This window comes from Dermacentor andersoni, chromosome 1, assembly GCF_023375885.2.
Source record: "Dermacentor andersoni chromosome 1, qqDerAnde1_hic_scaffold, whole genome shotgun sequence".
NCBI classification, from domain to species: domain Eukaryota; kingdom Metazoa; phylum Arthropoda; class Arachnida; order Ixodida; family Ixodidae; genus Dermacentor; species Dermacentor andersoni.
In genome coordinates this window covers 346,916,382-347,060,560 of record NC_092814.1, presented here as the reverse complement: position 1 = coordinate 347,060,560, position 144,179 = coordinate 346,916,382, and the positions used below count along the sequence as shown (strand labels likewise).

General features: G+C 45.3%; 2 protein-coding genes and 1 long non-coding RNA gene across 3 annotated transcripts; all 3 read right to left on the bottom strand.

The window, feature by feature from the left end:
• Nucleotides 1–32,474: 32,474 nt before the first annotated feature.
• On the bottom strand, nucleotides 32,475–44,418 carry LOC129381278 (uncharacterized). The gene is made up of 5 exons (XM_055064009.2): nucleotides 42,104–44,418; nucleotides 40,723–41,016; nucleotides 38,272–38,595; nucleotides 36,280–36,615; nucleotides 32,475–33,076 (listed from the first exon to the last, which is right to left on the bottom strand). Exons 1-5 carry the CDS (start codon nucleotides 42,492–42,494, stop codon nucleotides 32,820–32,822), a joined length of 1,602 nt encoding a protein of 533 aa, XP_054919984.2. The 5' UTR covers nucleotides 42,495–44,418; the 3' UTR covers nucleotides 32,475–32,819.
• A 927-nt stretch (nucleotides 44,419–45,345) lies between these two features.
• LOC140215368 (uncharacterized) lies at nucleotides 45,346–112,161 on the bottom strand. Its single transcript, XM_072285960.1, has 3 exons — nucleotides 111,711–112,161; nucleotides 47,568–47,678; nucleotides 45,346–45,713 (listed from the first exon to the last, which is right to left on the bottom strand). Exons 1-3 carry the CDS (start codon nucleotides 112,084–112,086, stop codon nucleotides 45,382–45,384), a joined length of 819 nt encoding a protein of 272 aa, XP_072142061.1. The 5' UTR covers nucleotides 112,087–112,161; the 3' UTR covers nucleotides 45,346–45,381.
• LOC126516521 (uncharacterized) lies at nucleotides 71,349–75,027 on the bottom strand. Its single transcript, XR_007596067.3, has 3 exons — nucleotides 74,779–75,027; nucleotides 73,672–73,799; nucleotides 71,349–71,608 (listed from the first exon to the last, which is right to left on the bottom strand). It is a non-coding gene; the product is annotated as an uncharacterized lncRNA (long non-coding RNA).
• Nucleotides 112,162–144,179: the final 32,018 nt, after the last annotated feature.

Sequence of the window (144,179 nt, the reverse complement as noted above, 5' to 3'; positions counted from 1 at the left end):
ACGTTATAACCAAACAAAAGACAAGCACTTGAAACCTTCAAAAGTTAAAGCCCCTCATGTGTAAGGAAGCTCAAGGTATGAGCTGTTTGTTCTCGCGATCATTTTTCCGGGGCATTACGGCAGGTTTCGCTTATTCATTAGAAAATGAAACAAGGCACCATATCCCCCCCCCCCCCCCCCAAATAAGAATAATTTATTATACCGACCATGGGAGCGTAGCGTGACTGAACCGCGGGAGCAAAAAAAAGCAGTTCATACATGAGGCTAAAACTTCTTCGAGCCAATCGCCCGAGCACCTGAGCTGCGCCATGTCGGCGTGGATGGAGTAAGTTCACCGTTTGACGCTCTCATCTGAAAAAGAAGCTAAGACAAAAGAAAAAAAGAAGAAAGGGAACCGAAGGCGTATTCAGAAGTGCGGACTGAAGATAGTGGCAGCCAAAGGTAAAAAGGCTTTATCCACGATGATGAATGCGAAGGAAGCGTCAGCTCTGCCGAAAAAGGCGTTGAATCTCGTTAGGGCTGCCTCCTCAAGAAAATAACAAAAGCTGAATTCACAAAATATTTTCTTTCGTGAGGGCTCTCTGTCATTGGGTGACTGCCTTCGCTAATAATACGTCCAGCATCAGTATTGGCTGAAGCTTTATATTACGAACAATTCTAGCGTAAGAAGAGTTTTAAAAATTAGAGCCCAGGAGCTGAGTAACCTCAGAAGACAAAAAAAAAAGTGACAGATTGGTTTATAAATGAGTTAGCTGGCTCAGAGCTGAAGAAAATTTCATTCATTCATTCATTCATTCATTCATTCATTCATTCATTCATTCATGCAATCATACACCAAGAGTACTGGCGGAACGTTACATGAGGATGATGAACATATTAGATGATGATTCCTAGTGGCCGTTTTAACTTGGTACCATCTGTAAGTACGGTACCAATAAGGGAGGGAAGGTCGTTCCAGTCTTGCGCCATATGTGGGAAAGAAGTACTTCAGGGAGGTCTTGGTATGGGTTCGTTCGGGGGTTATAATGCGTTAGGATGGCCATGGCCACGTGAGAGGTCGATAGAAAAGAAAGGCAAAAGAAAAAAAAATACTTTCTCCACTTCTGCGCGTCATCCGTGTTCTGCGTTTGATTTTGATTTAGTCGTGGGGTTATATGCACGAAACGATCAAGGGGCTTCCGTATTGTGGTGGGTTCCGGAATAATTTTGACAACTGTGGAACGAAAAGAATGACAGGTGGAACTTTAGTAGACAGTATGACAGTGGTGTGAATTAATGAGCGAATGAACGGCAAACACACCAGTTGCGATCAACCCTGTGGTGCCCAGTGTATCGCGTGCCTACGCTCCTTCGATAGCTCGAAGTATAGATATTTAGTACGGCAAACTTTACCACGTTGCCTATAGCAGCATTTTCGATACTCTGGAGTAAAGTTTCTGTAGTGAATAGCTTGGCAAAGAAGTTACTAAATAATAAATCATAGCCCTATTTATCTTACAACTAAAAGAAGACTTGTTTTCTTGGTTTCTTTTTCCTGTGCAATTGTATTTCCCATGGCCAGAAATAAAGGTGAAGTTGTAACTTTTCTAGGTGTCATAAGGTGTTTGGCAATTACAGGATTAAGGGGGAAAAAAGGAGTTTGGCAGGTGTACCTGACGCATACGATAATGAATCTCGGGTTAGAATTCCATAGGGTTAAGCTAAAGCTGCGCGGTTGCTATTACCCTCGGAGTATCTGCGATGGGCTTCAGGAAAACACACCTTTGTGCGAGTTAGTCTGACGCTGGAAACACGATGGCTTAAGCGAGCTTTCATTTGTCTTCATTTCTGTGACCGCGTCACCTAAGCATTGTTTCCCGAATGGGATTAAACCACAGTAGTGAAATCTGCGTCATGTTTTCTTTACTCTCTCGCGATAATATTGTCGGGTCGGCATCCTTTTGTTATTGGAGAAAATATTTGCGCTCCAGATAGCTTTTTTTCTTAGCCAGCTTCTTCAACTAAGAATCTGCATCTTATTCTGTCTTCTACAGTTTCTATATACGCTGTATATTTATTTCACGGCATTTATTCACTTGTATGATTAACTACTTACTTGCTTATTGCTTCTTCGGTGTTATCAGAGCTTTCGTTCTATAACTCGATTTATCTTTTCTGCTCCCCGCTACCGCTGGGTTCTGAGCACCTAACCACCGCTTTGCTTTGGACCAGATTTTCCAGCACAAGCTCCCTCCCATTTTTACTGGGCGTAAACCATACATCCTTATGTCGTGTTTATAACGGGAGTGGGTTAGGCCCAGATTTACGCTTTTCTTCTTGCTAGCGACGTGGCTGCATGACAAATCCAGCGCCGAGACCGGCTGTCTTTCACCGCATCCCTGGCACGTAGCAGCTGAGGTCTATCTTGCCTTCTAAAGCAACTACACAAGTGAGCAGCCCAGGTGTGAGGTGATTCCCCTTCGGTAGCGGTCAGACTTGGTGAAGACTTGGAGAAGAGCAAACAAATAGCTTGCGCAGCGAGAAAGGGAAAAAAAAAAACGAAGTGCGGTGATCCAGAGTGCGTGGCACGGGATGTGCTTGGTCTTTCGAGAATAACGGGTGGCGTGAGACGTGATCCCAAGCGCTCTCCGAGCGTGTTGCCTTTCGCCTTGTTCGAGGCCTGGTCCTTTGAATAACGACGTCCTTCTGGTTCCAAATCAAACGCGCTCTTCAAAATGTGCACGCTTTGCTTTATACGGGCGTTGCTGTGTAAGCGTACAGAACCCCGGAGCTGTATTCGTGATCAGCGCAATAAAAGACGATGTAGTTATCACTGGAGCAGGAGCTGAGATATAGAAAGAAGTTGCTTGAAGCTATACAGGTGATATTTTCCACCTGCTAAAGCAGTAGCATATCCTACGAGAACAGAGAGCGCGTATCGGAGAAGAGAGCTGATAAACGGGATCGATATCGATAAATTGAGAAACCGAAAGTGGAGTGTTGAATTACGAAACGTTCCAATCTAGGGGAGCCCGATGCCACGCTCTTTCCCCATGCCTCGAACTTCCATGGCTTCCCTATGCCTCGAAGCAAGAGGTTGCCCTTTCGCAGCTTTGACTTACCTCATGTACTTTCGTTTAAAATTCCTCATGATATCATATCTCGTGGGGAGACTAGCGAAGGTTATGAAGCTCATATTTTGTCTTGCTCTCTTCGACCCCGAGCGGATGTGTACAGTCCTCGTGACGTCTTCGCGGGCCGAGTAGGGCGTGAACGAATACATAGTGCCCAACAATTTTTAGCTTTCATAAGGTTCTGTCTCGCTTTACTCGTTTTCGTTTGAATGAAATCACAGGAAAAGAAAATATGTTGATGTTGATTTCATAATTGAATTCCGCATTGGAACAGAGAAGTTTCAGGAAGCGGTATATTTTATCGGAAACATGAACTGAAACACAAAATTTGTTGACTCGTGAATTAGGGAACGCAAATATTCGTAATACTCGCCAGGGTTCAAGGCAATGTGTGCTTCTCTTGCAGTGACTGCGCTAACGAAAGCCCTTCACGCGACTCGACTCTGTACTTAAGCAACGTTCCAGTGGTGCCGGAGCCGAAGCAAATTACATTAAATTCCTTGCATACGCTGGGTTCTTTGTTGCAGGCTGCCAGCAACAAGTCGAAGCCCATATGCGGCACGTAACAGGATTCCTTGTTACTACCAAGTTAAACAAGTTTGCGACAAACAAGTGAGCAATATGTTCGTTGTTTGAACAAACCGGCAACACTCTTTAGAGAAGACTTCGCTGCAGGGTAAGTCTGCGTCGCATCACTGATCTCCAAAGCGCCCAGTGTCACGTACGCGAGTGATCGATGGGCTGGAAGTACGCCGCCTGTGTTCCTAAGAGAGTTAATTGCTGGGAGCGCTCACGCTGAGATACGCCCGTAATCAACAATGCTAGCCAATTATGATCTCGCGAGGAATCTTCTGTGTTGGAGGAAATACTCACTGCTTCGTCACCGCTTGAAACTTTCGGCAGAGACAGATTCATTCTATTTGCTGGAAGTAAGTGTATAGTGCCGAGAGATTTAAAGTGAATGCGCTCTAGCGGTAGCGATGCTGTACCTTCGGGCAAGTCGATAAGGGCGCCAAAAAGTCTGCAAATGAAGGCATTATAGAAGGAAGATTGACCACTTCAACGTCCTGACCCACCCTGACGGTTACGAAATAGAAATTCCTGCGATTACGAATGCAATGACGCGGAGGACCATCACATGTTGACAAGGTCTGTGCTGCGCTGCATTATGAAGAAAAAGAAAGAAAGAAAAAAAAAACCTGTGGCCCATTAGACCCACGCTCATCTTATCAGTGGTATTGATCTCCTTTTGTGAAAAATGCGTGACCGGGACGACAGTAGCAAGCCAAATTTCCAAACCTAGCGCCCTGCCTTCGATTTCACGGCCTTATATTGAAGATAGCCATTCGATCGGAAGAAATTCTTCGTCATTTATAAACGTGCTTTTACGACGAGCTTGAAACAGTCTCTTCCTTTTCTAAAACGCCTCAAGTATTACAATCTAGGCAGTAAATTCTTGTCTAATCTCTGATTGCTGCGAAAAATTGATTTCGATTTCTTATATTTTCCTTTTCTTTCAGATTTCGGGCGAAATTCGGAATGAGATTCTGCCCCGAAAAGCAGTGCGGATCACCTGGTATGCAAGGCCAGGTGAGTAGAAGTTACCCAGGCTTGAAAATCATCATCATCATCATCATCATCATCATCACCATAATCAGTCTGGTTACGCCCACTGCAGGGCAAAGGCCTCTCCCATACTTCTCCAACTACCACGGTCATGTACTAATTGTGGCCATGTCGTCCCTGCAAACTTAATCTCATCCGCCCACCTAACTTTCTGCCGCCCCCTGCTACGGTTCCCTTCCCTTGGAATCCAGTCCGTAACCCTTAATGACCATCGGCTATCTTCCCTCCTCATTACATGTCCTGCCCATGCCCATTTCTTTTTCTTGATTTCAACTAAGATGTCATTACCTTGCGTTTGTTCCCTGACCCAATCTGCTCTTTTCTTATCCCTTAACGTTAGTTACACCCATCATTCTTCTTTCCATAGCTCGTTGCGTCGTCCTCAATTCAAGCAGAAACCTTTTCGTAAGCCTCCAGGTTTCTGCCCCGTACGTGAGTACTGGTAAGACACAGCTGTTATACACTTTTCTCTTGAGGTATAATGGCAACCTGCGGTTCATGATCTGAGAATGCCGCCCAAACGCACCCCAAACCATTCTTATTCTTCTCATTATTTCAGTCTCATGATCCGGATCCGCGGTCACTACCTGCCCTAAATAGATGTATTCCCTTACTACTTCCAGTGCCTCGCTAGCTATTGTAAACTGCCGTTCTCTACCGAGACTGTTAAACATTGCTTTAGTTTTCTGCAGATTAATTTTTAGACCCTCCCTTCTGCTTTGCCTCTCCAGATCAGTGAGCATGCATTGCAATTGGTCCCCTGAGTTATTAAGCAAGACAATATCATCAGCGAATCGCAAGTTACTAAGGTATTCTCCATTAACTCTTATCCCCAATTCTCCCCAATCCAGGTCTCTGAATACCTCCTGTAAACACGCTGTGAATAGCATTGGAGAGATCGTATCTCCCTGTCTGACTCTTTTCTTTATTGGGATTTTGTTGCTTTCTTTATGGAGGACTACGGTGGCTGTGGAGCCGCTATAGATATCTTCCAGTATTTTTACATACGGCTCGTCTACACCCTGATTCCTTAATGCCTCCATGACTGCTGAGCTTTCGACAAAATCAAACGCTTTCTCGTAATCAATGAAAGCTATATATAACGGTTGGTCATATTCCGCACATTTCTCTATACCTGATTGATAGTGTGAATATGGTCTATTGTTGAGTAGCCTTTACGGAATCCTGCCTGGTCCTTTGGTTGACAGAAGTATAAGGTGTTCCTGATTCTATTTGCGATTACCTTGGTAAATTTACTTCGTAAATAGAAAATTATCACTCTAGAAATGTTTAAATATGATAATTTACTACACATGATGGGAGAAAAGCTTGGGAGCATGTGCCACCATCCCGTTTCAATGGATATGATCAAATAATCATCATTGTCTTCACAACCCTTGGCGTCATCGCCATTAATCATGATTGGCATCAAGCTTCCTGTAGTTCCGCGAGAATTAAGCACTAGGAGTATACAGACATTAAGCACTAGGAGTATACAAGACATCGAGCGGTAATCCTATCTGAAACTGTACCCGCGGACTCTTTCTCAAAAAGACCTTATCCGCGCCGACATTTTTTATTGCAACAGGTATAATATGGATACTTCAGACGCATTTCTGCCGACGGCGTCGGCGTCGCCGTGAGTTTCCATTTTAAGTCCGAGGGCGATAAAACCGTCGTCGCGCGCCGTATGCCGTATGTGCGAGAGAAAGCGTGCGAGGGTGAGCGGGCGAACACAGTTCCATGTCGCGTACGCGAGCGAGGAACGTGGGCCGGAAGCGTGCCCTCTCCTGTGACGCGCGAGGCAGAGTGATCAGGCGAGGGAGGAGGGCCAAAAGCGTGGCAGTTTGGGCGAGTTGATACGTCATCACTTTTTTTATGCTTGTAGCGCAGCTGAGCGCTCACTCTGTTCTCCGTTCCCTTTGATTACCCCTTCCACCTTCCTTTTGCTCTTTCTGAGCTGCGCACTCTCTTCTCCGTTCCCTTTGATTACCTTTCCACCTTCCTTTTGCTCTTTCTGAGCTGCGCTACAAGCCTAAAAAAATAAAAAAGGAGGAGGGCCGTTCTTCTCCTGCGGCTGCTAGGGTGCCTCGACATCCTCCTTGCACACCACTCCATACAGAGTGGAGACAACCGCGGCGTTTACTACGGCCTTGGGCGCGCGATTGGCGGACGCCGTAGTAGACTCCTTTGGCGGAAGCCGTAGGGACGCGTTGCCGGCGCTCGTGTGTCTTGAAAGCGATCTGCGACGTGGCCAAAGTGCGCATCCGCGTGGGCCTCATCTTCAAAGCGATCTGCGATGTTTGCAGAGTGCGCGTAGTGCCGGTACCTTCGTATGCGCTGGGATTTCGATGTTTCGTTCGCGTTGAAGCGAGAGATGCACGAACGTCAATTAGCTTGCTGCTGCCGCGATTCCTCAGTCCAGCATTTTGACAGCGTGTTTCCGCGTCCATCGAGTGAGTTGTGTTCATTTTTACGTGTACGCGCGTGACACCATGCGTTTCAATCTAGTTAAAACACGTTGACGGGCTAGTCGTTTCGAAATTATGATAGAATTTGTAAGCGCGACGGAACAAGCACGTCGAAAGAAGCAGACACAGAAAGACAGCGCTGTCTCTGTGTGTCTGTTTCTTTCTACGTCCTCATTCAGTCAGGCTTACATATTCTGTCATTGTTAATTTAGATAGTAAGCGAATGTTTACAACTATATACATCCTCTAAAACTACTATATTTACTTCGCACAGCCATCCACTAATTTGCTATCACAATCGGTGCTTCGCCTAAACTGCGCCTTTTTTCACAAAACAATCTGTTTTGAAACGTAGCTGAGTAAGCCACAAGCTCGAACGAACACACACAGAGAAACGAGGACAGATAGGCTTTTTGTTCTAATTTTCGTATTTGTGCTTCTTGGCACCGGTCATCTACGTAATCTCGCACAATTTTGCCTCAGAAAACAGCAGAACACAACCTTCTTGTTGAGCTTACATAGCGTTAAATAAAGTTCCCTTACATTACTTCCGGAATGACAATCTGAGCTTTTGTAAGGATTTGCCGACGGTGTCCGCTCTCTTCGCCCCAACCGCCGAGCCCTTCTTCTCTTCGCACCACCACCCCCGGAAACGCACAACACACGTTCGAGCGCCTGTCTCCGAGCGAGTGCCTCGGCACTTGATTCGCCATCTCGCCCTTGCGGAAACCACGTGACTTGCCCATTTCCCGAGACCTGCCCATCGCGAACTCGAGCGTCTGCCTCGACAGCCGTCTTTCGCGCGCCTTCGGACACCGGAACGAAACGAAAGACGAGGCTCTTCGCGCCAGCAACCATCCCCACGTTCAGCCAGGGGAAACGACCTTCTCTCGATGCTCGATTTGCGCCCACATTGAGAGGACGAGACAGCGAACGGGCTTCGCGCGCGGTCTGGGAATGTTTTTGCGCCGGCGGAACGTAGCCGCCGGATGAGCACCGGCTGGTTGATTGCGCAGAGGCTGCAATCCGAGTTGCGTGGTCTGTGTGTGTGTGTAGCTGCATTGGTGTGTGGCTTCGCCTGAGTCGAAAGGGCGTGCGCCTGCCCGATTTCATCGGGAAGCAAGGTATAATGACGTTTCCTGATTTCCTTCGTTTCTTTATTCTCACTGGCGCAGTTGCGGCTGCTTTTGTGTGGTTTCAGTTCCGTAGAAGGCTCGTAATTCCAAGCACGTGTTTCTTCACTATACTTCCTTTCCTGTTCCAACGTTACCCGTTTGTGATTGCTGCCATCGTGATGTTGGACAGGAGGAAGAGTAGATTTTAATTAATAGAAAGGAGGAGAGGTCGGCCTGTAGAGCGTGTCTCTAGCCTGCTGCTCCTCACTGGGGAGAGGGGAATATAGGGAAAGGTAGGTGGCAGGTGATTATGTTACGGTAGAATGAGAAAACATATACAATGATGATGTTCGACAACTTGCCAATACACTCTGGACCTACGCAACGAGCTCATTTTCTCCGCACCATTCCATTTCAAAGCCGCCGAGTCAAACTCTTGGAGGTTATATTCCACAGAACGCAAGTAACGGCTTCAAGAAAACTGAAAACTTTTTGTGAGGATTTATTCGGGTCAAATGACTCAAAAATCGCACTCCATCAGGATTCTATGTCTGCCATTCGAGCGCGTGTATGCCATCAGAAACTTCGTGGCGAACATTTTCTTACTCTCTGGCATCGAATCTGTTAAGGGGAGTTGCATTGCTTTTTGTACAGCGGCGTGGAACCGCATGGCCTTCACCCAATGTAAATGTAACTCATCTTGTATCATAGCCCCAAATTCACTCTGTAACGCAATGACCAATGACAGTAAGACAAACAATTTTCTTGCGCACGTCTTATTCAAATACGAGGGACGTTCCCAAAGTAAGCTGCGTCATGTATTTTCACACCGGAACTTTTTGGCCAAAAAAATATGCCATGGCATCAGCAACTACACACCTTACACTACTTTTCCACTTAGTCGCCACCGACATTGAGACATCTGTCGTAGTGGGAATCAGTTTGAAGAAAGCACTCTGATAAACTCGGTGCACCTCTGCGATGAAAGGAGTTGTCGCACAGTCTGCTCCACCTCAGCATTGTTTTGGAAGAGACATCCCGAAAGTGCGCCTTTCAGTGCTGGGAACAGGTGCCCGTTCCTGCCGGATAACAGCACGCACTTCCATTGGCGACCACGTGGTCAGCACACGTCTGTCTGCCATCGTGATTTGTACTCTAATTTAATCTCGAGCACGCCGGTCTGCTGCTACTCTCTCTTCTTCCGCGCTCTGCGTATGCGTCATTCCGCCTCTGCTTACGCTTCTTCCGTCGTCGAACCAGCAACGGGCATGGATTCTTTTGACGATTGTCTTCTTCTCTTAAAAAACGGTGAAACTTACTTTCAGAACGTCCTTCGTACGTGGAAGACAACATACACGCCCGTCAATTTCATTTATAAATTTAACAAAATTTTTTTTAGAAATTCATAACTTTTATCACGTAGCGTTCTACCGGCTCCGTGTTGAAGGCCAGCTGGAGGTGTGTACGGCCTCGGCGTTGAGAGCTGACGTCATGGTGATGCGACGAAGTCTGCGCGGGAACCGTCGCCGGTTACAACCGTGCTCGAGCACTGCGGCAGTTGCTGGGCGCTGCGTTCGAGCGAGGCCGTGAGCCGGCGAACAGACCCCTGGTATCCTATTTTCCGGATTATAAGTCACACCTTTGTATAAGTTTGGCAACACCCTCCCCCGACCACCCTCACATAAACACCCAGTTTTCGCACGTTTAGAAAAAAAAAAGGAATGTGTGTAAGTCGCACTGGTGCATCAGACCTACCTATTTTAAGTATTTGTGGCTACAAAAAAAAAAAAAAAAAGAATGACCGTCTCTAAAGAGTCGCTATAATTTCATAAAACTTCGAGTTATTACTTGTCAAAAGCGTGATCGGATTGTGAGGCCTGCAGCAGCAGGGAAATCCGAATTAATTATGGCCACCTGGTGCTCTTTACATTGCGCCTCATGAATGATACAATAGCGTTCTTTTTCTTTTTCTTTTTTTTTTTTTTTTACATTTCGCCTTCGCCGGAATGCGACCCACATGTCCAGCATCAAACCAGCCACATCGACTGAGCTGCGGTGCTGGGTGTTTCACTGTACTATATCAGTTTGTCTTTTAAATGAGAGATATCTTCAAGTTCAGTTTCGCTACGCTATTTCAGGAAACATTCATCATAAAGTACCTATGTCGTCTCGAAAATATTTCGGCCCCTGATGATTCTTGTCGTGCCCTGCGCCCCAGGGACCACTTTGTTGTTCCTGAAGCGCTAAATCAATTTGAGAAGCGTCTCTAAAAAAAATTATTGATGCAGTCGCGGGAAAGCTCAACTTGTGTTGCGTAAGCATTTCTATGAGCAATTGCCCAATTGTGTTCTTCTGAGCGCTTTATTCCTGTCTGTGTAAGACATATGTGTGCATGAATCTGAAAATAAACAAGCGCGTAGGCTCAGGGACCAGCTCACTTACTAGCGTCGTCGCGTGCCAATCGATGATCAATTTAGCAGGTGCGATATGACATTTAATATATTGTGCACATAGAAGAACTGCCGAAGACCAACGAAATTACACCACGAAATTCGAAAAAAAAAATTCAGATGTAGGCAAGCGTTGAGACATCCGGCGTAATGGTGCCCGAAATGCGTAAAGAAGTAGAAGCGATGCATACTGGAAAAAAACATGTGAAAATAAAAACTATATATATAAAATGAATAGGTAAGTGAAAATGGGAACATAAAACTGTAATATCAATAAGAAAGAAAACCGATGAAGTTATTATAAATTAGCATATTGAACTGTCCGTTAAGAAACGAATTAAAGCTTTCCGCGCTTTGTTTCAAACTTGTGCATTATTACGATCTTCTTAGTGTTTGTACCCCAGTGGTTGTGCGTCTTCACGCGATCCGGCTCATCGCGCTCTCCTTACTTTTCTAGAAGTCGCTCCCTTAGGTTCTCGTTTGTAACGTATTTCCGCTTTTCGAGTGACACGACCTCGGAGACTATTTCTTCTATTTTGACATTCTTTAGCAGCTAGACCTGCAGTGACCGGCCCTACGCTGTGCGTGTCCTTTACTGAGTTCTTTATTCTTTGAGATTTGTCATCTTGCTCTTCCTTCGCTCTTTCCTCCCGTTCTTCCTATCTCACACTTCTACGTTTCCGTTTCCTCCTTAGCCTGTTCCTCACTTTTCCTTTTTTGTCAAGGGTATATATGTTTTAATAATAATAATAATAATAATAATAATATCTTTATTTCCATAACACATATACAGCATTTTAATCAGGCTTGTCTAAGCCTACAATGGCTTAGGCAGGCCTGATAATAATAATAATAATAATAATAATAATAATATTATTATTATTATTATTATTTATGCTCCACAAGAACAAATACATAGTAAGCGGGCCTGTCGAAGCCTAAATGGTTTATGTGACTATGTCCGGCAGCGCCGGCAAAGCGATGAGGTCACTGTATGTACATACAGGCGTTACCTTAGTGCAGACAAAACATTGTGCAAAATTAAAAACATGTTATTACAATGTAGCGTGAACATACTTTCACGCTTACAATAGCTACATTAAGTTACATTAAATACATGTTATTCCAACGTAGTGAACATTCTTTTCATGCTTATATAGAGCAAAAAACAAAAATTAAAAACAAGTAATGGCAACATTGTGAACATCTTTGTAAGCTCATATAGATATACAGGTTAAGACAACCAAATTACTTCAAATAAACACATACCCATACATAAAAAAACTCATATGGAAGATGACATTTTCTTTAAAATCTTGTTTGACTGAACCGAGAAAAATTTGTCAGGGAGACCATTAAAGATTTTTGGCGCATAGACACATCGTCGTGCCTCACCATATCTAGTTGAGGAACGAGGAGCATTGAAACGAATGTTGGCCCTCAAAAGTCGAGGGGCTACATATTTCTCTCTAATAATAATAATAATAATAATAATAATAATAATAATAATAATAACAGACATGGGAAAGAAGAAACACTATCCTAATTTCTTCTACAAGCACTTGCACTACGAACTTCCTTTAATAGCCCACAAAGAAGTTGAAATATTCATTACAGTGCCCGCTTACGAATCATTCCACAGCCATTACATGGCCCAAGTATATTTTTCTCAACCATTGTGACGCGAGGAAACCACGATGTCTTAGGTTGGAGCTCGCGCTCCTATGCTAAAGCTTCCTTCAAAACCCTTCGTGATGCCTCTGCGTTATTTCCTGTGACCTAAGTTTCAAAGCTGTGGGAGCATGACAGCCGGGCATCCATTATGCTACAACATTCAGGGCTCAGCGGGATGCACCCACGCACTGGAGGATAGATGCCGCGACGGCTTTGAAATTTGCATGCGAAACTCGTTATCCGAGCTCAGAGGGAGAACTCGTCACAGCGGTTTCATTTTTGTTATTTGCCCGTTGCGCTAAGCGAAACTCCTTCACTGGCTGAGCAACTGCGCGCGGTGTGTCTGCATACTTTCGAGCTCTTCGCGGAGCCTCACCTGTCGTAACTGCTTCAAGGCGTTGGTGGCCAATTCCCGCGCAAATAACGCTGAGGTCATCTTAATAACGTCGTCGAGTCGTACGGTTTAGTTGACTCTTCATGTTTTCTACACAAGACGACAACAAATAATTACTCTCTGGGAAGAGGCATTACCTCATTCAGGAATAATCAGCATTCTGCAAGGGAAACAGTTTCCTTAGAACGAAAAGAAGCTGTTCTTCGGAAAACAAGATTGCACTACAAACTCGAAGCGACTGCACGTTCTGCAAATGCACGAACGACTAACTATACTAGAGTGCATTACCTCTGAGTACGAAGCGTGTGGGGTGAGGTGGTTTGAATAAATGTTTAATTATAGGCTGCCAAACAAGCAAACGTGACTGGTCCCTCATAAGCCTCGCAAAGCTTCTCTCGAAGCGTGCGACACAGGCAACCGGAGAAAAATGTTGCCTCCGGTAGCAGTGTCTAGGGACTTCAGCTTCACCTCTGAATAATTACGCCGGATCCCCTCTGGGAAAGTTGTTCCCAAGGGGTTTAGAGTGCAAGGTTCCTTAAAGCTTGTTCGTCACCCGTTCAAGCGTTCGCGCTTTCTTAAGCCGATGAACCAGCAAGGGTGGGGAGCATAATTATGCTTTTGTGGCTATGGCGAGTGCGCGATTCAAGTGCACAAATACGGTGCAATGGCTGTGAATGTTCCTACCTCTTTGTTTACAGGTTACTTTTAGTACGTCAGTGGCTTAACGTTCTCAGAGCGAAGCTTTCTATTCGAACGTAGCGGCGGTGTTTGCGTATAGCGCACGAAATTAAGAAAGGAAGGACAGAGACGAGTAAAGTGCGCTAACTTCCAACTGGTCTTTATTTCCTACTGTCGTGTGCTACGCAAACACCGCCGTTATGAACCACGACCAACTCTCCCAAGCATTCTACCTTAACTCGTACTGAAACCCTCCCGGATATTGTTGACCATGGATGCTTCTGCGGTCTTGCCACATATAATACCCGCATAAGAGAACGGCTTATATGTATACAAACATCTGCACTACCCCTACTTATGTGCAGGTGTCCGACTCTCTTCTCTGCGAAACTACGCAGCAAAACCGCAGACGGTGCATAATTATCTGTATATAGTGCGACAAATACGAGCCTGCATGCGCATAATTCTGTAATTGAAAGAAAGCTTGTGATGGGGGGGGGGGGGGGGGGGGGGGGAGGGGCGCTCGCATTCGCTGAGTTTGGCGCGTATATGCTGGGTCGGGTTCTTGCCGAAAAAGGCGGGCCGGCCCAGGAGGTAATGCGATAGTGGACGGGGCTTACCGCAGAAATATCACGTGACGAAAAGTGGACCTAGCCCCGGAGACCACATAATCAGCGGTGGCACGGATCACGTAGATCGAAGGTTTCGACGTCTCGTTGATTTACCGGACAGGCGTGCAATAGCTAAGCTGCAAGACGCGTTCGTGATGATGTTAACCCTTTCATAGCATTTAATTTTCCGCTTAACGAATGCATCGTTTCAAATAGGTTGAAGAATGCACGTTGGAACTGCGTATTTTTTTTTTTTTTCATCTGGCATCTGCTTGTGATTGTCGGTGTCCAGCAGTGGATTGTCCTGAAGTTCGTCATCTTGACAATAACGATTTCTTCTGTCATATTTTTTGCCATACCACGTTTCACACTTATGCATATCAAGTGTAGCGTAATTCACGTATCCAATATTCTGCATAATATTATCAGATTATAAACGAATGCGCGTCAATACAACATTGTTGGGTCTATTGTTATATATTGGCACAGATGAAGCTCTATGTCGTTTTTCTTCTGCGCGTAAATATGAACAGCTACCATTAACCAAAGCAGACAGCCGAATTCGCCAAACAACGGCGAAAAATACAATTTTTGGGAATATAGGCTTATCTAAATTTATTTAAATTATCTACGAGGAGCAGTACTTAGAAGTAAGTCCCGAAAAAAATTCACCTTTGCTTCCAGAGCAGCATGACTAGAGTAATATTGTCGCTGTGGTTGCTAGGATAAATAAGAGGCAGAAAAAGTTTGGCTGGCGCCGCACCGGAGCTGCCTGCCTACGTACGTGACATTTGAAATCTAACAGATGAACGGCGGGATAGTGCGTTAAAAACTGACTGCTTAGGGTACAGCACACAGAAAGAATTTAAAAAAAGGGGTACTTACGATGTTAACATTATATCTTATCAGTGAAAAAGGCACAAGGACCCAAGAGAAGCCCCAAAGCGTTTCTGTTTTATTCTTTTTGAAGCAAGTGAGCTGTGACATAAGCCAATAAGGTAAACAACGTCGCAAAAACTGCTAAAGAGTCTCAACGTCAGCAATGCAAGTTCCTTCCGACAACAGGACGTCTAGCAAACTTTCTATAAAGAAAAAGAAATGTGCGTTAAAGTTACCTTAGCGATAGTTTCAATGCAAGAGCGCTGGACGAATTTCCTGTCTTTAAAAAAACAATGGCAAGAATGGCTCACCTTATAACGTTTTCCTGAGTGGAACACCGACATGGACTGTAGGAAAGAGGCCACCCTCAGAGTAGTGCGGAATATTTTCCTTTACAACTGTACATTGCTCGCTATTAGCTGCAGACATTGTTCAATTTGCTAAGACCTATCAGCTGGAGCTTCGCACATGTGTCGCTTCATGTCTGAGCCGCTTCATCTTGAGTGCTATGCTTAACTGGCGAGGGGCTGGAAAGCCTTTCTTTTTGTTTCTGGTCTCCCTCCTCCTTTCTTTATTTTCGATGCACTGGAAAGTGAATAATAAAATATTAATGAAGTAAATATTATCTTCGCAGCGCTACTACAAAGTGGATCTATGTTCTGTGGGGTTGACGTCAACTCCGGCTGTCTTTTTTTTCTTTTTTTTTTGTAGACTTGACCTGTACACTTTTTTGTAGAGTTCGACCTGTACACTATAATAACCCAAAATGAAACCGCATTTATTAAATACTCCATACACCGTTTCTCAAAGTATGGAAGACGCAATTCTCACTGTAGTATGTAAACCCCACAAGTCACCGGCCATTGCATTTCCAGTTCTCGGAGACGATATTGAGATCAGTCTGGGACAAGAGGATACAGTCATACTGGGACCGCTAGCCCCCCGATTAACTCGCATTTATTTTTGTAAGCTGATTGATCGATTCTTGTTGTTCGCCGTCCTTAAGTAAGAAAACGGACAAAACATACGCCGTACTGGATGGCTTCCGATTTATTTTGACCACGTAAAGTTTTTCAACGGGACACTAAAGAGAAAATGTAAATTGTGCAGTCTAGCCAGATATATTTTCTAGAATAGTCTGAAGGCCACTCCTAAGATGGGGTAAGGCTTGGTAAAGGCATAAAAGATGCAAAAACAAAAGACAAGCGGCGACGACGGCTTCAAGTTTCCGCACCATCCAACCACTACATCACAAATTATTAGGTCCTTTGATCGGCCTACTTACATTCGTGGAGTACAACGTTAATTTAAGAAAAAGCGAGAAGCTGAGCTTACCAAGTTTCACCAAGTATTCCTAAGCCACAGTGGTCAAAATACGCAAAACAACTTTGAAATTCATGACATCACACTTATGCACGGGTACTGGAGTTTTCACGCGTGAGCAAAAAATACGAATAAAAATTGAACTCTGATTTACATGTTCTTTTTCAATAATCACAGTAGCACGCGAGCACTTTCTTTCTGCGGTGAATGACATCAAAAAAATTTTGGCATATAGCTGCCCGTACAAAAATGACTGTTGATTAACCATTGATATATCGTTGGGCAATTGTTGAAACAACGGACTCCAACAAATTTTCCAGAGCGACTGAGTTCACTCAACCCTTGCACAACAATCTTACCGTTGAGTTTTCTCAATATACAATTTATTGGGTAATTTGTGTTGACTTTTCTAGTTGTTTTTTTTGTTGTGTAGCAGTTGAGTTCAGCATACAATAATTAGGACTCGCATATGAAGACATTCCAAAAATTTATTGCAAAGCGTTCCAACCTCATTCCGGTCACTTTGCGGCAGGTAGGTTCTTCTTTCGCCTCGCTTTTATTAAAAGAAAATAATGTGTGACTGATGGGGTGGAATCGAACGTCGGCCATCGAGCCCGGTACTCTAACCAATAGGCCAGGAGCGCGCGCATACTCCTCTCATTCGAAAGCCAGTAAGCTCTGAAATGCTTGGCGCGTGCGCCGCGTGCCACTTCCTCGTGCTGTCGCTATAGCTGGCGCTTTCAAGCGCCTACCTCCGGGACCGCCCCACTTTCGCAGCCGTTTTCGCTACGTAAAAACTGCAACGTTAGACTAGATTCATGACCGCCCAAGTTCACAACGATTTATTTCTTCGCCGGTGTACAAATGCCATCGTAATTTTCACATACACTAGATGACATAGCCACTGGTACGATCCAAAATGAGCACGTTTCGGGGAGCAGAAGAATGAGAAATTCACTTGCAAACACGGTGACTACGCCCATGTGGAGTTCCCCAAAAGTAGACACGGCGGCAGCGCGGCCGCCGATAAGACAGGCGCCGACACGCGACTACGCTACCTTCGAGCATCGGACGCGCTCTGGGAACCGTAAGATGCAAGCGCGCACACGCTACAAACATACACGTGTGAGGTCTTCGATTTTCCTGCGACGCACCCTCTGTCCGTAAAGCAAATATAGCTTTTTTATCCAATGTGCGTGGTACTAGAGATCAAAGAACGAACGCGCTTTGAGATAGCAGCGCGCAGCCGCTATAACCATTGACTTCAAAGAGCTTCGGATTCAGCAACAGCCGCAACAGTACCGCAGCTATTCGCTGTATCTGTGGCTGCTGCCGACTCTCGCCTTGCAAGAAGCACGCGATTTATTTGAGCCTTGCCGAACTGTCGTCCTGTCATCTCCCAAGCCTGCAGGTCTCGTATGTTCAGTCAAAGAGAAGAACACCAAAGGGAAATGAAAGAAATACAGGTAACGGACTCTTATCATACGTTACTTGTCACCTCGTCATCTGCAAAGGTGCTACAAAGTATTTTAGAAGCGTTACTTTTGTAAAAATAGCAAAATTAGTAGTAATTTTTATTTCTAGATGGCACTACAGACGTCACGGCAGCGTTCGAGTGTGTGTGGGTGCGCGCACACGCGTTGTAACCGTTGTAGCTTCGTTTCGCGCACACTTTTGCAACAGTACACATGGTTACTGTTAGTTTCGTAGTCGCATTCTGTGGTCGTAGTATTTGTTGTTTACACTACAAATTAGGTTGTTCTTAAAAATTTATGAAGGTTAGTGTATGAAAAATTATTGCTAATTAATAAGCGGTTTTTCAGTGCCGTTGTTTTGTGTTTGAAAGGTTTTTATAACGCAATACGATAGTGAAGGTGTGAACGGCTTTCGGACTCAGTTGCTTGGTTGCAGTTGTGGCGTGCGGTGGTTCGCGCCTCGTGCTTTTTGATGAAAGTATTTTTTTTCGAACATCATGACGCACATTTTAGTGAAACGCTTTAACGACGATAGGTGTGACGTTTATACGTTGAAGTCGTTGGCTCACCCAGCTACTAGTCTTCGACTGATGTGCGAGCCCGGTTGTTTTGATGAGTTGTGCGGCAGAGGTCATGATGCCTGTTGAAGAGAAGGCACCCCGAAACAGTCACAGCCGAACTTCTGCAGATAGGTAAGTAATCTCGTTTTCTTGAGAACGTAGCCTTTTTTTCTATTATGACATTGACAAGCGTGAGATGTTAAGCACACCGTTCACTTTCTTCAAGCAAACCGCATGCCCTGGAGCAAAAGCGCGCTATACTAACTGTCGCTGCCGCCGTCACTTCGTTTGAAACAATGATAGGCGAAGAGGCAGCGGCGCCCCACGTGCGTAAATTGCATTGCTTCATTTGTTCCTGTCTAATACCGTTTCCTTAATTTGTATGAGGGAACACAATTAGAACATAAGGATCGGCTTCTCTGCGCAGTGACAATTTTGAACAGTGGCCATGTCATCTTTCATAGGGGTTCACGTGGGCCGTCTAAGCTGTTGTTATCGCATTCGGATATGTGAGAGGCGCGCTGCCTTTCAAGGTATTTGGGCAGGCACTACGAACTTAGGAGAACCGCGACAAATAATTGTGCAGCAGGTGTGCAGCTGCGCGTCGCTTGTACCACCTCGTACCGGAAGGCAGTGTTGCACTTCACGCTTACGCATTTCGTAACTATGGCGGCCGCCGTGGCAATTTGGGGCTCGAGGTCGTAGATACCATCCCTGCAGCCGCCACATTCCAAAGGAGCGGAATGCAAAAACGCTCGTGCATTGTGCATTGTACGCACGTAAAAATTTCCAGGAAGACAAAATTAATACGGAGTCCCCAACTACGACCTGCCTCATAATCAGATCGTTGGTTTGGCACGTAGGACATCAGAGTTACTTTTTTTTTAAAATCCGTAGTGGCTCATCGTATACCATACGGTTAGTGTGATCACCTTTTGTACCGTAGCGGTTAAGCGCGCCTCGATTTATGTTGCGGCTAATGATGCGGCGCACCGCAAAATATGTTCCGCCTCTGGAATTTGCGGAGAACGGCCAACCGATTAGTCAAAGCTTCCGCGCGGTGACTGTACACGGATACACAGCGCAAATGAACAAAGGTGTGGTGACGACGTCGGCAAAGAACGCAGCCATAGAGGAAGAAATTCAACAAGAGGGGACACTCTTCAAAAACTGGCAACAGGAAACACGTCACGCCTAGTTTCAACTCCATCCGTTAGTTGACGCGAGCATCAGAAAAAAAGGATGTGAAATAAACTTCCATACAACGTTTTATTTCGTTTTATTCCTTCCCACTAAAAGCGAAAACGTTTTGTGTGTAAATGAACTTATACTTTGCAACTTATTTTTGTTGCGTTGCCTAGCAACAAGCTAGCGGCACGCCAGACGCGCGTGCATACGTCATGCGCCAGACAAGCCGCAGGAGTGAGCGAGGCCGGCTGCGCATGTGAACCTCGCGTGCTCGGCGACCCGTCTCTTTTGGATGTAGCCCGTTTTTTAAGCTCCCGGCGTTCTCTTGTTCCGTCTGCATTTCGACACGACACCGCTGCACTACTGCACTACAGCAAGATGAGGAATTTTGTTTGACAGTCTGCGACGCACTTCAAGCACATTTAAGCTTACTGCACAAAACTGAACCTATATAGTGACGCAGTTATCGAAAAACAGCTCCGCAGTCAAAGCCTAGTTGATATAAGTTAATTACTCGTAGCGGGAGATGTTTTTGACGCTTTCTATGAACCCAAGCATTATTATAACCTATTTCGGTAGTTTTTGGGCACGCTCGCCGCACCTGGCTTTCTGACGAAAAGCACCTTGGCCGTGTGACGCAGTTTCGCGTGTACTGAATCTTACCGGGAGAAGTTTTGGCGCTTTCTCTGACCCAAGACATTATTGTAACCAATTTCACTACTTTTTGGGGTACTTTTCAAGCACAGTGGCCGCGCTCTGCGTAGTGGCGTAGTTAGCAAAAAGCAGCTCGACTGTGTGCCGCAGTTAGTTTCGCGTGCACTGAATCTCACTGGTAGAAGTTCGTGACGCATTCTCAGACCCGGAAAAGTATTGTAATTTATTTGGTAGCTTTTTGGGGTATCTTGAGGCATGCTCGCCGCGCCTGGGGTTGTGAAGCTGTTAGCAAAAAAGCAAGCCGGCCATAGTGATTTAGTTTTGCGTGTACTCAATTTTAGTGGGACAAGTTTTGGACGCATTTTATAGCCCTGCAACAACATATACCTTATTTCTGTACTCACGCTTGTCGAAAACGCGACGAGCGATTGTCGAGAGTGATAACACTGGAGTGTTGCATGCGCCGGCAGGACGCGTAAAAGATAGCACGGAGAAGCTCAAGAACATGACATTTATATATTCTGAGCGACTGAAAACAGGCTTTGCACCCACGAATCTGTCTTGAGCACGACAAGAAGGCATTCTGCGAGCATGTAACATGGTCTGGCTGAGCCTGTGTTGTAGCCACCTCTGTGTACTTGGCGTACCATCGTGTCGACTGAGGCCAAGTTGTTTTGGAAACGCGCAGTCACCCATGTATTTGCGCACTTAAAGTGCAGGAAATAATGCCCGGGAAGGGAGGGGTGCTTGCAAATCGGATGTTCAGATTTTATGGCATTGTTTGGGAGGAGTCTCTGCTGTGAAATGTACGTAAAAGTGAATTTATCTGTAATGCCGCTCATTCACCACTTACGCACGTTTCGCCTCTACACGCAATATTCCTGTTAGGTCAATATTGGCCTCGAGCTCCAAGACTGGAAAAGCTGGCGCCACCGTCGGCGCGTGACGAGCTATTAGGGATCACGTGGACATAGCGTCCGCGTCGGCTGCTTCGGGAGCGCCGAAGCGAGCTGAAAACGAGAGTTTAAGTTTCCCTTGTACGCTGCTGACCTCATTTAGTGGCGAGATTCTCCCGCTTCGAGTGTCTCCTTTACAACGCTTGAAAGCACCACAATAGGTAGTGGCTGCCTTTGAAGGCGTGCAACATGGTAGGCTACTGCACGGTGCCGCAGTGCCGGACGTACAGTCGAGCGCGATTTGAAGGTTATCGCGCGAGCGTCGACCGGGTACGCGAACAGCGCCATGGCCCAGAATTCTCTGCTGAGGCGAGGGAGGTATCAAGCCTGCTTCCCTCACTCTTTTTGCTGTTCCTTCAGCAGCCGTCACTCCCTGCTGGGCTATCAGTTTCTTTCTTTTTCTTTCTTTTTTGGTTCTGCGAACAGGCAGTGGTCGTAGTGCGCACGACGTATTCTTCGGTATTATCTGAAATTGGACGTTACGAAGCTGTATCTAGCCTATGTAACGTCATTGCTGCTGAGCCAGGAAGAATGGGTGACCAAGAACATTAGCTTAAGCCCGCGAAGATACGAGGTAACCAAGTCCACACTTTATCGCAACAAATGGAAAGCTTAGAATAGAGAGAAAGGGCGGTGAGTTTTCGCGGGGTGATGGTTGTTGTATGTAACAGCGAACGAGGGAGAGAAGAGTGCGAAATCATGATTTTTCCTGTCCCGAAACCGGCCGCCAGGTGCCTGGAGTGCTGGGCTGGTTGACGCTCGCGCGATAACCTTCAAATCGCGCTCGACTGTACGCAACGGAGCCCGGTGTCAGCCTTATTCACACGTAGCCGCAGGACAAGAAGCTGCGTGAAGCTTGGCTCGCGAAACATAAAACCGGCAAACAGTCATCGGCTACAACTCGGGTATGCAGCAAGCACAGACGCGAGGAAGATTTCTGCTACGGCGCCGGGTCTGCGATGTTTGGAAAACGCGCACTGAGACACTCGCCCGAGTCCGCTGCCCGACTAATGTCATGACGGTTTGGTCTATGAACTTGTCGATGCTATAGATACTGGCAAGTTCACTGTAGTGGAAAGGGAGTGGTAAGAAGCACATTAAAAAAAAAAGCATGGCATATCGTCATGTTCGTGTTATGAATTATTACACTGGATTACAAAAAAGGAGCAGCGGGAAATCGCAAGCTGAGAACACCGATAAACATTCAGTGGGACGCAACTCGAGAAATAATATTGAAACGTCCAAGAATTTAGAAGAAAAAAAAACGATTGAATCGTCGCGACGGCACATCACAGTCCCCGTAAGCGTCGAAGTCTCTACAATGAAATTATTTTTTAATAGCTCTGATAGCACCCACGCAACATTGGTTGCTTGTATACTGTCAAATGCTCATATTCTGCGGCCTAAAGCACATGGAACGGTGCGAAAACGCGCACGCGGCGAAAGCGAAACAGTGCGCGGACAAGCTTGCAGACGCGCAGTCAGTCGCTGCGAATCTGTGCGATCGTTGCATTGAGGCTTCATTCTAGTACGCTAGTTATACAAACGCTATAAGAGCATATTTCACATAGTTTGCTCTCAGCGTTTCAAGAAGCCGGTTCGGGAGACTACATCGCGGCGACCGCGCGCAGTGGCGTTCACTGTACGTATCCGGTAAAGAGATAGCGTCTGTAAACGATTCTGTGCTTTCAGTTTGCCCAAGATTATTATTTAGACAGGAATAAACTTCTCTCGTTTCGAAAGTACTTACAGATATGTCCGGAGGAGCTCACGCGTGGTGTTTTCAGTGAGCGTCGACAGCAAAACCTATGAGGAGCGCGCCGCGTGGTCCCTCATACTACGCCCATGCTACGCCAGCGAGGCGCTTCCGATAGATGGCGACTCCGTAACTCCTCGCCGCCAATACCAAAATGATACATGCTAGTAATTTACTTTCTTTCAGCTGATGGCATCCGGTGGAGCTCCGTACGGCAACGACTGCTGCTTACCTGGTGCCCCAACTTTGGATGAATGTAGAAGAAGCCCGGAACTAGTATTAATATAGAGCAAAATAAACATTTCATCATTCCAGAAGACGTCTTGCGTTTTCTTTATGAAATTGCACCTGACGAATTCAGCGGAGCCTTGTAAAGGTCGTTCGCAATCATTTTTACTAAATAATGAAACGATTCCACGCCAAGGCCACGCGGGGTTTATCAGAAGCGAAAAAAAAAAAATATAAATGCCGCGCCGAACAGCGGTGCCGGCGCGGCGTGTACCAACTTGTGTTCAAAACGCGCGCGTCCAAAACCGAAACCGGAAGAAGTTAATACCATTCGCTTGGTGTGCTACAGTCAATTCGGCCGCTGGGCTCCATGGGAGTGTCCGCTCTCGCTGAAATTTCTTTCTCTATGACACAGCTGCCAACGGGCTCGCCTTATCGCCTATCACCGCCAAAGCTACCGCAGTAAGCATCTTCATCTAGCGCGGCAGGTTGCCGTTGAAGGCGTACTGTAGAATTTTAGTAGGCGATAACCGAAATATGCCACCGTTCTCTGCTGCCTCGTTGAGTTGGACCGATACGAATGTGGGTTGCTTGCAGAAGTGAAAGGAGCGCCAATCGGCACGTTGTTGCCTCGAGCTAAGCGTCGCCCTCGAGCACCGTTTGTGCGGCGATGACGCGTGCATGAAGCTAGCTCACTGTGCAGACGCTACCGCGCAAAACGCGCAAGGGCGTGTACGCGACGCTCTGCACACAAATCGCGTGGGGTGATTGGAGCCGCGCCGGAGCGGCTAGCTTCAAAGATGCGGTACTTGTTCTCACTCGTACAGGCACGCTCACGCTCGCATCGCTCTTGGCGTATCTTTAGGTCATTCCTTCTGCTGGACTTCTACCCGAAAATTCGATATCTGCTTAGTATCGGCTATGCACTGTCGCGTCGTCTTTAGTTCTGCGGGAGAGCCGGGAATATTTTTCCCCGCTGTGAAACATCGCTGTGTATGTTTTAGCTAACATTTACCGTAGCAACCGATTTCTTCCTTTTCTCGACGGCACTCGTAAAGAGTTGAAAATTTTTACTTGCCAGTATAGTGTGTACTTCTATTTCGTGCGTAGTTATGTGCAGTGTGTGGCAGATTCTTAATCCGCGTAATCTCATTTTCTGTCCGCATTCCCTTCGCACAGGTTACGCATGCAGCAAATTCCTAGGTGCTAAAGTGTTCTACGTCAACAGCACCTTGCCGTCGTGCAAGAGACACCCGTTCATATGTGGCTGATTCACCGGCAAGCTCGCATCTCTGTTGCCACTCTCCGTCAAGTGGGATTTTGAACTATTTTTTTGTGCTGCTCTGTGGTGTACTAGCTGCCGCATGGACGCTGCGGAAGCTTACTTTCGATTTGCTCTGGCGTTTAGTAGTAAAGGATGGGCTACCTTTTGAGGGGAGGCATTTACTTTTGTTTGTGAGAATGTTTACCAGCCTAACCAAGTGATACGTGCGTACTCTAAACAGCAGCACGAACAGAGGCGGACGACGGACGACGAAATAGGTAGGAGCACACACGAGCGCAAGCTCAACTAAAGGTTTACTTTTGATGACTAAGGTATTAAAGACACTAGTCAACTTGACAAAGGTAAAAAGCCGTGCATGCGTGGCAGAAACAGCCACGTGCGACAAAAAAAAAATATGAAAAAGCCGTGTCATGTAGAATAAACGTGCGTGATACTACCCAACGAGAAATACTCTTTTGAGAACTACAACTTCTTCCCATTAAGGGCAACAGATAACTTGGTTATGCATTTGTTTCGTTTGTGATTAATAAATATTGCATCTCGAACTCCTCTGGTGTTGCGGTATAGAGCAGAAAGAACGATTTTCATCACAAAGACCTGAACACAACAGGACTTATGGAAGCATTATTTATTGACCACGAAGAAAAATTCATAAGCAAGATTTCTGTAACCCTTAGTGGGAAAGAGTTGCTGCAGTACTTCTCGTTAACATGATCTTGGATTGTAGCGCGAAGTGATAAGTGGAGTGATTAACTTCTCGTTAATATCACTTACAGGGCAAACCTTTCAGTTTTCATGTTTTTGTTAGTTTTTGTCGCACATGTTTAGTCTACAGGACGTCTTTCGGTCCTTTTTGTTGTGCCGGGCTGTTTCTGCTGCGCAGCAATGGCTTTTTCTTTGTGAAGTTGGCCAGTGTGTTTAAAATCTTTGTCTTCACGAATAAACGTTTAGTTGAGTCAGCGTTCATGTGTGTTCCAACCCTAATTCATCCTTCTCGTCTCTGGTTGGTTGTCAAATATAAATGTACACCGAATTGGCGAAGTGTGCATAGAATTGATACATGAAGTTATTTGCGCTGTTTATTTCAGGAAGAACGCTATAGGGTCTTATCTTCTCTTTGTTTTTAACACTGATGTACATTTTTCTAGTTCAACTTCAAGGACTCCCCTGAGGAAGCCAATAAGAGTGATCGTAACTTCCTTTGTGTGTAGATTTATGAATTTCATCCATTCAAGGCATGACACGTCACATGCCAGTTTGTAGGTATGCTAGCATTCGTAGTTTTTAAACATACTAAGCTCTACTTTTCGGTTGTCATGACGCTTCTTTGTACTGTGCTGCATTCTCCAGGCGCAGGAACCTTTTTTATGCGGTAAGTGCATGTGTTCTTTTTGTATATATTAGAGAAAAAATTGTTGTGCGCTTAAATATGCATGTATATCACTTTTAATTTTTTTTCGACACGGGTGTTGTATCTCCCTCCGTCTTTGTTACTGCTTTGTCCCAGTTTTTATGCAACTTTTATGTATTATATGCAATAAAATTTTGGTAGCATTTCAATAGCATTTTACCTGCGCAATTGAGGTCATTGGTGTTTCGTATACGCATTTACTTGCGTTTTTCACAGTCTCACCAATCTAGCTGTCCAGTCATTGGAACCTTTTCTCATCCTTTATTACTATTTCTGGGGTACTTGATACTGCAAGTGCAGGTGACCATTTATTTGGCTGTTTGAGATTGTTAGCCGTGTGTTACTACCAATTTTCTGTGCTAAATAATTATTTTTTTCTCTTATCGTTCAAGGTATTAGCCTTGCCTTATCTCTTTATTGACTGAGGTACCACTTTGTTGCTGGGTATAGGGAAAAAAAGGCCCCCAAAAGTGCTCTAATTAGCTTTGTGCAAGTCCAGAAAAATTACCTGAAAATGAGCTCACTAAATTAAGGAAATGACACCAACAAACTCTTCTGTGCCCCAAATTAACATAATCAAATGGTGTACTGTTTGTTGTTAACTTGTGCCAGGGAGATAAGCTGCATTCATTACACAAAAGTTTTACAAGTTTACTTCTGAAGAAAGCGAACCTGGCTTGTAAGAAATATATGATTCAGGTGTTCACCATGCCCGACAACTTTCAAAATGATGTCTCGTCAATAAATAGCTAAGTTGAGTGATGTTATTTTATAAAATAATTGGCAAACACGAAAATATATACATCTCGAAGGCAAAAAGCTCGGGCAAGTCTACTTTGGTACTTCATTAAATTTTAATCGCGGTGAAAGACGCGTGCTAAAGCTTGTATATATTTACGTGAATTCATTTGTTTCAAGTCTGTTATTTTGCCTTCTCACAGTCAGCCGTAGCTCTTCCTGTGATGTGTTAGTGTGCGAAACATTTTAATGTAACGTATTCAGATGTCTTTTGTGTATTCACACGCAAGCAGCTTCAAGTGTTCATGTGTTCAAAGTTGGTTGTTACAAGGGTATGCTTAAGCTCTGCCTTTTGAGTCGCTTTGCCTTCTAGTCATTAACTTAAGTCGAAAGTGAAGATCACAATGATCGTTTTGATTGAATTAATATGTATAGCTTTTTTTCAGATGTATTTGCACTGCTAGAGTGCTGTAAGTACTAGCCTATGTCTCCAGGTTCGATGTAGTGGTGTCTTATGTACTGTAATAATGTTTCATGTGCCCGCATCTTTAGTGTAAATAAAGGTACTTCAAATTGATCAGTCTCTCCTTTGCTTTTGTTTGTGTTTGGGAAAGTTGTGAGCAGGCACCGGGGCATGCAAGTGTGAACAGCAAAGCAATTTTAATGTATGAATAAAAATCCACTAGCCTAACGAAACGGCAATCATATTTCTATGACGACTTCTGAAATCTCAATGCCATCTCAACTGGGCCACAATGTATTTTTCAGTGCTGTGGCAATAATAAGTCAACAGGTCAACAGAACTACCACAACGTCAGTTCAACGCAGAATCAATGGTAACCCAACAACCATACGACAAAATGAACACAACGGGCCGTTTAAGCACAATGGACTTTCAATAGTAACTTAAGAATTATTCAGCATTGAGATACCCAATAGTGTGTCAATTAAATTTCAGTGGCCAATATTCAAGAGCCCTCAACACTCAACCCAACAATTCTCCAACAAGCTCTCAATAATTCCTCAATTAAAAACTCAACATTGACCAACGATACTTCAATGACTTCTGAATACTTGTTTTTGTACCGGTGAGGTCAGGAACATGGCTCAGTTCAGAAAGGAAAGCACGGTGCACCAGCGTTTGTGCATACTGACTCCATCGTAAGATTGTTGTCGTGACCTACAATCGAAGCATCGATGTACAGAGTGCTCCAAAGCAAATCGCCATAGCAACTAAGCAGCAGAAGCGTTTTACTATTACGATAGCAATTTACACGGAAGCTGGAGGAGCACTCGCGCCGTGGATTTTTTTGGCGCCGTCGAATCGAAGTGCGCATGCGCAGCCCACACTCGGGGCAGGGTTACCAGACCTTGAGCGACGCGCAGTGCGTTTTGGCCGCCAAAAGGAGTGGCTGACTTTCAACGTGGCTTTAACCTATATTTATACGAACGAAAGCACTGTTAAACATGATTAGACGCGGTTCTTCAGTGCTTCCTCCTGGCGAGATATATCGGCAGGGCGCTCAGACTAAGCCTGGTGCCAGCGGCGAAGAGTTGACGCGCTCGCACCAGCACCTGCTTCATCCGTGGCGAGACTGAGCGCGATAACGCGCTGACTAAGCAGCTGTTACATCCTGGCCTAATCACGTGGTACACAGTGGCGAGGCTCGACCGAGCGCAGTGGCGACGACTCTCCGCAGCGGATCACGTGACGTGACGTGACACTTGCGTGCCAGTGGCTGTAGGTCAAACGCGCGCCGAGATTGACCTTGGAAGTTGTACCTCGTGGAGTAGAGCTTTCGCTCAAAAAGCGACGAAGCCTAGAGGGACACACCGTCGCGGTCCGGGGAAGCGGCTCTGTCGGAGCCTCGCCAGTCACGCAGCTTCCGCTGCTGGCACGAGTGCTGTGTGTGCATGTGATTAGAAATGTTTTGGTTAAGGGACGCAAGCGGCTAGCGTACGCAAGAACTAAGGGCGATGGTACCGCGCATGCAGACCCTACGTCAGCATGTGCGCATGCGTGTGCGCATGCACCGTGGCCCCTAGTTACGTACGCAAGCTACTTGCATCGCCTACTCTAAAGCTCTCTATTCGCCTCCCTGCCGAGCAGCTGTGCCCACACCCCGCCGTAGCGCATGCTCTGGTACGAGCAGAACGGACTGTAGAAGACAAGATGAATTTATCCCATCGGTTTTTTCGGCCACTGACCAACGCCGACGGCTTTCGCTTTCCTTCGGTCTCTTCCCGTGCGCCAATGAAGTGCGACGTCAGTGACGGCTGCTGGCGGCGCTCCTCATTATGCCCCGCGTTCGGGGACGCCTTCAGCTCCAGGATAAATGTTGCTGTTGCTTTCAAATGCTTCGCGTTTGGGAGAAACCGCGCATCTTTTCTTTTTTTTAAATTTACGTTTTCTGTTTCACGACTGACGATTTGTCCATCACAAAGTTTATATATTGGGCAGGATATAAAAAAAGATTAAAAAATGTTGCCTTATTTTTTTTTAATTTTTGGAAGGACAAAATAATAAGTGGAGCTTTGCGGTGAACGGTGAAGTGCGGTGAACGGTGCGGTGCGGTGAACGGTGAAACGGTGAAGTACATTCTTTAAACAGAAAAAAGTATATTACTCGGAATGTGTGGAACACAGGCCGGTGAAAAATTCTTGCCACGTATTCTCCCAAATTTGTGTGTGTGTGCGTGTTTTTTCCATATAATTGCACGGTATGATTGCATCGGGGCTAACGTAACTGCGGGATGCCGCCGATTTAAAAATAAGCATTTATAATTAGCTTCCTACGCACAGTAGCGGCAGCTCACGCATGAGTAGCCCTTCGTGGAAGAGGATATAAATCGAAAATACGCAGTCGTGGTGATCTGAAATACACGCATTTGCAGCGGCCCTGAGGAGTAAATAATGAATTCGATACACCTTTAATGATGCACCACGTGCCGTGCATTGGTGGCGCGTTAAAGACTCCCTGGTGGTCAAAATTATTCCGGAGTCCACCACTACGGCGTGCCTTTGTAACAAATCATAGGTTTGGCACATAATACCCCAGAATTAATTCATTCAATATTTCTACAGCCTTACGAGGAAAGAAAAAGGTGACACGTGTAAGGTATGGTGGGGACTGCTAAAATTAAGATGTTAATTTACAAGCCAACATTCAAGTTTATTTATATGTTAGTGTTTAAATATTCATGTAGTGATTGCTTAAATGTGCGCAACCCTACATACCGTAGGGGGCAAAATAACATTATTTTACCATATTTCAAATAGAGAGTTCGCTTCAGCCGACAAAGCAGCTTCCCGCCTCTGCTGGTGTAAACTTGAATTTACCAGCCAATGGCGGACAGGTGACACCTCAGCAGTGAGCAAATGTTTCAATAGACAAGTCGACACGCAGGAACGTTTACGCCGTGTTGTGGGTCTTCTTGTTCGCCGACTGACGGTATTGGACTAGACTGTAGACAAGAAAAACGACAGAATTTACGCGTTTATTTACCTGACTGCTTTCTTCAAGCAAAAAAGTGGACCAACGGCTTTGCCAGTTGAGGCGTGAAAGTGGCTGTCAGAACGTTACGTCGGCGGGGATCATTTCCGGACGCTATGGTACCAATTAAAGGTACCACTGGTTCTGCAACGTTGGGTGTCCGTAGTACTCGCTGTGGTACATCTAATACCTCGCGTGAGCCACGTGTTTCTTCAAGGAACGCACCAGCGAGTACCTTGCGTGCGCGCATACGTACGTACGTACGTACAACCGCCGCGTTACCTTAGCGACTATACGGGGTTGTGCTGCTAAGCACGAGTTCGCGGGATCGAATCCCGGCCGCGTCGGTCACATTCCGATCGGACTGACATGCAAACCTGCCCGTGCATAGGGGGCACGTTAAAGATCCCCTGGTGGTCAAAATTTATCCGGCATCCCCCACTACGGCGTGCTTCATAATCAAATCGAGTATTTGGCACGTAACATCCCGATCCAACCATCCATCCATTATTCATACATACATACATACATACATAGACGCAAACACGCACACGCACGCATGTACATATGCACGCACACATACATACATACATACATACATACATACATACATACATACATACATACATACACATACATACATACATACATACATACATACATACATACATACATACATACACACACGTGCATACATACATAGACGCACACACGCACACGCACGCATGTACATATGCACGCACACATACATACATACATACATACATACACGTACGTACATACATACATACATAGACGCACACACGCACACGCACGCATGTACATATGCACGCACACATACATGCATGCATACATACATACATACATACATACATACATACATACATACATACATACATACATACATACATACATACATACATACATACATACTATTTTGTGCCTCAAAATCTTGGTTTAGACGTGGAAATAAACCTAATGCATAGCCTATAGTAGCGTTTTTGATACGCCAGAGCAAATTTTCATTAGTGGATAATTCAGCAATGCAAATACTCAAACTGCAATATTACTTAGGCATTCACTCGAAGAAGGTTCTATTCTATATTTTGTTGGAAATGTACTCGCCATGGCGAGAGATAAAAGTGAGCATGTTCTTTTTATTTTTCTTGGTGTGCAAGTGAAAGAGAAAAAAATTTTTTTTACTAACCCCCGTTTTCTGAACTGCGCCTGAAGTTGAAGCCCATGCTTGACTTGGTTTAAATGGAGCCTGACGTGAACGTGCCGAAGGAAACACAATGAAAGTCACGGGCACGTTCATCCAGGCGCCATTGAGATGAAGTCAAGCGTTGGCTTCAAGTTAAGGGCCATTATTTACTATGAGGGTAAGCGGAAGCACGGGGGCAGCTTTCACGTATACTAGTTTGGACTCGTCTCTGCAAAGAACAAAAAAAAAACCGCATAGATGCCTTGGGTGGATCTCTTTAATGCATCATGTCATTAAGAGTTCTGAAGTTTGGAAGGGGGCGACTCTTTTCCGATGGCCTCTTCATCTACTGGGGTTTTCGTTAGTGAACGCTTAGCTCCACGAAGTGCGCGTTTGCTCCCCACACGTGTAACAAAAAATTGAAACTGGTGCGGGTAAGAGAGATGAGCCCTACACAAGGCTTGGGTATAGAGCTGAACACAGATCTCGTGTTTTTGATTCTAATTTCAATTGTGCTGTGAGGTTATCTGTTTCCCAGTCGAGAAGCGGCATGCCTATCCTGAGAGATAAACAGAAAGATGAAAGATAAGGAAATAAAGGCACGTTTACTAGACGATATCTCCCATAGGCCACCGCGTGCTCACGAAAAGGATAGAAGAAATGTCAGAAAAGTAAAGTGAGATGGAGAAGAAAAAGAAAAGCAGGAACTATACAGACTATTCTCGTGTCCGTCTATCGTCGTGATAAATCATGTCAAAGCGTCGCATACTCAGTATGACTTTCGCACACAGATATACAGCGTCACACTGAGCCCCATGTCACGCAGTCACATTCTGTAGCAGAATCTAGCTTCCTCGAAGCAACGCAGCAGTCCCTAAGATACGCGTACTTAAATATACTTAGTTAAAGATACCTCATCTGAAAAAAAAGAACGGTCGTTTTGGTGCTAGCAACCTTCACTTAGTACGGACGATGGAACCTCAGTCGCCGTTATCGCAATACATTAGAGTGATTTAGATTGTCCGTAAAACGCCTTGCCCTTCACGGTTTACGGGAGACAAAAAATTGAACCGCCGCATTGTTTGCACCATTTTGTGGCATATAATTTAACCAGAGAGCACATAGAAGCACTACTGCTCTGACCAATCATAGTATACGTAGCTGCTGGTATGAAGATTCGGTAGCGACGTGGTCATTAACACACCATTTATTTTTTTCTTCTTCGACGAGAGCACCCACGCAGCTAAAAAACTTCTCACGCGTTAAGGTTTGACAACTTATCACAATGTGTCGCTACCAGCGTTGCCAGTGCCGTCTACGGTTCCGGTAACATTGTATTCCGTAAACGTTCATACGTGTACGGGCGAGCCGAAACTCTATAATGTCAGCTGGCGTCCGCGAAGCTCCCTTCCTTATCTACTTCACGCATCACCAAACGGCATTCCGCATCAGGAAATATCCGTAGCTCTTCCCTGTGATATCGATTGCTACCGATCTGAGTTCAGTACACTTTACACAGCACGTGAGCTCTGAGCTGTCAGCAGCTATCCGTCGTGGCGAGGTAGGCCTTGTGGTCTCCAATGTGCACAGAGTCAACGTCTTCACGCCCATTCAAACTGAGGTCGCTCTTGGAATTCTTGTCCGGTGGCTTCCGTCTCTTCCTCGTCTGCCCTCTGCGGGCATGTATGCAGTAGATGCCGATCACTGCCATCAGAGTAACAGCCAGGCTGCACGCCAACACGACGACACTCAGGGCAAGTGCCCAGCGTCCGTAATGAGTGTTCCTCTTGACATCTGCGGGAGGGTTAAATTAGGCATTCAAAATTCAGTAGAAACGTTATTAATGTGAGGTTCTCAGGGATCCCTAAGAGATCCCTGAGAAATCCGAGATATGATAGTGTAAAGTTAGGTTAATGTCAGGATAATGGCTTAGAGGGAGTCGTTAAGAAGGTTTCGTGTTCACCATGTATACTTCACTGTCATATCTTAACAATGTATTGGAGCTTGGGTTAGTGTGCCTGTACCACCTTGAACAGATCACCAACCTGCATTGTGATAGCTGTGGTGCGTTAGAAACCACGAGGAAAGCTTGTCAAAATGTCCAAGTTAAAAAAAAAAAAACTGATAACTTGATATTTCAGTAAAATGAGTTATGCTTTCTAAGAACCACTACTTCTTGAACGAATGCTAGGTCCTGTGCTTTTAAAGCAGATTCAATATTTCTTTTGATATTCCTTCAAGACATTGGCCTGATTTGCAAGCTCTAGCTTGTTTACATCAGCGTCATCACCTTTGTCTTACCTGTACATAACCTGATCATATATTTTCTTGTTTTGAAGGCAGGGTCTTCTTAGCTGATCACATGGTTTGGCATATATGGGTTCTGGGTATCTTGTAACATTATCGCGCCTTTAAAACGTCTTCGCGTGTCGCAAGAATTACAAAAGCGCAGGTCAGGTCTTAACAAGACGCAAAGTGACAATTACTCGCAGAGGATGTAAACTTAACAGTACAGGCGTAGTTAGCGCCAATATATCTATATATTTATATATATATGTATAGTTAGCCGCACTGCGCTGTACACCTGTGAAAAGTGCACAACCGTGGTGTCAGGCTTGATGAGGCAAAGCCGCCATATGACACACTTTTGGGTGAATGGAGCGACCTCGATTGGACTAAGCAGGGCTTCCAGGCGACAATAATTACTAAAAGCGGCTTCAGCGGTTTAGTAATTATAAGCTTTAGTTTAGAAGCAACAATTATTCGCAGTGTAGGTAAAATTGACGGTACGGCTGTAATTAGCGTCAATATTGTCGTGAATTTACAAGGTTGCACTGTATCCCTGTTAAGTGTGCACCACCTTAGCTAGAGGCGTGTTGAGGCAAAGCCACCATTCGGCGCTCTTTGTTTGGTTTTTTTTTTCTTTTCTCTTTTTTTTGTTGTCACTGCTAGACCTATAGGGACGGCGCGCGCTGTCACCACTCAATATCGCAGGTCAAGGATGCAAAAAAGTGCGTCGACTTCCATCTAACAGATGGCACCACATGATTGTGCAGCTTAGGTTGACGCTAAATGCTGTGACGCCATCTGATGGAAACCGACACATTTTCCCGCATTGATGGCGTACCTCTAGGCCTAGCAGCGTCTAAACAAACAACAGATCTCAGTAATAACGACAACATAGCGCTTATACTTTGTACTCGGCGTGAGATTACACTAAGCGACGGCCGACTTTGCCATTTATTCCTTGCTGCCACGAAGAAGAGCAAGTTTCACGGTTGATTAAGGATCAAAGCACACAGTCTGGATGCTGCCATGTTGTTGAGCAAACGAGGTGCATGGCCGATCATCCTGGTAAATTATACCGGAACATTCTAACCTTTGCGTAAGCGCAGTCTTGCCAACTGGTATACGGTAACCCTCTTGATGTATGGCAACATTCCGCTAAAACTTACCAATATAGTCGAAAATTAACCACATTGCTCTACACCCGTATAAAGGGTGCACAGCCACAGGTATGGACATGTTGAGGCAAAGCCGCCATACAGCACGTTTTTTGTGAAACTGAAGGGATGCGCTTGGATTAAGAAGGGTTAGTGCGAGGCAATGGTGGCGGCTTCGGCAGAGACCACAAGAAGCAAGAAGTAGTCGCACAGTTGCTAAAAACAACAGTAAGCGGGTAATAGCGTTAATATAGTCCAAAATAGGCCTCATTGTAGTATAAACTTCCCCCATTTTCAGGAACGGCCTGACTAGTTTCTTATGTAAAAACAAAAAGGTCAACCAAGTGTCGACGTAATTCCGCGTGAAATAGGATAGAATAGCATATGAAATGAATGAAAAATTAATATGAAAAAAGAGACGGAGAAAGACAGAATCGAGAGCTATAATCCAGCATTTAATGATCGAATTATATGAACCGCAACGTGCGTCAACCTTGTCTTCCTTAGCTTCAACCCTTGGTTGAACTTTTCTTTCTTTATTTTTCGCCTTCCTCCTCCAACGGTCTTTCTCTTTCCTATCTCCTACCTTATGCAAAACAACACGTAGACATCAAGAGATGCACCGGCAGAATTCTCCGAATTTCAATAAAGAGCTTACCCTTTCGTTTTCCCTTTTACAGTATGTGGCCCGGGAACTAGCATTACAAAATGTAACGCAATTCTTCACGTTTTAATACAGGGACCTCCACATAAATGCACTACTTTCCGCCGCTACTCAAGAAAGTTAAAATCCTCGAGCGAGGCGAAAATCAGAGGCGTCAACTCTCGCCGAAGCAACTTAGAACACTTTCGACAGAGAAACAAGATGGATTTGGTGACGTAGTCGCAGGTCGATGTCTTACATTTTATCTGAAAGACAATTAAAATAATTTACAAATTACCTTAAGACAAATTAACCTATGCAAAAAAAAGCGCTAAGTCACACAGTCTTGCAGGTTCGAAGCGGAGTCGACGATGTACTTCAGTGAATTCTTTTACACGTCGTACCTAGCCTGCAGGACAAAAAATTGGCAGTGGCTTAGCTCAGCTATGCCAGGATATACGTAGCGTAAAGGTACGGTTATGCTTGGTTAATCTCTTGCCTTGCTTGCTAACCTTAGCTTATCCTGCTATGGCCTTGTTTGGCCAACATCAACCGTCTCTCCCGCTCACATATATGCACTGCGCGCCCTCCTCGCCCATGCGCAGTGCCGCGTGGTGCCGCGATCGGAAATGAAGCAACGGGCGCACACGGCGCTGGCGCGTCTGCGGAGACTGCGACGTCACACCTCTGGAATGCGCCGCAGTCGGCGGCGGCGAGGAGCGCGCGCTGGCTGCGGCCGCGGCGGCGGCGAGGGCGACGTAGCTGCGCCTCTCGTGACGTCACGTGGCTCTCACGCATGCGCAGTATGGCAGGCGCAGAAGCACGCGAAGCTCGGCTCCAACCGCGTAGTGTAGATTTAGGCTACAAAAAAGGAGCATAAATTAAAGCGTCTCGTGTTAGTGAAGTCTCACCTCCTTGACTAATCAGGGTTTGAGCTGGGCCCAGAGTGCGCACCCAGGTCCGGAAGCTCGCATCAGGAGGCATTCGAACCACGACCAAGTAATCGGTGGAAGAGCGGAGTCGGTTGACGAGTATCGGACCCAGGTCCGTGCTCCAGAAGCTCCGTTCAGACCGGTTGCCCCTCCTAGTGTCAAGCACCTGTACTCGGAGTCGCCGTTCTTGTCTCAGCCTCCTTGTCGTCGTCGTCGTCGTCGTCGTGCCGTTGACAAGAGGTGTGAAGCATGTCAGCGAGAACGAACTGTCCGTGTAATTGCCGACCGTGCACGTAAGGTTGGGCGAGTCCTCTCCTGCACATACGGGAGATGGACGCTGTTTCCAGGTATCACTACAAATTCCATTGCTTTGCAATGACATAAGCTTGATCAGTGATATCAGTGATCAAAGACTTCGTGAAACAGCTAGAACTCTAATGTTTACTGAGGAGGAGTTAGAGAGTTCCTTTTGGGGATTTGGATGCACTCCTTAAGGAGGAAGTCTAATTATCCGGGATCTCTATACGATAAAAGTTTTTTTCACTCATTTATCATTCTTTTTATCATTCGCCATCCACGACCGGCCAGTCCTGTTGACAACGCCGATGGAGGGCCACTCAGATCACTGACGAAAGGCGAAAAGGAAAAGTGATTCAGAATTCTTGTGCCTAGTAACAATAACTCTGCTGTAGAAAGTGTATTCATCAGCGCAATTCGTCATATTTGGTTTATCGTCTAAATTTTTGAAAACAGTTGGAATGATTGAAGGGCTAGATCTCACTACAAAAAAAATCTTGAGAAAGCTGTTTCAATCTGCTGCAGCTCGAACAAAAAAGAGGGCTGGTAAAAAACAGTTGCGAGTTAGCGGTAAATGCGAGAGAAATTCATTAGCATTACGTCACACCTCTTTGTCATTCCGGGTCCACGATTCAAGGAGCGAAGTGCAAGTGACTGTGTTCCGGAGCGGACAACCATCAGTTGACACACATATATACATATATATACATATAAGGCGGCACGACCAAATGCATGTAGCGTGTCACGCTATTTTTGTATTTTGCTTGATTAGATAGTTAGACAAAAAATTACAATTGGAAAGTTGTACAGCGCTCTGCAAGACGTCCGATTACAAAGTTTCTAACTTTCTAAATATTAAGTATTAGTCTTTTTAAGCTTATTGTGGATGCCCACTAAATATTAAAAAAATATCACGTGACATATCCGCTTGCCGCGCTCCGCGCTCCCAAACTATCCGCGCTCCCAAACTGTCCGTGTACAAACGAACATAGCATCTAGCAGGGCGTGCTGCCGCTCAAAAGACGACAGCAGAGTGATGAAGGTGCTGGCTGTGCGATTTACGCCAGCGATGTGCTTCGGTCGCGGCGGTTCGTGATAGCGATAAGCAGATGCAGCGGCAGCACACGCAGCTAAATGCTATGTTCCGTTGTGCGTGGAACGCTCGGCAGCAGTGCAATCACCATGCGCAAGTCAGGTTGTGGTATTTTTTTGTATTTCGCTGGCATCCGCAGTAAGCCGAAAAACACATACTTAATAGATAGAGAGAGAGAAACTACTTTTCGAACGCTTTGTAAACCGGTCTGCAACTCTCCAACTTGAATTTTTTTCCTAGCTTCGTTGCTTCTGAGGTTGGTTCAAAAACCTTGAATAATTATCCAATGAAGCAAAATACAAAAGATAGCCTGACACACTACATACAAAAGTGAACAACATGCACTTGGCTGCGTCGTTGTTGAGTGCATCGCCATATTTTTAAACTCTGGCTAAAGTTAGCTGAAACACCCTGTATACGATCTTCCAAGCTCACCTATCCCTTCTCTACCTTTACCACATGACTGGCTTCCCACACTCCACTCAAATACACTTCTTCCCACTTTAACACTCCTAATTTTGCCTCACTGAAGTAACTTGTGTCTCGCGAAAAGGGTCTCGAACGACTAATTACGTACGTACCCTTGTATATGAACTTGAATCGGCAGCGCTTCCTCTGAGTTCCCACAGCATTCTCCGCCCAGCACGCGAGAGCCGCATTGAAGAGCGAAGCATTGGCCATGATCTCCAGGCGCTCCGAGGCCGTCACCAGCGGTGCATTCGCTTGCTCGGGCCGGGTGGGCTGGCTTTTCCTCGTGGTTTCCGCAACTTCCGCAGCGTCACCCGCGAGCCAGAAATAGCGTAGGCCTACATTAGGATCGGCTCGCACATCACAGGTGACGTTGACGGCTGCGTCTTTCTCAACACGCAGGATGCGATCTTCCTCAGAATCGCACCTGGGAGAGTCTGGATGAAAAGTGAAAACGCTAGGTGGCCAGAGCAGAACAGCACAACATTCTGTCTATATAACTTTTTTTTCCCACATAACTGACGTGCGGCTCGAATATGGAAAACCGCGTCGATCGTATAAACTAAATAGCCGAATACCTTCGACGTCTAATATAACAGCTTTCACCGCGCGGTTAAAGCTGTTTTAACTAAACTTTGTTTAGTTAGCAGTTCTTGACATTAGGTGAACCTCGAAAACGAGAAAGCCTGCCGTTATATGACCAAGTAGCCTCATATACAGTGTTTTAGGGAAACAGGAACATCGCCAGTGACCCGGGAGTATTGCATAAATATATACAGTGGAAACCCGTACATGCGCGTATGACGGAAAGAATGCTTCGAAATTGAAGAAAATTTCATCCAGGGCTAGGGGACTAAACCTGACACCAGTGTTTTTCCGGAGCAATCTTTACGCTATCTGAACTAAGCAGGAGGGTAACCCATGGAGTGCCACGTCGAATTATTCTACAACTTGAAGAAGATAAAAATTGGGCAAGAAAATTAATTTTGCGGGTATAGGAGCAAGGTGGCGGTAAAGAAATTGAACAGGATGCGCATGTGGGTTCATGGGTATCAGCCATGTTCCATAGAGCAGTTATTCGTCCAACCATAACAAGGGATGTAGTGAAGTTTAGCTCTACGAAACCATGTAACATTGCGATGCAGGCCTAATTCTTCGTCCAATACTTAACTACATTTTGGAGCGCCATAAAACTCCTTAAACGGAAAACTTCCATTCACGTATGGAACAAACGGTGTTGTCTAATGAAAGAGCGGTCCTACAAAACTTTTTAGGCCAACCTATAGGCTGACAAGTGAAAAATCTTTTGGTTAATGTTACAAGAACATTTTTTCCCTTGGAAAACTGCTGTCTTCCTATTCAGCTCCATTTCCAAGAGTTTTCCTACGTGCAAAAGGAGCATGTTTACTCAGTTTGTTCCATACGTGAATGGATGTTTTCCGTTCAAGGAGTTTTATAGCGCTCCAGAATATAGTTATGTATTGGACGATGGGGGGGGGGGGGGGGGGGGGGGGAGGGGCGTTCGATCGCCCGTGAAAGGCGATGCGCATTTGTGTATTGAGCAGAGTTGCTTTAGTTGCGCTCGTACGGTGCTGTCTAATGAAAGAGCGGTACTACAAAATCTTTTAGGCTAACCTATAGGCTGACAAGTGAAGCAGTCAAGTTTAGCTCTACAAAACGATGCAATGGGGCGCGCAAATAAAGCTAGTGTGTTGCCGCAGCAAAACATGATGTCAATATCGCTCGGCGGATTAACCCAGCAATTAGTTTCTACTTAATCCCTAATTGTTCTATATTTTTCATTTTTTTCTACCGGCGAAGTGCACGCGCGTAAAATCTATGGCGTTACAAGAACAATTTTTTCCCTTGGAAAACTGCTGCCTTCCTATTCAGCTCCATTTCCAAGAGTTTTCCTACGCGCAAAAGGAGTATGTTTACTCAGTTTGTGGCATACGTGCATGGATGTTTTCCGTTTAAGGAGTTTCATAGCGATACAGAATGTAGTTAAGCATTGGACGAAGAATTAGGGCTGCTAAAATAATCAGAATGGCTCCATTTCAACCTAGAGTATAATCAACGTGCCGCCTTCATCCCTTCTGTGCTGCCTACTTTGCTTAGCACTTGGCCCCCTAAAGACGTTCACAAACGTGCTACTTGGTTGATTGAATCATTGAACGAATAGATAGATAGATAGATAGATAGATAGATAGATAGATAGATAGATAGATAGATAGATAGATAGATAGATAGATAGATAGATAGATAGATAGATAGATAGATAGATAGATAGATAGATAGATAGATAGATAGATGATGGACGGACGGACGGACGGATGTATAGTAATACTGGGTCCATGAAACACGTCCCGGTGGAAGGTTCCGGATTAAGTTTGGAAGTCTGGTGTTTCTTAACACGAACATAAACCCAAGCGCATCAGCCTTTCTGCAGTTCGCCCCTATGAGAATGTGGCCACCGCGGCCGGCACTCGAACCCGCGACCTTGTGCTCAGCAGCCGAACGACATAGTCACGGAGGCACCGCAGTGGGTAACTATAGCTGCTTACATCTGACGCGGATGAGAAGCGGCGTGCTCTCGACGGTGTCGCCGCGGGTGCTAGTTACTCCGCACGTGTAGCTTCCGGTGTGGCCGGGAGTCACCCCGCGGATCACCAAGTAGCGAGAAGTCATCACAATGCCCTCGGTCAGATCCGCGTCGAGCTCTTGGCCGTCACGACTCCATTTAACGTCGGTGATTCTCGAAGTGACGAGGACGGAGCACTCCATGTACACGTCTACTCCCTCCGTGATGCGGCTAGCATTGAGACCGGTGCCCAGTTTGATGCTCACTTCTGGCTTGCCTACGCAAAGGAAAGTAAAAAAAAATATCAGAAACAGTTCGTCCAAACGAAGGAATTCTGTTAGATTGAACCGAGGTGAAGAAAAGGGCCGACCGATGCAAACATATTGTGGGATAAAAATGAGATGAACAGTGGTAAGCCAGCCGTCTGTGAGAAACTGGTGGACTTTCCTATAGGTGAACCTAGATACCTCTGACAGGCTAACCAAAGTTTCGGTAGATTGACCTAGATAGGTTCACCTATCGAAACGTTGGCTAGCCTGTCTGAGTCACGTTCCCTTTGCTCATCCAGCTTATACTGCTTTCGTGTGGTACAGTTAGGCTTAATTCACGCAGCGGTTTTACACCCCGCCTCGTTACCATCGATACACTGCCTTATGCCAAGGGCAAGCGTTTCCTTGTCACTTTCCCCTAAAAATTGTTACGCCGGTGACCTCAAAGAATTTTTGCAGAGAAAGCAAGGAAGAAAAAAAAAGCGCTCTCTCATAGCGCAAACAGGTGTCGTGACATTGACGGGATGTGGTTGATAACGACCCATAGAATCAGACTTAAAGGTCCTGTCCCACTCTCTTCTTGCTTCTTTCATCCGGCATTACAAAGCCACGGGCTAAAGCTTGCTACGGTCGCTGCACGTTTCCGCATAGTACGGTGCTTGAAAGAAACATGTTACATTGCCATTTTTTGTTATTATTTTAGGTTCACCTAAATTTGTAAATAGCAGTTTATTGTAAATAGTAACTCACTGAGGATTCTAAAATGGTGAGCGAGTTACTTACCGGTCACCTCGTACAGGTTACTGATTGGGGATACTTTCTAGGGCGCCTCTGTTTAATGAAATTCGCCTTTAACGGCATTTACTGTTTCCCGGGTAAGGTATTTAGCTCGAAACATATAAACACTCACAATATACATATAGGCACAGTCCACCCCTCTCTCTTTCCTCCTCTCCTTCGCCCCCCTCCCAGAAAAAAGGACAAAAAACTGCCTTTAGGCAGGTTTTAATGGCGCTTTATCCAAGACGCATGGTTGTGTAATTTTACAGATGTCTCGTGAATGCAAATGCTTGCTGTCTTCTTGAAAACACTTACTTGACACATTGACAGCCAAGTAGCGACTGACCACTCCTCGATGGTCTCGCAAATTGTCGTTGCTAGCCCGGCACTCAAGGAGCTTTCCCGCGTGCATTTGAGATGGCAGGAGAAGCACGCTTGCCGTTACGTTGCCTCGGGTGCGAGTGTGACTCAAGCGCACGTCCAACGGCATTCCGTCCAGGAACCATGAGATGTTTGCTGGCGGACGGCTTCCAGATACCTCGCACTCGAAGCTGCGCGGAGCGTAGAAATCGGTAGCCGAATCCGGATCTGCATTTGGTGGCCGAGATGTTCCTTGGGAGAGGTGCGAGCTACCCGTCTTAGACTCAAGAACGGATGTCGAAGCCCTAGCCGAAGATGTAGTTCCAGTTGTCGAAGGGGCGACCATGACCCATCCGGAGGCATCGACATCGCCATGATGCCAGCTCCAGAGGAAAACTTCGGCAGGCGGCACTAAGAAAAGTAATTATGGAAGTATGAAATGCAAAAAGCATTCTTTGCATGTCAGACCAGCATTCTCTCGGGCTATCTACCTATGCCATCACAATTATGACCCATCTCGGAGATTGTGCAGTCTAGAAATGTGAGCCGATCTCACATGTAGTGCACGGTATGGGTCAGCAAAAGCAACGAGGACAGAGGAAGCGAGACGACAAACGCGGCACCGAATTAGTAACTGAAAGTTTATTCTTGAAACGGAAAATCTATTTATACACTGAGTGCATCAACGTTAATAACAATGAAAAGCAAACGGCAAGAAGTGACAAAAAATTGGCAAGGCCGACACCGAAGACGAAGCCAGGTTAAGAAGGTACTATCTTGATCTTCTTGAGCTTCAACACGGGAGTCCGTGGCATTCGCTGCTATCAGCACAGTCTAATGATGGTGCTGAAAGTTTTCCCGCGTGCTCAGTAGATGGAGCGTAAAGGAATTATTACTTGGCGCGCATTACGTCACGCCATCGCTCTCGTCGTCTGCCGCATCCTGTTTTACGGCCGAGAAGCAAAGCATTAGCCTCTTGAAAACGTACATCGGGGTGCATGAGAGAAGCCGTGGTGGAACCTCCATTTGTTCTAACACTGCACACTAGTGGTGCGCATTTGTTTGAGATTGAGTGGGGAAATCTGAGAGCAGACGTAAACTTAGTGCCAACTGTCTACAATCTACTCCCGTTTAGAACTGCATAAACTGTTACGGCGGAAGAATGCTTCACCAGGTATCCCGTTGGAAGCAGTGGTTAACCTCAGCCAGCAGCTATTAAGTTTGTACTTGTGCCTGAACTATTTGCAAATGCAAACAAAATGAAGAAATTTGTCTGTAGCTTCGTTCAGACACCCTGCTTCTCTCGCTTCTTTAAATTCCCGTAAGAGAAAATTTGCCCGCAGAAATGACAGCGGCAAAAAAATACTCCGCGGTTTTTAGCTCCGATCACCAGGTTGAGGAACGCACCGTTTTATCGTGCAACCGCATGGTGTAGCCTCTGAGTTAGCTGCGACCCACACTGAAGGAAAGAAACGCGCCTAGCAGACGACATGCAAGCGCTCCGATGATGTAATACGCGTAAAAGAAGGCTACTGTCCTTACGCAGGCGCAAAACAATGTTGCGGTTTGGCTAAACTACACTCGAAGTAAAAAAGTCACGCGCTCCTGTGTTTACGCTCAAAGTGATCGAGATAGTAAAGTAACGATTGTGGCTTCAATACTGTTTTTGAAGGCCGCGTGTATAACGCTCAATGTCCAAGCGTCAATACAAGGTGTCGAGGGAATACGTGGAGGCCTTCTACGTAAGGAAGAAAGGTTCCACCTGTGTCAGCGAGCTATCACTATCTTTGCTTGAGTGTAAAATACCTTTGTCAGATTTAGGATAATGGCATGCCTGCGTTTAGTTTGTACCAATCACTGCTGTAGCTTCTTAACCTGACATCGTCTTTGATGTCAGCCTTGCTTTTTTTGCCGCTTGTTGTAACTGGCTTTTTGATTGTGAATCACGTGATGCGCTCAGTGCGCATGAATTTTATTTTATTTTCCGAACATACCTTGCTCGTTCCGCGCCGCATTTGTGGTCTCGGTTCCTTCATCCCCGTCCCTTGTGCTGCCTCCAACCACGAAACTCTCACAATTCTCTGCTTTTGTAAAGGTAGTGCTGCCAAAAAATTTGGGCCGCTCGCGTGGGTGTGTTTTTATACATGTGTCATTGCGTATGTGACGCCCCTCGAACATCTTTGATGGCAATTCTTGTATGTGTGCCACTGGGCATGTGCGAATGGGTAAGTGCCGCTTTTCAGCGAAACTCTCTGACGTCACCTTCAGTCACACTGTATGTATGTATTTAAACGCGGCGCCACCAGAAGGCGCTGCGTGTCAAGAAGGAAGCGGGAGAGAGGAGCGGGGCTGTAGTATTCGCCTGGTACATGAACAGTTTGGGCAATTAGCGTACTTGGATAGTCATCGTAAATTAGTGCCTCACGAATTTTATATTGTTTATATTCTAAACACGAACACTTACCGGGGAATATTTGTGCATGTCGAAACAAATATTGAGCTTGTCCTAATAGATTTTGCGAAATAAATAATAAATAAATGCGACAAAATTTATCACCTAGTGAAGTGACTAAATATGCTTGGGTCAGGCTTTTAAGCAACGTTCAGGTCAGATGAAGGAATAAGTGAACTAAGAAGAACGAATGAAAGAAGAAAGAAAAGCAAAGCGCGAGCCTTAGTAATTTCGCAAATGATTATTTGACGCATTAAAACAAAGGAGCAATGTGAGAAGTTTGACTATAGTTGCCAGGTTTACGAACACTATATTTCAGGGCCGCTGAATCAGATAAACACTACAAACGCCCCAGGAACAAGTAATATCACATCGCATACATACACAGCACAATATCACAATAAACTTCATACGGAAAAAGTGGCAGGCCTTACTAATATTGTGGTTACCTTCTAGCCTACAGCAGAAAAGAGCAAGTCAAACCAAATGTGGCGGAGAAAAAGCCCAGCTTCAGAAAATGTAAATAAGCACGTAAGAATTTAAAGCACCCACGGCCACATCCCAGTCAAGCACACAAATGAATAAACTTGAATAAATTTGATCTTGCTCACGTTGCCACAGATAAACGCCTACTTTATACACTACACCTGGAAGCCATATTTGGCGCATCTGGAACGCGCAACTTGTACGCGATGCGCCAATGCAAAACTCTGACCGACTAACAAAATACTTTCGGTTCTCAGCGCAGGTGGCGAGTGCCGCAACATCGCAAGTTAAGACGTCACGCGCTAGTTGATTGTCTGTAACGGCACATCGCGCGTTCTAAAATAACTTTGAAGAGAAGCGTCATCCGCGCACTGGTCACACGACTCAGACATTCCACTTGTGCAGTTTGTACGTACTTACGGAACATGTCGATAAGCACCGAGCTTTCCGCAGGCAGAGTGACGTCGCTGGTTGCCACGCAGCTGACGTTCGCGAACAAGTCCTCGCGGAATAAAGGACCCAGGTCGAGATGGTTCTCCCATCCTCCACTGGGCGTCGCGACGGTAGCTGGCGGTGACCCCAGCGGTTGGCCGTTTCGCCTCCAAGCGAGCGTCAGTTTGTGGCTAGCTGCGCACAGAAAAGGCGAAATAGTACGGAAGAAGGAAATAAACTAAGAGAGCATTGCATCACGCGTCCTGCCTTGGCCACCGTATGGGAAGCCATTCCCGGCGCGTTTTTTTCTCGCATTATCGGTTCAACGTGTGTCCTCTGAGACTCAGCGCATCGGCAGATAATGTTTGGCTCCCGATGGTCTTTTAATCGATGCACACTTGCGCGGCTGACCTGTCGTGGCTCTTGATGCTGAGCGGGAGCACTAAAACCTACCGCGCAGTCTCACGCGACGATCACGCGTTGGGCCGATATGTTTGGCTTTAATGCTCTGTGGTAATTTCTTTCCTTCCTCCACTCGAAATATTTGTCAGAGTTTATGCCCTAAGCTGGCACAGCTGTTGTGTGGCTCGTTTTGTTGTTCTGGGAATGGGAGGAGGAGGAGCGTAGGATGGATTCGTCTGGTGAAGCAAGCACGTGTTATACTGCCGTTTTTTTTTCACATGGTGAGCACCGAGACATCCACCACTGCGCTCTGATTTCAAAATTTCGAAACTCTACCTAGCACCCTAGTTACAAAATAACTGGGTGCAGACAGGTAGGTGAGAAGGAGTGCTACAGCACTTTCCAAACAAAGGTATAATTTGCGACCGACTGTGACCGCGAAGTAAATGCTAATGCGAGTTCATTTTTCGTGCGTTTACTACGTTTCCTTTCTACTTCCTGCCCCTTTTCATCCTTCCTCAATCATACAGTAGCCGAGCGGGCGTGTTATTGATCGGCTGTGCTGCCATTTCATGCTTTTTTGTTCTCTTCCTGCCTCGCTCACGAAACGTTTTAGTATTACTGTATGCACTGCTTACGACAGATTGCCGTTGCACCTCGGGAAAATGCTTTCGGCATCTCATTCTCGTTTTTCAAATCACGGATACATTAGCTGTGGCAGAGTACACGTGACGTATTCAAGTGATAACATTACAATGAGAAATAAGACATCAAAGGATAACGATTCCTTAACATGTGCTCACGAAACATATTCAGGAAGGGTGTTCACATCTGGAGAACATCTCTCCAGGGTCATCATATCGCTTCTGTTTTGAAAAGAACTTGAAGGCCACGGTTCTCCTGTTGACATCGGAGTCTGTGCCATGACACTCAAGGAAAAAAGAATGGTGCGAGAGAGAAACGAAGAAGAAAAGGCAGGGAGGTAAACCAAGGACGTACTCATTTGGCTACGCTGCCCTTTGAAAAAAGGAAATTAGGCAATCAAACAAGAAGATGAAAAGATAAGAAAAACAATAAAGAGGCAATCATTATGAGCACTCTTGCAAAGGAACGTTCGCCAACAGTAACAAGCGTTCCTAGAGTGCAGTCATCATCACGAAGTGCAATAGGACTTTTGTGACTTTGTACATGCAAGATTATACACTTATTTAAAGCTCCCACTACCCTTTTTTCTGAGCTAGGTATGTTATACAAGACAGTGAGTCTAGCTCACAGAGCGAATCGTTCAGCATCGAAGGATGGGGAGTGGCAAAGAAGGCGCCCGATTGTCTTGTCATGCCTGGCAAAACGCACTCCGCACGGTTGGCAATTCCTATTGGGAACGAATAGGCATTCGCAAGTGCGTCGTCCTATCCCATTCAACACGCAATACAGTTGTTTCACGGCGCCAGAGTCCGAATCGCTGGTGAAGTAGCATGTTAGGGTTGATAGGAGCGGGAGTTGACGAAACCCGCTGAATTCAAATGCATAAGTGCGATGTTGCGAGCCAGTAATCGAGGACTAGTGTTGTAGACACTGAAAGGAGCAAACGCTTTCACATCGAAGGATTTCAGAGGGAAACGGCAAGGTTAAACTAAGTTTTCATACCAGCTGGCACACCGCAAGTCAGCATCACGGTGTCGCCCTCAGCGTAAGGCCCTGCTGTGGCACGCAGTTGGTTGCCTTGGGAGTCCTTAATAACCGGTGGCTGCTGAGGAACTGTGCAAAGAGATGAAGGAAAAAAAAAACGAATTCATCGTAACTTATAATACGCAGAAATGACAACGAGCCTTGTAAACCAGAAGGGTATAGCCTTAAAGATCAGCTGCAACAACATTTTGGACCGTGTTAAAAGGCTAGCTTCAAAAATTATACTTACAGCAGCCTCAGCTCAAAATATTTTGTTTGGTATAGGAATAGATGGATCACGAAATCTAGCTAAGAACAGACACTTCTGATACCGAAAAAAAAAAAAAAAAACGCAGTCACTACTGATCGCTAGAAAGAATGCAGAAACCAGAACGTTTAGAACTAACGTTATGCTGAGGACTTCGGAGGTAATGTTCTGGGATCTGTACCATATCTGATAACCAGTATATGCCAGCGTCATCTACTACGGGGCTACTGAAAGGCAGTTAATAAATAGGAATTTAACGGCCCTGCACATTGGCCAAGCTTAGAGAGTTGTTTTATACAGTTAACCAGACTGAAATTTTATTGCAGCTAGTCATTAATGGTAAGCTATTCCTCGGTAAATTGACAAAGTGTCGACTGCAAGAAATAATGTGATTGGTAAAACGCTGAGACGAAACTTCGTTCTAACGGTTCAAGGACACACGCATGTGGAGAGAGGGTGGCAGGGCAGGCGTTAGAATTGCTGGTTTATTTTGCACGTTGTTAGCGTACCACCTGGGAAGCTATCGTAAATATGAGTGCTAAACTCTTGGTAAGAGAGGAGCGACATGACGACTGCAGGGCAGAAGCGTGCGCCGGCCTTACCACTACGTGACGTCGAGACAAGTGCAGCCACTAAACGGCACCGCTCTTTGATGAACATATATATTTTTGTTGAGCGCAGCTCTTAGGGCGCCCATTCCAACGGCGAGCGTCGGCGTTGTCCCTCGTAACCGAGTGAACCAGCATAGCGAAAGATGAAATACGGCGATTATGGAGAGAGCGCAAGGAGGAAAGCGAAGGAGGAGGGTTCAGCGGTACCATGAGGCGGAAAGCGGAGGAGGAGGGTACGGCGAAAGTGTGAAAAGAAAAGCGTAGTGCCGCGAAAGACGGGCTTTCCGGTGACGATGACTACGAGATGGCGCCAGAGTAGCGTGCGTCGTCTGTATGCAAACGAAGCGCTGCATGAGCGGAGGTGTCTCGTCGGCGGCGGTTATGAATCGTGCCCCCGCGTCAACCACGCGCTGTCTCTCGCGATACACTTCGCTCCGTCTGCAACGTGCTTCGCGAGACAAATTGTCCGTGCCAGCCAATATATCCTGAAATGAGAAAACACGTATGGAGCAGCGCCCAAATTTTGTATTAGGGAAGCGTAATCATCGGCGACTTTTTTTAAGGAAACATATATATCTAACAAAGTGAAGGAAGTCTCACTCCGTAGACTTCGGGCTGATCGGCTTTTGCACAATGCGTAAGGGATCTGCGCCAGTGAGCATGGCGTTGCGCTGAAGAGCACGACGTCGTGGGTTCGACCTTAACCATGGTGGGCGCACTGCCGCGGTTGCGGGTACAAAAACGCTGTTGAACCACACTTTGGGTGCACTTTAAACAACCCTCCATAGTTCAAATTAACCCGGAGTCCCCCACTACAGCGCGGCTTGTAATCAGAGCGTGGTTTTCTTGCCCGTAAGACAACAGTCTTTATTTCCACATTGTAAATGTGTGTGATTGCTCCATGGAGCAAGGCGCCAACTTCTGTAAGTGGCAACAATATCCTCCGTACGACAAACGAGATCTCAACATAACTGCAGCCACGGGCTAATGCATACCTTTTGGCTTGCACCCCCACCCCCCAAAAAAGACTCTGTCAAAGCTGATATTCTAGTTTCGGGACAGCATCGAAAATTATACCAGATGCCGCGTTTTCTAACAATACATCTTTCTTTCTTTTTTTCTTTTGCGCAGTATTTCAATCTTTTTTTCGGGTTTTCCCACCGCTGCTATCACATGGTTGAGCGCTCGGCGCGATGGATGATAAGGAAAGTTTGTATTATAAAACAGAATGGAGGGTTATACAATACGGTGCCAAGCATCGATTAATTATTTCTGGAAGCACGTGGCAAAACAAGCATTTTTTCAATACATGGCTGGTTCGGCCGAGGGGGCGCTGAGGAAACATGCGCACTCGAGCGAGAAAACCGGGCAAGTTTAACGTCAGAACTGGCAGCGCGGGCTCGATTTATGACCTTCCTACACCGTCTGCGCGTCGGTGCTACGTTGAAACCCCGTGGACGCCGGCGTAAGGGCGTTGTTCTCGCGTGCTCATCTTTTTCGCGCCGAACGTTATAACAAATGATCGCTCCCCTATTCTTGGCACTGCAGTTCCACGCGATTAGCGTTCGAGCGGGCTCCGCGAGGATACTCTGATTATCATATGCTACGCAAGTTCCCCCCGAGTAAGTGAAATATATTTCCGAGAAAATGTCGCTCTTAATAAGTGCCTCCGTAGAACAACTGTCTTTGAGTGTTGGCCTTTCCTTCGGTCGAGCTTCAATGAAATTGTAATTGCAACCGCGGCTACAGAAAAAAATTGGAGGAAACTTAAGCTTCGCCTTGAAGAGTGGAACGCGATAGCGTTCGAAGATCCCTGGCTGCTTCTGACGCTTCCCGGCAGCTGCAGCTTATGTAACCGTAAAGTTTAGCGGGAAAACGCTGTCAGCGAATGCTATACAAAAAGGCGAACTTTCTGGAAGAAACGCGACTTCTTGCGTGGGACGCGGATGCGAGCGCCATCTGGATGGGGTTGCAAGGAACCAGGCGCGCCGCTCTATGAATGATAGAAACGCTGGAAAAGGGGTTGTGTTTGAGTTTCCGCGTAACAGAATTATGCTTTCTCGTATATTCAGATTACATTCCGACGCTACCATATCTGTGGGTTGTGTGCAAGTCATACTTTAGGATTTTTCTGACGCATTTAACTTTGAGAAATTAAATTAGTTGAGTAACGTCTCTGCGCTACATAGAAGGCCTGCATTGTTGGGTATGCGTGGTTCAGAACGATTTGTCGCTCACAAGACTGTAGACGCGGGATGTCAACGCCAGATTTTCTGCGTCCCGGCGACCTTAATGATGTCGCGTTAAAATGAGGAGCTGTCAGTGAGCCTTCAATAGCTCCGTCACATAAAGAGCTACCTTGTGGGCATGCGCAGGAAGTGGTGCGCAGACTTATATGTGGTGTACATATATATATATATATATATATATATATATATATATATATATATATATATATATATATATATCTTAATGGCGCGTCATTTCAATGTGTAAGGGTGATTGTGGCGCATGTTCATACGTTTACAGAAATGAACACACACGTGTGTGGGTTTGTGTGCGAATGACAAGCAAGAAAACCGAGGGGCCCGGTCCTACGTTAGGTCCCATATCCAACAAAAGTACAAGTATGGTACTTTTGGTCATTCAGTATAGGCAGGTAAGTTAATTTTCCAGGGGACAAATGCAAACACGTGTAAACGCATGCATAACGCACCAGAGAGCATTAGACTAGCCGTAAACGCATTATAACTCAAGGAGTGCGGGCACACAATAGAAAGAAGCGTGCGCAGAGCAGGCGACGCCGTTCTGCGTCACCGAGGTTAAGCAGAACCCACGTAACCATAACTGCGACTACTATGTTACCTGTGCGCTGACTGAAAAAGCGTTTAGCAACAGTAATCATTAGCGTATAGTAAATTTATTCGTTTTATTTTTTTTATGCTTCGAGGATTGCGACGAAAACGAGCCGCGGTGGATTAGCGACTATGGTGTTGCGCTGCTAAGCACGAGGTCGCGGAGCAAACCCCGGCCGCGGCAGCGCCCTTTCAATGGGGGCGAAATGAAAAAAAAAAAAAAGAAAAAAAAAACGCCCGCGTCTCGTGCATTGAGGGCACGCTAAAGATACCCTGGTGGTGAAAATTATTCGGAGTACCCCATTACGGAGTGCCTCATAATCAAATCGTGTTTTCTTTTTTTGCACGTAATAACCCAAAATTCAATTAACTTCAATTGTGACAAAACACAAAAATGTCTAATCGGTTTGGGTTGAGGAAAGCGTCCCAAGGAGCTGCCGTTGACCTTTGCCTTTTTCCGGTAGCCGGCAAAGTGTAAGACGTTTACAGAAAGAGAAAAAAAACGCCTTTCTTACGTGCTAATTCATAGGGAAGTTGACGGACTAAATAATCAATGCATTTTACCCTCGTAGCAAGAAAAAAAGCACGCAATAAAATAAACAGCCAGAAATCAGGATCAAACGCAGCAGAGCTACAGTGGGACGAATTCACGAAAAGAGCAAGCCAATATTATTAAAAAGGACGCTTCTCAAAGAGTTCTCCCAGGATAATAATAACACTAATAGCTGTTTCTCCTCATTTATAGCATTACTCCTGGTACAATTCAGCGACGTTTACTGCTATACCTACAAGTGCTGAGCCTTCAAATGAGTAGGCTGGTTATTTACGGGCGAAAAATATGGTAAGATATTTCATTGGCGTTTGGAAACATATTATGAAATTCTAATTCGCGAAGAACAATTCTGACAGGCTTGCTCTCTATTAAGTTCGTCGCATGCAAGGAGATATTCGCGTAAATGTTTTGCTCCACACGCCCTGTCTTTAGTTCAACCACAGCGAGATGGTAACATTTAGTAGCAAGGTGTTTCCAGGTATTATGTAAATTTTGCTCCAGAAATAGTAAAGAAATATAATGTATCAGCTTATCATGTGCTCCATCCCGCCAGTACTACGGAGCGGATCGCGAACTTCGGAACACGAGGGTTTCTTCGTGTGTATGTAATAATTAACCGTTATAAAAACAGCACGTGTCGGTGTTTATGCAAACCTGTTGCCGGCACAATGCCCCACCTACACGTTAGACGATGGCTGGTTAAGTCAACAGCCTTTGGGAGATGCCTCGCTCCCTACTGAGACGTATGGCGACGTCCTGGAATATTTCGGGAGCATTACAGACGATTTGAAATCGATGAAGCCTACACGACTTTTACCGAGCGCTGCAGTTCGGGATTGTTCAGGGGCATTTTGACTGAGCTGTAGATGATTTAGCCTGACCGCTAAAGCTTAATGGTTGGTAAGCAGTACCTGAGTGTTTCTAAAAGTAGAAGGTCCTGTGATGAAGCTAACAGCAAAGCCTTCGTTAAACTTAAGGTCGCACAAAAATATAACTGTTTACTCTAGCCATATACTGAATTTATTAGGTTAGGTAACATAGCGGTTACGTTGCGTTTAATAAGAGTCACGTGCGCTACATTTGACTCAGTTGGATTCATTATTATACGAGCAATAATTAACATACCAGTACATTTGTTCACTTTGAGGCGGATACTAGTTCCAAGACATTGGCAATGATTTTGGCTACCATGGAATGAATTCATCATGAATTCTTGTTCTGTGGACAGACTATGGAACATTCGTTTTGTCTTCTTCATATAAATAATGAACCCTACTCTTATAGCATCTCTGCGAAGGCCATCAATCGTTTGTTGTAATTCCTCGCCGGCATTGCTGAACAGGAACTTTCTGTTCCCACAGCTGTCGCATTTGTAACATTTTTCTCTGGCTAATTCTGCATACTACTTTCGGCGTCCTTTCTCACAGTTCATTGTTTTGGCCGTCCGGTGCTGGTTCATTCACACGGCGAGCTTCCGCTAAGGTTGCGCGATATGACCTGTAGGACGAACGCCAGAAAGGCGGCCTTATAAAGGCTGTCTCAGAAAGGCTGGCCTACCTGTTATGGATTGACGCTTAAGACAGAAACAAAACTAAAAACAGGACATCACCAATGTTAACAGAAAAAGCGCTTAATTCGCCATAAATTATTTATTCTGGACACAACCGGACTATATATACAAATTGGACACTGCCATTCAAAAATGAAAACAATTTCTTTGTCAGCAATCATGAGCGTCTATGTGTGCGTGCGTGCGTGCGTGTGTGTGTGTGTGTGTGCGTGTGTGTGTGTGTGTGTGTGTGTGTGTGTGTGTGTGTGTGTGTGTGTGTGTGTGTGTAAACTATATGCAGAATACACTTCTTGTTGCGCATTCAACGCTTATGTTGTCTGCATATTTTTTTCGTTCCTCGGTTTTTCAAGTTGTTTTGTTAGCAAGCATGAACCCTTGGTTTCCAGTCCGCATGCTTAAAATAACACGCGTCATGACGCGCAAGTTGACCGACTTGCACTTTAGTGGAGCCTTCTTGACTCCCCGCTTCCTGTGCCTGTGGCCAGACATAATTTCAGCAAAGCGAGACTTCGACCCTCTTATGAATGCTAATAAACACAGAGCTAGAATAGAGGTAGTGTAATCTTGCTTTGGATACGAACACGTAATATGCGAATCCAACTCTTTAACTTTTTCATCGCTCATCACATCCCCTTCCTTTTATTCTCTTCGGCGTCCCCTCGAGAAGATTATTAGCAAGCTAGAAGCGCTTCACCTCAGGACTGTTCTCTCTGCGTTTCGTCAAATGAATTGTGTCTTCGCTTACAGTATTCTGTCCGCAGGACAGCCAACAGTTCTTCGTCCTTATGATGAAAGAGCCGGCGGGGAGCATTGACTGATCTTTTCTCCTAATGAAACTTTCATCATTGTTTATAATTCTGCCGTAGCACGCGTTTATGTTAGACCGCGTGACATAGTTCACCGGAATACGTAGTGATATAAAGTTAGGAGGGATGTGGCGATGCGCGACTCTCCCGCGTCCTCTCTGATGTTATTTTCCCTGCACATCTCGCGTTTCCTGTAATCCGACCTCTCCGCGAAGCTTGGTGCCGGCGGCGGTCAGTCTGGTAGCGGCGCATTACGAAAGATGGCACAAGTGTTGGGCTGGTGACGCCTCCTGGCTGCGGAGTAGGTCGGGCGCGACAGGTAGTAGGCTCTTCCTCTTTGACTCGGGCTCGGCTGGTGGCGCGGACGTTCCGCGCGTGCGCCGATCCATGCTTCTGCGAGGCCGTCTCGCGAAGCCTACACCGGAATGGACGAGCACGATCGCTCGAACGCGCCACCATTCGCGTCACCGTACGCGCGAACGACCAGGCGTTAGTGTCCAGCATGGGGCGAACATATTCGCTCGCTATCCGGTCGCGGTGAATCCGACTTCCTCGATTTGCAGCGCACCCATCAGCATGTTTTCTCGATAATAATCCGACTGGCTATAGATTGGTGTATAAAAGGTGCAATAAACGCCCTACTGTGTTGTCGTTCCTTTGTCCCGAGAGCAGGGCACAGTGCACATCCACCCGGATCGACCCACCACTGTTTATTGTCGACGTTACGCCATGCAGAAATTCCCGGATCCTAGCCGTAGACAGCTTCGCTGTAAAAGGCAAGCTTACAGACCGTTTTATTGGCCAGAAAAAACGAAGCCTCGAACGAAGGAGCCGCGCCCCTCTCCTTCTCGCACTGGTATGTGCGAGCTCCGTTTCTCCCAGCATCAGTTTGTGACGGTAGTGGCGTCAAAGCCAATGAGTGTAATACTAACGTAGTGTGCCTTTCGTTGTTGCGATGTTAGGTGGCTGAAGGTCGACGGCCTACCGCTGTGCTCTATTCCGCTGCAAAAATACATTCCGGAAGCGAATGTGAAGAGCAACTTCAACCGCGGCGAATCCGTGGACGTTGTCGCTGCGCTATCGGCTTTTACGCCACCAGCTTCGTCACGTGTAAGGTGTACGTTGAGAAGCTTCGGTTTCCGGGGAGAGCACTACGATGAACTCGGCACTCATGATCAATTTGGGGTATGAACGAAAGGTACGTATTCGAGTCGGTCAACAAGTGGGAATGGACGAACACAAATATTTCTTCCTGCAGGCACATTAAGCTTACCCCGTTCAAATTTGTAATTTCATCCTTCTCGGCAACAAGCGTTCTAGTGAAAGTTGACTGTGGACATATTATGAAAACAGTACATGTCAACTAATGAAACAAAGGTGTGTGTGCTTTTTTTTGTTCCGCGACTAAAGCAGTGTGCCGGCCACACCTAATTCAAATGGCCTTTACCGTGCTTCCGAACCTGAGCGGCTAGCTGTATGGGCGATACCACGCATCCAGCGCTGTAGTACTTCAGCAAATAAAGTTTCTCTTGAGAAAAAGTAGTTAATTCTTTAGCTTACTCGACCCGTCGGGTCGCCCGTGCACAGGCACCACTAGAGTCTTAAGAGTGCGCATATTCTTTCGACGCATCGTATGCGTCTGGTTGATCGGGGCACATTCCCGGCCACTTTCTTCAGGTCATTTTATCTACGTTAAACTCCTGACTGGTAGAGTTATTTTGCAGCTCTTAAAATTTTAAAGGTTGAAGCCCCGGTAACGGATAAACAATGCTTATCGAAATCGTACACCAAAAATTTCTGGAGCACGAAAGCTAAAAAAAACAGGTGCTTTTCTTATCCCTCGGAGCTTCGGTAGTTGGCTGTTGCGGAGCCGATTACAGCGCATGGAGACACTTTCTCTTTGTCGTCACCCGAGCACTACCTTAACAGAGTTCGAGGCCGGACAAACAGTAAAATACGCTGCACGTATGTTAAACATCCAGAATGTTCAGACTTGGCTCGCCCCCGTATTTAGATCACGAGCGGAGTTGGGGCAGCCGCCTTTTCCTAGGCCCAAAGGTTTTCGATAGTGCGGCTATATCGAAGCTCGCAGCTTAGTAACAACACGCTCAACACTTTCCAAATCACACAAAAAAGTGTTGACGCCTCTGAGGAAACACACGAATGTCTGCCACTCGTCACTGACAAGACGTTCGCCGCGCAGCCTCCAGTACGATCTCACATACCAGCATGGCGCAGGACGACAGACGGCGCTTTCATCGCAAAATGGCGCCAGCCTCAGCAAAATGGGAGACGTCTTTTCCCACTTGCTCTTGTAGCGCACTACTACGTGCCGCAGTGGTCCGGTCACAGAAGACGATGAGCGATGAGGACACGCCAGGACCGTGACGGTGCGCGAGCAGTGGAATAGGAGGAATCGGGCTTCCGTCTGATTGAGCGGGCTCGGCTAAATATTGGCAGTGGCTTAGCTCGGCTATGCCAGGATATACGTAGCGAAAGCTAAGGCATAGCATGGTTAGCCTTGGTTAATGTTGATCGCAAGTCCAGGTAAGTCTGCTTTGCTAGCTATGTTGCCGCGTTTAGCCAGTTCGGCGCGCTGTTCGTCTGTCTCCGGGGCGATTCGTTTCCTGTTTATCTCGTTCCGATATCGATTCCAGGCCTCCTCCTCCTTATCAGAATTGTCGTCGTCCATACTGCCGCCTCAACTGTGGTTGCGGCGCACGCGAGCTATCCTTTCCAATCCTCCGACATGTTATCAGGCATGCGACGCAGCTGGCGAAGCGAGCGGAGGTGAGCGCAACGACGAGGAACGCGGTGTAGCGTCATACCAAACGGCGGCGGCAGAAAAACGCGGCGCTGCGCAGCGGCGGAACAACTGTGGCCCGGTGCTACTAGAGGCGCATGCGCAGTAGTGACTAGGGAGTGCGCTGTGGCGTCATGCGCCTCCTCGGAGCACCGCCACGGCGAAATTGCAAGTTTGCGCCAGTAAAATTTTAAAAAACATAATTCTTGGAGACCGGGTACGAGCGTCTGCCTGGTTTTTCTTCAGCCACGCCGCGTCGTATTCTAAGGCGCTGTTATCCTATTTGAGGGGTCGATGAAACGGTGGAACTTGTCTCCGGCGTGGTGTGCTGAACGTGCTTCAAAGGTCCTTAATAGGCCATGAATACGAGATGTCTGGCTAGTGCTTGCACGTCTCTCGTGTATAGTATGATTCTTGCATATGCATAATGCAATAAATACCATCTAAGAAAAAAAGGCAAGTGGTTAGGTTACTGGCTCTCGCCCACGAGGCCCGGGTACGATTCCCGGTGTCGGAAAAATTTTAGTGCGCTTATTTCTTTTGCTTTATCATTATTATTATTTTCTTTAGTACGCATCAACGGGGTGTCAGGTTAGGTTAGGTTAGGCAAACGGCGCGTGAAACAGACGCTCTCACCACTCTCCTCCCTACCGCCATGGACTTCGCGCCTCCGTCGCTATAGCAACGCTGCGCATGCGTAGAGAGCAGTGGGCGTGAGATCAAGTGCAAAAAAAATCCCAATAAAACGGTCTGTCTCGCAAAAATGTCGGCCTAACCTGGTTTGCACACTTCTCTGAAATAGCGCTGGTTTTGTGCATACACTGCGCTTGACAATGCCCGTGTGGAGGCAGATTTACGCGATCAAGAAGAAATGCGCAAATGGACTTTTTGTGCAGAAGGCAAAACATATAGCCCAATAAAATGTCGGCCAAGCCACGCCCGCTCATGTGATTTCAAAAACGTTGGCTTGGCGGATACATCACTCTCACAGGTGGTGCTCGTACTGATGACCATTTACGAGATGAATAACTATATACGCCGAAATTGCCTTTATTTCCATAAGAAAAAGCCTATAGCCCGTTAAGATGTCGGCCAGCTAGGTCGGCTCACTTCTCTGAAAAACAGTTGGTTCTGCACGTACACCATTCGCCGTAGTAATGCACCTGCCGAGACCGATTTACACAGATACACCGATATGCACAAATGTGCTTTTCCAGAAATAATGTTAAACTTAGAGCCCATCAGAATCTCGGCACTGCCAGGTCTGCCAACTTCTCATAGAAAGCTCTGGTTATAAAAATACATTACAACTCATAATAATACAGATGATGGGACCATTTCTTGCGGAGAACAAACTGATATGCACAAATACACTTTCCCGGGAAAAAGGGTAGGCCAAGAGCCTTTCACAAAGTCGGCGCAGACAGGTCTGCTCATTTCTCTTGAAAATCCTTGGTTCTGCGCATCCATCACTCAACCTGGTAATGCACTCGTTCAGGCGGATTTACGCAAAAAAATGAATTGATATGCGCAAATGTGACCTTCCGGAAAAAAATGGTAAGCCTACAGCCCAATTAAATATCGGTCCAGCCTGTCCTGCCCATTTTTGTTGGAGCCCTGGTTTTGCGCATACATTCCCACCCAAGGTAACGCTTGTGTTATGAATTATTTATGCGAAGAAAAAAGTGGTATGCAAAACATGCTTTTGCAGGAAGAAACGTAAGCCTATATAGCTCATTAAAAAGCTGGCCATGCCAGGCCAGTGCTCCTTTCTGTAAAAATGCCCTGGCTTTACATACATCATTAAGGATCATACTTTCTACATTAAACCGTTCCCCATGATAATGCACGTAATTACTAGCATTTACGCGAGGAAGGAACCGATATTTGAAAAGGAGGCAAACAAAATTCAGATTTTGCAAAGTTTATTCAATTCTTATTTACTGAACTCCTATTGCGCATTACGTCAGAACTCTTGCCCTTGCTTCGAGTTGGCAAGTTCGGCTTCGCCCGGCCGTCAGCTAGCCGCCTGGTTAGCTCAGATGGTACAGTGGCTGCCCCAGACAATCGGTGGCCTTGGGTTTGAATCCCGGACCAGCAGGAATTTTTCTTCGAACTGCGAGAATTTTCTTTCGAAGAACTGGTGGATTTCTCATTTTACCCTTATTTACTCAATTCTCCCCAAAACTTCTAGATTGTCGCCGAAATAATTGCCTGCGATAATGCGCGTGCTGGCAAGTGCTTTATGCGAAGAATAAACCGGTATTAAAGAATCTGCCTTTTATGCGTTGCATATTGCAATCACTCAGTTCAGCCCTTGGGCGCGGCCGGGCAGCCACCATTGACCTTTAGCGCCGGAGGAAAAGCTGGGCCCCAACACAATATGCAACGCATTCTTGGCTTAACCAAGCTAAGCCTGGCCATTTTTTTTGGAAAACAAGGTAAAGCTCAGGAAAATTTCGATTTTCGGAGGTTTTCAATATCCTCCCAGGAAGCGCTAATATGTCGCCTAAATAATTCCCTGCGATAATGCGCGTGCTCTCAAGTGGTTTACACGAAGAATAAAGGATATTAAAAAATCGACCTTTTTAGAAAAAGAGCCAGGAAAATTTCGATTTTTGGAGGTTTTCAATATCCTACCAAAAAGCGCTAATTTGTCGCCTAAATAATTCCCTACGATAATTTGCGTGCTTCCGAGCGGTTTACGCGAAGAATAAAACGATATTAAAAAATCGGCCTTTTTGGAAAAAAAGGTAAGGCTCAAGAAAATTTCGTTTTCTGGGGTATTTTCAATATCCTCGAAAAAGCACTAATTTGTCGCATAAACAATACCCTGCGATAATGCGCGTGCTTGCAAGCGGTTTACGCAAAGAATAAAGCGATAATAAAAAATCGGCCTTTTTGGAAGAAAGGTAAGGCTATATATAGCTCCGGAAAATTTCGATTTCTGGGGTATTTTCAAGTTCTCTCAAGAAGTGCTAATTCTTCGCCTAAATAATTATCTGTGATAATGCGCTTGCTTGCAAGCAGTTTACGCGGAGAATAAACTGGTTATTGAAAAATCTGCCTTTTTCGAAAAAAGAGGTAAAGGCTCCAGGCTCACCTTTCTTTGCAGGAATTCCAATTTGTTCTTGTCCATTACTCAACTGGTCATTCAGCGTAAGCTCACGCATTAGCAGCCGACGAGGTGTTTGTGCCGAGCGACCGCTTTAGAGGGAATCGGTTGGACCTGACGTGCCGACATTTTGTAATGTACACTAGGCTTACCTTTCTTTGCAGCATGTCTAATCTGTGAGAGTCCGCTCCTTCAACTAGTAAATCGGCATCAGCTCATGCATTAGCAGCGGGTGCGATGAGCGCCGTACCAGCGCTTTCCAGAGAATTGTTTGGACATGACGTGCCGATACTCTAACGGGCTTCAGACTTACCTTTCTTTGCGGCAGAGCGAATCGGAGCATGGCTGTTTATTAATCGCGTAAATGGACGTGAGCAGCTGTATTAGCTATAAGTGAGATACGTATGCGCCGAACCACGGCGTTGCTTAGATTAATATGGGCCTGGATAGTGGGGTTTTACGTGCTGAAACCACGATTTGATATTGAGGAACGCCGTGCAGGGGGACTGCGGATTCATTTTGAATACCAGGGTATCTTTATCGTGCCCCCGGTGCACAGGACAGGTGGTTTTTGCTTTTTGGCCCCATCGAAACGCGGTCGCCTCAGCCGGGATTGGATCCCGCGACATCGTGCTGAGCAGCGGAATTCCATAGCCGCTAATCCATAGCGACGGGTACGTTGACTGGACGCGCTGATACTAATGATCTCTAGGCTGCCCTTTTTGTTGGAAAACCAATCTGCGCACGCCCGTCTATTCATCTCGTAAATCAGCGCCAGCAGCTGGATCAGCCGGAGAAGTGATGTATTCGCCGAACCGGCTATCTCTTGCCAGAGAATTGGTTGGACCAGACGCGCCGACATTGTAGATGGCTAGAAACTTACCTTTCTTTCAGGGAAAGCCAATACTTGAATATGTCTTTATTCATCGCGTAAATAGGCGTCATCAGGTGCCTTAGGAGAGCGTCCGGTTCGTATGCAGGAAGTGCTGGGTTCGAATCCTTATGCCACCGGAAAGCCCCGTTTCGTTAACGTTGGCAGAGATGTACCACGACGTGGCGCTTTGTTTTTCTTTTATTTTCTCATGTCGAAAGGGGGTCCTGTAAGGAGTTGCAAAGGTGTTGTCACCGCCACAGCTTAGGTGAAATAGTCGAGCATCCGCCGCTGGTGTGGGAGGCACATGAGGGCGGCCGACGGACACCGACCGGTAAAATAGGTGCAGCTGTGCTCCCGTCCTCGTGCACGGCAACTACGAGAGTTCCAGACGTGTTTTTAAAGAACCCCAGCTAATGTGAATATGGTTACACGGGATCGCCTGACTGCTTTTCTTTTTGGCTAGTTGTGTGTTGTTCTGTTGGTCTTGGTTCTTACCCAGCAATCATGGCGGCCGGTAAGAACCTCTCTTGAGCTACACGTCCACGGAAAGGCGGACGCCTGGCCGTCAGTGTGCTTGCACCTTTCTTACAAACCGGTGGGTGTCCGGTGGTGGGGACCGATCCACGAACTTTCCGCAGAGAAGCTGGGTGTTCTACACACTGGGCCATCATTGCGGTTCTCGTCTCCTCTCGCTCCTGCTATGGGTTCCGGGTAACCGAACACATTTTAACCACATGGTCGTTGCTGTGCACACGTGAATTATGTCCTTCTGCTTGTTTTCCTTGTAGTGGTGGCAGTGCCATCGTCGTTCTAGGAGAAGTATAGTGACATCGGAGTAGTTGACCCGACTTGCGCAAACTTTGATGCATCACTAATTTGTTACTAAAAGGAACCAAGAAATGACAAAGCACTTGAAACTACAGACTAGAGGCCAGAACACTATCAGCCCAAACACACCAAGAAGCGTAGTTATATTTAAGGGATGGTTCGCGATTCCAAAGAGTCGGTCATAAGCATGTGCAGGTAACAAATAATGAAACCAAGGAAAGCATAGGGGAAATGAATGGTTTTATTTGAGGCGCAAAAAAATGGGTAAATGGAAGTGAAAAGTAGACGAGAAAAGTTACTTGACGCATGTGGGAGCTGAGACCACAGTCCGCGCATTCCGCATGCGTTGCCTCACCAGATGTGCTACGGTGACGGCTCTTCCCACGTACACATCCTTACGCATTTATGTATGCCTAGAGGATTAGACACTTGGAGTTTTAGCCAGCGCCTCTCAGACCATTTGTGGCGCTGGGCGAGAGCAGCTTGGCGAGGTCCGAAAGGACGAGTCACGCAGACATCCGGCACGCTAACTGTAAGACGCGTATGCGATACTGATGTACAGGAAGAGAAATATTAACCCTCTTCTAACGGACACTTTCCGATGCCTTTCTCAAACGTTATCGAACGTAAGAGCTACGTCGTTACTGCAGGGCAAGACCGATGGCCAGTGAGACGCTTCAGTGACGAGGCACTACCCTCATGGAGCGCGATTGCTGCCAGCGATATCCTGCATCCAAGAGGGAAGAGGCCGGACAATTAACCTGCATTTCCTTGAAATAAAAGCCAAATAAAAAAAAAAAAACAGATTTAATCAACCTCTAATGCGTGAAATACGGTTACGCTGGTGACCGCGCGTACAAAATAACCCACGCAGAATTTCGTAGGTATGCCTGCGCAAGGCCACTGACAGTATGTTTCTTTTAGGTAAACGGTCTCTGTGGGTTGTTCTTAAAGTTGTACCTGCTTCGCACTTTTAAATGCAAAATATCGCTTTGCTCAGTCACAGGTAGGGTCAAATGTGAGGTCGATCAATGGCACAGAGTTTGTCACTGTCACTGTAATAAATAAATAAATAAATAAATAAATAAATAAATAAATAAATAAATAAATAAATAAAAATAAATAAATAAATAAATATCATTAAAATTGTTTGACTGCAGGATTAGAACAAAGGACCTCTAGCACAGCTAGACGACCAATGTCGAAGCCAATATGCCAAGAACGTATGAACGTACGAGACCACTGCCATAAGAAGCAATTATGCGCGTTCGCAAAGACTTACTGCCTTCTGCATTAAAAATATAGGTTGCCTTGAAATTTAGGCCAATGAGTACAGATAGAACGTAATGAACGACGTCACAAGAATGCCCGAAGCCAAAAGCACGAAGATCAGACAAATCCGTGTAATAACTATCATTCCCATCGCGGATTAGAGATCGCAGCGCTACAGTTCCCTCTAGTGGTTATTGTAGAAAACTATATGGCACGTACGGTTGATAGCATGCCCCAACTTGATGTTTTATATTTTTTGAACTCCTCGTTATCAGAGCCGATTGCCGAGGTTCGACGGTTTAATCACAACCATATAGACAGAGGTGTTCTCCACGGCTCGCGTCGTCCGAGAGTACGAACTGAGGAGGAAACACAGACACGAGGCTTCGCCACATCACTTGCGAACCGATCCCGGTTCCCGGCCCGTTCCGCGGAACACATGCATTTCAATACGACAAGAGAACGAACACATTGTCGTGAGTAGTCCAGCGGCTCTGATATGCGTCCCACGAAAGCCGCGGCCGGGCAAGTTTCGTTGACGTTCAGTCCTACAACAAACAAAGGTCCCCCGCGCCGAAGCCCAGTAAGCGTTCGACCGAGTGCTAAGTCGGGAAACCACGCCTCGCATCGCAACGAACCATCCTCATTGCATACAAATTGGCTGTAGGAAGTCCGGCTCATGATCAGTCAGACAGTGTCCGTGGATACAATGGCGCAAACCGAATAAGCCCAATAATACACTCTTGTGTCCAATATCGACAATGAAGACATGTCATTGTGCTCCGAAACAATGTCAACACGAGGCTGGCACCGCGGTCGGCAGTTTGCGCGCTCGTTCGGAAGAAGAACAGCAACGAAAAAGCACAGGCTTTATAAGGCACGTACTTAGTCTCTTATGAACATACGATATACACTTGTAGTCTGCAATAATTTTTATTTTTAGTGATTGTTCTTCGCCCAAGCGCTTCAGCATAGTGCTCTCGTCGTCCGGGCATGGCCACCGCTGCGGCAGGTGGGAGGTTTATGCTGGCCTTTCATGTAATCTTCGTGTACTGCTTGAAATCGTCTCTGCCAGCTTCGAGCGGTGAGGTACGCGACGGCGTTTCGTTCTTGCTGAGGTCTGTTCGCAATTGTTTGCAAGCTTTTTTTGCGGCTCTCCTTGCTCCTAGCGAAGGTCCTAGTCCTCTCGCGAATGTATTAGAGGTGCCAGTGGCGAATTATTGCTCCCGATAGCATTGCGATTGCCCAAGTTGCCACTTAACTCCAAGTGGCGTTACAATTTTTGCCCAATTGTTTCACATATCGTAATAAAAGCAGTGCACAGTACAACAGCATGCGCGAAGTTACACTGCACTTTAAGATTTAGTGTTACTGGATGCTTAACAGAATGGCGGCGAGGCGCTCGATTTGTAAAATTTACTACGCGAACACTCAAGACGCATACACAAAAAAACGGTTCGTACTTATCCACAGTTGAAGAGGCCTGTTTCTCGCTGTGGTATAACAGGTAAGCAGTTCACGCATGAAACTTCAATCAGTGCCACATTATTATGGGCGAAATGTAAGACAATCAAAGGGACATTGGATTACCGGGATAAATAGGCTCGTAAGTTGGTGCAAAGCAAAATAATCTGAACAAACATTCACGACAGATTGAATGCACTTCTCAGAATTTGTGCAGAGCGAAGCGTTCTTGAATTGTTTCATATAACGCTATGCAAACAGACGTGTGGTCCGCGAAATTTCGTTTTATTCTAGCGGTGTTCCAATATTAAAATTTGGGAATTGAAGCGAACAAGATGTTTAAGAGTAAGCGGCCCCCGCGTATCGAGTATTATATTATTTTTGAATCAATATCAAATATACACACATTGTGCGCCCCCTTGTTTGGTAGAAAAGCAAAGCATTCTTGGGGTGATTGGATCGTGAAGTATGCGTGTGCGTATATGAAATGTGCTTTTCGAGGTAGAAATATTAGCATTAAAGTGCAGCATCTCATACCAAGAACGGATTTTGTTTTTAGTGATTTATAGACAGACTGCGTACTATGTACACATATTTACATGCAGTACATCATATGTAGGTTGTTTTGTCAGCTACACCGAATTAAAAAAATGCCTGTGACAGGAATAGGCTAAACGGAAAGTCAGGGAGGTTAGCCAGTTCTCGGACCAGGTGGCTACCCTGTGCTTGGGAAGGGGGGTAATTGTAACGCTTGAAATAGTTGAGGCGGCCATTACGTGTACGATGAGAAATGTTTAATTAAATAATTAACATCGTAAGCTAATTAACATTCTAAGTGAGTACCTTAAACCACATACTACAGTCTACAAATTACAGCCAATCAGTTCGCAAGGTGTATCCACTTGGAACGAATTTTCAGGATTGCACCAGTTTCGAGATATTAATTTTCTAAGTGTCCGACGATATGCACTGGTGTTCCAGTTACATTGTTTAAAGAAACGCTTTTCTATGTATTTAAGCAAGAAGTAACACAAAAGGAACAGATACTCGAAGTTTCAAACCTCTTCAAGCTATTCCTGTAGTGGTTTGTGTCACCCGCTTAAAAGGAAACGCAGGTACACGTGACCTAAATGATATTCGACGTGTATGCAGTGACGACTGGCAGGCTGACGCGAAGTTTTCCCTATTTGGGAAGGAGCCATTGCGATAAATATACAAACAAAAATCGCAGTTCCGCCCAAAAGGCGGGACTGCGATTGCGTTACTCATTGCGACACTGATTGTGATAGAGAAAATTAGACGTAACAGTTCTTCGGAAACTCGCAAGGTGGAGAGAAGTAATTAATAAAGGGAAAATCAGACATCCACCCGTTCGTAGCAAATGCTACAAAGGAAACCCATACGGGTTCCTTGAAAGACAGGCCTAGAAGTTGGAGAAAAATTCGTCCTGATCCGGACTCAAACCCGTGAACACTGCCTTTCTGGGGCAGCCGCTGTACCATCTGAGCTAACCAGGCGGTTTGCAGATGGCAGGGCGAAGTCGAAAGTGTCCACAACTCGAAGCGAAGGCAACAGTTTGACGTAATAGTTCTGCGGAAACCCGCAAGGTGGAGCGAAGTAATTAATAAAGGGAAAACCAGACATCAACCGTTCATAGCAAATGCTACAAAGGAAACCCATACGGGTTCCTCGAAAGAAAACCCTCGCAGTTGAAGAAAAATTCGTCCTGGTCTGGGACTCGAACCCGGGACCACTGCCTTTCCGGGGCAGCTCACCCTCACACGCTTTCACTCATACGGAAGCTCACGGCGACGGCGGAAATGCGCCTGGAATGACCATATAATTGCTATCGCAATAACAAATAGTGATGCATATTTACTGCTACAAGGACTCACTAAGGCAAGGTATTGTCATTTTTTTTCGACAAGCCCTAAAGAGAACGGAACGGTTGTTCACTTCCTTTTGAGGCACCCTACTGATGCACGTTTTGACGGTCACGTAGTTAATCTGTATTTTTTGAAGTAATAGCGTAGCGCAAAAAAAAAAAAAACCACGGACACAAGGAAGACAGACAAGGACAAGCGCTACTCACAACTGTTTAATGGAAGGAAGGGTAGTGCATATATAGTTAATCATTCTTCTATAACGCTGCGCAAAAGTTCGGTAAAGGCGGGGCCCATAATAGATGGCCAAAATCGGCAAAGTTCTTTAAAGCTACAACAGCCAGCGCACTCCAAAAGTGAGATTAGAGATTTCCGCTGGGTAAAAGTTTATTACAAGACTGCAAAAACGGTATTGCCTCGCAATGAAGTTTATCCGCTCCCAAAAACGACGTCAAATAATGAATTTTTACATTTGAATTCTGATTATACACATTTAGTGCATTGGAATAGCGCAATGAGTACTGCTCTCAGCAAATGCATGCTGTGTTTGCGTTCACTTTTATGTGAATTCGCTACATTAAGCATATCAAGTTGGTCACGCGTTTTACACGAACTTACATTTAAATCCACAATTGAATTAAAAAAAAAAACACATTTTTTCCCATCTGCCTTCCTGGAATTCATTGTATCGCTCCATTCGGTTAGCGCCATACGGTGCGCAGCGTACACAAACATTTTAACACCCTTAAGGGTGTAAATCAGTTTGTCGCCAGACGAACACCCTAAGGGTGCTGTTGTCTACACCCTACAGTTGGGGTGCAGTTATATCACCCTAGAGGAAGGGTGTCCAGCAAAATAAATTTAGGGTGTAGGGGTGCAAGTCCATATTAACACCCATATATGTGGGTGTTGGAAGGGTGTACATCCTTTTATTGCTAGTGTGTAGGGAAGGCAGGTTTGGCAGTACACGCCTTCAATTACTACTATGTACAGCGATCCACGCGTAACTCTCGCGTGTGCCAGAAGGTTCAAGTTCGGCTACCAAACACACCGTCGAACAGCCGGCCTTGAAGCTTCGATGGGCACACACGCACGTATACATGTGGATCACATTACATATTAGTAATTCACGGTGTATATTGCAAAACCTGTCTTCGCTGCACATATACAACCTAGCAAATGTCACTTTTGAGCATGTATATCAACACCAACGGTTATCACGATTTCCAGATCCACATAACATGCAACACAGACTGGTACGATATATGGCATTTTCAGGAAAAATGTAAATATATTTATTGCATGCTGCAATACAGAGTACAATATATACATAAATCACATGAAATATAAACATGCACAATCACCAAACACATCGGTAAGTACAAGAACATGTACATTTCCCACAAAGGTATCTAAAATATAAGTATTGATCAAATCTGTTATTAGAGAAGAAACTATGTATAGCAGCACTGAAAGAGCCTTAGTTGACCTCGCAGTGTTTTGGGCCACATAAAGGAATAAATTTTTAGTATAAGGCTCAATGAACGAAAATTCAAGTTTTGATGCCTTGAAAAAAAAAAGGGACATTGCAAAGGTGAATTAGGGGAGTAATTGAAATGCAGAGCAAATGCACAAGACACCTGTTACTTTGTACACTAATGTAATCGCAAAGCATTATGAAAAGTTTAGAAAGTCGATGTAAGCATAACTGGCCAACATTTTTCGGACTGAAACAATACTTTCCAAGCATAGACGTGCTTTAAGTGAGGTTTAAGCCAGCGGTATTATTGCTAATTTTTTCTTTCCAACAAGATTATTGAGCACGAAAAATATGTAGAATTTTTTAGTGCCTATATAGTTTGTCCTCTTTTGTGAAACGAGAGTTCTCTGTGCTAAAAGTGCTGTGTAGGATTTTCTAACTACAATTCCAGTTTCTATAAATTTCTGTCTTGTAACCCGAAGGCACTGGTACATATACAATATGCAGTTTGAAAATAGGTTCTTTTCTTACCATAAATCAAGAGTGAGTATTCCACATTTACTATTGTGTGGGTGCAAGGTGCAGTAAAAGGCTTGATAAAAGCAAACCACTGTTGATTAAACAATTTTGCTGAACACGAAAGGTGGACAGTGTTTTAAAATACATAGTAAATTTCTAAATTATTTGCACTTAGATGCAGTAATACAAGATTAGGGCTTGCTGTAGCATGTGAATATACAAATTAGCAAATATGGTTTAATAAATTAGCCATACTCTGGTTACTAAAAGAACACAGGCACAGGCAGTCATGTAAAAGTTCAAGTTAAATATCACACTGTTAACATTTGCCAGCAAATGGTCGTATCAAACATTATAAATATACTGAAAAAGGTGCTTTCTTGGGATAGTTGGCAATTAATGCGAAAAAATTACGTACAGCGTGAATTACAAGGACTATATACGAGAGACGACATAGACTGCGCTGACTTCCAATAATATTATATTGCGTTGCCACATTGTGTGTATGTATACAAGAGCGGGCATGCGCAGAAAATGAGTCACAAGGGGCGTCTAACAGCAAGTGATTGTACTAAGGACGTGGTCACCTGAAAAAAAAAAACATTACAATTTCTATCTTTTGAGATACAAGACTTCACTAGGGTCAGTGTGATAGAGGGGGCACTAACGCCTACACTACCCAGTTTTCTGGTGAAATTTGCTTCTATAGTTTCCCGGATGACCTGTTAGCTGTGTCTCGCTAGAACTTCCGTATATTCAAAGAGGGGCGCGCAGTCACAGTCCCGGGGCAATGGATGCCCAAGTGGCCTTGAACGGTGTTATGGACGTTATAGTGCTCTCTTAAACGATCATTTAGGCACCTGCCTGTTCGTCCTACATATTTACTGCCTCAAAATGGGGGAATATGGTAAACCAAATTCGTTGCACATATCGCAAAACGTTTTCTGTGCCCGACAGAGCAAGAACTCTGACGTGATTTGGGCGCGTTTACACACTTACAGAGCTTTGCCAGCTTTTCTGGGGTTGAGAAAAGGCCTGTGATTCCTGGAGGTTGCCGAATCTTTTTTAGCCTATCCGAGACATCATGCACATACCCACCGGCGGCACTGCGAACCTATGTCTTTCAACCGGTTGGTTCCTTGACTGCGCGGGCTCATCACGGTTTGTGCCCCTCAGAAGCTATTCCACTATGGCTGAAATTAAGGCCGAAGGGTAGTCAACCCTAGAAAGGTGATCAACCTGTGCAGCAAGACTATGTTGCATCTTTTGTGAACAAGATTTGTTGAGGCTGTTAACGAGGGAACACTTTTAATACCTCATTTAACGAGCTTTGAGTGTGCGGAGTTAAAGGGCAAGAGTGACTTCTTACTTCTCAGATCGAAGCACCAGCCTGAGATCTACAAAGCGCGAGGAATCATCAATGGGGACCTCATGCGTTAGTTGTAGAGGCTTTCTTAAACATCTCCAAGACTCCCGAAGCAACAGGCTCGAAAGCGTGATCAGTGCAATCAATGAATACCACGTGGTCATTCACAAACCTGCACACTTTGACAGGAGACGCATCTAGGTGACCTTCAATATTGCAATCATGATGAGCGAGATAAATATAACATAGTGGCGGCGCCAGGCATGATCCTATACAAATACCATTTATTTGTATATTGCGCAGGATCATGCCTGGCGCCGCCACTGAGTTATATTTATCTAGCTAATCATGATTGAAATATTCAAGGTCCCCTAGATGCTTCTCTCGTTGTCAAAGTGTGCAAGTTTGTGGACGACTACCTGATATTTATTGATTGCACTGATCATGCTTTTGAGCCTGCTGCTTGGGAGACTTGGAGATCTTTAAGAGCTGCAGCCTCTAGAACTAACAAATGAGGTCCCCACTGATGATTCTTTGCGCTTTCTTGATGTCAGGCAGTGCCTTACAAATAAACAGGTGGGCTAGTGCTTTGAACCGAGAAGTAAGAAGTCACTCTTGCCCTTTAACTCTGCACATTCAAAGCTTGTTAAACGAGGTATTGTAAAGATTTGCCTCGTTAACAGCCTCAATAAATCTTGCTCACATGAAATGCAAGATAGTCTTGCTGCACAGGTTGATCGCCTTTCTTGGGTTGGCTACCCTTTGGCCTTAATTTCAGCCATAGCGGAACAGCTTCTGAAGGGCACAAAACGTGATGAGCGCACTCAGTCAAGGAACCAGCCGGTTGAAAGACTGGTTCGCAGTGCTACCGTGTGTGCATGATGTCTCCGATAGGCTAAAAAAAGATTTGGCAACCTCCAGGAATCCCAGTCCTTTTCTCAGCCCCGGAAAAGCTGGCAAAGCTCTGTAAGCGTGTAAACACGCCTAAATCGTGTCAGAGTTCTTGCTCTGTCGGGCACAGAAAACGTTTTGCGATATGTGTAACGAATGTGGTTTACCATATTCCCGTTTTGAGGCAGTAAATATGTTGGACGGACAGGCAGGTGCCTAAATGATCGCTTAAGAGTGCACTATAACCTCCATAACACTGTTCAAGGCCACTTGGGCATTCATTGCCGGGACTGCCGCTGCATGCCCCTATTTGAATATACGCAAGTTCTAGCAAAACACAGCTCACCCGGTACATTATTGATGCTTATTTCACCAGAAAAATGGGTAGTGTGTGCGTTAGTGCCCCCTCTATCACGCTGACCCCTAGTGAAGTCTTGTATCTCCACAGATAGAAATTGTGATTTTTTTTTAGTGACCATGTTCTTAGTAAAATGACTTGCTGTTAGAACACCCCTTGTGAGTGCCTTTCATTTTCTGCGCATGGCCCTTCTTGTGTATAAACACATGATGTGGCAACGCAATAAAATATTGTTGAAAGTCAGCGCAGTGTATGTCATCTCTCGCAGTCCGTGTCCTTCACACTGTACGTCATTTTTATACTGAACAGTGAATATTAATTGATTCAAAATTAGAAAAAATATAGTACACATCTGAGCTGCAAGAATGCAATTGATACAGCAAATGACGTTTAGCTTTCCAAAAGAAAGAAAATGTTCACGTTTCACCACGAGGTGCAGGGACTCCATTCTCTGAGCATCTTGACCAATAAATGCAGCGCATGGCATTGCTGGAATCTTGCATCCTGCATTAGCAAAATAAGAAGAGAATCATGAGAGTTCAGTCTGTGCAATTACACATGTGCACTGTGGAAAATTTGATAAGGCAACAAGCTCCTGAAAGTAACAAACTTAATTAATGTGACTGGGAACAATGAACAGCTCAGGCAACTGGGCAAGACAGGTGAAAGGTAGGAGAAATTTCTACTTTGCAAATTTAGGAATTGCATTTACTGTGAACACTAAACCACTATGTCACTGTGAATACAAGGCATATACAGCAGCAAAAGCAAATAAATTTACAGTAGCCTTTTCACCATAGAAAATAAGAGTGAATAAAATTTAAGGACACTACCAATGACATCTCTCAACAGAAATTTGTCCAAGAGTGTGTATGTGACCTTAATATAAAATTGACATGAAATGTGGAATATATCTCTGCATTACACTTTATAAGTACTGCAACTGAGAACCTTATGGGATATGGCATATTAAGACTGACATGCACAAGACATTAAAAAATGGCTGTTTTTACACAACATTATTACACTAGGAGACAAAGAGTAATTTTACAGAGAATGCACACAAAATAAAAATAAGGGAACCCCCACTGGCATTATCATTTGCCCTGCAATACATGCATCCAGCCCAACAATCTCCAACTCCCCAATGCAGTTTATTAGACCCTTTCTGTATCCTAAAATTTATTGTGTATTTCTTATTTACTAATTTAGTAAGAATTGACATTTCGGCATACTTTCCTTGAAAATTTAGCATGTGTTAACTATTTTTTTAGAGCAGGCCCCTTTCTTTCAATAGGTTAGCTTGGCAAACGGTGACAAGTAGTATTCTCACAGATCATAAGTTTAAATAAACTTATGATACTTCGTCATGCTCCCACTTTCTACTTCATGCTCTAAACTGTGATACCCCTCCTAGGCAGTTTATGTTATTCTGTGAATACATACATGGTACTTCTTTGTGTAGCCTCTCAACTAGAGCCTGAAATTTCTTGTCTCCTAGAAAAATCATCTTTACCGCCCAAAATATATTGCACGGTTACCCTTCACTTGGGGGGTGGGGAGGGATTGTATATAAGTGTTCACATATTCAATGAACCTCAGAGCCACAACCATTTCTCATCCTGTGTTGCCACTACACGCATGAGTCGCAATGGTTGTAAATTGGCTACCCGCCCTTCCCCGCCTAAAAGTACATTTTGCCACATGGAAAATGACCACAGCATTGCATTTGATTGAATGAGTCCTCCTGTGCATGTTTTTTTTCTCGTCTTGTAATGGCTAGGTTCAACATGGTCAAGTCTGAAAACTGCCAAGCCCCAACCAATACTTTGTGTAGTTTCAAAATTATGAAGCATTCATTTTTCAAGACTTGTCCCAAATTAAGCATGAGGCAGATTTTCATGACGCAAATGAGGAAAGGTTGTGCTTAATGACAATGATAGGCCTGCTATATCCTGTAAAACTGTATGAAATGACATATGCTTGCAATTTTCATGAGCAGCTAGCTCAGTACAAGAAATAGGTGCAATGCCTGCGCAAATGTTTTTTAGCACCCATGAGAGGTCCTAGTTTCTTGTAATTTCTTCAAATCCCTTGCAGTCTAGATTGCAATCCGGCGCATGTTAATATTGTATTTGAAATAAAAACAGCTCAAATATTAAGGTTTTGAGAATTATACGGGATTAAATTAAAGGTAGACAAGTAATGCAACGAGCAAATAACAAGCTCATTGCATAGAGTAAGGAAATATTCCTTTCCTGCAAAAACATTGGTAGCAGGAAGGTCATACGAAATTAGCACTGAATGCACAATAAAGAATATCATGCTGGAATGCCCCCATCTGTGAATATTCTTGCACAAAGAAAATCCTCATTATGAAAGGCCATCAAGAAAATGCAAGTGTATGCTTTGGATCAACAGTCATACCTGCAGTATGCACTACAATCGGAAATATTTAAAAACACACACAACTGCATATGATATCAAGCTTAGGCCGCCAAAGAGCCTCAGAGTTTTAAATTATAACTTGACTTACTATATTAAACTACACACCTATATCTACTTACAATGTAGTCTTCCCAACTGCTTCCTAGAAGACATCAACCATCTGCCTGAAGGCGAACGCAAGTGGCTTGCTCTTAATGGAAGGCACCAAGGCTGGGCATTGTGAAATTGATGCTATCATCTGCATGACCTGCGAGAAACAACACTCCAAGATAAACAAATGCTATTAGAATGAAAGACAAGATCACTGGTAATGAGCCTCGTTTTGGTTTGCACGAGAAAAGCAAAAAATATGGACTTTGCGCTGCTTACTAAAAAAGAAGCAAGCTTCCTTCCAGATGTTGCAGTCATGCATTAGGATTGTCACACAGCTGCATGTTTGTATGCTCATATGCTGCTGTCGCTACTGTGCCAGCATGCTTTGCATAGCTTCTTATTTCAAGTTATATTGATTATTGTGTTTTCTTGCCAATTTTTGGCAAATAGCACCAGCAAAGAAGTAGCTCACTTACACACACACACTCCCTTGTGAGGAGCGAATTCACACACGCACGCATGCATGCACGCGCGCACACACACACACACGCACAAGCCTCTACCACATAAGCAGCTTCCCACGCTTGACACACTGCATTTTTTATCCTTTGACACTCCTACTGCTAAGGCATAAAAAGCCTTCGTGTGACCAACCCTGAACTCCTCAACCTACATTTCCAGCTTAAACACTTTCTCGAGATCCAGGACAAGCCTTCTAGCTTCCCTAGTGCTCCAAACTGTAGTTAGGAATTTCAATAGGGCTATAGGCGACAGCTCTCGAAGAGCATTCAAACTACCCGGAGAGACCTAAAGCTTGCATATGATACCTCTAAAGCGCAACAACACTTCAAATTTTCAAAATTCATTAAAGCTCCTGAAGACAATTGCTATATACGTAGGACGGGGGGTCTTGAATAACCTGCTGTTCACAATTTCAGCGGTTGTATGCATCAACGGAAATGTGGGCTAATGGGAAATTCACGTCTTTAAGATCAGAATTAGTGTAATGGCGAAACACACTACCATATTTCTTAATCATTTATTTGTGCTCTGGATGTAACGTTTCTCTTAGAATAACAATCAAGGATATCGATTCATCAGGGCAGAGGCGGGAAAAAGGAGGAAGCGTATACCTGACGCCTTCCCACTGATCCTCCTGAGAAACAGCGCCTCATACAGCAGTTGTCCAGGTTGGCTTGAAACCAAACTCGGCTTTCAGGCGGCAACACTCGCTGCACCAAATTGGAAGAGTTTTATTGCGAGTAAAACTCTACCGGCCTTATGCAATACATACGCACGCACACAAAACGCACTCGCGCGCACACAAATATACGCACTCTCAAAGCGCAGACACAAAGGCACGCACACGCACATTGATAAACACAAACAATCACACATACATGCGGCAGACACGCTAACACGTGCACGCACACACAGTGACCCACACAGAAACACGCTCACAAAACACGTACGCACTAGACACACGCAAGCACGCCGGCCCATACAAACTGGCATGTATGCGCGCGCAAGACGACGCATGCACGCACGCACGCACGCACACACACACACACACACACACACACACACACACACACACACACACACACAAAGCGAGCTGAGCTGAGCGCACGCACACACACGAATCGAGCCGAGCGCGAGCGCGCACACACGCACAGACAAAGCGAGCCGAAAACATGTTAAAGGCGCCCGGCAAGCAGCAACAGCAGCACGCGACCGCATCAGGGAGAACCAATACCGCGCCAGTTCTTTCGAAAGGTGGCAAAGTCAGTCGTCCTTTTTCTACGCGACGCAAAAGTGGTCGACCACATTTAACTTAAGTGCGAGCGACCGTATTACAAGAAGCCGCGCTGAACGCACAAAAGAAGCACACCTATGAACGTTGAAGCGCTGAGAAAATCGTAACTATGCAGGCGCATCACGCCCGATGTAAGACGGGGCGCGATCGAGGTAGTTAACTTGCCCTACTAGGAGTGCAGCTGCTCTTGCTCTTACATTAGTGAATTATGCTACGAGATCACAGTAAGATACTTCTAGAGCGAACAAAAACACGTAACAAACCAAAGAAATACCAAATAAATGGGAACTTGCCTGAAAATTTCCATTATGGCAGTACTACCGACCGCCGACACAGGGCACGTTGCAACTGCTCGTCTCGGCGTCCGTGGATCCATCTTCCAGTGCGTACGAACCCTTTGCTTTGAAGTGGAGCACGAGTAATACACAAAGCACGGGCCACACCTTTTTCTACACCGCGCACAAAACTAATCACACGTTTAAAATTATGTCGCACAGCGCGAGACGCGAACGCATTTCAAGTAGCTAAAGAATGCAACAATGACGTAGCTTCCGCCTTCCCATCGTGCCGCACGCCGAAGTGACTGTACAGCGTCGTCCCGTCACTTCCGGTCGCTTTTCATTGGGCAGGGGGCGGGCGCGCAAATTGAACGTTTATTCTGGCAGGTTTGCTTGCTCGAATGGCCGCCTGTTAGCTGCTGCTTCGTTGTGGTCTCCAACAAGAGCGGTGAGGCGGGTAGTTGCTACTACGGTTCGTGCCGAGCATATATATTTTTTTTTGGGGGGGGGGGCGCAGTCTGCGCTGCATGACTGAGGGTACAGTACACAAATCGGGACCGTGAGTGAGACGATCGGCGCTCTTCTGCTGGTGCGATTATATTATTCGCTGCGTCCAAACGAAGCAACCTTGCGAGGTCACAGCGTAGTTACAGCGATATCCTGGCTCGATAAAGACCCTCACATCTTGGTCGTGCGACAGCGACGCGTAAACATTCATGACGCGACTGAAGAATGCGTTTGTAAGAGCATATGCTGTGGATAAGCAATTACAGCTTTGACGACACCAGCCCCTAATATATAGGCTGAGCCTTACAAACTGTGTCCGAGGATGCGCTTAGAAGGCAGACCAGTAGCTTAGTAAAACTCTGAATAACTTAGGCAAGGTACGTGGAGATTCGGATTTGAGAACTTCCAGCGTGATATCGCCGCTATAAATGTCTTCGTTATGGCTTCAGCAAGCAAATTGTACGTTGATGCCATTGTACATCAGAGGCTCGTCTAATAGCACGTCCCTGTTTGTTCAGCAATGTATCCAGACAGCCTCTTTAATTTCGCCACTTCTTGTTGGGCTTTTAAGGGCACCGAAATATTCGTGCAGAATTGTGCAAGTTGCTCGCGCGTTTTCATTCTGCTACTGCACTTAGTCTTAGAAGTGTTTAATTGCATGATAATATAATTGTGAGCGCAAAATATAGTGATAATTAAATTGTAAGTTAAAGTGCGTACATTTTCTTGATGATACATTTTGGAGTGGCCGTCATGCCAGTAACATCAGAATCCTAGAAAAAGATCCACAGTCACTTAGGAATGCGAAAACTTAATGACTTCATGGATGTACACTTGCAATTTGCAACTTACAGTTTGTACGAACCTTAACCGAATTTATTCCACCCTAATTCACATTATTTACCCATAATTGCTCATAATTAACGTTGTTCTATTTACTACCTTCTGTATCACTACTGACGTCATACAAGACGCTGATGACGTCACATTTTATTGCTTTGTATAATAAAGCAATAAAATGTGACGTCATCAGCGTCTTGTATGACCTCAGTAGTGATACAGAAGGTAGTAAATAGAACAACGTTAATTATGAGCAGTTATGGGTAAATAATGCAATAATGCCGTAATTTCACCCCTTCTCTCTGTTGTGTCTACTAGGCCTTGAAAGTATGTATAATATACTTTCAAGGCCTAGTAGACACAACAGAAAGAAGGGGTGAAAGTATACAATATTTGCAGTGCAGGACAAGAATAGAAAATTAAACTCTAAGAAACTTTGAACAGCGATGTCGAATTAGTGGTATCACAAATTGAGACTGTGGAGGCGGGAAGGCGGTTCCATTCAGTGGCTGTTCTTGGCAAAAAGGAAGAATGGCACATCAATTTTGTGTTGATGGTCGATGCGAGACGAGATACAACTTGGTGTGGTGAAATATTTTCTTTAAGAGAAGGGTTAAAGTACCATATTCTATGAAAAATACACAGACGAAGGTACCTACGACGTAACCAAAGGTCAGGTTGACCTAGTGTTCTTTTCATGGACGTGACGCTAAAATGACGTGAAAAATTTGAGAGAATAAAAGGGCGGCGCGGTTCTGAATGCTTTCTGAATGCTTTCAAGGGAAATAACAAGATTGACATGAGCAGGGTCCCGTATGGATTGTTGTTGCGGAGAACGCCATCTTTCCTACCTGAAAGGCCATAAAATGCTTTATCATTAAAAATGCAATAGCTACACACATTGCTCAATGCGTGGACGTGTTAACGTTACTTAGATTTATGCATCAATGCGTTCAACACCCTTCAGTCGTCGATTTAACACCCTTCTTCTAGCAAAGTCGCACCTATGTGTAGTGTACACCCTTGTAATAGGGTGTTTTGACCGAAAAGGGTGCTAAAAGGGTGTGGACAGGGGTGTAAATGCAGAAAGCACCCCTCTTAACACCCATAAGGGCGTAAAAATGTTTAGTGTGTAGGGCCATACCTTCCCGCTAGCCCTTGGTACGTTATATATTGAACTTTGACTTCAGTCCTTTTCAAAATAAAATAGGAAGTAAATATGCGACATATTCGTTCCAGGTGAATTTTCCCCCGAAATGCCGTCACAGATGGGCCATCATTCCCGGAATTTGGCGCGACAACTCGGTTGTCTTCTGGTTGAGTAAGGCGTACCAATCCGGGAGTCAGTGCAATAGTAAACTGGGCTGATCCCGGAGATGACGCGATGAAAAAATGGGCCGATCCCAGAGGCAGTGCATTTCGTAGTCACGTGGGGTCGCATGGGGTCACGTGTGTCGTTTGGCCACGTCTGTAGTTTTGTTTATTTGTCCAGCAGGCACATAATCGCTGCGCTGCAAAGAGCGTCGCAGGAATTGGTTTTACATAATTTTATTTACGCGTTTCACGAACGCATCCCTTCACATATGAGATTCAAATATGCGAATTGGTTCTGAAAAAATTTTTTTTTCGTTGCAGTGAAGATATTCAAGTACCGTTATTTGTTCCACAGCATAATTCCTTAAAAAAACAGTCGGTCATCAGTACATCTGTTAGGAGTCGTACAGACGGGGCTAGATATAAGCCGATTCGTTATGTTAGTGCCATCCTGATGAACCATTCGGTAAGAGAACCGGACCAGCGGCGGCCGTTATGGCCGGCAGCGTCCGCCTAGTAAGCTTCGCTTTAAAGGTATTGCAGTCTTGCCTGAAAACCGAGTCATTGATTGTGACAACAAATGTATTAGCACATCACACGAAGAAAGGCTCGTTCCTCTAAGGGCGTTGACACATCCTCAAACTAGGGACGATGTGCGTTCGCGTCCTGCTCCCGAATTGCGGGGTCCCGTCGACTAGTTTCCTCTTTGCGTCGGTCTTATGTTTCCGCATTGCCGCGGTCTTGGCACCTCCGAGTGTCGAGCTACAGGCCTTGATGTAGCTCACCGCTCGCGTTGCGCCACTTCAAGCTCTTTTGCCCTCCAGGGAGTTGCGGTAATCCCTGTCGTGGACCGTATGAAGCTTGCGTGTCTCGTGCACGCGCGCTCTAGATCGACCGTGGCTCGGTACTCAAGTGCGCCGCAACGCGACGCCGGTTTCGGGTGACCGGAAGTGGGTGGAGAGCCTGACTTCACGGTGCTGATGTTTATCCTCCCAGCTGGGCGCGCTGTCTGACGACGTAAAAGGGAGAGGTTAACGACACGCAAGAAAAATAGACAAGATAATGAGGTGATGCGTGAACTCCGGAAGTATTTTGTTCACGCTAGGACTTGTGTCTGATGTACGTGATTAAATGGAGAAGTCATTTGATGGAAGCGAAGTGGACACTAAGGTAAATTTGCGCAGAATTTTTCTATACAGCTCACTTCCCGCGTAAACATGTGCGCTTAAGACATATGTACTTCGTGTTTTTTTTAACATGCACCCGTTTCTGAAATTCCATTTCATTTCCAGCCGCAGCTATTGACTCATTTCAACCGCATCATTTAATTCTTCCTCCTGATCAAAAGACCACGTGATAACGCCCGCATCTATCTTTGTTATACGCCTTTAAGCAGTGCGCGTCTAGCGAGGATGTTTCCACCGCCAGACGCCGTCGCAGCCTCACCAGCCAACTCTATCATTTCTCTTTTATCCCCCATCTTTCGCCGCCAAAGAATCTTTGGCCCTATCTTTATACAGACATGACACTGACGCCACGAGTGCGGCCGAAGTGTCGGCATGACTGCTATAGCAACGAAATGCTTTCTTTTTGTATTCGTAACGTACCGGTTGGTAACGGGAACTGACTTGAAAAGTTTTTTGTGCACAGGGAATGTGTTTGGCCTCAAGAGGACATGGCTACTTAGAGCGCCCCGCAAACGGCCAGTGAATATACACGAACAGCGCACTTTAATGCATCATGGCGTTGAATATAAAACGGGATCGAGAAGTGCGGGAGAAACCAAGGAGGCAAGGGGGTGACGCAAGCATAACATTATTTCTGAAATTGACAAGTATATGCGGTAGCACCTGACGCCAAGTCGAATTGCGGATGACGCTGAAAAGATAGAGCGTTACTGAACCCGCCAGTGCGGTGCGCTGTAAATAGATTCCAGTGTCTGCGCCGAGCTCGGGAACCAGGTCACGCGGCTACGCTCCCCGGGGATCTAATTATCCGCTAAACTTCAGAGACTGCGCTTAGCGAAGATCAACGCGTCCTAAAAGTGTGCATGAGCGGCTTAAAAAACGCGCTTGATTTCGTAAGTACATTACGCGAAGCGGACCATCGACTGCTCTTTTCTAAATGCCAGACGCACCTCTAATGCGGGTACACATTATACGTATATTATACGTACAGGTAAGAGAAAAAAATATTCTGTGACAGGGTGTTACACAAGAGCGAAGGACTGCTATTCTCCGTCCGGCAATGCCTAAGAAAGGCATATGCGGTGTCATGTAGATCAGTAAAGAGAGGGTGTATTAAAGAGATAAGAATATATTGCAGGCATTATTGTAGATAAGAAGACCAGCAGCAATTACTGATCTCGAGCATCTGAATAACCCATAGCACCATAACTTAACGGTTATTTTATCTGTTATTTCTTGACCAGTGCCTGTTAGTGATCATGATGATGACACAATTCCCCACAAGGATCGTTTAAGGAAAAACAAACGAAGACGACACTGAATATGATGGTGTTGATGATGATGACGATGGCAACAATATGTTACGCTTTTAGCGGAACTGGCAAGTGGATATGTACATTGCCCGCATGTGGTTTTTATGAAAACATGGATTGTCTGCCTGCCTTTCTAGACAGAGGCCGCCATGGCAACAGTAGTCTGCTAGACAAATTAGGCGCGTCCTTCGGGCACTTCCGCGAATATGACGTGGTCCATGCTTGGCGGGCAGTTACGCTGTCTGCTAGTATAAATGTAAAACTTCTTTGGCGAGTGGGTATTGATTGATTGATTGAAAACTTTATTCTTCCACCGAGCTGGGGTGCCCGCCTCTTAACCTACACGTAGGTAGGGGGGGGGGGAGGACGAAGCAGTCCCCGCGCGTTGAGGACGGTGTGTCTTCACGGCCTCAACGGCCAGGCGGACTGCTCGACGCTGGTCGTCTTCAGCCTCGCTCTGGAGCAAGGCCTCCCAGGCTTCTATACTGTCAATGTTTTCCTTGGCCCCTGGGGAGCCAGCACACTCCCATATTATATGGTCTAGCGTACCTTTTTGCTTACAAATTTTGCAGAGGGCGTCGTTATAGTCCCTCGTCTGTGTTAAGTAGATCCAATGTGGCGATGTATAATTGTTTCCCTGGAGGCGTCGCCAAATGCGAGCGTCCTCTAGAGAGAGAGACCGATGCGAAGGCGGAAAGATTCTTCTTTCGGCTTTGTAGTGATCGACAATTTCCCTGTACGTGATCATGCTATTTTTTATCCCTGGAACTGGCTGCTCTAGAGTTGCCCGGTGGTAGAGTGCTCGGGCGAGCTCGTGAGCGGCTTCGTTGCCTGGGACTTGTTGATGGGCCGGTACCCAAATAAAAGTTATGTCCCTCCTGGGAGGGTATTTGAGTAGAAATGTGGAGGGCTTCTTCCGAGATTCTCCCTTTGTTAAAATTTCGGATAGCTCATTTGTTATCGCATAATACTACTCCCGCTTTTGTATCCGCACAAGCGAGCGCTACTGCAACCTGCTCGGCTGTACAGGCGTCCCTCGCGCATGTGGAGCACGCTATCTTGACGCACCCGTCGCCATCAACCACCGTCGATACCGCAGCCCCGTCTCTGCCGCAAGCGGCGTCCACGTACGCTACGTTATGCGCCGGTGTGTCGTTAAGTTTATTTACTAGAGCCTTAGCCCTGTGAGCTCTCCTCTCTTTGTTGTAGATAGGATGCATATTTTTAGGTAGGGGGGGCGATTTGGAAGCGTTTACGCACGTCCAACGGAATGTCTTTGTTGTCAGTCGGGGCACCCCTGTCGCATTGAAATCCTACCCATTCCATGATTTTTCTCCCTGTTTTAGATTGGCCTAATCTTTCTAACTGAGACACTCGTACTGCCTATACGCATTGAAGCCACTCTAGCGCAAAGAAGCACGGACAAAGAAGAAGACCGGACACCACGGGCGCTGGCGCCGGTGTAGTCCGGTCCTGTTTTTTGCCCGTGTTTCTTCGCGCTACGATGGCTTAATTCCATAGTATAACTCTTTATAATTAGTAAAAATACGAGTATATATTGGATTTCTTGATGCCCAACCTAATGTAGTAGCCCGCAGTGGGTTTTAAGTGAAGAAAAACAAAGAAATATAGACGATGATAATGATGAAGATCAAAAGCTAACGTACTGTTTGCTTCTGTCATAGGTGCAAGTGACATTACAAATTGAATGCTCCTTTTGGTTCTAAACTTGTAATTTATACTGTAACTTTAGGATTTATGCCAAACATACATGACTTCCGTACTCCTTGAGGTCAATTTCGAAATAACGCCACCTGCCCTAAAGCTACCAATTGAAAGAGTTAATTGACATAGCTTTGTCAATTGGCGGTATTATTGGAAATGTTTTTGTGACCGCCAATGTTCGCCTGTGGCCACGTAGCCTATCTGCAAGAACGACAGGGGCCTAGATACGACAGCTTTTAATGCGTAAGAATTCTTGGGCGAGTAGACCAGCAAAATCTGGCCATCCGATGACACCTTATATCTGCAATGTAAATCTATAATTGATAAAGTTATCACATGTATCCGTTACCACAGTGCAGTAATAAATGATTGGTAGCCTGACCGAAAATGAATAACAAAATCACCGTCCAAGCACTCCGTACAGACCAGCTTCGCTGGTCTGTACGGAGCTGGTCAGCTAGGTGCGAAGCTGGTCAGCCAGCGAAGCTGAAACATGCGGCCCGGGGTTTATCACTGGGTTAATCCAGACGGTTCATCAAATGACCGCTTGGTAAGGCTACCGGTCCCTCGGTACGCAGTTGCTGTCTGCGCTAGGCTGCACGAGCCTGTTTTCGTGCCCGGGCTGCAGAATCGGCACGGCGTAGCCGAGCTCGTTCCCGGTTCTGCTCGCGGCGTTGCTGATCGAAAGCTGCCTGCGCCCCAGGAGTACGTATGACGCACGGCCTACCCATTTCGAAGCCGGAGAGAAACTGCTGCGTGCACGTTCGGCTGCGAAAGAGAGCAACGACGTCACTCCTGGCACAGCCAATCGCGCGCCTCTATTTCTTTTTCTTTAGCGCATGCACGTGGGATTGCGCCGGAGGAGTTTCCGGGGTACAAGCGACAGATGGACGGACGAATCGGCTAACCCTATACAGCTTCGCTGTAAAATAAAAATCCGGTTGAGCTGCTGTCGACGCATCAAGGTCGCATCAAGGTCGTATCAAAGAAGTAAAGGAAAGAAGTTCACACATATAAACGTTATAATAGTGTAATAGTAGATAACTGGTAGTATTCGGAGAAAAAACTGGTTACGTCACCGTCGTCGCGTGAAAGTCGCAGCAAAAAAGGACAAAAAATAAAGGAAAAGCTGCGGTGTGGCAAACAAAGGCCAATTGTGACTGCGTTTAGGCTCATTCGATACGTCTGCAAGATAAATACATAAGTGGCCAAGTTCATGCATGTAATCGTTATGGTAGTGTAATAGTATATGATTGCTAGCGATGGGCAGACATGTACAACATAGCTGAATAAGTGAATAAAAGCGAAGTAGCAGCTGAGCCAAATAATGCTCACGTATTAGTATACAATGCTCAGAATTTCTGTCGCGTCTTTTAATATCGTTCCACATAAAGAAAGACATCTCGTGTGAAGAGAACCTGAAGACAGCATGTCCTGCTCCCGAACATTTTCTAATTGACTTATATGGGAAAATATGCCAAGAACCCAGCTTGAGAGAATGATACAAAAAGTTTGAAATGCAACAACATTTTTAATGTCGAGCGGAAGTATGTGGCCTTTGAGAGGGCTAAAAAAATAGGATCGCAACTTTCGCGCGTGAAATAAAACGCGCCACAAACCAGCCTCAAGTGTGGCAGGAAGGTTTTCTTTCCTAGGCGAAGTAGCTAGTGTCACAGAAAGTAAGCGAGAAAGTACGTATTGACAAGGAAAAAGTGTACATAGTGAAAACCCAGCCAGACCAATTAACCATACAAAAAGAGGAGCTACTGTATTATGCTCGTAAATTTAGACTCTGCGATCTGTGCTTTCCTACATTCAATAGCCGTAGCGATTTGTTTATTTTTTTTTCCCGGTGAGCTGCCTCTCGGTCGTTTACAACGCGGCCCTCGTGGTTCTCAGCCTTAGTCGTATGCGTAAGTTCTAATGAGCTTCTAGCATGCCAGCTACTTACTATGGAGGAAGTTGGCTTTGCCCTTACCGTAATGATCTGCACCAGCGCACTTGAAGATTTGTCTGCTCTATAATAGCACCTATCATCGTGCGTTCGTGAGACTGAAAGTTGGCTCTGCTTTCGCAGCGATGCTATTTTTCACTCCTGCTTTAGTATGTAACTATGAAGGAACATTTTACAAATCCGGTTTTATTCTTATGCTAACGTTATTTGAGGAAAACTATTTGCGGCACTTATCTCAAATTCACTGTTTGGGCAGCATGAATTACTTGTAGAGGCTCACATTACTTCAAGAAATTAAGAATGCACGAATGAGTAAATTAATTAAAGTTCACTGATAAGCTTTTGACCAGTTACGATAGTGCACATAAGCGATTTACTAATTAAAGCCAGTTATTTAACGGGGCCCTTCCACTTGAAAGCACTTTTGAAAGTAGCACCTGCTTCGAAATAGGCGCTGTCGAAATTGCGGTAAAAATGGTCTGTTTTCGCACAAATTTTTAACAAAACGCATATGGTCTACTGAAGCTGAAACATAACCTGAACACCAACGCATATCATTACAAACTTTGCTATGCATATCACGAAACTGCTATCGTCCACAGACTTCACTCCAACCGTATATGACTTGTGAATTCGTCGGCTACAATGCGTAAATTGCAGTATGTGCGGCACCGATTAATTCAATGCTATTTAGCGATATTCTGGTATAAAGTTGATCACGCCTTGCGGTTTCTCGCGCAAATAATGTACCCTTTCTATGCAGTAATACAGCTCAAGGAATAGAAATGTGTTTGAAGCCATGGACAATTTTTTATAATTTTTTATAATTAAAATAAAAAAATCCATATATATTTGTTGCTTACTGGCCGAACAAGGGATGTCTTAGTGCGTATGTGCGTATGTGCACATGTGTGCGTACTTTGCTAGACCAAGGGGAGGCATAATAGAGGCCTGTTTTTCCCAGTCGATACTTTTGAGAGACAAAATCCCGTTAGTTCCCCTCACTCGAAGCACCGCGACACCCACAAATACTTCTCAGCAGGAAGAGGCCTCATGCCAAGCTGAGCTAAATAGACGCGGGAAAATGGAGAGGCATCGTTGGCTGCCTATGTGCGTACGTGTGTGGGTGCGCATGTGCGTACGTATATGCGTATGTATGTTCGCATGCGCGTGTTCGTCCGCATGTGCGTACGTATATGCGTATGTATGTTCGCATCCGCGTGTTCGTCCGCATGTACGTACGTATATGCGTATGTATGTGCGCATGCGCATGTTCGTCCGCATGCGCGTACGTATATAAAAAAAAATTTAATTATGGGGTTTTACGTGCCAAAACCACTTTCTGATTATGAGGCACGCCGTAGTGGAGGACTCCGGAAATTTCGGCCACCTGCGGTTCTTTAGCGTGCACCTAAATCTAAGCACACGGGTGTTTTCGCATTTCGCCCCCATCGAAATGCGGCCGCCGTGGCCGGGATTCGATCCCGCGACCTCGTGCTCAGTAGCCCAACACCATAGCCACTGAGCAACCACGGCGGGTCGTACGTATATCCGTATGTATATGCGCATGCACGTGTTCGTCCGCATCTGCGTACGTATTTATTTTATTTATTTATTTCATACATACTGCTAGCCTCCATTTTGAGGCTGTTGCAGGACATGGGAAGATACATTGCATCAAAATAAGAATGACAAACTTATACACTTGTTAGTATTGTGGTTTACAAGTAGACGTAGTTGAGTAATACAACAAAGGGTGTGACCTTCCTGAGTCAGTTTAAAGGTTAATGAACAGAAATACAAAAGCATAAGGTAAACAACAAAAAAGTACATCAAAACCAAAAAATGCGGGGTCTGCAGGCGATACTGGTAAATCAAGATGCGCATTCATAGACATATTTTTCCATCATAGGAAGGAAATCGTCAGGTGAGCAAATTATGATATCACTAGGCAATGAATTCCAGTCTCTGATTGTCTGGGGAAAGAAAGAATACCTGAATGTGTCTGTGTGGAACCTGTATTCAATTAAATGTTTATGATGTTTAGTTCTAGTGTTTCGCTGCTCAGTGAAAGATACATATGCACCACTGTTTAATTTGTAGACCCCGTTAAGGAGGTGGAACAGAAACTTGAGACGTAAGTATTTCGCACGCTTGTAAATAGTCGGGAGACAAGCTTTATCGAGGAGTTCTGTCGGAGAATCATTACGGTTGTACCTATTATAAATGAATCTGATGGCTTTTCTCTGTATTGTTTCTAGGCGTTTTATGCATTGTTTGGTATGTGGAGACCAGCAGGTAATACCATATTCTAGTATAGGACGAACGAATGAGGTGTAGGCTAGCATCTTAGTGTCTGGTGAGGCAGATTTTAAAGAGCGTTTAAGCGAACAAAGTGTTGTAAATGCCTTAGAAGATATGTGTGACACATGCTTGTCCCATTTCATATCGGATGATAGGACAATGCCCAAATATTTATAATCATCAACTATCTTTAATTTTTGCTGTTCGATCGTGTAGGTGAATTCTAGAGGGGTTCTTTTTCGGCTTACTCTCATAAAAACAGTCTTGTCTAAATTAATCTTCATTTGCCATGCCTGGCACCAATTTGCTACTTGCGCAAGCTCGTGATTTAGTATTACTTGATCATTATGGTTCCTAATTTCCCTATATATAATGCAATCATCTGCAAACATGCGCATTGTTGATTTTATGTTATCTGCCATGTCGTTGATGTATAGTAAGAAAAGAATTGGTGCTAAGACTGTTCCTTGTGGTACTCCGGATGACACTTCTACCCAATCAGATTGCTGACTTTCAATTTCTACGTACTGTTGCCGACCTGCAAGATAAGCTTTTATCCAGTTTATTATGCTGCCAGATCCGAGAATGTGTTGTAGTTTGCCCAGGAGTTTAGGATGGGATACCCGGTCGAAGGCCTTCGATAGATCTAAGAATATTATGTCAGTCTGCCCGCGTTTATCAATTGTTAGAGCGAGATCATGCACAGTTTGTGTCAGTTGCGTAACAGTAGACAGTCCTTTTCTGAAACCATGTTGGTTGATGCTAAGCAAGTTATTATCTTCCGCAAAGGTTACGATGTGTTTTAGTATGATGTGTTCGAGAATTTTGCAAGATGTGCAGGTTAGCGAAATCGGTCTATAATTTGATGGGCTTGTTGCGTCACCTGATTTGAGAATCGGGACAATCTTTGCTATTTTCCAGTCTTTGGGTACGTCAGACGATTCTAGAGATTTTTTAAAGATAAGTAAGAGGTATTTAGAGACCCATTCTGCGTATCTCTTGAGGAAAGTATTGGGGATCCCATCTTGGCCACAAGATTTTTTAATGTCGATGTTAAGCAGCAGTGAAAGTATACCTGATTCTGTTATCTCTATATCACCAAGTATGTCGCCGGTTCCCCTCGGCTGGTGGTTTAAATCTGGTGAAATTCCGTTGTCTTGTGTAAAAACGGATTTAAAAAAGTTATTAAACTGATTTGCTCTTTGGAAAGCATCCTTCTGCGGCAGATTGCTTTGCTTATGCACGTTCGCGTTGAAATATCTCCAAAATTTTTGAGGAGCCGTCTTGATGAAGTTGCTAAGTGTGACGTTCATGTACGTATGTTTTGCTTGGTTTATCGCTACTTTCAACTCATGTGCCAATTTTCTAATTTTGTCAGAGAAACAGGGATTTGATGTCTTACCCTTAAGTTTCCTCAGCCTTGACATTTTACGTTTCATATGTATTATATTCCTTGTGATCCAATGGTTTCTTTTGTGCACTTTCTTTTTTTTCATGGGTACGAAGTTTGATAAACATTCGTGTACATAGGTCTTAAATTTCGCCCATAATTCATCTACTGTCACAGAATTATCATGGAAAAGACAAGAAAAATTGGGGTAGTGATAATCAAAAAAGTCAAGAATGCCGACATCATCTGCGTTTTTCCAATCATATATTCGTGTGATCAATTTTTCTGAGCGTGCTGACGACGGTAGTGATAGACAACATTTGGTTGCCTTGTGGTCCGAAATTCCGTCAATTATTTCCCATGATATGTCCTCTACAGGAATGTTTTCACTCACAAAAGTCAGATCAAGAATTGTGCTGCTCGACAAAGCGACACGTGTGGGTCGCTGAATGATTTGCCTTAAACCACTATTGAAGGCCATATCAAGTGTCGCCTCAGCGCTGTCCTTATCGATAACACCAGCATCGTACGAATCCCATCTTATACCTGGTAGATTGTAATCCCCCGTAAGAACAACCTTTTTGTCCCCTTGAAGGTGACGCTGCATGTAGTCAGACAAGATATGTAATGGCTCCGGGCCAGAATTCGGTGCTCTGTACATTGTACCAACATAAAGGGAATATACGCCGATCGTGATCCTACAAAAGAGTGCTTCTGCGCCGGTAATGTTAGGTAGCGGTGTGGTCTGAATGTCGTCTTTCACTAAAATCGCGACGCCACCGCCACGTGTACATCTATCCTGACGAAGAACTATATAACCTGGGGGAAATATATTGTTTGTCAAGATACATGATGACAGCCAAGTTTCACTAATGGTTATGATATCCGGTTCATGTTCAAGAGACAAGGCCTCAAGTTCTACCGTCTTATTAACTATACTCCTGGCGTTGATATTAAGAAAAGTTAGTTTTTTCTTAACTTAGCAGGTTGCCGTTCGGCAATTCGAGGAGACTCTTTTTTTACTGGTATTTTCTCGCCTGATTCTTCATCCCATGCAAAGAGTTCATCATTTACTTTGATCTTATCGTAAACGAGTCTGACCTTTTCATGCTTTTCTCTATTAAGTTTGCAACTATCCCAAAGTTTTTTTCTTATATTGCGTACCGCCAGAGAAAAATCTTCGCTGACAGAAATTTTGGAACCCTTCAGTCTAAAACAGTTCTTAAGTATCTTGGCTTTGTCTCTGTAATCGAACAGCTTGAAGATCACGGGGCGCGTTTTGTTAGCCTTCTTCCCTCCCAAGCGGTGAATTCGCTCGAAACCGGAAAACGTTACACCAAGCACTTCTTTAATTAGTTTAGTGCTAACCTCGTGTTCTAGGATTTCCGATGTTTCATCCTCGAGTTCGCTTAGTCCGTAAATAATTAGGTTCGACCGTCTGCTTCGGTTTTCTAGGTCGTCAATTTGACGCATAAATGATTTCATGGTCTTTTCCAGTTGTATGCACTTTTCCTCGATGGTTGACATACGACTTTCAAGTTGTCCTAAAAGATCTAGTTTGGAGTGAATACTTGCTAACGACTCACTTGAACCCTTATTTTCGTTTCTGATAGCGGTGATGTCGGCAGCCATTTTTCTAATTTCAGCAGCAAGTTCCTGCATGTTGGGACCAGGGTTGCTCTCTACATCCCCTCCCAGCAACAACAGGTATCTTAAAGACACTATGCAGTTTCGAAGCAAAGAACACATTTGCCTTGGGCACGGCAGCACAAGAAGAATCAAGCAATTACTACGGTAACATTTGCCAAAACGTTTGCTCACCTGGAGCATGAAGACAAAGGGGTTTGTCAGCCACATATTCATTCCGATGCGACCGTGCCCAATGCTGTACTCGTGGAAGCAGCTGCTATTTAAAGCGGTTGATGTCGATAAGGTTGCCGATGTCGCTGCAGCCATGAAGAAGTGGTGATCCAAACGGAACGGAATGGAAGCCTGAGCGTCGTTGCGCAGACGTTGTCGCGCAGCCCAGTTATCGTCCGTGAACGCGTGGTCACTGCTTTGAGGCTCGTCGATGTGGACTGGACGGGAGGCGACGAGGGCACTCGGTCCAGCCACCAAGAATACAGGAAGCACCTGGAGCATGAAGACAAAGGGGTTTGTCAGCCACATATTCATTCCGATGCGACCGTGCCCAATGCTGTACTCGTGGAAGCAGCTGCTATTTAAAGCGGTTGATGTCGATAAGGTTGCCGATGTCGCTGCAGCCATGAAGAAGTGGTGATCCAAACGGAACGGAATGGAAGCCTGAGCGTCGTTGCGCAGACGTTGTCGCGCAGCCCAGTTATCGTCCGTGAACGCGTGGTCACTGCTTTGAGGCTCGTCGATGTGGACTGGACGGGAGGCGACGAGGGCACTCGGTCCAGCCACCAAGAATACAGGAAGCACCTGGAGCATGAAGACAAAGGGGTTTGTCAGCCACATATTCATTCCGATGCGACCGTGCCCAATTCCGCATGTCCGCATGTGCGTCCGCATGTGCGTACGTATATGCGTATGTATGTGCGCATGCGCGTGTGCGTCCACATGTGCGTACGTATCTGCGTATGTATGTTCGCATGCGCGTGTTCGTCCGCATGTGCGTATGTATGTGCGCATGCGTGTGTTCGTCCGCATGTGCGTACGTATATGCGTAAGTATGTGCGCATGCGCGTGTGCGTCCGCATGTGCGTACGTATATGCGTATGTATGTGCGCATGCGCGTGTCGTCCGCATGTGCGTACGTATATGCGTATGTATGTTCCCATGCGCGTGTTCGTGCGCATGTGCGTACGTATATGCGCATGTATGTTCCCATGCACGTGTTCGTCCGCATGTGCGTACGTATATGCGTATGTATGTTCACATGCGCGTGTTCCTCCGCATGTGCGTACGTATATGCGTATGTATGTTCGCATGCGCGTGTTCGTCCGCATGTGCGTACGTATATGCGTATGTATGTGCGCATACACCGGTTCGTCCGCATCTGCGTATCTACGTTCGCATGTGCGTGTTCGTCCGCATGTGCGTACGTATATGCGTATGTACGTGCGCATGCGCGTGTGCGTCCGCATGTGCGTACGTATATGCGTATGTAAGTGCGTATGTATGTGCGCATGCGCGTGTTCGTCCGCATCTGCGTACGTATATGCGTATCTATGTTCGCATGCGCGTGTTCGTCCGCATGTGCGTACGTATATGCGTATCTATGTTCGCATGCGCGTGTTCGTCCGCATGTGCGTACGTATATGCGTAAGTATGTGCGCATGCGCGTGTGCGTCCGCATGTGCGTACGTATATGCGTATGTATGTGCGCATGCGCGTGTTCGTCCGCATGTGCGTGCGTATATGCGTATGTATGTTCCCATGCACGTGTTCGTCCGCATGTGTGTACGTATATGCGTATGTATGTTTACATGCGCGTGTTCGTCCGCATGTGCGTACGTATATGCGTATGTATGTGCGCATGCGCGTGTGCGTCCACATGTGCGTACGTATATGCGTATGTATGTTCCCATGCACGTGTTCGTCCGCATCTGCGTACGTATATGCGTATCTATGTTCGCATGCGCGTGTTCGTCCGCATGTGCGTACGTATATGCGTAAGTACGTGCGCATGCGCGTGTGCGTCCGCATGTGCGTACGTATATGCGTATGTATGTGCGCATGCGCGTGTTCGCCCGCATGTGCATACGTATATGCGTATGTATGTTCGCATGCGCGTGGTCGTCCGCCTGTGCGTACGTATATGCGTAAGTATGTGCGCATGCGCGTGTGCGTCCGCATGTGCGTACGTATATGCGTATGTATGTGCGCATGCGCGTGTTCGTCCGCATGTGCGTACGTATATGCGTATGTATGTTCCCATGCGCGTGTTCGTCCGCATGTGCGTACGTATATGCGTATGTATGTTCCCATGCGCGTGTTCGTCCGCATGTGCGTACGTATATGCGTATGTATGTTCACATGCGCGTGTTCGTCCGCATGTGCGTACGTATATGCGTATGTATGTGCGCATGTGCGTGTGTTCGTACGTATGTGTGTATGCATGTGCGCATGTGCGTACCTAGATTCCAGTGGCGGAGCCACAATTTCGTACGGGGGTGGGGGCTCGTGTTGCAGCTCGGCCTCCTTCTTAAGAGGAAGCTTTAGCCCGAGTGATCCTATCTAAATACATGTAGAAGGGGAATTACGTTTCCTTGGCAACCGCTGCACCAAACGTGACGAGGTCTGCTGCATTTAAAAGAAAAACTTAAATTCTAGTGAGGCCGGTTTCAATTTTTTTATTTAGTTTGTGGAATCTTTATTAAAAATTGGGCGACATCGCAAATGTTCAGCAAACGAAACTGTCAAGTTTAAACTCTGTAACTCGACAATAAAAATTGATCTCACAATTCTATAAATAGAATCTCATATTACATCTAAAGCGGACAAAATTGATAGACTACACGTGAATCTCAAAAAAATTTAGCATTATGTAAATAGGGCTTTTGCAGAACCCCTGTACACAACGTAACCAATTCACGTAATATACAAACTGACATACTAATTGTGTTCGCTTTGACTGTAATAATGGATGCCGTTTGCAGAACTGCGATATCTGTTCTTGATGCAGATTGTAAACGTCGTGCTTATATTTTGTCGAACTTTCGAATTTTTCGAAATATTTTAAACAAAATTAGGGCCCTGATTCGGAATTCCGCTTTCAACAGGCACTAGAATTTAACTTTCTCTCTCAAATGCAACACATTTCGTTAAAAGGGATCCAGGGGTTATCTCAGAAAAGCGTTTCTGAGTTTGACATGTATTTGAATAGGCAGCGTCGGAGTTGGGTCTGAGCTAGAACTCTCCTCATAAAATTTGTCGAGGTATCAAATACATCAATAATTATTGCATTGTGATTGCCAAAGATGCTGCAAACGAATTCTTGAACGCTACGCCCGGTCAAAGCAGGTAAGATATCTATTTTTTTAATAATATAATATACTCGTAGTGCCAGAAAATGTGCCCAAAATAGTTAATATGAATGCTTCCATGTTTTTGTCTATATAATAAGTAAAGAAAATATCACACAAACTTTAGAGCCATATCAGTTCGAAAGCAGCAAAGCAGCGCATCTAATGAATACATTGTTGGGCCAAAAAAGGAAAATAAAGACTTGGGAGGGAGAGTACGAAACGACAGATTGACAGATTGAGGGAGTGAGCGCTGAATCTGTCGTTTCGTACTCTCCGTCCCAATTCTTTATTTCCCTTTTTTGGAGCAACAATATATTCATTAGATCCCAACCAACTCTCCCAGCAACAAGTTCTACTCAAAGCAGTGCATGCCGCTGATATGAATAATGTAAAGGCCATGAACTGAACATGTTGAGGACAAATATGTTAATGAAACTTTGCCATTCAAGAACCGTGTTTACATTCTTGTGCATATGCAACAGCCAGTGAAAAATCTCAATGACGCTGTCATTCGTTCCAAAGTATTACGCAGGAGCAGCTGTCACCGGTCGTGTATAGTGAATAATTGCACCGAAGTTAGAGTCGCAACAGACATCACCTATAAAAAGCTGGAGTTCTGCAAAATATACAAGCGCGAGTCAAACGAAAGTAAGCCAGTGCGAATACATGACAAACGGAGTACTTTATAAAAAGTAGTCTCCATGAGCATGTATACATTTGTCCCATTGACTAACTAGTCGCGTGATTCCCATCTCAAAGTCAGCAACCGACTCTCACGTCATCGTCCGACAGGAACCTGGTTCCCTTGAGCTGTTTTTTCGGTTGCCCCAAAATGAGCAAGTCGCAAGGTGACAGGTCTGAGGTGTTGGCGGATGTTGCAGCGTTTTCCACTTGAACTTTGTCACTTTTGCCAATACCACATCAGCGACGTGGAGACAAGCATTGTCGTGGAGCAAGATGACCCCATTACTCAATTTTCCACGTCGTTTGTTGATTGCGACCCGCAGCCGCTTCGGCGTTTCACCAAATCGGAAACAATTGAGTCTCTCAAAACTTAGCAAATTGCATAAGTAATGGCCCCTGACAATCGAAAATAAAAAAAGGCAACAGCACCTTTCCGACGGAAATGACGGCCTTTGCTTTCTTTGGGCGTGGTGAATTCGAATGTTTCCACTGTAAGCTTTGCCGTCGTGTTTCAGGCTCGTAGTAGTGGCACCATGTTCGTCCCCGATCACAACTGCAGACAAGAAGTCGTCACCCTCATTGTGATACCGGATCAGATGAGTCAAGGCAGCGCCGAACTTCTCCGTCTCCTAGTGGTGCTCCCAAATCTTAGGCATTCATTGCGCACATAAGGGCCGATAACCGAGATGTTCATGAATTATGGCCTGCACAGAACCACGACTGATGTTCACACACTCTGCAAGTTCATCGATGCTTATCCTGTGTTCTTGTCTCATCAAATCATCAACCTTTGCATATTGGTCAGGGGTGATTGCACGATGAATATGGCCCGGTCTTGGATCGTCTTTGCAACTTTCACGTCCTTCTTTGAAGCGTTTGCTCCAACGCTTCACAGTGGCCAATCAAATACAACGTTCAACGTACACGGCAGCCATACGGCGACTAATTCCTTTTTGAGAAATACCTTCAGCTGTCAAAAACTTCACGGCACCACGCTGTTAAACTTTTGGAGTGTCATTTATGTCACGCAACCAGGTTCATCCCAGTGTCATCATCATCATCATCATCAGCCTGGTTACGCCCACTGCAGGGTAAAGGCCTCTCCCATACTTCTCCAATTACGCCGGTCATGTACTAATTGGGGCCATGTTCTCCCTGCAAACTTCTTAATCTCATCTGCCCACCTAACTTCCAGCCGCCCCCTGCTACGCTTCCCTTTCCTTGGAATCCAGTCCGTAACCCTTAATGACCATCCGTTATCTTCCCTCCTCATTACATGTCCTGCCCATGCCCATTTCGTTTTCTTGATTTCAACTAAGATGTTATTAACTCGCGTTTGTTTCCTCACCAATCTGCTCTTTTCTTATCCCCTAACGTTACACGTATCATTCTTCTTTCCATAGCTCGTTGCGTCGTCCTCAATGTAAGTAGAACCTTTTTCGTAAGCCTCCATGTTTCTGTGCCGTACATGAGTACTGTTAAGACACAGCTGTTATACACTTTTCTATTGAGGGATAATGGCAACCTGCTGTTCATGATCTGAGAATGCCTGCCAAACGCACCCCAGCCCATTCTTATTCTTCTGATTATTTCAGTCTCATGATTCGGATCCGGGGTCACTACTTGCCCTAAGTAGATGTATTCCCTTACCACATCCAGTGCCCCGCTACCTATCGTAAAGTGCTGTTCTGTTCCGAGACTGTTAAACATTACTTTAGTTTTCTGCAGATTAATTTTTAAACCCACTCTTCTGCTTTGCCTCTCCAGATCCGTGAGCATGCATTGCAGTTGGTCCCCTGAGTTACTAAGCAAGGCAATATCATCAGGGAATCAAAAGTTACTAAGGTATTCTCCATTAACTCTTATTCCCAATTCTTCCCAATCCAGGTCTCTGAATACCTCCTGTAAACACGCTGTGAATAGCATTGGAGAGATCGTATCTCCCTGCCTGACGCCTTTCTTTATTGGGATTTTGTTGCTTTCTTTATGGAGGACTACGGTGGCTGTGGAGTCGCTATAGATATTGTTCAGTATTTTTGCATACGGCTCGTCTACACCCTGATTCTACAATGCCTCCATGACTGCTGAGGTTTCGACTGAATCAAACGCTTTCTCATAATCAATGAAAGCTATATATCAGGGTTGGTTATATTCCGCACATTTCTCTATCCCCTGATTGATAGTGTGAATATGGTCTATGGTTGAGTAGCCTTTACGGAATCCTGCCTGGTCTTTTGGTTGACGGAAGTCTAAGGTGTTCCTGATTCTATTTGCAATTACCTTAGTAAATGCTTTTTAGGCAACAGACAGAAAGCTGATCGGTCTATAATTTTTCAGGTCTTTGGCGTCCCTTTCCTTATGGATTAGGATTATACTAGCGTTCTTCCAAGATTCCGGTACGCTCGAGGTCATGAGGCATTGCGTATGCAGAGTGGTCAGTTTTTCTAGAACAATCTGTCCACCGTCCTTCAACAAATCTGCTGTTACCTGATCCCCCCCAGATGCCTTCGCCCTTTGCGTAGCTCCCGAAGGTTTCTTTACTTCTTCCGGCGTTACTTGTGGGATTTCAAATTCCTCTAGACTTTTCTCTCTTCCATTATCGTCGTGAGTGCCACTGGTACTGTATAAATCTCTATAGAACTCCTCAGCCACTTGAACTATGTCATCCAAATTAGTAATGATATCGCCGGCTTTGTCTCTTAACGCACACTTCTGATTCTTGCCTATTCCTAGTTGCTTCACTGCTTTTAGGCTTCCTCCGTTCCTGAGAGCATGTTCAATTCTATCCATATTATACTTCCTTGCGTCAGCTGTCTTACGCTTGTTGATTAACTTCGAAAATTCTGCCAGTCCTATTCTAGTTGTAGGGTTAGAGGCTTTCATACAATGGCGTTTCTTGATGAGATGCTTGGTCTCTTGCGATAGCTTACTGGTATCCTGTCTAACGGAGTTACCACCGACTTCTATTGCACACTCCTTAATGATGCCCATAAGATTGTCGTTCATTGCTTCAACACTAAGGTCCTCTTCCTCAGTTAAAGCCGAATACCTGTTCTGTAGCTAGATCCAGAATCCAGAAGGACTCGCCGCACTAGATAACGTACTAGCGTTAAACGTTGCCAGGTTCAGATTCCAATAGCGGCCTGTCCGGATCCAGGGATTCTTAGCACCCTCTGCTGCGTCACAGGTCTGACCGCCACCGTGGTCAGTTGCTTCGCAGCTGCTGGGAACGGAGGGCCGGAGTTTCATTGTTGTATTCATATAGGAGGTTGTGGCCGAGTGCTGCACCAGAGTGGCCAATCCTGCTCTGTTGAGGGAGTGCGTTGCCGGTTCTGGTCACCGGGATCAGGCCGCACTCCAGGCCTGTCTGCAATTTTATCAACACGCGGATCCTTTTTTTTAATCCTGTGGAAAATTGCGCGGCACCGGTATTTGAACCACGGTCCTCTTGCACGCGAGGCGGATGCTCTACCTCTACGCCACCGCTGCACCTGCACATCCAAGTGTATGGGAGCATTAAAGAACCTTTATCGTCAGACCTGCGTGTCACTTTTGTAAATGAGAGATGCATCTGTGCTGCACGCATGCATCGTAGGTAATGAACCGAACCATGATTGCGCGGGGAGGGTAGGCTTTGTTTCAGTTGACTCGCCCTCGTACATTAGAAATGCGAAGATACAACGGGATATACAGCTTGATAAAAGGCAAAAAAGTGTCACTGGAAAAAACGTTCCCTGCACGTATACACAAAACCTCGCAACAATACATTTGAATATACGTAGACATTTCCAATAAATCTACGTATCCAAGAAAAAGTCGCTGTATATAATTAGTCAAACAAGGCAAATAAACATGTTGCGCAATCACAGATTCACAGAATCCTATATCTCGCCCCCATTCCATCCACTGCCTCCGATGTATCACTCGTGACGGAAGGCGGTGCACTTGCTCCCCGTTTTTCTCCTTCGCGCAGGCAATACTGAGCCACTATCGTCGGCTCACCCATTCAACCCCCCTCCCCACGCTTTCACTCGCATATACAACATGCGGCGCTCGGTCACGATGTTATCGCCCTTGGAGCATATACGAAGCATGAGGGCGACGGCAGGAATGCGCCTGGAGTGTCCATATAATTGCTTTTGCAATTATATAGTACGAGCATCCAGCAACTGATGCGTCCCGTGGCCCATTACTTTCCGCAAAAGAAGTAACAAAATCGAACTTTCACTATGCGACAATTCACTGTGCCGCATCAATGTAACAATGTATTATTGCGAAGCAATACTACTTTAGGTCGCACTTCAGCCCGTTCCGTGGCGAGGCGGTGGTAGGCACCATTGACCTTTAGCGTGACCTCGCTGCGTGACGTCACACCACGTGACCTAGAGTGACGTCACACTAGCTGTGTAAAAACGGGGCCCCATCTCACGCCGTCGCGAGGCGAGGCGGTAGCTACCAACGGCGGCCTAACTCCCGCTCCTCTCACCAGGGGCGCGGCGCGGCGCCCGAGTCATCCTCGCGTGTCGCGACATCAGCAGCGGCCTCCTCGCAGCCGCCGACGTTCGGCGGGTGTCGAGCATCGAGAACGTCGTCATGCGCTACTTGGACCTCTCGTCCTTCAGCTCGATACGGGCGTTCGCCAACGGCGTGCTCAAGTCCGAGATGCACCTGAACGTGCTGGTGCTTAGATGATTCACTGTAAGCCGTAACACTAGCATAACCCAAGACTACCACCAGCCATACTACCAGCTGATCCGAGAATAACACACTATTGCTTCGCAATAACGAGGCTGAACAAAGCTAAGCCACGGTCGTTTTTTTTTCATTTGTGGGGCGGGGCACCGAAATGAAAACAAAAACTCAAAGGAAAGTATGTTGGCTACAATCGAATGCCTACTTTGGGCACCTAATGTGGCTACCGAAACGTGAGACGCTTGGTCCACCGAGAACCATGCGCATACTACTCGGTATCCTACACCGGCGAGACAAGACGTTGCGGAGAGGCTGCGCTCAAGGGAATTCGGTGCAATCCGTCGAATCACCACAGTGATGGCGGCGAGCGAGCATTGTTTCTTTTTCTCGTGTGCTAGCCTGAAAGCGTCCAAAACTCTCCCAGGTCAAAATCCACTCGGCCAGAGCAAACCGAACCAGCACCGAAGTGCGCCGCGCGGTGGTCGGGGTCACACGAGAAAAACGTCTGCGGTCTGGCTAGCTCTGGCAGCCAGCGGGTAGGGTAGCGAGAACAAAACAAAAATTGAAGTGGCTCAACGGTCCTCGCGAACAAAAGTCAAAGTAGAAAAAATAAAAAAGAACGTAGTTACCTTGGCTGACTTTAGTGTCGCGACATGGATGCCTTGGCGTAGGTGAAACAAAAAATGTTGATATATTTTATCTGACATGACGGCACAAATGAACCATCACAACGCTTCGTCTCATCGGACCTATCTGCGTGCTTTGTCAACTTGTATGATAGTGTGTTGATTTCGCTTGTCTCGTTGTGTGTTCCGATGTAAGGCTTTAGAAAATTCAATGCACCTTTGGCGTCAATATTTATACAGCATTATACCCCTGTTACACGGGCCCTCTAACGGCCGTTAGGCGGAGTTACACGGCAGCGCGAGCGCCGTTGGAAATCAAACGGCGATGGACGCCAACGGAACTCACCGGTCTTCCTTCCGCCGCCGTTTCCATCCGTTTTGTCGTGAAATAGGCAAGATGGCAGCACCCAGCAGCAACGTGTCCTCACTGCAAGCGAGCGCGCCGGCGCAAAAACGATTTGCCTGGACAGCGTCACTGACTCGATTACTTATCAACTTGTGGCAGGATCACCTTTCCGAACTGCGAGCTCCGAAACACAATGCGCCCGTGTACGCAAGTATGACGGCGCTGTTCAACCAGTTCTGTTCAACCAGTCCGTACAGCGAGAGGGCGACGCGCTGGTGTAGGGTTATGCAAGCTCGCATGTTCGTATCCTCCCATGCTAGTGAGGGACACGAGCTCACGATGTAGGCAAATGGGGAACTAGTCACGCGAAAGTCGGCCTTGCAATCTTGATCCGACAACTTCGGCACGGTGGTGTCGTACCAAGACGGTGGTCTGGAAAGCGTCCACACACTCCTTTGCCTGGCAGACATCATCACAGCGAGTGCAGCGAGGTTGCGACATCCCCTCTCGGCCGCCTTCCGCTTCTTCTTCATTAACGCTTTCTCAATGCGCACAGCTTGCAGTTGAGCCCTTTTCGCAGACAACAAGGCCTCGTAATGCGGAACCAGGAGAAGCAAATCGGGTGGACGGTCACCGTCGCATTCATAAAGCGGCCGGCTAAGCGCCATTCCGCGGCAGTTCTCGGGTGCGCGTCGCAAAGTTGCACCACGTTGAACACTGCACCTGCTGAATAGCGCAGACGGTCACTCGCGGTACGAAAGAAAAAAAGGAAATGCACTGTGGTGCTGCGGTTAGTACAAGCGATGGAACGTGAAACGGGACGCTTCACCACGTTGAAACCACTACAAACGCAGCCATATTGCAACGCGATGGATGGGATTGGATCCAGAGACAAAACTTTTTCGAGATGGCGAGGTAAAAAGTTCAAGAGTCGCGTGATAAATCATCGAAACGGAAGTGAACCGACTGAACATAGAAAGTGCCGTGTGAGCGCAGCCACCACCGTTCCGTTCCCAGGGCCGTTACGGCGTTCAACTGCCGTTTGTGTTAACGGCCGTTGCAAGTGCCCGTGTAACCGGGTATTCAACCCACAAAGTTCCGTAATTGAAAATCTAAAGCACAACTTTGGAAATGTCAATGCACCTTTCACATATAACGTTTATGAGATTTATACCCATAAAGTTTCAGAAATGACATTCATGTGCTCCGTATTCCGCGGCCTGCGCAAGATGCCGCGGCGAACTAATTCGCCATCAAAACGTCCTTGAAGTTGTGCTCGGATGGGGCTGCTTGCGTTATGTGACTCCGGGTACATGGGCGTTGCTACGAAATCCAGTCTGCGTTCGCAATGTTCGCGATGAAATGCCTTTTTTAGCGAGAAAAAGATATTCTAGACAAAATCCAGAATGAGTTCCGGCGCCGATGGTCAGGGGCGTAGCCAGGGGGGGGGGGGGGGGAGGGCTTATGGGGCTTCAGCCCCCCTCCCCAAATTTTTTTCGTGCTGTCCATGCGCCGCCGGCCAAAACAACCCCCGGCGCCGGAAATCATGCTCGATTTTGTCTAGAATGTCCTTTTCACGCTCTAAAAAACATTTTAGCGCGAACATTGCGAAATCGGGCTGGATTTCGCGGCAACGCCCATGCACCGGGAGTCACATATCGTAACGCAAGGAGCTCCATCCGAGCACAACGTTCCGAAGGCGTGGCGGGTGGGCTCGTCGCGGCATCTCGCTGAGGCCGCGGAATCGGGAGCGCTTGGATTTTAATTCTGACACTTTATGGGTATAAAGTCCTAAGAAACTTTGGATGCGCAAGGTGCATTGATATTTACAAAGTCGTGCTTTAGATCTTTAATTCTAGAACTTTGTGGGCTTAATGTTGTTGTGAACCTTTAACGCCAAACGTTATAACTTTTCTAACGTCTTATATCAGTACATACAACGAGACAAGTCAAATCAACACCCTATCAGACAAGTTGACGGAACACGCAGCGAGATACGATGAGACGAAGCGTTGTGGTGGTTCATTTGTGCCGTCATGCCGCATAAAAAATAGCAGCATATTTTTCACCTACGCCAAAGCATCCATGTCAAGACACTAAAGCCAGCCAGGGTAACTACGTTCTTATTTATTTTTTCTACTTTGACTTTTATTTGTGAGGACACATTGAGCCTTTTAAATTTTTTTATTCTCGCTACCCTACCCGCGGGCTGCCAGAGCCAGCCAGAGCCAGCCAGAGAGCATGCGTTTTTCTTGTGTTGCCCCGAAACCACCGCACGGCGTACTTTGGTGCGCATGTGGTTTTTTCTGGCCGAATGAATTTTCGCCTGCCAGAGTTTTGGACGCCTTCTGGCTAGCAGACGAGAAAAATAAACAATGGTCGCTCACCGCCATCACTGTGAAGACTTCACGGATTACACCGTGTTCGCTTAAGCGCAACGTCTCCGGACAGTCTTGTCTCGCCGGTGTAAAATACCGTGCACTATGCGTATGGTTCTCGGTGGACCAAGCGTCTCACGTTTTCTTCGATATTCATTCGGTAGCCACATTAGGTACGCAAAGTAGGCATTCAATTGCGGCCAACATACTTTCCTTGGTTTTTTTTAATTTCGGTGCCCCCGCCCCACAAAAACAAAAATATCATTGTTGCAGCACAGCGAATTGTCGCATGGTGACAGTTTATTACTTCTTTTGCGGAAAGTAATCGGCCACGGCACGCTTCGGTTGCCGGATGCTATTGTTATATTATTGTGATAGCAATTATATGAATACTCCAGGCGCACTCCTGCTGTCGCCATCGCCCTCATGTTTCGTATGAAGCCTCAGGGCAATAACGCCGTGACCGCGCGCCGCATGCTGTATGTGCGATTAAAAGCGTAAGAGGGGGGCGGATAGAATGGGTGAGCCGACTATGGTGGCTCAGTCTTGTGTGCGCAAAGGAGAAAAGCGGGAAGCAAGCGTGCCGCCTTCCGTCGCACGCGATACATCGGATGGAGTGGATGGAATTGGGCGGGAATCCCCCAGGATTCTCTGAATCTGTGATTGCGCTACATGTTTATTTGCCTTGTTTGACGCATTATATACAGTGACTTTTTCTTAGATACGTGGATTTATTGGAGATTTATACGTATATTTAAGTATCTCGTTGCGAGGTTTTGTGTATACGTGCAGTGAACATTGTTTCCAGTGACACTTTTTCGCCCCTTATGAAACATTTGTATATTCCATTGTATCTTCGCATTTCTAATGAACGAGGGCGAGTTAAATGAAAGTGAGCCTACCCACCCCGCGCAATAATGGTTCGTTTCATTGTCTGCGAGGCATGCGCGTAGCACACAGGCATCTTTCATTTACTAAAGCGACGCGCGGATATGACGGTAAATGTTCTTTAATGCTCTCATACACTGGATTGAACATGGTTGGACGTAATGGACACTTCAGAAGTTGAGCAGCGGGGTGCCGTGAATGTTTTGACAGCTGAAGGTGTTTCCCAAAAAGGAAATTATTCGCCGTATGGCTGCCGTGTAAGTTGAACATTGTATTTCATTGCCACTCTGAAGCCTTGGCGCAAACGGTTGAAAAAGAACGTGAAAGTTGCAAGGACGATCCAAGACCGGGCCAAAGCCATCCTGCAATCAGCCCCAACACAAGTGCAAAAGCTGGTGAGCGGATGAGACAAGAACGGAGGATAAACATCGATGAACTGGCAGAGCGTGTGAACATCAGTCGCGGTTCGGTTCACACCACAATTCATGAACATCTCGGTCATCGGCTCTTGTGTGCGCAATGGATGCCCAAGATTTTGGACCACCGCCAGAAGAAGGTTCTGCGCTTCCTTGACTCATCTGATCCGGTATCACAATGAAGGTGACGACTTCTTGTCTGCAATTGTGATCGGCGACGAACCATGGTGCGACTACTACGAGCCTGAAACACGACGGCAAAGCTTACAGGGGAAACATTCGAATTCACCGCCCCCAAAGAAAGCAAAGGCCGTCATTCCCGCCGGAAAGGTGTTGTTGACTATTTTTTTTCGATCGTCAGGGGCCATTACTGATAGAATTTTCTAAACCCGGAGAAACTATCATTCGTTTACGATATTGTGAAACGCCGGATCGGCTGCGTGTCGCAATCAAGAACAAACGACGTGGAAAATTGACGAATGGGGTCATCTTGTTCCAGGACCTGGCTATGGTATTGGACTGCTGAGCACGAGGTCGCGGAATCAAATCCCGGCCACGGCGGGCGCATTTCGATGGGGGCGAAATGCGAAAACACCCGTGTACTTAGATTTAAGTGCACGTGAAAGAACCCCGGGTGGTCGAAATTTCCGGAGTCCTCCACTACGGCGTGCCTCATAATCAGAAAGCGGTTTTGACGCGTAAAACCCCATAATTTAATTTTTAATTTTTCCAGAATGCCCGTCCCCACGTCGCTGATGTGGTTAATACAAAACTGGCAAAGTTCAAGTGGGAAACGCTGCAACATCTGCCATACAGCTAAGACCTGTCGCCTTGCGACTTCCACATTTTGGGGCAAATGAAAAAACCGCTAAAGGAAAACAGATTTGTGTCGGGCGATGACGTGAAAGAGTCAGTTGCGGATTTGTTGAAGCAGCAACCTAAGGAGTTTTATGAGACGGGAATCACCCGACTCGTTGGCCAATGGGATAAATGTCTAAATGCTCATGGAGACTACATTTAAATTAAGTACCCCGTTTGTCATATATTTGCCTTAGCTCACTTTCATTTGACTCGCCCTCGAATATATTGCAGAATGGCTTTATATAGGTGCTCTCTGTTGGGACAATAATTTCGGTGCAATTACTCACGATAGACGACCGGTGACAGCTGCTCCTGCGTAATACATTGGAATAAATGACAGCTTCATTGAGATTTTTCACTGGCCGTTGTATATGTACAAAAATGTAAACAAAGTTGTTGAATGACAAAGTTTCGTTAACATATTTGTCCTCAACTTGTTCATTTCATGGCCTTTACATTTTTCACATCAGTGGCAAGCACTGCTTTGCTGGTTTCGAACTGATATAGTTTTAAGGATCGTGTGATATTTTCTTTACTTATTAAATAGACGAAAACATGGAAGCATTGATATCAGTTATTTTGAGCACAATTTCTGGCACATACGAGTATATCTTTTTATTAAAAAATACATATATTACTTGTTTTGACAGTGCGTAGCGTTCAAGAATTCGTTTGCAGCATCTTTGGCGATAGCAATGCAGTTATTATTCATGTATTTGATCTCTCGACAAATTGTTTAAGAGGAAGCTTTTGCTCGGGCCCAACTCCGACGCGGCCTATTCAAATGTAAAACGCAGAAACGCTTTTCTGAGATAACCCCTGGATCACTTTTAATGGAATTTGTTGAATTTGAGAAAGTTAACTTCTAGTATCTGTTGGAAGCGAAAGTCCGATTTAGGGCCTGAATTTTGTTTAAAATATTTTGAAAAATTTGAAAGTGCGGAAAAAATAGAAACACTACGTTTACAAACTAAAAGCTTTTCATCAAAAACAGATATCACGGTTCTTCAAACGGCATCTATTAAATAGTGAAAGCGGACAAATTCGGTATGTCAATTTGTATCTTACGTGAATTAGTTCCGTGGTGCACAAGGGTTCAGCAAAAGCCGTATTTCGATAATGATAAATTGTTTGAGATTCATTTGTAACATATCAATTTTGTCCGCTGTAGATGTACTATTATATGCGATTCACAGAATTGTGATATTCTTTTTCATTGGTGAGTTTTAAACATGATAGTTTTGTTTTCTGAAAATTTGAGATTTGTGCCAATTTTCAATAAAAAATTGACGACCTAAATGAAAAATTCGAAACCAGAAGACAGTAGAATTTAAGTTTTTCTTTTAAATGCAACAAACCTCATCAAATTTTCTGCAGTGGTTGCCGATAACAACTAACTAACCTTCTGCATCTATGTACATAGGAGCATTCGATAAAGCTTCCTCTTAAGGAGGAGGCCAAGCTGGAACGTGAGCCCCCCCCCCGAACGAAATTTCTGGCTACACTACTGCCGGTGGTCGCTTCGCACGGCGGTGCATGTACAGCACGAAAAAAATTCCGGGGGGGACTGATGCCCCATAAATCCCCCTCCTGGCTACGCCCCCTGCTAGATGCGCATGTATGTGCGCATGTGCGCGTGTACTTTGCTAGACCAAGGGGAGAGAGAATATAGGCCTGTTTTTCCCAGTCGACAATTTTTGAGAGACAAAAGCCCGTTAGTTACCCTAACTCGAAGCACCGCGGCACTCACAAATGCCTCTCAGCAGGAATAAGCCTCATGCCAAGCTGAGCTAAACAAACGGGGGAAAACGGAAAGACATCATTGGGTACCCGCATGTGTGAGTGCGCATGTGCGTACGCATATACATATGCATGTGCGCATGTGCTTATGTATGTGCGCATGTGCGTGTGTGCGTCCGCATGTGCGTTCATAGATGCGTATGTACGTGCGGGCACGTGCATATATGTGTACCTACGTGCGCATGTCTGTGCGCATTTGTGTGTGTGCGCGCGTATGCCAATATGTGTGTACCTTGCCAGATGAAGGGGAGAAAGAATAGAGGCCAGTTGATACGTCTTTAGAGACATAAACCCGTTAGTCCTCCTGACTCGAAGCACCGTGCTACTGACAAATACTTCTCAGCAGGAAGATGCCTTATACTAAGCTGAGCTAAACTGACGGGGGAAAACGGAAAGACATCATTGGGTACCCGCGTGTGTGAGTGCGCATGTGCGTACGCATATGTGTATGCATGTGCGCATGTCTGACCGAGCGCAATGGAAAGAAAGGTTTGTGGGCACACAACACTGATCTGGCTGATACCGTGCGCAACATTTTTGCAAAACAAGACGATATTGAAAACAGGTCGCGTAGAAATAATTAACTTTTTTTTTGTTTGGGTGACACCAAAAAAGATACATGGAACGAGTCCGAGTCCAAGGTGATTTTGCTTTGTACGGAAAATCTGGAAATAGAAATTAACCCCTCCTCTATAGAGAGGGTGCGCAGAATTGGCAGACACGCAGTTAACAAAAAAGGCCTGTAATTGTGAAGTTCACTGCTTTCAAAGATAAGCAAAGGGTCTTGACCGCTGCCTCTAAGCTTAAGGGAACTAACTTTTCAATAAGCGAAGATTATTCTAAACATGTTCGTCAGGCAAGAAATTCTCTGCTCGCATATGCACGGGAACAAAAAAAGAAGTACACGCTCAGGTATAACAAGCTGGTGATGGGTGGAAAAACATATTTTTCACGGCTCTAGTGGTTCTGTTCCAGAATGTACCCAATAGCAAACAACACAGCCTTCTTCCCGATTTACTAGAAATAGACCCGAACAACTTTCTTTTATTGCCGTAAACTGCCGAAGCCTAAAGAATAACGCTAATGATTTTGCACGTCTTTTATCGATATCAGAGCCTGACATTGTTATCGCCACCGAATACTGGCTAGACCCTCACATTGCGGATTCTAAGGTATTTCCATCAAGCTATGTTGCACGTAGAAAGGACCGAAACGCACGGGGAGGTGGGGTGTTTGTTCTAGTTCGAGACACAATTGAAAGTGCACCATTACTTGCAGCTGACGTTATGTCAGAATCTGTATCGTGCAGGCTATGCTTTTCAGATGGAAACACTGTTATTGTCGGTTCTTTCTACAGACCACCTAATTTGAACACTGTTGAACCATTTGTCAGCCTTTCAAGGTCACTCTCAGCCCAGTCATCTTAAACGCTAATTCTTGGTGATTTTAACATGCCAGATTTTGAATGGCGTGACCTATGTCCTGAACAGAATAATAGGTCATTGCTTCAGTCTGCATTTTGCGAGCTAATAATGACTTATGGGCTCTTCCATGTCGTTGATTTTCCTACTCGTTTTGGATGTACAGACGGAAATGTGTTAGATTTGCTCTTTAGTAACCAGAAAGATATCGTAGACTTCATTGCACCAGTACCAGGGATTAGTGATCATAAAGTAGTTGCAGGCATTATTCGTTGCAAAAAAAAATAGAATTTACCAAAATGCGGCCGAGAAAGATATTTTTTTAAGAAAGGGGTAATTATGAGGCTATTTCTAATGAGTTAAATGATTTCCTGCCTATATTTGCAGTTCATTTAGTAGCATCGACAGTCTGTGGGTCATATTCAGGGATAAATTGCTTTCATTGACCTCTGATTTTGTTCCATATAAAGTGGTTTCGACTAAGCGCCGCAAAGATAAACCTTGGACCTTGGATTAATAAGGATTTACGTTCATCAATTCAGAAAAAATCCAGAACTTACAAAATATATTGCAAAACAAAAAAACCCAAGCTTGTACACAAAGCTAAGAAATATCAGCACAAAACTTAAAAGCGAATTGAAGATTGAGAAGAATTAATATCTACAGTCCATAGCAGGTAAACTAAAAACGAATCCGAAAGAGGTCTGGCGGTATATCAAGAGCAACATGTAGGATGACACTGGCATCCCGGCCATCACAAATGATGGTAACCTAATTAAAGAAGACAAACGAAATGCAGAATTTCTTAACAAGTATATTCACTGAGTTTTTGCTGAGTGAAAAACCTCAAGTGGACTACATGAAGATAAAATAAAGAGAAAAGAGACAAGATAACAAATGATTGTGTATTGCTTTGCGTTTCGCATAAATGGCGTGTAAGTAATTACATGTAAAGTTACATAAAACAAAGCTATACCAGCATAATTTATACCGCCATAGCAGCGTCACTGGTCAACCACCTTTACAGGGTGGAACAGCTGGCTATTCTAATGTCTATTCTAATTCGCGTTTTCCGTCAGTTTTCGACAGCGCCAGCCGTGTATCGCTCTAAGTTGGTGTCGAAGCTATTTGCAACGTGTTCGCGTGTTGCTCACATTGCTCACGATTGTACACTGGGAAGGACGGGGAGCAAGAGGGACGCGTAGTGTGTGTCGTCTCTCTTAGTCCTCGTCCTTCGCGGTGTACGTGGTTTTAAGTATTCTTGTGCTAGCTGCTCCGAAAGTAAAGAAATATGAGTCAGCAAACTCACATGCTCGCGGCTTATGAAACGTTGGAGATGATTAATTGCTAGTATTTCAACGAAGTATATTCAATATATGCCTCGTCACCAGATGTTTAACCGCGATCGTTAAATAGTTCGCGCCTACTTAATGAAGGCTTTCGTAATTATTAGCTTCAAATAACTTTAATAGAGCGGAAATGCTTGTCCGTATTAAGATATGCAATAACAGACGTAAAAAAGCACGCAAATGTTAAATAAAATTAAGAACGTAGTTTGCATAGACAAACGAGAAGAAATGCCGCGTATATTACAGGTCTGTAGTGACCTGATGATAAATTATAAGTGTACTATTTTAAAATATATCTTAATTATCAGTTTAATTTGTTTAGAACATTTGTCGAGGAAATGTTAAGGCGATTACCGCATCGAGGGATCTACTGCCATCCTGCCTAGGTGACATGGGTTCGCGGATCACGGTGACTCGGTGACTGGAGCATTCGTGGCAACGAGACCATCTTCCGAGCATCGCGCGTTTAAAATCCTGCCAAGCCGATGAAATTGTAATGGGGATTAAAGGCACAGATAACCCAGTTTCAAGCTGGAAATTAGTGTTGAAAAATCGCAGGAAGTCACTGTTAATAAGGAGCCTTCCAAATTCACTGAAGCTCACGAGCCAATGTGTGTGCATAGTGCGTGAAACGGTATTAATTATGAACGTAGATTTCTTGGCTGGCTGTGACGCGTGGACTCAGTATGCGGAACAGGACCAAAACGAAGAAAAAACGAGAAAAAAACCTTGTCCATACCTTGGTTTTCGATAGACTTATACAAAGAGCAACACTTTTTACATTAGGAAGCTTTAGTAAACGGATTCCGCTTCGGCTACCTGGCGCCGCTGGAGCCACATCACTGATGCACCTGGCTCGCTTTTCGCAGGCACAAAGCTGTCGGAGACAGCAGTGGTTATTGAGGAGCCAGTAGCAGTACGCTAAAGCTTTCTATGAATTGAAGACGTGCCAGAGGAAAAAATATTTTGTAGTTATGTTCATGTAAATGTTTAAGCACCTCGCGAATCCTTGACCAAAGCAACACTCTTTTGAGCGGGGCAGCACAGGGATTGCCGAAATCAATTTCCGTAAGTGGAGGCAGTCGATGGCTACTATGAAGTAAGGCTGCAGAACTGCTGACCCTGGAAGTGTACAGTCATTGGTAAAGCACTAGAAATATTGTCACGTGACATTAGCGAACATAGTTAGCGGACGCCGCACTGAGGACGACGAAGTGCTTTTGTACCTACGTGCTGGCCTCCATCTGGTGGCACAGCTTTCTACCTGCTGGACTTTCAAGTAACAATGTTCTACACTATCTATATACTGAAACGGAATGTGTCTGGGAATGAGTAGAATTATTTGGCTACGTTATGGCATATCTTGATGACTGACGTGCGCGTCGTGATCTAATACCACGAACAGGTACGTGTCGTTTCAGATCTTCCTCTTACTTTTGAATGGTGGGATAACATACTTATTTGGAATTTCTGAGTTATAAAACGACTAGCAACGAAATTTTGGAAGACTGGCTTAACAGGTGCCCGAGTAAAGATTGCATTAAGACGCAGCTTCTCTATATCGACGTTGAAAGGTTTTTCCTTTCGGTTAACAAAAACTGCAAGTAACAAAATGTAAGGAATACTTGTAACCCTGAGATCACTTATGTCTTTGCGGCCCTACTGCCCACGCGCCTTATTTTATATCATTGTGTAGAGGAAAGAATCCATTACTGTATCATTTGTGTGCCGCCTGCACAGATGGCGTTGTTCTGGCGCCATGCATTACGCAATCGGAGCTAAATTTAGTGTCTTACTCGCCGTTCAGACAAGCGTAGCTCTGCGGCACGTCTGTCTAATCGAGCGGGAGTGGTCGTGTTCGAAAACTCACTCTGGCATAGATGGCATAATTCACCGAATTCAAACTTCATAATTCATAAGGTTTGCAAACGTGCCATACATTGCCGAAATTCCATGGTTGTTGGACTATGACGTCGCCGAGGTCTACACGCAGGCTCCGCTAATGGCGTGAAGAAGCATGGGCAGCAAAACACAGGGATGCTTATCCGAGCCCACCACACATAAGAAACAATCACGATTGCGAGATTAAAGCGTAGGACTTCGACTAGCTGTAACACAAGTTAAGGATGTACACATTGAAATGCCTGAAAACAATGTCACTTGACTATTTGGTCACGTCATTTCTTTAACTTCGTACCGATACAACCTCGTCAACGCACACCGCTGTGCCTTCATCGCGAATTTTCGTTTTCTTTGTGACGAAGCCGCGAATGTAAATTTTACTCTCGCTGCCTTCGTCACGACTCGCCTTAAATTTCTAACATACTTAAACCATTCCTAATCCATGCCACTGCTTTCAAGTTCCCTCAACGGTATTGCGTGAGCCCGAACTATGGAACAGTTCAGATCACTGACAAGCACTGTTAAATGGCAAATAAACTAATGGACTTTAAAACAACATCGACGCGTTCTTGATACGTCAGACTGGTTATAGACAAACTGCAAAGGGTGATGTCACGGAGATGAGGCGGAAGTGCTTTCGCATTTTGTGTGGCGGGAGAATATAATCGCCAGACCATATACAAACATATACGTAGTATGCATGTACGTCATTCAACGATACTCCGCGACTTCCGGTTTACGGCAGCGCCATGTTGGGGAACCTTAGGCCTATGCGCGCGCCTGCTGATAAGGTACCCCAAGATGGCGGAAGGTAGCGGAAACAGACGACAGCAGCGTATGTAACGTCACGTGCATACTATCTATATATAAGGCGTGCAATTTAACCGAAGGGCTAATGAATGCGTGGGGCCGAGTTGTCATTACGTTTATTGCCAAAGAGTATTGTTGAGAGCAGCGAATAAGAAAATGGAGCACGTAGCTGCTGTTTACTTTTTCTCCATTGTATACATGTTTTGTTTAGAAACACAAAGATTGCTTATTCACGCGTTTGAAATCCAGTGAACTGACGAAGTTACTCACCTGCTATAAACAGATCCACGATAGCCTCCGTTATGGTCACACCCGCGTCGGTTACCTTGTCACCGTTGTACGAAACGTTGCACACGTAACTTCCGGTGTCGGAGCGATCCAGCCGATTCAGAAGTAAAGCGGGTGGATCACTGAGCAGTGAAAAGAACGCCTTGCCGATCCACGGCTGTTGCTTCCAGTGAGCACCGTCCACTAGTCCAACAGTTGCTCCCAGCACTTTGGTCGGTGGAGGCTCGGGAGCCACCAAAGCGTAAACTTTCTTTGGTTTGCGATGACTGTCCATGCTTTGAGGTAAGCCACTGGTCAAGTTCAGCCTGACGTCTGCCACGTGGAACCAGACGACAGAGACGGGTTCTTTCGACACCATGTTGATGGGACAAGGGAGTGACGTTTGTTCGGATTCCAGATGGCTTAGGCTTAGCGTCGATGGAAAGTATGGCGTCGATCCTGCATTGGAAACAAGCGAAGACCTGCTTTGATACCGTTCTGCCTCGAAGTGCATGCAAAGACCAGCTTCTTCCCGTTTAAATTACCTTAGCACCTGCTACTGAACTGGCACGAGATGAAAACGCCCTGAACTGCCATTCAGCTATGAATATTGTGGCAACCATCGTCTTTTCATCTAAATGTTGTTACAAGAGAATCAGCAAGAAGGCTGTTTAAGCATTTCCAGCTGAGAAGAAATCTCGGCTGTTAGGCGTTGTGCAAAGCGATGTTTGTGGAGGAGAACATTCTAAATTTGTCAATTATTTAATTTCTTTTAACATATTACAGACAGCCACAGGGTTGGAGCAGGAGCGAGTAATGAACAAGGCAACAAAATAAAAAAAATTTTCAGAGCAGTTAGAATTTTCAGAAACAGCTGAAAACACATCAAGTGGCACAGGATAATACTTACGGAAAGGAAGCAATGGCACGAGGAAAAACTGTGTTGAAAGATATCTGTACCAGCACGCACTGGCGTAATATCCTAGTGGTTATAGTTTGTAGTTAATAAACGTTTTCAAAATTTTCGCACACTTTACTGAGAGGCAGAATTGCGAGATTACAAAGATGTGCAGAAACATGAAGCATTCTGCACGGCGGTGCTCCTAAAAAATACCACGAAATTAAAGATTCGAAGATTAGACGTAGCTGAGAAACACATTAAATGAGATTGTATAAATCGAACTTCGTTCTTTTTTTTTCCTAATTGTGAGTTGAAGATAACGGAAGCATTATCAAGAAGACTCTTTACACTGCAGACAAGAGTCCTGTGTAGAGGCGGAGCTTGGAATTTTAGGTGCAGTAGGTAATAAACGTTCACTGTAAGCAGTGAACATGCCTAAGTTCTTCATTGCGTCTCACGTGTCGGAGAAAATCATTCTTCAAGAACTAAAAGATATACTGGCTCTTGGCAAAAATAAACAACTGTTCTGGTACGTGAAGCAGGAAGGGCATTCGCGTTTCGCTGAGATATTGACAGCCGTATTGAATTTATTGTTTATTTCGTCTTCGCTAGAGCAAGTGCAAGACCTTACAAACCATTGTTGGGATTTAATGATAAACGAGAGCTATAGTAACTTGATATACCGCGCAGTAGTCCAGAATTTGAGTACAAATTTTAACTATGCAACAAGACACAGACCTCATTAGTCGTTCTTCAAGAGAACAACCAGCTGGTGACAACAACAATAAGCTCACGCTACAATTACTACCACACTCGCAATAATTGCGTTATGCAATTACTGCAGATGCTTCAAGGCTGCATTAATTACTTCCCCGTCGTGTCGGTAGAGAAAAACAGGCGCCTGACTTGCGGATTCATTCGAAGGATGATCTATTTATTCTTCGTACTCACTAATGCGCGAAAGAAAGAGAGTGCCCTATTACTGAGCACACACGTTCGAAGGGTCCAAGGATAGTCATCACGAACGTCGCCAATCTAACGAGCTAAATTAGTGATCCTTAAACGGCAGCATTCTGCCACTTATTCCTAGCCGCGAAAGCGGGAAGCTTTATTACGACGCGATAAGTAAGAGAGCAGCAGCAAAGCGTAAGCGTTGCTCATTTGAGTTTGTTCTATTGTGGGCTCTGGGTATGATTTGACTGACCTGCGACACGCCTCAGGGGCGCAACCTTCAGTGACCGGGTTGAACTGGGCTGGTGGGAGCGCTAACGGAGGCTTTGTTCAGTACACTGTCAAATTCACGTTTCTGAACTAATCAGATAGGGCGTAGCAGCTCTCAGAGCTGACAAGGAGGCGAATTCGACCATATGGCTGAATTTCTCAACAATGTCCATAATATTATGCCTGGTCAATGGTGAAGACTAAGAATAAAGGACTGGAGTCTTACTTGGGAAAAAAAAAGCAGAAAAGAGGTGAGTCCGCCACTGGGAGAGGTATTTCTTCAGAAATAAAGTGGTGTTAGCCAGAACGTTTGACTGCAATGGCTACAATAAAAACATAGTTGGCTCACGCAGACTAGACAACTATTAGTGGCTGCCCTGATCAAAAGGTCACGCCTTTAGTAATGAGCTTCATAATCTAAATCTTCACATTTATAATCATCTTTATTATCATGGCCATTGAAAGGCTTGGAGGTCACGATATTGCCTGACAATCTTCTTCCCACTCCGCTCGGTGGCGCTCCAAAACCACAAGCACAGTGAATTTTGTTGATTCGAGTGTGGTGTTCTGGTCTACCTTCAATCACAAAGGAAATGATTTCGACCTTGAATGAAGTTAAGATTATTCTCGCGCGTTCAAACCCTTTTGTTAGCGAGGATAAGGGCGTTACAGTGCAGTGTTTCTTGAATTAGGATAAAACATGCGGTTGTTCAGTTATTGTGATGCGACCGTTTCTCAAACGTGAACTTCTTGGCTTGAATGTAAATAATGACGAGAATTGCTTCATCTCGAATAGGATGTTGCCGAAATAGCCGTACTTTGAGTTCGTAACTAGTTAGCCAAGTAAACGCGTTGTCTGCAGTGCTCATTCGCAAGCATATACGGGAGAGAAATCGCAATACCAACAGCGCAATGATGGCTTCACCAACATTCACCGGGCGACGTGGGAGCTGTTTAAGTCGTTGTTTCATGTTGCTCGCTTGCACTTTTCTCTTTGCCGTTACTGCTAGGGGTACTCTAGGAGAATTTTATGCCAGAGCCATTTCGTGCATCCTGGACGAAAATGACTTTCTTTTATGACGGTGCACTGTGAGAACCTAAAAATTCAGTTCAGTCCCGAGACGAGTTTTTCAAAATACACTCTAAAAAGTTCCGCGCTTTATCTCACGCTAAAGTAAGCTTAAGCGCGACGCGAATGTAAATGGGGCGCGGAAGACGTTTCAAGCCCCACGTGACCAAAAATAGGCTTGACATTTCTTCATGTAAGCGTGAGGGCAACACTGCCTGCCATGGTTCTGTCTTGTGCGAGCGTGAGCAAGCCGCGTACGCACGAGAAACGCAAATGACACGGTTAACATCCCGCGGAGCACTCGCGCGGAAACTCTCCATCACGCTATAAAAATCCAAACAAGGGATCCTTGATATATCCCGTGATCGGCGCGGAGCATGGGTGACGTAGAACAACGCTCTGCGTCTTCTCACTGCCCTGCGGGGAATGCTAAACTTTTCTTGGGGAGGCTGAAGGAGGCCGTGGTGTTTTGAAGGTCGCGCTCGGCCATGTTAGGTGTAGATTTTACGGCGGACTGCCACGAGCGACGTTCGTTCATTGCATCACAGAGCTTCCGATCTAATTGTCAGAGTTTGTGTGCATCGCCATCTTCACTTCTACACACATTCATGGATTACAACGCGGGTGGTGTATCCATACATTGTGCACTGTGCCGAGATTACGAGAGTTTACGAGAGAGGAATCCACCGTGTTCTGACAGCTCCAGAGCAGCATTTTCATATGGATAATCGATATGTTGCGGTCCCTCACCTCGTATTCATGGAGGATTGAAATATACGAGTAAGAACATTAGTTATTGTTCGCTTTTATTAAATAACGGCTAACTGCCAATTTGTGATGATTTCCGGTATGTGGTTGTATGATGACTGGTGCAAAATTTGCCGTAATGGTACGTTTATTGGAAAGCGAGAACATTTTACGCGAGTAGTAGCGTTCATCGAAATAGAGAGCAGTCAGCCTCATGCCTTTTTAACAAGTTTTAACACCGGGCTGTTCAATTCCTCTGAATTGTTCAGTTTATTGTGCTGAAGTACCGAATTCCCACGGTTTCTGTTGTTTTTATTTTATATTTGCCAGCTCACCGTTCTCTCTCTCTCTGTGTGTGTGTGTGAAAACATTTATTGTAATGAGGTCCGGAGGCTCGGCTTCTTAAGCCAAGCCCACGTTGGCACTGTCAGGCCAAACCTTTCAGCGACATCATGGGCCCTCTGGACGGCCCTTAGTTGGTCCTGAAACAATGGGCTTTGAATCCTTATCTCCCACTGCGTCCGTTCTTCAACGAGGTTGGGGAGAGTCGCGGGACACCCCGCCAGCATATGTCTGATTCCAATGATGCCATTACAATCGTTGCAGTCCATCTTAATCTCCCTCTCTGGATCTATATTACTAATGGTGTACGGTGTGGGATATGTACCTGTTTGCAATAAGCGCAGTGAGACTGCCTGAGCCCTGTTCAGTTTTGAATGTGGCAATGGGAATTGCCTGCGTTCTAAATAGTAGTGTTTGGTAATGTCATTGTATGTTATTAAATGATCTCTAGGTTCCCTGGCTTGATGGTGAACGGCTCGGTTGTGACTGTCTGGGTTCTCTCTTTGCCCGCTGCCATTTCTCCTCGGGCAAGGATGGTGAGATGGGAGTTGCCACTCTGCATTTTGCACCGTGCTTCCTTTCATGATTTAAAACTGTTAGTGGCGCATCAGTGCGGTAGGCCGTGTATGCGTGAAGTAGCTACGTATGCCGCTGATAGTATGCCAGTGCCTATAACGTGAAAGTCCATAATTTTGTGACCTATTTGTCGACTGACAGTAACCAGCATCTCCGAAGCGCTGCATGCGAGGTTGTTACACCACGTGCTACTTAATTTGCAACCTCAATTGCACTCTGTATTATGATATCTATCTAGTTTAGCTCCGCATATTTTACATTCGGGCTTTAAACAGACAGAGGAAGTGTGACTGTCTTCAATGAACACGAATATACTCTGCCCGTTGCAGCTCTTGATTTCCAGCTGCGAACAGATCCATGCCCACAGTGAGAGTCCACATGAGATAAGTTCACGCAGAATGTCATTCTCGTCAAAATTTGCATATCCATTGGGTTGGGAATTAAGCGTAACTATGTTTTTCTGGCTCATTTTAGCTTATGTATTAAAAGGTTTTACCGAACGCGTTGCCAGTTGTGTTCGAATTTCTAAACTTTATTTTTATGAAGAGCATGATGGAAAAGGAAGGAAGGAAAAAGTGGAGAAGGAAGGCAGGGAGGTTAACCAGTTTTGCCTAACCGGTTTGCTACCCTACACATGGGAGCGGGATGGGGGGATGAAAGATGGGGAGAAGAGATAGAGGGCACATAACACGGCACACACATCGTTGGTTACAGTCTGTCACTCTTGTGCGGTACGTGACATCACTGTCACAGCCGCTTGTCCAAGCCCGTATCCTTCATAAACCGAAGTAGCCCCTTCGTCGCCTTCAGCTGCGATGTCTTCAGTCGGCGATATGTGAAAATGGCTGCAACTGACAATGGTCTATTGTCAAGGTGCGCTAGAACGGACGCCATGGACTGTCTCTGAACATTATATTCAGGACAGTCACACAGAATGTGTTCCAGCGTCTCCTCGCAAAGACAGGCATTGCAGAGAGCGTTGTCTGCCATTCCAATGCGAAACGAGTAAGATTTCGTAAAGGCCATCCCTAGCCATAAGCGATAAAGCAGGGTGGCCTCACTTCGGCGGAGTCCGGTTGGCATACAGAGATGCATCAAGGAGGGCAGGTCGTGTTGATGATTGCTGCGGTTGGTCTGGCTGCTTGGTGTGCACCATAGAGAGAGCGTGATCTCCCGTGCAAGCACTTGAAGTCTGCTGGCTGCGTCGGACCGTGAAAGTGGTATGGCCTCTTCCTGTGTGTCTTCAAGAGCTGTCCGAGCGGCTTTATCGGCGTCTTCATTTCCGATGACGCCGCAGTGACTTGGCAGCTACTGAAACGTCACGTGATGTCCTTTCTCATGTGATGTATGGAGTAGGCATCTAATATCGAATACGAGCTGTTCGAATGGCCCGCGACGCAGAGCTGATAGTACAGATTGTAGGGCTGCCTTTGAGTTGCTGAAAATTGACCATTGTCGAGGTGGTTCCCGATTGACAAAACAAAGTGCAGCTCGAAGAGCAGCTAGTTCCGCAGATGTAGATGTCGTTGGGTGGTCTGTCCTAAAGCTGATGGTAATACCTCTTTCTGGGACGACTACAGCACCGGACGAACACTGGATGTTTGTGGAACCCTCAGTATAAATATGTGCACTGTCTGCGTACCTCTCGTGCAGAAGAAGCAGAGACAGTTGTTTCAGCACAGGCGACGACAGCTCAGACTTTTTCCCGATTCCTGGCACGTTGAGATGGACTGTGGGGCTGACAAGGCACCAAGGGGGCATCGATGGTTTAGATGCAGCGGTGAAGCCCGAGGGAAGTTTGTCGTTGTACTTGACAATAGTTTTTGAGAATGATGCTTGGTGCCTGTCTGAAGGTAGTGTTGCAAGGTGGTGATAGGGGGCCCGTGCCAAATGTCTGATATGCGTTCTCAGGGTTTCCACCATGATGTGAGTCTGCATTGGATGGTCCCGAGCAATCGGAATAGTTGCCTCAGTAGACGTGCATCTCGGTAAACCAAGACAAACTCTGAGTGCTTGAGCTTGTGCTGCTTGCAGAACACAAATATTTGTCTTGCAGGTGTTGTTCAGTACAGGTAGACTGTATCTTAAAAAACCGAGAAAGAGAGCTCTGTAGAGTCTCAGCATTGCGTCTACTGACATCCCGCACGTCTTTCCTGTCAGGTATTTAAACAACTGGGAGGTTGCTGTTAGGCGTCGTTTCATGTAAGCCACGTGTGGGCTCCAACAGAGGTCTCGGTCGATAATTACGCCAAGAAATCTGTAGGTTCTGACATAGGAAATGGTCCGCCCATTGATTGAGATGACATAAGGCGTCATTGGTTTCCGAGTAAACGCCACTAGGGCGCATTTTTCTGGCGATATGCTGAGACCTTGTTCACACAAGTAGCTCGCTGTCAAAGTAGCCGCTCTCTGAAGCCGTGCACGTATCTGAGGACGTGTGACTGCCGAAGTCTAGAGACAGATGTCGTCTGCGTATACTGAAATTTTGGTGGTAGTTGGCAAGTGTTCAGCAAGCCCAATGAGAGCGAGGTTGAATAGCGTCGGGCTGAGAGCACCGCCTTGAGGAACGCCCTTGCTGGTATAGCGTCGCGTAGTTGGGCCATCGCCACTTAATACATAGAATGATCTTGCAGATAGGTAACTTGCAATCCATAAAAATACTCGGCCACCTAGGCCAACCGTCACAAGAGCGTCGAGAATAGCCTCATGTAATAAGTTATCGTATGCCCCTTTCACATCTAAGAATAAAGCTGCAGATAAACGTTTACGGGACCTTTCGTGCTAGACATATGAAACGAGATCAACTACATTGTCGATGGAAGAGCGGTCACGTCGGAAACCAGCCATGGAACTCGGATAAATCTTGTAGTGTTCAAGGTACCATTCCAGGCGGCCAAGGATCATCCGTTCCATTATCTGTCCTACACAGCTGGCCAACGCTATCGGGTGGTAAGAGGTGAGCTCTAGCGGGGATTTGCCCTGCTTCAAGATTGGCACCAGGCGGCTCACTTTCCATTCGTCAGGAACATTTCCCTCCTGCCATGAGGTGTTGTAGAGACTCAATAGTGCTATCCGTGCGGATTCTCCGAGATAGCACAAGGCTCGGTGTGATATACCATCTGGACCCGGAGATGATGAGCGCCTGCAGAGAGCTAGTGCCGCCTCGAGCTCCTCCATTGTAAAAGGAAGGTCCATGCGGCAATCTCGGGAATGGGGGACATCATCTCGGGCTGGAGGATCTGGACGTGTCGCTTGGTCTGCCATTCGCGCACAAAAGTCTTCTGCGACATCGATGTCTTGCCGCCCTTGGAAAAGCGCGAGTGCCTTGAATGGAAAACGCTGTTCCGGAAGGCAACGCAGACCTTGCACCGTTTTCCAAATGTGAGGCAGCGGCTTGCGGGGGTCGAGTGTTTGGCAAAACGTTGCCCAACGTTCCGACGCTAATCTATCCATTCGACGCTGAATCTTCTTTTGTATCCTCCTGGCTGCCCTAAGGTCATGGATTGATCTTGTACGCCGATATCGACGTTCCGCCCGGCGACGAAGTGCGCGAAGTCGCTCTAATTCTATGTCGAAGTCGTTTCGCGTGTGAGAGATCGTCAGTATGCGAGTGGCGTTCCGCATCGTATTTTTAATTGTTTGTTCTAACTCAGAGGGTAGGCCCTCGCTGCAGGCATCTTCCATATCAGATTTGAAGTTGGCCCATTGAATCGTCCGAATGGTATTCCGTGGGCCAGATCTAGACGACAAGCCTTTGATGTTCAGATAGGTGGGAATGTGATCACTCCCATGTGTCTCAATATCTGGAAACCACTTCACATATCTGGCGAGAGAGTTGGAGACAAAAGCAAGGTCGAGGCAGCTGCCGTATGTCACGCCTCGAAGAAAGGTGGGGCTACCATCGTTCAAGAGAGTGAGGCCATAGTTGTAGGCGATGCTTGATAATCTTCGTCCTCTTGCATTTGTCTTTGTACTTCCCCATGCTGGATAGTGTGCATTGAAATCTCCTATGATGACCCATGGGGCGGGGCAAACACTCAAGATATCCGCTAATCTTTTAGTGTCGAAATTGTTGGAAGGCGATATATACACGCCTATGAGAGTAAACACGAGTTTGTTCTTTTTAACTGTGACGCATATATACTGATTGTCGTCGTGGGGCGCAATCGGTTGCAAAACATAGGTGAGTTCCCGACGAACAAAAATGATGATTTTGCTGCATGCACTATTTGTTGATGACATGAAACATTCGTACCCTTACAGTCTGATTGGTTTCGACAAGTTGGGCTCACAAATGACGATGAGTGGAAACACGTTGGTGTACACATACTGACGGAAATCTGAAATTCGTGATTTTAGCCCTCTGGCGTTCCACTGCATGACGCACGCTGCCTTGACTTCTTTTCGGAAGTATGGGGTATGGGTAGCCGTCTTTCTAGTTGAGGGATTCAAGCACTGGGCTTAAGGCGTCCAGCACTTTAGGTGCGCTTCGAGCAGACGGTGTCCCCATCTCAACTAAAATCGTTCGGATGGCCTCCATGAGGGAACGTAGCACCGAGATGACTTGATCTGTTTTAGGTGAATCATCAATGGCCGGAGAAGGCTCCGGTGGCGCCGTGACCTTCTGAGGTTCCTTAGCAAGGGAGCGGCTCGGTAGCGTAGGCCATTCCTCTAAAGAAAGAGTCTTATCTGATGCCCTCGTGGAAGTGGTGGACCCTTTCGCGTCGCGACTAGGTGGTACCGTAGTGGAGCGGGTACTATCGCTTCGCTCATGCGCCTTCTTTGAAGGCGTACGACGGTGCCGACGTCGACGCCGACGCCGGACTACTTCGGCTGCCTCCCTGTGGGCCGAATTGTCTCTGGCCATTTGCTTCAGAACCGCGCGCTCCCTCTTGATGCGGGGACAGTCTTTCGACGAGGCTGCGTGAGGGCCGCTACAGTTGGCGCACTTCAGAACTGTGGCACCGCAGGTCACTTCTGCATGAGGTTCAGCGCAACGGGGACACAGAAGCGAGTTGGGACACACGCCCTTTACGTGTCCTAGCCTGAAGCACTGATGGCATTGAAGCGGCTTCTGGATGAATGGTCGAACTGGATGTCGAAAATGTCCGACTTTAACGTGGGAGGGTATGCAATCCCCCTTGAAGATTACTTTTACGCAGCGCGTATTCCCAAGACGGCGCACTTGCGTAATGATCGTGCCCTCGTTTGCCGGCTTGATGAGGCTAGGTAAATCTTCATTGGGAATGGCAATGTCAATGTCGTAAATTACACCGGCTATCGATGTGTGGTCGATCGGGATGAAGGGGCGCATTTTGATTCCGCCAAGCTCCGTGATTTCTTGAAGTGTTCCAAGCGCACTCGCGTTGTACACGTCTATGGCGAGTATATTCTTGCGTGGGTTTATTCTGATGTCTTTAATTTGATCCGGCACCGCACGTTCCAGAAAAATGGATAGGGCTTGCCTGTTCAGCAAACGTAGGTTGCTTGACGGTTCTTCCGGCATAAAGATGATGACGTGTGGCCAGCGCGCAGGCCTTGACTTCATAGTCGTAGTGCTCGCAGGAGGTGACGGCGTTGTGTTGGCGATCTTTCTCTTCGACCTCTTATTCCGGACGGGTATGAAGCCGTCGTCGGATGAGTCGTCTTCCGACATAGAGTACAGCTCGGTGTCCTCGGTGTCGCTGGGGGAGCCAACTCGCTTCCTTGCGGTTGACAGCCGTGATGACTTCTGGCCAGGCGGGCCTGTGGCATGCTCCGCGTCCATGGTCGCAAGACGGGGAGGTGAGGCACCCCGAAAGGCAAAGAGTTCGCCAAAAATGCAGAGAGCACAGAAACAAGCGTTCTGTCAAGAAGACACTTCGTCCGTTACAGCTATGTGTCTCACCTAAATGCATTTTGCACATTGTTCTTCTGTTTTTGAGGTCACATTTGAAAGAGAATAAAGGTTTGGATATAGCACTGATGAAAATTAACAAATATGGAAAAGGTTCCTTCTGATCTCATCAAAAATACTGAAATTTTCTGAGCCTTCGTACGTCGCTTTAGAAGCGTGCTTGCGACCCAGGCTGCAACGCATGCTCTCATTACTGCATTCATTTGACTATCTTTCCCCTATCGCCTGCTTCCAAAAACTTCAAACCGCAACATTTTAAGAGCAGGCAGTAGAAATGTCAGAAATGCAATAAGTGTTAAAGCAGTGAAAAAGCAAGCGGTCTTCGTTACCGCATTTAGTCTAAAAGAAACATGTCTTCACCTTTAAAGAATTCTACTCTGGGTATTAAGATATTTTTCCTTGTTTTTTTTTTCCATATCGCACTATGTGACCTTATAAGACCATGCATTTTCTAGGGGAAACAAAGCTGCTCATCTGCGGTTGTGAGCAGGAAAGCATTGAGAACAGTGACGACACATCCCTAGAAAAGGCACTAATGATGTGCCTATGGCTTCATGGTATGTACTATGTAACATATCCGGCGGCATATGGCCAATTTTTGTGCAACCACTTTAAAGCCAGGATTAAGCAAAGAAATATTATGGGTGCAAACAAGATCAAAGGATTTGTTCACTGCTTTGCGCATTTAAATCAAACTCATATAAAGAGTTATGCTTTCTCAGCGATCTGAAAAGACTTTAACTCTGTAAGTTTTGTGTTTGGCATCAACGTTTCATTGTATCATATATTCTGGGAATGAATATTATGAATGAAAGATTTGCCCGAGGGAGAAATGTCTGTAATACTTTTTTCGCTGCCTAGAATATTCGTCTTTCTTAGAGGAAAATGCCAGGGAAAAATAATTTGATCAGGTATTTTGGGCCAACAATCAGAGAAAGTGTGCAATAGCATGATGATTTTAATGCTGGTAATTCTGTCCTGTCGACCCTCTCCTACACAAGGCTTGCTATCTTCGCATGCGCGACGCCGCAGAGCACAGATGAAGGGCATTCGTCCTTTTGTGCAAGGAGATACCGAGGGTCTTGTTTACGTTTTACATTCCTTGGCGTCGTTGAAATGTGCGAGGGCTTTGCAAAGCCCCTTCTTAGTGGATTAGTTTCAATGTCACCGGCTGGAGCGTCTTGCACAATCTCTCTGCAGGATACTCAGCTTCTACTTCGCCGGCATGCTACCACTGTCATAGCGTCTCGGCTCGCCACAGTCTGCGCCGTCAAAGCAGAAGTTAAAGAAGAGGACTGCGAAGAGCTTGGTGAGCAAAACTCGCTTCAGAGAAGCGACCCAAGCGCCCAAGCCGACAAGGGCCGGTGCTTCTTCGTTGCTTCCATCGCATGCACAGAAGGGGCGAGGGGGATGGGGAATGCTCCTCACTCCTACCTCCTTGCCCCCTCTGGAACCCTCTGTAAGCGTGGCGATTGGTCACGCCATAATAAGCGTGAAAATAGGAGTCCTTATCACATCGGCTAAGCGTGAAGAGGGGTTGCTGATCACTCTTAACCGGGGTGATCGGTAAGCATGGAGCAATGTCATGATCGGAATAAGCGTGCAAAAAAAACTGCAAAGGCACGCTTAAATAAGCGTGAACTTTTTTTTGTGTACTGCGAAAATTGTCTCTTGGCAACCCAAGCATGCCAGGATTGAAAGAAATTTCGTTTCGTCGACGGAAATGCGATCTCCTTTTCGAAATATCTCACGAGATACAACGTAAGGACGCATAGCTACAGCGATCGCTTGAGGCGGACGAAGGAGACGCGTAGTTACGATCTCATTAGTGCGTTTCCATGCGAGGAATAAGCGGCCGTCAAGCAGAACTCGGTAAGTGTGGGAAGCTTCAAGCTGAAGTTCATTTGCGACCCCACTTCGCGTGCTTCTTCGTTTGCCGTTTGGAGCACGATGTTATATTTTTTGTGGAAGGGGCAAATCGCGTGAGCGAATACCTTGTTTAAATTGTCGCAGAAAAACCAATTCTAATAAAAAAGCACTCAAGTCCGGGCTTGAGAAACGCTGACATACAAAAATGTTTTGTACCTGGGGATTTCAGTGGAAATCTCGCGGAAGAACTCCGTTTCGTGAAAAACATACGCCGCTGGCGCTTGCGGCTATGATTCGCGAACAGCATATGATCGAACGATCTGCGATGATCTAGAAGGAAAGTGTCACTGCAGAAATTTTGTTCTAGTACTACTCATCGGAGTGACTACTACAAAATATCACATTTACTGCAAGATATGCAGTGGTGTGGCGATGAAATGGTTACAAATATGCCTTAAAAGCAGTTTTACTTCGGGGCCAATTCCGACTTTTCTGTTCGAACACTTGCTAACGCAACAGTTCTCCCACTAGTCTGTCACCGGACCAAATACGTCTGTTTAGGTTAAGCACCTCAGTTTTCTTCACAAACACTGCCGAAAATCTGCACCTTCAGAAAACCTGAAGCACTAAGTTTATAGATATTCGCAACTGAGCGCTCAAAAGATCTCAGTTTCGTAAATTACATCTGTTAGACTACCTGTCGCAGAGAAACCTGATTCTAAGTTTAGAACTTAGATGAAATCATTGTATTGGCTTCCGACTGTTTTGCGGAAGTGCTGCTCATCTATTAGAAGTTTATTTCACAGCGGTGAACAACACATCTGTACAAATAACAGCAGTTTAACGGATCGCAGTATCTTTTCCATTACTGGTTTGCAAGGTTGTATACTTGAACTAAAGCAAGTGCATGTCACGCAAGCATCATACCTGCAAGGTTTCAGGCTACAAACATCCCTGAGACCTCTCCATGGACATTACTGAGAGCTCTAGTGAGGCTTCAAATACCCGGAATCACGAAGAAATACCACGTTTCGTCCATCGCTTTGAAACAGCTCGTCCTGTCCCACATTCTTACGTTATATAGTTGGACTGTAAAACTATATACGGAAGGTTCGGTCACACCACCTGCCACAACGGCAGCATTTGATATCCCACAACTTGGAATTACTCGGCTGTTGCAATTAGACCACAAATCGACATCTACGGTTGAGTAACTTGGGGCAATACGGGAAGCTGTCCGTTTCATGAGAACGCAGACGTCTCATAAATGAACGGTGCTATGCTATGCCAAATGAGCGCTACAAATGCTTTTTAAAGAAAAGACCATATTACTTGCTCGTGCTGGAAATCGCCGAACTTCCTCACAGCGCCGAGTTAGGTGGCCACGTGATCACGTTTCAATGAGTGCCTAGTCATTGTGGCGTGATTGTTAACGAACTTGCTGAGTGAGGCAAGATCGGCATTTTCTTCCTCTGATGAAGTACTGATTGCCTACTCGCGACCTGACAGCATGATCAAGGTACTAATGCAGGACCTTACAAAGGCATACAGAGCCCACTATGACAACATCCACAGACGCCTACGTATGATCGACCCAGAGTGCTAATTCTGCTTGCCCCCGAAGGTTACGCGGAGCAAAACGTAATTGCTACACAAGATTCAGTTTGGCGTTGCTTTCACCCGTCGCTACGCGCACCTCATCCGCCAGTCCAACAGCCCTGATTGTGAACACAGTCAGACACCTAAAACGCTGGAACACACATTGTGCGATGGCCCAGCATATATGATGGAGCGAAGAACGCTGGAAAGTTCCCTAGCCAGCGTTGGCAGGCAACCACTGTCGGAGGACGCTATCCTCAGCCCATGGCCTGACACTGCAACTTCAATGCGGGCAACTGAAGCGCTGTTGATGTTTCTGCAGGACACCAAGCCAGACGGTGGGCTCCAGTGGGGCCACTGTTTAATATACATAAGCGCTCACCACTTCTCTTATCATCAACACCCATCCCAGTGCTTTCACTCCCCTTCCCTCGTCCCCAGCTCAGAGTAACAGACGAGAGCGCACTAGCTCAGGTTGACCTCTGTGTCTCTCCTGTCAATAAACTCTATCTTATCTTCTCAACTGAAAAAACTAAAGTCCTTGTTGAAAGTTAAAAATGTAGGGAGAAATGGTGGCCCAACTTGGAAACGTACTCTTTGCTGTCGGTAGGCTTTACTGCATTTAAATGCAACCAACTCCAACATATTCAGTGCAATGTATGGCGGAAAAACGAGTTCAATAGTGCGAGCTTCCAAAAAGTTCGTCTTAATGCGATCTAGCAGTGCATTATTTGAAGAAATGTATTAAGTTGCACAGTTTAATTATACGCTGTGCTTCACATTGACGTGACCACTGTAGAGGAAATATCCAATCTTCTTTCGATCGCCGCGTCTTCAGACTGGTGTTGTAACGGATGAAATCCTGCCACATGTGTATGGTGGACAAACGCTTATTCAACGCGGCGTTCCCGTTTTTTTTTTGTTTTTTACAATTACTTTGGTGCACGCGTAAAGGAAAGAACCAAGTACACATCTCGAAATTTCCGAGAATCTGAGGTGACGTTGCGCAAAACCTTTACCGGGATCACCAGTCTTTTGCATACGGACATATGTTAGTTCAATCACTAAAGCGATGCATCTAGGAGAAACATGCACAGTATTTTATTCAGTAAATGTGGCACTAATTTTTGGACGCTGAAAGAGCTATTAAAAACAATAAAAGCGGTTCCACTGCCAGCTCAATTAGCGTGCGCTCAAAAATTGTTAGGCTATGCGAACTCCAGAAGAAGCCCTACCAATCGTTATTCTCGAATACCGAAGCATTCGTTTCTTTTTTTAGTTGGGTATTCCGTCTCCTGGATATCAGTTTCATTGGACATTCCCTCTCTGTTTAACATTCTGTCTCGATTAGACATTGCGTCTCACCGGTCATGTGACCGATTGGGCATTGCGTCTCGTTGAACATTCAGACTCTGTATCGGTTGCATCAGGGATTCAGCCGCAATGGAGGATTTAAAACGCCTTGTGATGGCTGGTGAGCGTGTATTCGAACTACGGTACGGAAATCAAGTCACCTAATACACAAGCGACATTTAATCCCGCATTATAAAGCTTACACGCATAACTTATGATACAGCTAGTTGGGGGTCCTAGGGTCTAATCATGCAATCGAGCTCGATCTCTTCTGCAGTGGGCCCACCGCGGTCAAATGTGATAGACGCGAATTAGTGGCTCTCTTTCTTGCGGCCCGCGTCTCTCTATGCCATTTCTAGACCCTACGTGTGCAACGCGGGGTTGAGCCATAGCTGAGCAAGCGCGAAATTTCGGAAACAAATAGCGCACTTCTAAACCTTAGAACTGCTGATGAGCGCAGGCTCGAGCTTGATGGATTATAGCTACCTTGGCTGAGTAAGCTCTCTCTAACACGACCCCCCCCCCCACCCCCCCTCGGGTCGACAAACGTAATACCGAGCCATGTCTCTCTGAATTCCGTACGACAGGCTAAATTTAGCCCCTATTGCGTCATGCATGGTGAGACGACGGTGCCATCCGTGCACGTGACCCATACAACTGTATCAAAGTGAAATTTGTGGGCAGTACGGTAATAGTGACATAAATCATAGTATTATATTTTTCTTGGATGCGGTTCTGACAAGCGATCCCGTGTGCTAACCGAACTGAAGTACCGTTCATGTCAAAAAGCTTATGCTTGGCCAAATGCAGAGAGTGGTTATGCTCGCTAGTACAAAAATTGAAAACAGTAAAAAAAGTGCCTCCCAGGAGTTGGTTCACAGCAGATTAAACATTTACATGCGACCACAGGCCAAATCCGTAATGAATACACTTTGGTATACAAAAACGAACCGTAACAACTGCTAAAAGTTGTTTACTTGAGACATATGGCCCCGTTCTTCTTTCACTTAAATATTTTACGTTTCCTAATTTGTGTCTGCTAACCATGGTAGAATATCCTATTTGTGCCCTAACGTACACCAGAACTGTCTTCATTTTTGATTCTTGAGTGCATATTATTGTCATTTTTTTTGTAAACTGCGAACAAGAAACATGAAGCGTTAAACACTGCATTCTTTACCCTCAATGAAACCGATTTATCGACTTTGGACGCCATTTCTACCTAGTGCTATATTGGGATTGAAACGAAAACGCTATGGAAATCCTAAACTTTCCGCATCTAAGCTTTCCCGCTCCATAGGTTCTCTAATCAATTGCACTTTTCGAATTCCAGCATGTTTACCTGAAGACGCGCTTTTTTAGCTGGTTAGAGGAAATATGATGCTCATATGACGTTCATAGTATACTTCTAACTAGACGCATGCTAACATATATTAATGCGTACCTCTAGTAACTGGTACATGTAACTAAGCAACCTCTGTGACAGGACCGGCATTGTAACCTGAACAATTCACTGCGTAACATCACCTGAAAATTACCAATTGTACTTTGGCATGTAGCGTCTAAAGTATAAGTGCACAATAAATCACAAATGTAGATCTTCAACTTAGATTACCATATTAAGACTGTTTCGTCTTTTAATGTTTATACATTATGTCGAATTCATCTAGGAGAAAAGGGGAGGCAAACCTCGTGGCAGTGTTCCTACTAACTACGAGCTGTCATGGTCATTTTCCGGCTTCTTCTCCTTGACGTAGCAAAATATTGCGGCACAGGAAGTACGCCAATATCAGCACGGCCATTCAAAAATGACAAAAAGCGTTGTGGCCTGGAGTCGAACGAAGGATGGTCAATAGCTTATTTATTTTCCTTTTCAGTAAAGCAGTGCGGCTATCCCCGCGAATGGAAAGGCCAAGTCGACGATTGCAATCACTGCGCCTCGTCGTTAAAAAGTCTTCGCACGTCGAGGAGGTCCCTCTTCGTTTAGTTCAAGGGTAGTGGACTGCACAGGTTTTCAGTTTGCAAATACCCATAATGCACCAAGAATCTAGGGCTAGAATGTTTGTATTTTTTTTTTTTTTGCTGGAGAAGACAAGGACCAGAGATCGTCAGAAAAAAATGGGACAGAAAAATAAAATAAAATCGGAACCTCGCGGTTCAGGATGGAAGAAAGTAAACACGAACGAATCTTAGAGGTGAAACTGAGGGTCTGTGCATGACAGAAAAAAAAGGGGAAAAAAAAGAAGAACGTGGTTTTCAATTTCTCGTTTAAAAGGAAAATTCTTGAGAACCGCATCTAAGCTTCATGTACTCCGGAACGCCACAATATACAAAGTAAAGGAAAAAATAAATTTTGAACTTCGGAACCCATTGACGACTAGAGTACTTAAAAAAGAATGCTAACTCTCGACGCCTATGCCCTAAGGATAAGCGAGGTCTTCGATACTGACCGTTTTACTTCCTCCACGGCAGTGCGAAACAAACATGCAAGTGAAGCGTTATTGACTTCAAAGGGAAAGAAGATTCTGCAACATTGAGAGCATCGTCTTAAACACACTAAGGAGGCTGCAGCAAAGCCTTCGTGTGCTTTAAATTATGATGACACAGTTCAAGCGACTCACACAATGGAAAAAAAAAAAGAACGAGCGCTTCGGGGGAAAAGAACATTTCGAAAATTGTTGAAGATAGGTTACAAGAACGAAAGCTGAACGCCAGAAGGTGTAGCGCCTGGGATCGGTGGCATCATTTAAAATGAGAAAACCAGTCAAGATTTAACGACGATAATTATGTAGACGTTCCAAAAAGGGCAACTCAGCGAGGTCCTCCCCACAACCCCCCATCCAAAAAAAAAAAAAAATAGAGAGACCACAACTCTCATTACGAAGCCTCCTAGGCGAACAAAGGACAACAAACAGGAACCAGCGTACACGACATGAGGAAGGGTTCAGGGAAAAAATCGCTATATTGAAGAATCAAGCCGATAACAAGAAATTTTATGTTGTCAAACGCGTATTGATGCTTGCCAACCAACCTAATTTGCATAATTCATAGTACAAAAAAACACGGGCGCATGTTTTCTATGTCAGCAAAGTGCGTGCAATATTTTCTTATTGTTTCAACTAGCTTCATTGTTTGTGTGAGGCCGTGCCTTCTCCAGCTCAATATAGGTGTTTTAAAACGTGCGTATTGCATTTAATCTGTAGGGCAATTTTGGAGTGGCTAAATAGGAAAATAATATATTTACCTGACAGATAACGACTTAACTATAACAGGTTTAGATGTGCTGGTTGGTTGCTGGTTTGATGGAACATGGTTACCATGGATATGAAAAGCGTAGAAAGTGTTATAGCGTGGTTAGAAATGTGTCTTTAATCTTGCGCAAATCAGGACTTTCAGTATTGAAGTGAGACATGATGATCTGCTTTTGTGCTGACAAAGTGCGCTGTGGTAATATTGTCTCTAATGTTTCTTCGCAGCAACTGCTGCTCGTGTAATTTTTACGCAGAAAAGCTGAGCTGAACTTCGGCGACTATCCTGCGTGCATTCTTTCCGTGTCCTGTCCTCATATCACGCTGTTATAACCATGTCCCATCAATACCTATAACACCTTGTCCTTGTCATACACCAAGAGAACAGCTATCCGTGATACCGCGGATATAGCCCAGATGTAACTAAAAAAATGAAATTTCAGCCGCGAAAATTTGAAAGGAAACCGCGTGTTACAAGTGCTATTTTTTCTGTATCTTTCTCTAGGCCGCGCCAAAAAAAAAAAAAAAACATGCCACCAAATTTAGAATGCAGAAACAGACATGATATCCAACACACCACTAGAAATCCATTGCATGTCGTGGAACGTGCTGAAGAAGAAAGTGGCAGCTTATGCGAATGTCACGTTCCTCATTTCCCAAGCTTCCCCTACGCCTTAAGGACATCGTGTACTGCTCTTCGCCTGGATATCATGCGGTATGACAAATGCAGTCGTTTCGATTGCATCGGAAATGCGCAATAACACGACACCGCCGGCGTCTTGTTATTGTTTGGACACACGATGCCCGTCGATGGAAGTGAAATAAAAGGGAACAAATGATGCATGTCCAATGAGCACCTGCCGTAAATGAGGAGCGTACAATCCAAATGCATTGAATGCAGGCTCGATATAACATGCTATGCAACACTAAAGCATGTACTCTCAACATATGATTGTAATGTTTTTTTTTTCCTGCAGCTGCATGCAGAGAACCAGAAATTGTAAAAAAAATATACGGGAATCCAACAAAAAGAAAAGAGAAGATGCGAACTTCGGAGACCCTGCAGGAAGGAACGCAAGCTTGAGTGAACGCTGAATAAGATGAACCTGTGGGGTCTGTTCATAGCACACACTAAATAAAGCATGGTTGACCATTAGAGAGCCAGCTTACAAGCGCATCGAACAAGTTGCCACAAGGTGCATCTGCACCGAGACATGCCCCAGCCACTCATACCTGATAATGACACTCGGCACGATTAAGACGTGCACGCGATTGGCTGTGAGATTAAGGCCGTACTTTAGCAAACTGCATGCTCCGAAAATGATTGCACAGTCGTAAACACGCCACGCACGTCGTCATTTAGACACCAGCTATTCTTGTGCTCGCCACGTGCAGCTGCCGACGTCTGACGTAATTTAGGAGTGCAGTGGAATGAAACAGAATATCTGTAGATTTGCAACCCGTGTTAAGATACCAAGAAGCCCAGCCTAGCGAAACAAGTATTGAACTTGGCTTGCATTAGTATCGTGTATTTGGCGAGAGGATCGCCCCAGTTTCATCACATGACGAAACGACCTTCGTTTCAAACATGGCTCTTCGTGTTCATGTGAATCATTTGCACTCACAAGAGAACCTTGCACCATTTTCAATGCGTTTATGCTGCTTTCTGCGGCTGGACCAACGTGTCGCAACATCGCGTGCTGAATGAATGAGTGTTGACAATAATGCCTGCGAGAAATACATGCCTGAAGTGCGTGTCCACATGTTTAGGCAACAAAAATGCGATAAATTAACTTCACTTAGTAGCAATTACATCTTTTGCGGAATGACCTAACGCTGAAATTTGGTGGCCTGTGCGGCAGAAAAATAATTCATTCATTCATTCAATCTGAGGCTTGATTTTTGAAGCTTTTGTTTTTGTGATTTTGCCAAAAGGTTTATATAATGCTTCAATGTATGTTCTTGAAGTTGTTGACGTTGTTCTTGCGATTATTATTGTTGTTAGTATTGTTGTAGTTGTCGCTGTTTCAAAACGCGTATCAAATCCATGATGGGGAGTGTCCTGATTGCTTCGTTTTACATTATTCTCGTCTCTTCCTCTTCTCCAGTGGTGCACGTCCATCATAGGGCTTTCGTTTCACCTTAATAGCCTCTCAGTTCGCGTTGCGAAAAAAAAAAAAACTGGTTCAGAAGAAGCTGTCACCAGAAGAATGATGCCTCATCTGAGGCTATGCGTAGAAGTTTTATCTTGTTCTTTATTACTAGCCTATACGTGCACTGACAACCTAGCCGTGCTTGTACAATGTACGCGAAAGCTTTGCTTACCGCTAAGAGAATATTTGGCAAACTGGGTATTCGTTATAAATTCAGCGCAGCCGCGAACGGAGGACAAAAAGAAGGAAATAAAGTACACATTCGAAGACAGCGCTAAATTCCAATTGAGGCTCAAAAAAGGCATACTCGAACACGTGATCGCATTAGAACTGTCCCTGTGTGAAGTTGCTAGCAGGGCTAAAACGATAAATAAAATTTTGTGTGTTCATTCTTTCTTTCTGTTCTTGTGTCCTCTGTCCGCTGTACTTATTGACTAACAACCAGTCCGGTCCCACACATTGTGTTATTCCCACGTATCACAACTCATCAACGCGTGATACCCATTAAGGCTCATTAAAACAGCCGAGGTTTCGACTGTAACGAAAGTGCGTCTGCAACTTTTTGTTCTCATCGACGAAGCACTTCTGAAGATCGATGCCTCAGTAGCTGGCGCTAGCTATAGTTTCGACAACGCCATGCGGTAATCTTACCAGCCAATTTTTCGGCGTTGCAGGCCACGGTTATGAGCCAGGACCAATCGCGATTTTATCGACTTCTCGGCTTTCGACGGGAAAACCACGTTCTCTTGTTCTCCTGTTCGCAATGTCATTTAACGCAGTAGAGACCACAAGCAGTGGAAGTACAACCAAGTCGTGCAAGGTCATCAGCTTAATGAGGGCCTTCTGTATCTCTTCGCAGCGATACACAACACGGCGCCGAGCCCCCAGAGATAATCGATACATACTACAGCGTAGCGCAAAAGTGGTACTACGTTGGGAAATGGCAGTGCTAATCGCCGAATATTCACTTAAGATTGGGTAGTGTGGCTGGGTGTACAACTTGGTCGGTAAGTATAGCAAGGCACTCTGAATCATAGGCTATGCCGCACTGCTGAAGACAGCGAGGTTGTGGGTTCGAGACGTAGGTTCCGGCGGCCTCGTTGGGAACAGAACACAAGCAAACAAAAAGTTCACGTTAGCTGTTTTTGATGCTCATTAAGAAAGCCCAGACGATAAAAAATTATCCGGAGTTCCCTTGCAACGGATGTCTCACGCAAACCCCCAGTTGCCATGTGACGCGGAACGCCAGAACTAAATTTAATTGCGCAGAATAAAATGTTATGGCGTGCCGAATTCCCTGTTTCTCCTACCCTTTGCATCCGGGACAGTGAATATGAATGATGTTTATTCTTCTGCAGAAGCATGATTAACTCGAGTGCTCCTATCTGCATACGTAGGAGCGCAGAAATAGTTTTTCTTAGCAACCAGTGAAATGAATTTGATATGGTTTCCTGCCTTTCAACAAAACAAAAAAGTCAAAATCTAGCGACTGTTCAAGGGAGCTGTTATTTTGGCCGCCGGTCTGCTTACAAAAATTGTAGAACATCGCAAGATGGGGGAAAAAAATGAAAGTAACACGTTTACAATTCTATAGCTCAGGAAGAAAAAAAGATATCCGAATCCAAAGACTGTCTTGGGATTGCCGAGAGCGACTACGTAGATCATATCATGTGGTCAACAAATGCGGAGGTAAAAAGTATGTGTATACTAAAGTCTACAAATAGGCTCTACAGCAATCTCAGCAGTATATAACTTCAGTGGCTTATATCAAATGCAGCTCCGTATTATCCACTGGTACCTGCGCTTGGTTACAGCGTACAGTCCAGATTAACGATTTTTGTCTATTGCCAATCTATAGACGGCATGTAAACCGGAAGCAATAAGAATTTTACACTATCGGCGGTTTTCTACTTCATCTCACGCCTTACCACAATGGGTATACAGGCTCTTAGCACAAGTTAACATGAACTTTGGTGGCGTCCCACCCTATGGCCTTCACCGGCGGCGATATAGGAAACCGTGGAAAATAATTTGAATTGCAAAGAAGTATATGGGGTGTTTCACTTAATTTGAGCAAGACTTTAACATATGCAAATGCTACGTAGCTGGAGAGAACCAAGGTAATGTTGTTTGTCATTCCTTGAAGATGCTCAGATTATTTTTTTTTGCATTCCCCTGATTAGATGATTAGTGTTAATTTATTTCTCAATTATGTTAATAAGATGAAATTTCTCAATGATAAAATTGTAGAGCAACAGCATAAACTCCCGATAGAGCTATCTGTTGCTCAACACGTGCTCCTAGAAGTGTTTTTCTGAGCGTGAAGAAGCCCGCGATTACACGCAATGTGACTCGACCGGTGTGTGTGTGTGTATACGTGAATGTGTGCATGTGTGTGTTTGTGAAGAACTACGTAGAGTGGGAATAGACAAGAAGAAATACACACCTTATCGACTCTCGTCTATAGACAGTCTAAAGACGAAGAATGAAGGACAATAAATAGTGACTGTATCGACTTTTGTCTATAGGTAGTCTATAGAGGGGAAGTAGACAAAAAAGAAACAAACACCATATCGACTTTTTTCTATAGACCGTCTATAGGCCGCAAATAGACAAAAAGAAATAGAAATCTTATCCACTTTCGTCTATAAAACTCTATAGACAGACACTAGACAAAAATAAATAGAGACTCTGTCGACTTTCGTCTATAGGTGTCTGTTGTGGGGAAGTAGACAAAAAAGAAACAAACACCATATGGACTTTTTTCTATAGACAGTCTATAGACTGCGAATAGAAAAAAAGAAATAGAAATGTTATCGACTTTCGTCTATAGAGAGAGAGAGAGAGAGAGAAAATAATGCAGAGAAAGGCAGGGAGGTTAACCAGAGATAGTTCCGGTTGGCTACCCTGCGCAGGAGGAAGGGTTAAGGGGGATAGAAAGAGAAGCAGAGTGGAAGGGGGAGATAGAAAGAAAGGGAGACAAGCACGAACAAAGCGCGTACACTACAGAGCTGTAGGGGGCGTCATTCTTAGAGTCTGTCGTGAAGCCCCGTGGACCGCGAGAACCTTATGATGATGATGTGTGGTGTTTTGTGGCGCAAGGGCCAGGTTTGGCCAAAGAGCGCCATGACAAGTGGTAATGTTGACGGTGAATTATGGAAGATGTGACTTGGCTGTAAAGTGGCCTAAAAATAGTCGTTGTAAAGTGCGTAAAATTTACGTGCTATAAAATTATGCCGATGACTAATGACGAATACTATGAACATTAAAATCCATCGTAAAAGAATGATGCAATAAAGAAAATATATAAGATGGTAAAATTACTTGGAGCACTGCTGCCTCGCCAGAGCCCTTGAAACACAAGGGCCTAGAGGCGCGTGCTATACGAAAGAGCTATCACAGCGGCATCCTCTGAAGAGAGGACCCGCTACGAACATGTGGGGCTAAAAACATGCAAGACAACATCTTTCAGAAAACTTAGGACTGCGTTGGTGTCAAATAAAGGTTCTGGGCCGAGTAGCATTATGGGATGTAGGGGGATGTGCTGCCGGTATGCTAGCGAAAAGTGTTTCCTTCTTTCAGCTTCGGCTGCCCGACACTCCAGGAGGACGTGGAGGACGGTCAGCCTCTCCCCGCATCTACCGCAGGTTGGAGGTTCATTTTCAGTGAGTAGAAAGTTATGCGTGCCAAATGTGTGTCCTATTCTGCAGCGACAGAATAGGACATCTGTTCGCCGTGATTTTGTTACGGAGGGCCAAGAACCTAACTGTGGCTTTATAACGTGCAGTTTGTTATTTACTTCTGCGTCCCACATACGTTGCCAGTGGTTTCATAGTTTTCTTCTTAAGAAAGGCTTCAGGTCTGTGACTAGGGACCGAAGCAGTAGGACTAACTGCATGCAATGAAATTGATGTGGCCATCTGGTCCGCTAGTACGTTTCCCTCGATGCCCCTATGTCCAGGCACCCAGCATATAATCACATCTTGGTTAGATATATATGCTTTACACCTTAGTAGCGCCTTACACCTTAGTAGCAAGAACCTTAGTAGCGCGAGTAGTGCCTTCAACGGGGATGTTCTTTCGGAGCATTGGCCTAAAGCTTTCAGTTCTGAAAGTGGACGATTGTCCAACTGGTCCAATACTCTGCACATCACTTCTCTCTCAGCGCTGTACCGCGGGCAGACACAGATAATGTGTGCTAGCGTCTCGTCGATGTTACATGTGTCACACGTGGGGCTGTTGGCCAATCCTATGAGGAAAGTATATGAGTTTGTAAAGGCAACTTACAGAAAACTGTAAAGAAAAGTCTATAAACAAATGATAGACAAAAATCAATAGAGACTGTATTGACTTTCGTCTATAGGTAGTCTATAGAGGGGAAGTAGACAAAAAAGAAACCAGCACTTTATCGACTTTTTTCTATAGCCAGTCTATAGGCTGCTAATAGACAAAAAGAAATAGAAATGTTATCGACTTTCGTCTATAGAAAGTCTATAGACAAGTGATAGAGAAATATAAATAGAGGCTGTATCGGCTTTCGCCTATCGGCAGTCTATAGAAGGGAAGTAGACAAACAAAAAACACCCTATCGACTTTTTTCTATATATAGCCTATAGACTGCGAATAGACAAAAAGTAATAGAAACTTTATCGACTTTCGTCTATAGACAAATAATAGACAAAAATAAATAGAGACTGCATCGACTTTCGTCTATAGGTAGTCTATAGAGGGGAGGTAGACAAAAAAAAAACGAACACCTTATCGTCTTTTTTCTATAGACCGTCTATTAGACTGCGAAAGGACAAAAAGAAATAGAAACTTTATCGACTTTCGTCTATAGACTTTGCATCAACAAAAGCCCAAATGTATAGAAAGGCAAGGTCGTCTATAAAAAGTCTATAGACTTTCTATAGACAGTCTAAAGTCATTTTTGTAAGGGATAACTGCCTAGATATAAAGCGGGAGGGGGGCATCACACATCAAAGCGCCCGCTGCCTTTTATCACGAAATGCCGTTTTTTTTTCTCTATTTCGCTTGCGTCGGTCCTCAGTGTCAGCATAATCCCGATGGCATGCAACGCACACAGATGACCATGCCTTCGCCGCGGGCCCATAGTGGGCTTCAAATTTTGCGCACAGCATCGTGAAAGGATACTTTTACATCAAAGCCAAATTGATTACTGTCATGATCCTTCGTAAGAGAAACCCAGCTTCGCTTCCCAAGTCCTTCTTTCGTTACAGTCCATAGCTCGACGATAACATATTTTTCTATAACATATTTTTCTATCTTTCTATAACGAGGAAGTTACCTGGCACGCCTACGCTAAAAAGAACGTTCTCGTAGGTTGACAGGCAGAGCGGCTGCATCAGACGAAATTACGCGGAAGGGATGGGAAAACTGGTAAAATGAAAGAAAGGGAGAAGAAGCAAAATTAAAACTGACTCCTAGAAAACAAAACAACCTAGAAGGCAAGAAAGAAAGCGAGGATAGGTGGGCACCATCTCGTAGCACATCACGAAGTAAAAAAAAAAACCCCTAAGTGGAAAGTTGTGAACATGAGAAACCTCGTTCATTCAGAAATATATTATCTGATAAGAAGTTTAATGTAAGAGAGAAAACTTCAAAGTGAAGCTAAGTGTCTATTTCGGATACACAGTGGACGAGAATTCACTTCCCTGAAAGCCGGCGTACGTTGGGCCTACAATTAGTCCGCACAGAGTGAATTTGACCATTTTGCGGCCTGGTTATTTACCAAAAAACATTTATTCTGGGCCGCGCCTAATCTTTCTTTTGAGGCATCATATGAAAAAGAAACATAACTAAAAAGAATGGACCGGCAGTTTTTGCTGTGATGGCCTTATAAAAAAATTTTTTCAACCCAAAGCATTTTGTTTACTTTTGCTTCTCAACTTTCACGCTTGAAATGAAATACGTATTCGTTAGGCAGTGCAGGAAATGCGCAAATGTTACGCCTAATGTGCTTACACAGCCTGAGTTCCACTTACAGCACCGTTTCTTTTTTCTCTTTCGGAAATTATACTTGAACTGCGATGTTGGTTATTCCATCGCAGTTTTATGAAAGATTTCTTGTATTTTTCTTGCAAAATTCTGCTTAGTGTTTTCTCCTCGATTTCGGCATCCCTAAAGAAATGTACTGGGCGACATTTACAAACCAGCCGTAATCATTTTTCAGTGAACCTAAATGAAATCACCTATCATGGGGCTTTTAATGTGGCTCTAATGAAAAGCGCTACATGCTTATCTCGTCGAAAAGGTGGCGCTCGAGTTAGAAGTACTAGTGAAATGTTTGTACATCAATCAGCGAGTAAATCATTAAGCGTGGTGGTAATGTTGGCACGTCATGACGAAGCCGTTCATCTGCCTAAGCTGTCTTGTCATGCAAAACACACATCGTCCACCTAAGCTACGGGCAGCGAATTCACGATGTGTGATATGATGGCGAGAAAAGTAATAAATGATCGGGCTAGTGCGCACAGTTTAGGTGAACGGCGGCTCTTAGAAAGCAATTTGATAACGTAGAAAACTTCTCCCTGATCCAGTAAATATTTGTTATTTTTTCTTAAAAACTTAGGTTGACGCGCTTCGACGTCGAGGCATGACTCAAGCAAAGCTCTCAAACACGTAACGAACGTTTTGTGTTGTGTTGATAGGCGACATTTTTGTAATCTAAAAACAAAGCAGAGCAAAAAGTAATAGAATAAGAAAAAATTAATCTCTGCAGTGTAAAAGACAAAACTTTTCATTAACGTTTTAAAAATCATATAGTCCGTATTAGCGCTCTTCCAACACAATATAGAATGTAGCTATTGCAACCCACCCTGAAATAACAGTAGTAAAACAACCTTCCAAAGCCAGAACAACCACAAAACACAAAAAACGAGGAATCGATAATAAATATGCACTTCGGCGTATCGCAGAAACGCGCCTACGTACCGATAGTCATCAATCACGGAAGACTGGCCACAGAATGCCCATAAAAATTTCACAGTTGCTGCTCGAGCGAACCTCTTGTGAAGAAAAAACTGCTACTTAGTATTGACGTTAAACCGTACGTGACATGGATTAGGTAGATGCCGAGGTTATTTCCCCTCCTACCGGCGCAGCAAAGAATTCCTCAAGAATATGGAAAGCGCGTTCCTCGTAAAGGTTCTGCAGAATAAACTGTAGTTTGTGCCCGCAAGGTACTCAGTTTTTAAATCTGCCCACGTGCACTCTTTGTTATTTTTGTTTCGCGTTCTTGGCATGTTAGCAGTATAGTAATGATATGACTAGCTATAGACGTTCAGTTTCCGCTCTTGCTCAATGAGTGTTCGTAGAGATAACTCAACGATTCGTACGCTTGAGAAGTTTTCAAGACAAGTGGTCGCAGATCGTGAAAACGAGCATAAACGTTGGCGAAGGCGGTCGACAAGTCGCAAGTAATTCTTAAGAAGTAGTTCCGCGGGATTGGGTTTCAGGGCGTTACTATTTTTCCCCACGAACAGTACTTCAAACAAGGGTAACATTATTTTTTAACATATAAACTGCTTTTCTGAAACACGCTTCACAGAAAGTGCAAAATACGATAACCACGAATATGCCAACCCAGTCAGTCTATATTTAGGTTAACTTCTCTTTAGTGTTTATACAACGCATGCTTTGTTCTTTAATACTGCAAAACACTGTTTGCGCAAATCAGTTGCATACATCTGCTGAAATCGTTCGACAGCAATACACACCGACTGTTTAGTGAACTTGAAATTTTCATACAGGGCAAGGATGAATGCTTCGATGTTCTGAGATAGTTGTGAAACGTCACACTTCTAGAATTTACACATGCTTATAGAATACATGCATTATAATAAACAAAATGGGAAACGAATCAGTCGTTATTTTATTGTTAAGCAATCAAGCTACAAAGTAGCCCTTATATTATGTATAATATTGCCTATCTACTTTGCTCCCAATTCGATTACGACTGAAAGATTTGCCTTCATCGACAATCAGCGGTGTAGCACCAAGGAAAAGAAGCCTGTATGCCTAAGAGCTGTCTATCTATAACACACTACCTACCATCTCAACTCTTGCGTCACAAACCGAAGATCATGCTAACAAAGCAGAACAAACACATAGCGTCAATAGAAAACAGTGGTAAACCTAACTGCTTCATAACCTGTCAACTATGATCATGACAAAAACAGTCGCTTTCAAAGCAGATCAAAGGCACTGGCCAAGGAAACATCCTAGAACATAACAACCAATGCCTGCGTTCAAAGCTATAGGGTTACTACAGGAAGCTTTCTATCATGTGCAATTGAACATATGGCAATCATATAAAGCAATGCGCAAGTGAAACAACCACAGCGCGTCTTCTCTGCTAGGCTGAACACAAGGAAATTTGTTATCGTGTCTGATGCAGTGCGACACGAAGATTTGGTATCAAAGGGTATCAACGCATGGGAGCACATGAAACATCCATAAATCTAACAGCCACTGCATAATCCCCTCCTCTCCAACTACAGAGGGTGACTACTAGAAGTTTTGGATCCTATTCGAAGACATACCAGTAGTGTAAATAAAGCTCATAAATTGAACGGCAACCACATATCACAACTAAAGTGTCGGCAACTTTTGCTAGAATCGCTGGCAAAATACGGGCCATCTTAAACAAAACCGTATGCTGAACAACTAACTGCGCAAAAACTAAAGAAATAAAACTTGCATAATCTTAATATCAACATTCACTCACCATTTCGCCTGTTCTCAGTCGACGCCGAAGTGAATGATATTGCCAGTAAGAGAAAAGCTTGCGTCAGAAGTAACTCCAATTGGCAAGTTTGGAACTTCATTGCTTCGGACATCCGCAAGCAATTTCTTGCTTGAGTGTGCAGCAAGTAACTTGATGCTTCAAATTGCTTTGAGAACTAAGAAACTCGCAAACGCGATAAGCGAAGCTCGAAGCGCAAACTTCTGCGAAAGCGCCCAGCACGAGCCGCTAAGAGTTTCAGGGTATCCGAGGGCCTCAGTGCCTGATAAGCGAGTGCGAACCCGTTAGCGGAAAGCGCGCGCTTTCGAGCCGAAAGCAGAAGAAGGCGGGAGTGCACGATGCGATCACAGCGCCATCTCTTGAGGCAGTCGAGAAACCTAACATGTCCGGAGGCACAGGGCGTTGTCAATCCTCCAAAGGCACATTCGACTGGTTCTGTGCACGCACTCGCACGAGGCTTGGGAGGCCGTTTGTCGACGCTCCATTGCGAAAGCAGTCACGCTCTATGATGCCAAGAAAGTTTCAACAACGCTACTAAAATTTGCATTTTTTACACCGCTTCGTTGTAGGAAACGACCACCAGGATAAACTGGCGACACTGCGAAACGACTGGGCGAACGTGCCATAAATTGCACCGTCACTAACCACTTCATGTGATAAGAGCGTTCATTGTAATACTGGAACTCCTGTGGAGATGCACTTGTCCTGAAGTTACACAAATAGACAAAATTAAGGATTCGGGGCTGTCTCTAATAGCGAATGCGGCTCTTTCTCGTTCCAGAATTGTTATACAAGCTTAAATTCAGAAGTACTTGCGCGACACCCATGATTCCTTATGTTAGCTCGATGAAACAGTTAGGGTCGCCCGACCATCCACTAAATATTGTGTGCCAGCTCTGCGTGAGTGGCTCTCTGACTTGCGTAGATATTTTGCCCCTCTTCCTTGGGCGTCACAAAACATGAACTTCTGGCTAAACTCATTATTTTCGTAATATGACGCTGTTTCACATTGCGTATTTTGCCAACGACTGTCTCTGATGATTTAGAGCACGGAATTCCCGACGAAATGGCAATTTTTCAATGACTAAGCGCATTTAACAGGGCCACACACAAACACACACATGAACGCAGCAAAACGGGCTTCCGGAAAAAAAGTGCGAGAAATTCCTGTGCAGGATGACGTGTTACGTTTTCTTTGTATGCAGAATCAGCGACACAATAGCTAGTCTGCCGAAAGTTACTTATCTTATCCAGCTTTTTATGTCATTTGTTCCCACTTTTTTATAGCCCATTTGCTTACTATATTGTCTATATAGGCGAAATACGCACATAAAGAAACAACCATACACACGAGATCCATACACGCAAAACATTTGATCTTACGTTTTTCTTTGATCATCTGCGTACTTTCTGCAGCCTACAAGAAGCAACGCAGTATTCAACACATCCATGCGTTAATTATGCCATAACTACTCTGAAAGCATGGAAACTCAAATAGAGAGAGAGAGAGAGAGGGTTGAAGCAAGCACGTATGGAAGGAATGAAAAAGGAAGGAAAAGTAAGACGGAAGGAGGAAAGAATGACTCTGAAAGAAAGCAAGAGAAGTTTGCATGGTGGCACAACTACTTTGCGACTGTAGATGAAAATGATAAATGAAAAATACGTGCCGGGCCCCGCACTGGCGCACATCATGCACAAAACACAGCAGAACACCGACTAAGCCCCCAAAACTATTTGAAGCACACGATTGAGATTACTGACAACATGAGCTTTCCATGCACTAGTAATGCCAGAGTAGTCTGCTCATAAAGTGACAAACTGCACTGTACTACCAGAAAAGCCTAGTATTGTGCTGTGACGTGGCCGCGATATCGCACTCCCTGAACCTCACTAAACTGAGGCCATCTGCAGGAAGTGGGAGTGCAAACGACTTGATGCAGCGACTTGATGTGTGGTCGGGGTGAACTATATATTGCACAAACTGGTTATGATAATAAAAGCCCCTAAGAAATGCTGAATGCGCTAACGCTGTCGCAGGCTTGCTCGAAAGCTCAAGCTCGCGTAATGGGATTCTTGGGAACGCTGGTTTCGCCGAAGTTTATTGCGGAACTGCGGCATAGGTTCCACCGAGAAATTGGTTTACGAGGCACAGCCGAAGGAAGTAGATGGAATTCTATTTTGAAAGGCTCTTCTAACACCGCAAATCAATATATCTTAGCAGTTAGGTATACAATTGTGAAGGCTTGTAAAGCGAAGGAATTCATTTCCCATTTATTAATGCGGTAGGTTTGTCGCACGTCCTTTTCGGTCTTGCCTGTTTATATTTTACAAGCGAAGACTGAGCTCGAGCAGTCATCCCTTTTTTTTGTGGTCAATAGGCCAGCGAAACAGCACTTATAGCTCTTGACTCTACGAGCACGTTTTTCGGATGTATTCGACCGAACCGCAACGCATAATCGACTGAGGGTTCTCTAGATCCCTATCTTCAAACTCGAAGTCTTGGGCCTTTGACGCACTCAAGTTAAAGTTCTATAGCTTGTTAGTTCGCGGTGATTTCTCCCCTTTGTTGTATAGAAGAAGCAGAGCTACTTTTCTTGTTTTGACACGTCTGTATTCATTGAACGTTAAGTGTGCAATTTTACGCCATCTTAGAAAACTTAGATAACTCAAGAAGGCTACATTGCTTCCCTCGCGATACGTCTCGACACGTACCACAGGGACGGTGCTGATA

Excerpts from the sequence above, each read along its gene's own strand:
- LOC129381278 (XM_055064009.2), bottom strand. The coding sequence starts at position 42,494 with ATGGTCGCCCCTTCGACAACTGGAACTACATCTTCGGCTAGGGCTTCG. Across the intron at positions 41,017-42,103 it reads CTTGGCTGTCAATGTGTCAA|GCAAGCCAGAAGTGAGCATC; the intron begins GTAAGTGTTTTC and ends TCCTTTGCGTAG. Across the intron at positions 33,077-36,279 it reads AACCCTGATTAGTCAAGGAG|ATGTCAAGAGGAACACTCAT; the intron begins GTGAGACTTCAC and ends ACCCTCCCGCAG.
- LOC140215368 (XM_072285960.1), bottom strand. The coding sequence starts at position 112,086 with ATGGTGTCGAAAGAACCCGTCTCTGTCGTCTGGTTCCACGTGGCAGAC. Across the intron at positions 47,679-111,710 it reads CGTGGATCTGTTTATAGCAG|TTCCTCAGCAGCCACCGGTT; the intron begins GTGAGTAACTTC and ends CTCTTTGCACAG. Across the intron at positions 45,714-47,567 it reads GACTTGCGGTGTGCCAGCTG|CTAGCCACAAACTGACGCTC; the intron begins GTATGAAAACTT and ends TTCTGTGCGCAG.